At 44.7% G+C, this 144,179-nt stretch overlaps 2 protein-coding genes across 2 annotated transcripts; one reads left to right on the top strand and one right to left on the bottom strand.

Annotated features, from left to right (window-relative positions):
* Positions 1-37,568: 37,568 nt before the first annotated feature.
* Positions 37,569-103,344, bottom strand: GNG10 (G protein subunit gamma 10). Its single transcript, XM_069766976.1, has 3 exons — positions 103,186-103,344; positions 73,579-73,737; positions 37,569-37,706 (listed from the first exon to the last, which is right to left on the bottom strand). The coding sequence occupies exons 1-2, from the start codon at positions 103,264-103,266 to the stop codon at positions 73,612-73,614; spliced, it is 207 nt and encodes a 68-aa protein (XP_069623077.1). The 5' UTR covers positions 103,267-103,344; the 3' UTR covers positions 37,569-37,706; positions 73,579-73,611.
* Positions 103,345-121,696: 18,352 nt separating this feature from the next.
* Positions 121,697-136,050, top strand: DNAJC25 (DnaJ heat shock protein family (Hsp40) member C25). The gene is made up of 4 exons (XM_069766961.1): positions 121,697-122,071; positions 130,740-130,892; positions 133,097-133,567; positions 135,473-136,050. Exons 1-4 carry the CDS (start codon positions 121,745-121,747, stop codon positions 135,593-135,595), a joined length of 1,074 nt encoding a protein of 357 aa, XP_069623062.1. The 5' UTR covers positions 121,697-121,744; the 3' UTR covers positions 135,596-136,050.
* Positions 136,051-144,179: the final 8,129 nt, after the last annotated feature.

Genomic DNA, 144,179 nt, shown 5'->3' with positions numbered 1-144,179 from the left:
CAACGCCGCAGTCGCTACAACATCACCCTAAAAGCCTGCACACGGTCGCTGCCACCAGCTTCGATTAAACGGGTCCGAAGCTAACCCAAAACAACAGTAGCATATTTCCCTTCAGGAGACTTAGGGTACGGTTTAGAACAGGAGACAGAACTAGTATATTAATTTTTATACTCCATAAAACTCATTAAAGAGTTGATTGTGACTTGTAGGATCGCTACTTCCAACAGGTGGCGCTATAGAGTTAAGTCCTCTTTTTCTCAGAAGAGGCAATTTGCATATAACCGTCCAAAAGAAATTCAGAATATTCTGTGCTCCCAAATCCAAATGCCCCCTCCCTTCTGAGCCCCATGATGTACCTAAACCACATATAGCATCTACATGTTTGACATTTCTTATAAACCCGAAGGAAAACAGAGTACAAGTCCCAAATTCAAATGAAGGTAAAAAAAAACAATTTTATTTAACATATATAGATTTAGTATAATACAAAGTATAACTACATTTATAAAAACATGCTCAGCAAAAGAAACATTTGGCACCAGACCTGTTTGACAGCACACACCTGCTCACTATCAAAAAAATACAATGCTCAGTGCTTGTCAGTATGATTTTTGGGATCTAGAGTCCCCCCAGGAAACAGGGAAGGTGGGGATAAACCACCTCCTTACTCCCACTTTCTATAGTGTCATATAACCTAATAGTCAGTCATATAAATCTGTTATCCTAGGTACGATTCCTTACCCATGTGGCTGGTGTAGCGCGATCACACAGGGCTGCTCTGCTCAGGTCTGGTGCCAAATGTTTCTTTTGCTGAGAATGTTTTTATAAATGTAGTTATACTTTGTATTATACTAAATCTATATATGTTAAATAAAATTGTTTTTTTTACCTTCATTTGAATTTGGGACTTGTACTCTGTTTTCCTTCGGGTTTATGGTATCTTGATAGTGGAGTGTCCTATGTAAAATTTATGGTCCCTATATATGGAGTTTCTCCACATGGAGATGACCCAGTATAGAGGAATAAGTGTTCATTATGGGATTTAATTATATGTTTGACATTTCTGAAGCAATGAGAGCCCGCCTTACTTACGGGTGAATGTCTCCAGAAGCAAGAGCTGGGCATAACGTACTGGTGACTGCAGCGTGCTGGTCTCTACAACGGTAGTTTGCAATTTTCACTTGGCAATATTCATTGCTGCTTCTTTCTGGAAAATACCCATGGAATCAAAATCGGCACTACACCTGTAGATAAATTCCCAAAGGGGTATAATTTCCAAAATAGGGTCACTTGAAGGGGGATTCTGCTCTTCTAGCAATTAGGGGCTCTGTATATGGAGTCCGCAAACTCTTCTAGGAAAATCTGCACTCCAGGAGGCAAATAGCGCTCCGTGTCTCCCAAGTCTCTCCGTATGGCTAAGTAGTACTGTACAGCTATATATATGGGGTACTGCCATGTTCAGTAGAAATTGTGGGACAAATTATGGTGCCATTTTTACCCACTTCTTGTGTGAAAATATAAAATCTGGGGGTAAAACTAAATTTTGGTTATAAAAATGTAGTTATATTTTCTTCACCGCCCAATGGTATGAAATTATATGGCACACCCGTGGTGTCAATATGATCACTGCACCCCTACATAAATTCATTGAGATGTGTAGTTTGAACAATTAGGTCACTTATGGGGGGGTTCTGCTGTTCTGGCACCTAATGGGCTCTCCCAGTGGGTCATAGCAGCTGCAAACCATAACAGTAAAATCTGGTGCTCCTTCCCTTCTGAGCTTTGCACTGTGCCTGAAATATATTTCCCGATTACATGTAGGGTAATGAACTACTCAGGAAAAAATGGACCTCAGTTTGTTGTAAAACAAAAATTGCCCCTTGAAAAATTAAAAACTTGGGGCTAAAATAACATTTTGGTGGTAAAAATGTAATTTATTCTTTCTTCACTGCTCAAAGGTATAAAATTCTGTGAGGCACATACGATGACAATATGATCACTGCACCCCTAGATGAATTAATTGGGGAGTGTAGCTTGTAATATTAGTTCACATATAGGGGGCTTCTGTTGTTCTTGCACCTCAGGGGCTCTGCCAATGTGACATGGCACCCTCAAGCCATTCCAGCAAAATCTGAACTTCAATATGCCGCCTCTTCCCTTCTGAGCTTTGCACTGTGCCTCAAAAGTAGTATTCCCCTACATATGGGGTATTAACGTAGTCAGGAGAAATTGCACAACAAATTGTATGGTGCAATTTCTCCTGTTACCCTTATGGAAATGCAAAATTTGGGGCTAAAATAAGATTTTTGTGGGGAAAATATGATTTTTCTATTTTCACGACTCAACGTTATAAAATTCTGTGAAGCACCTGGGGGTTCAAGGTGCTCAGCACACTTCTAAATACATTCCTTTGGGGGTCTAGTTTCCAAAATGGGGTCACTTGTGAGGGGTTTCCACTGTTTAGGTGCATCAGAGACTCTCCAAACGGGACATGGCGTCTGCTAATGATTCCAGGAAATTTTACATTCAACAAGTCAAATGACGCTCCTTCCCTTCTGAGCTTGCCATGCACCCAAAAAATAGTTTTCTCCCTGATATTGGGTATAGGCGTACTCAGGTGAAATCGCACAAGTTTTTGGGGTCCATTGTTTCCTGTTATCCTTGGAGAAATGAAAAAAATTGGAACTGAAGTAAATTTTTTGTGAAAAAAGTGAAATGTTCATTTTTTTCCCACATTCCAAAAATTCCTGTGAAGCGCCTGAAGGGTTAATAAACTTTTTTTTAATGTGGTTTTGAGCACCTTGAGGGGTGCAGTTTTTAGAATGGTGTCATGTTTGGGTATTTTTTAGCATATAGATCCTCAATGTAACTTTAAATGTGATGTGATTCCTAAAAAAATGGTGGTGTAAATTTTGATGGAAAAATGAAAAATTGCTGTTCAACTTTTAACCCTCATAACTTCAAAAATTGTGCTGATGTAAAGTAGACATGTGGGAAATGTTATTTATTAACTATTTTGTGTGACATATCTCTGTGATTTAAGGGCATAAAAATTCAAAGTTGCGAAATTTTCAAAATCTTCTCAAATTTCCATTTTTTCAGAAATAAACACAAGTCATACTGAATACATTTTACCACTATTATTAATGACAATATATGTCATAATAAAACAAACTTTCCAGAGTTATTACCTCAAAAAGTGACAGTGGTCAGAATTGTAAAAATTGGATTGGTTATTAACGTGCAAACCAACTTCGGGGGTAAAGGGGTTAATACAGATTGTGATGTGACAAAAATATCGCTACAAACAAAAAACTCATAACCTGATTTAAACAATAGGTCATTTTCTTATGATACCTTCTCTTTAAGCCGCATTTCTTAAAGTAATGAATCTTTACAGCTTTGTGCTGCCACTACTTGGCTGAGATAGGGAGTCAGGTATTGTCTGGTGGCCTTCACCAACCTTAATATGACCTGGCTTACCTACTAAAGGTACCTTCACACATAACGATATCGTTGCTTTTTGTGACGTAGCAACGATATCGTTAAGGAAATCGTTCTGTGTGACAGCGACCAACGATCAGGCCCCTGCTGGGAGATCGTTGGTCGCTGAGGAAAGTCCAGAACTTTATTTCGTCGCTGGATCTCCTGCTGACATCGCTGGATCGGCGTGTGTGACACCGATCCAGCGATGTCTTCACTGGTAACCAGGGTAAACATCGGGTTACTAAGCGCAGGGCCGCGCTTAGTAACCCGATGTTTACCCTGGTTACCAGTGTAAAAGTAAAAAAAACAAACAGTACATACTTACCTCCCGCTGTCTGTCCCCGGCGCTGTGCTTCTCTGCACTCCTCCTGCACTGGCTGTGAGCGTCGGTCAGCCGGAAAGCAGAGCGGTGACGTCACCGCTCTGCTTTCCGGCCGCTGTGCTCACAGCCAGTGCAGGAGGAGTGCAGAGAAGCACAGCGCCGGGGACAGACAGCGGGAGGTAAGTATGTACTGTTTTTTTTTTTTTACTTTTACGCTGGTAACCAGGGTAAACATCGGGTTACTAAGTGCGGCCCTGCGCTTAGTAACCCGATGTTTACCCTGGTTACCCGGGGACCTCGGGATCGTTGGTCGCTGGAGAGCTGTCTGTGTGACAGCTCTCCAGCGACCAAACAGCGACGCTGCAGCGATCGACATCGCTGCAGCGTCGCTGAGTGTGAAGGTACCTTAAGAGTGTTTGCAAATGAAAGTTAAGTTATAATTATCAGAAATCCATACAGGAGCTTTGGATCCATCATGCTTATTAATTTTTTTTTTCAGCGCTTTAGTGATATCACTGCCAATCATCAGCTGAGCTTATCTGTCTCCTCACCAAGATCTTCTCAAAATCCAACCAGAACTGAAAAAACAAGCAAACAAACAAGCAAAGATAGTATATCTCAACCAGTGCCATCTCCAGAATTTGACACCTTTAAGAGATCTGCCATGTCTCATCCATCAGTGATGTTTGGCCAGAGTTGCTACATGAAGACAGATTTTGCTAAGCCTCTAAAGCAGTGGACATGGTCAGATAAAGAAAAATATCAATCTGCATACCTACAAGAAAATACAAACTTTGAGATGCCATTCTCCTCTGGACAACACAGTTTATTGCACAAGGTTTCCCATCATCCCAAACCTGTTTTCAAAAGTAAAGCACAAGAGCCAAGCTTTTTCATTAACCGTCAAACCTTCTTTGCCGATTTATTAAGCGAACAGAATTCGACAAATCCATTAAACTGTGTAGATGATATCACAAATGCTATGTGTATTAGCCAGCCACAACCTGCAGAGATGCAGAGGGGCCCATTAACACAACCACAGAAGACCTTTCTCAACTATCCTTTCACAGTCAGCAGCAATGAAGAAACAGGCTCTTATTTCTCCCAAAAAATTGTTGTTGCAAAGAGATTAAAAGTGAATAGTATCACGACAAAAGAAGGAATGTCAGAAGGTACAGTGTGTTTCTTGACATAAGATAAGGTATTAAGGCAGAGGCGTAGCTAGAGCTTTTGCCGCCCGGGGCTGTTCCCGAGTTTGGCGCCCCCCCCCCCCCCCCCGGCTCAATACACACAAAGGTTACCAAAAACGGTTTTCCTGTTTTGTAGAACTTAAACTGGGCCTAATGGTGTCACCCTCACATGCCACACCTGTGACTTAATACCACCACACCATGACCAGGCCACATAGTGACCGAATAATACTACATACAAGGGACAAATACCACAACACCATTTCCAGACCACATATTACCACCACATAGTGACTGAATACTACAATACTGATCAGTAATAAAAAAAAAACCACAATACTATCACCATAAGTGCCAGTATTCACAGGAGATCTGTACTTAGTATGCAGTGTCTGTGTAGAGGTAATACATAGATCACTGGTGACATTATACACAGGACCTCTATATAGTATACAGTGTATAGTGTCAGTGTATAGGTAACACTGACTCACCAGTGACGTCTCTAGGTGAAGTCCTTCATCTTTCATCCAGCACAGACCGCCATCATTCCTTCCAGCCAGGACTCGTTTCTGCAGGAAATTACACAGTTATCTCGAGCTCCGCTTGCAGAACACATTACTTAATTTTTCACAACTTCTACATTACATCACATGAAGAAAAAAAGGTGATATAGTGTCACTCTGCACAGTAACAGGACCGCCCCCCCATTTAAAACAGTACACTCAGGGCCGTATTTAGAGTTTCTGCTGCCCTAGGCACTTTTAGTGCTGCCTCCCCCTTTGGTGAGTATGACACTATCGGCAGTGACTTTGGCAAAAATCGCTGATGTGAAAGTCGCCTTTTGCAGCAGATCCGACAGTTTTTCCGCATCTGCCGCGTAATGGATCACTTAGGGCAACACTGCGTTCGGCCTCATTCATTCCCTATGGGACTTACAGACATGTGCGGCTCTTGCGGTTTTGCCGCCATCCGGCAAATGCGGTACTTGCAGCAATGAGAAAAAACACTACTAGCAGTGTTTTATGTATCATCGTAAGTGCAAAACCGCAATTGCCGCACATGTTCGCAAGTAGCCATCATTACCTGTCCCTGCACCTTGCTAGCTCATCCCTATCCAACCCTCCCTGACCTAAAACTACACTATAAAGCTTCAGAAAAGCAATTTATTAACTGCCATATTCCTATGATAATGAGGGCTCTAGGCTACGGCGTAGACTGGGACGGGCAGTCTCCGGGTCTCCATCCTCTCTGTGCACACCCTCAGTCCCTGCCTCACTGCCTGTGCACAGACCTCCCTCCACCGCACCCGGTAATCACCGCTCGCAGTAGCATACCAGCAGAGGTGTATCTAGGGTTTCTGGCACCCGGGGAAAGAATTCATTTTGGTGCCCCCCCTCCGCCAAGGACATATGTGATTTGCACACTCAGTCATGTGCCCACGAGCTCCTCTCCCTAATGCTCTCAATGTTCAGTGAAAAACTAAGAGAAGCAGAAGAGAAGCTCGATGTCACAGGACCATAAGAGTATGTGTCCACGTTCAGGATTGCATCAGGATTTGGTCAGGATTTTTCATCAGTATTTGTAGCCAAAACCAGGAGTGGAACAATTAGAGGAAAACTATAATAGAACCATATGCTCCACTTCTGTATTTATCACCCACTCCTGGTTTTGGCTACAAATACTGATGTAAAATACTGACCAAATCCTGATGCAATCCTGAACGTGGACACACACCCTAAGTCTGAAAAATCGCATATGAGTGACGTGTCCATGTGACGACTACTGGAACTTGCAGAGCTGAATCCTGACATCGCAGCTTCTGAATTCTCACAACGCATGCACTGCACTTTTAGGATTCTCCCTTGCCGGTGGACGGTCATGTCAGCACAAGTATGTGATTTGTAGACTTCTGACCACATTCTGACTAGATGTGCCCGGCCTCGCTCAGTTCATTTTCATTGACGGAGGTCACGCATGTCTAGTCAGCACGTGATCGCATTAATGTAAATCCCCAGCATGAGAGAATCCTGACAGCGTGCAGTGTGCACTGTGAGAATTCAGAAGTCTGCAGTCACAAAGAATGACTGCAGACTCATCACAAGCCTGGACATCCCCTTTAAAAGGGACTCTGTCACCTGAATTTGGAGGGAACAATTTTCAGCCATAGGGGCGGGGCTTTCGGGTGTTTGATTCACCCTTTCCTTACCCGCTGGCTGCATGCTGGCTGCAATATTGGATTGAAGCTCATTCTCTGTCCTCCATAGTACACGCCTGCGCAAGGCAAGATTGCAGATTGTGCAGGTACAGTATGTACTACGGAGGACAGAGAATGAGCTTCAATCCAATATTGCAGCCAGCATGCAGCCAGCGGGTATGGAAAGGGTGAATCAAACACCCGAAAACCCCACCCCTATGGCTGAAAATTGTTCCCTCCAAATTCAGGTGACAGTGTCCCTTTAAATCTCCTAACATATATAAAAACATGAGAGTTAGCATCACAAATAACATTTACATCCAGGTACCTGATAGATGACGTCGCCTCTGGAGCCGTTCTCCTTTTCTTCATCTTGTCCAGATCCCATGATGAGTTTTCTCATCCACAGCCGTCTCTGCAGACTTCCATCTTCGCCGCTCTTTTGCAGAAAGTCTCCACATGACGCCCTTAAAGATACAAGTGTCATTATAATGCTCCCAAATAAAAAATTGCCCCTCACTATATTGTCTGCACAAAGTATGACCCCCACACTGTCCCTCTTATGGTACATGCTCTTCACACTGTCCTCTCCTTTCTATACCAGTCCCCTCTTCACACTGTCCTCTCACACTGTGTCCCCCTTATAGGGCCCAGTATTTATACTCCATATTTATACTCCATCCTCCCACACTGCGTTCATGCCTCCCCCATCCTCCCACCCTGCGTTCATGGCTCCCCCATCCTTCTCCCCTGCAAGCATGGCTCCCCCATCCTCCCACTCTGCGTTCATGGCTCCCCATCCTTCTCCCCTGCGTTCATGGCTCCCCCATCCTTCTCCCCTGCGTTCATGGCTCCCCCATCCTCCCACTCTGCGTTCATGGCTCCCCCATCCTCCCACTCTGCGTTCATGGCTCCCCCATCCTCCCACTCTGCGTTCATGGCTCCCCCATCCTCCCACTCTGCGTTCATGGCTCCCCATCCTTCTCCCCTGCGTTCATGGCTCCCCATCCTTCTCCCCTGTATGCACGGCTCCCCATCCTTCTCCCCTGTATGCACGGCTCCCCATCCTTCTCCCCTGTATGCACGGCTCCCCATCCTTCTCCCCTGTGTGCACGGCTCCCCATCCTTCTCCCCTGTGTGCACGGCTCCCCATCCTTCTCCCCTGTGTACATGGCTCCCCATCCTTCTCCCCTGTGTGCACGGCTCCCCATCCTTCTCCCCTGTGTGCACGGCTCCCCAACCTTCTCCCCTGTGTGCACGGCTCCCCATCCTTCTCCCCTGTGTACATGGCTCCCCATCCTTCTCCCCTGTGTGCACGGCTCCCCATCCTTCTCCCCTGTATGCACGACTCCCCATCCTCCCCTGTATGCACGGCTCCCCATCCTTCTCCCCTGTATGCACGGCTCCCCATCCTTCTCCCCTGTGTGCACGGCTCCCCATCATTCTCCCCTGTATGCACGACTCCCCATCCTTCTCCCCTGTATGCACGGCTCCCCATCATTCTCCCCTGTATGCACGACTCCCCATCCTTCTCCCCTGTATGCACGGCTCCCCATCCTTCTCCCCTGTATGCATGGCTCCCCATCCTCCTCCCCTGTGTGCACGGCACCCCACTTTTTTCCCTGTCATACTTACCTCTCACCGGCGCGCAGCACAGAACTTCCTGGCATCTCAGCGTCTTCCTTCCTGTCTTCAGCGGTCACATGGTAGCGCTAATTAAGGGTGATGAATATGCGCATATTCATCACCCTTAATGATCGGTACCATGTGACCGCTGAAGACAGGACGGCGCTGAGACGCAGTTGCAGCCACCGCTGGAGGAAGGTGAGTATTACGTCTTCAGGGAGGGAGGGAGGGGGGCGGGAAGGAGGGAGGAGGGGGGGGCGGGAAGGGGGGAGGGAGGAGGGGGGCGGAAACTTGACCCCGGAGTTTTATAAAATAAAAAAAAAAAAAAAAAGGAAAAAACCTAGCTCAAGGGCGCCCCCCCGCATCCCGCCGCCCTAGGCACGTGCCCTCAAGTGCCTAGTGGCAAATACGGCCCTGAGTACACTCAAAAAATAAAATAAATACATCACTGCAGTAATAATATCCCTTAATTAGCCCCTATGGTAATAATATTCCCCACCCTGGCCCCGTTTCTCATTCCTGGCTCCAGCCATATGTTCTCGCATCCTGCCCTCATGAGTATCCATTCTACCCCATATGATCTCCCCATCCTGCCCCACCAGCCTCCATCGTATCCGTCCTGCCCCATGATCCAATCCTGCCCCGTGTCTCCAATCATGCCCCGTATCTACATTCTGCCCATGCCTCAAGTCCTGCCCCAGTGTGTCCAGCATATTACCCCCATGTTGTCCAGCAATCTGCCCCAGTGTGTCCAGCATATTACCCCCATGTTGTCCAGCAATCTGCCCCAGTGTGTCCAGCATATTACCCCCAGTGTGTCCAGCAATCTGCCCCAGTATGACCAGCACTGCCCCCAGTGTGTCCAGCAATCTGCCCCAGTGTCCAGCCTTTCCCCAGTGTGTCCAGCAGTCTGCCCCAGTGTGTCCAGCATATTACCCCCAGTGTCCAGCATTGCCCCAGTGTGTCCAGCATATTACCCCCAGTGTGTCCAGCAATCTGCCCCAGTGTCCAGCATTGCCCCAGTGTGTCCAGAAGTCTGCCCCAGGGTCTCCAGCATTGCCTCAATGTGTCCAGAAATCTGCCCCAGGGTCTCCAGTATTGCCCCAGTGTGTCCAGCAATCTGCCCCATGGTCTCCTGTATTGCCCCAGTGTGTCCAGCATTCTGCCCCATGGTCTCCTGTATTGCCCCGGTGTATCCAGCAATCTGCCCCATGGTCTCCTGTATTGCCCCAGTGTGTCCAGCATTCTGCCCCATGGTCTCCAGTATTGCCCCGGTGTGTCCAGCAATCTGCCCCATGGTCTCCAGTATTGCCCCAGTATGTCCAGAAGTCTGCCCAGGGTCTCCAGCATTGCCTCAATGTGTCCTGAAATCTGCCCCATGGTCTCCAGTATTCAGTGTGTCCAGCAATCTGCCCCATAGTCTCCTGTATTGCCCCAGTGTGTCCAGCATTCTGCCCCATGGTCTCCAGTATTTCCCCAGTGTGTCCAGCATTCTGCCCCATGGTCTCCAGTATTGCCCCAGTGTGTCCAGCAATCTGCCCCATGGTCTCCTGTATTGCCCCAGTGTGTCCAGCATTCTGCCACATGGTCTCCTGTATTGCCCCAGTGTGTCCAGCATTCTGCCCCATGGTCTCCAGTATTGCCCCAGTGTGTCCAGCAATCTGCCCCATGGTCTCCTGTATTGCCCCAGTGTGTCCAGCAATCTGCCACATGGTCTCCTGTATTGCCCCAGTGTGTCCAGCAATCTGCCCCATGGTCTCCTGTATTGCCCCAGTGTGTCCAGCATTCTGCCACATGGTCTCCTGTATTGCCCCAATGTGTCCAGCAATCTGCCCCATGGTCTCCTGTATTGCCCCAGTGTGTCCAGCATTCTGCCACATGGTCTCCTGTATTGCCCCAGTGTGTCCAGCATTCTGCCCCATGGTCTCCAGTATTGCCCCAGTGTGTCCAGCAATCTGCCCCATGGTCTCCTGTATTGCCCCAGTGTGTCCAGCAATCTGCCCCATGGTCTCCTGTATTGCCCCAGTGTGTCCAGCATTCTGCCACATGGTCTCCTGTATTGCCCCAGTGTGTCCAGCAATCTGCCCCATGGTCTCCAGTATTGCCCCAGTGTGTCCAGCAATCTGCCCCATAGTCTCCTGTATTGCCCCAGTGTGTCCAGCAATCTGCCCCATGGTCTCATGTATTGCCCCAGTGTGTCCAGCAATCTGCCCCATGGTCTCATGTATTGCCCCAGTGTGTCCAGCAATCTGCCCCATAGTCTCCTGTATTGCCCCAGTGTGTCCAGCAATCTGCCCCATAGTCTCCTGTATTGCCCCAGTGTGTCCAGCAATCTGCCCCATGGTCTCCTGTATTGCCCCAGTGTGTCCAGCAATCTGCCCCATGGTCTCCTGTATTGCCCCAGTGTGTCCAGCAATCTGCCCCATGGTCTCATGTATTGCCCCAGTGTGTCCAGCAATCTGCCCCATAGTCTCCTGTATTGCCCCAGTGTGTCCAGCAATCTGCCCCATAGTCTCCTGTATTGCCCCAGTGTGTCCAGCAATCTGCCCCATGGTCTCATGTATTGCCCCAGTGTGTCCAGCAATCTGCCCCATAGTCTCCTGTATTGCCCCAGTGTGTCCAGCAATCTGCCCCATGGTCTCATGTATTGCCCCAGTGTGTCCAGCAATCTGCCCCATGGTCTCATGTATTGCCCCAGTGTGTCCAGCAATCTGCCCCATGGTCTCCAGCATTGCCCCAGCCCCAGACAGTCAGACATAAAGAAAAAAAAAAAAAAGTAAAATCCTCACCTCTCCCGTTCCTAGCGCAGGTCCGGTGCAGTCAGCGTCTCTCCGGCTCTGCGACGCTCAGGACAGAGAGGCAGAGCGGCGCGCACAGTAGTGACGTCATCGCGCCCTCTGCTCTGAGACGTCGCAGAGTCAGAGGAGGCTGCAGCTGCCGGCGCCGCAGGAACCAGGAGAGGTGAGTATTAGAGCGGGGGGCGGGGGCGGGGGCGGGACCCGGGGGTGGGGGGAGCTGGCCCTGGTCGTGGCGGCGGACGGCGCCGCCCGAAGATTTAAAGGGGCGTCTTTTTTTTTTTTTTTTTCTTCTGCAGCGCCGGCCGCCCCCCGCATTGTGCCGCCCGGGGCGGACCGCCCCCCCCGCACCCCCCTTCCTACGCCACTGTATTAAGGAAGTATGAACAAATAAGGATAAGGCATACACATTCTTAAATTGGGATGACACGTTTATTGAGCAATATTTTTTCTATACTGCCAGCTGATTATAAAGCTATATACTAACTCCATAGTAAGCAAAACCTTTGGTCTGCTGTATTGTAAGGAAAATCCCATTTAAATGTTCCCATCCATAACATTGGTGAGAGTGAAGGAAAATTATGTTTTTGCTAAATATTCTTGTTCTTTCATATTTTTGGAGAAGAAAGCTTGCAACTGGGTTTTTTTATGCTTCATATCTATTTTTGTTATATTAGATGTTCCCTAAAAGGTCAAAATGGAGTAATAAACCACTCCTCTCACCTGTTTCTGCTGTGGGAAACCAACCTTCTCCTGCTAGTTTGCAGTAAAACGAGCCTTAATACAGCAAGGTAAAAAGACTTTGCTGTACAGGTGGGACCTGCATAAAACTCTGACAAATAAATGTGGGTGGTCTAACACATTGCAGTCTAAAATATCCCTGCTCTGTGGCAACAAGTTGGTAAAGCCCTTCCCAGTTTCAGCATGGCAACTGCACAAGTTTCAGCATGGCAACTCCACAAGAAAAGTCCAAAGAAAATTGTTTGATGAATAAGGTATTAGGCTGGAGTAACGTATGAAAAATCCAATTTACATCCAAATGCAGTGCGATTGCTATCTGACTGCAATGCGATTTTAACATGAGCTTTTATATAGAGAAATTCTCTATGTCATTTACACATCATTTCAAAGGAAATATTCTTCAAAACACACACATAACTCGTATACAGTGCCTTGTGAAAGTATTAGGTCCCCTGGAACTTTTCAACCTTTTCCTACAAATCATGCTTCAAACATAAAGATACCAAATGTAAATTTTTGGTGAAGAATCAACAAGTGGAACACAATTGTGAAGTTGAACAAAATTTATTGGTTATTTTACATTTTTGTGGAAATTCAAAAACTGAAAAGTGGGGTGTGCAATATTATTCGGCCTGTTGTGAGTTCTGTTTTTGGGCTCCCTCTGGTGGTTACTGATGGTACTGGGTGACTTGTGTTCTCTGCGGTCTCTGGTGTCCACCTGTTCCATCAGGTTATGGGAGTTTCCTATTTAACCTGGCCTTTTTGTCATTTCCTCGCCGGCTATCAATGTAATCAGCGTGTCTTTTTACCTCTGCTCCCTGCGTCTGTTATCTTCAGGACAAGCTAAGTTTTGATTTTCCTGTTCCACGTTTTGCTTTATTTTTGTCTTAGTCCAGCTTGCTGATATGTGATTCCTTGCTGCTGTTGCTCTAGTGGGCTGAAATTACTCCTCATGTTCCATGAGTTGGCACATGAGTTCAAGTAATTTCAGGATGGTTTTTTGAAGGGTTTTTCGCTGACCGCGCAGTTCACTTTTGTATCCTCTGCTATCTAGCTTTAGCGGGCCTCATTTTTGCTGATTCTATTTTAATAACTACGTATGTGCTTTCCTCTCATTTCACCGTTATTACATGTGGGGGGCTGCTATTTCAGTGGGGTGTTTCTCTGGAGGCAAGTGAGGTCTGTGTTTCTTCTAATAGGGGAAGTTAATCCTTCGGCTAGCGCGAGACGTCTAGGAATCATCGTAGGCACGTTCCCCGGCTACTGCTAGTTGTGTGTTTAGGTTCAGGATTGCGGTCAGCTCAGGTTCCATCACCCTAGAGCTTGTTTTGTTTTTGTGCTTGTCCTTTTGTGATCCCCTGCCATTGGGATCATGACAGTATAGCCGGCCATAAAAAATTGGTCATCGTTTTGGCTGAAGTAGGAGGAAAAGTAGTCTGAGGAAGTGTTTTTTTTTTTTTTTTTTTTGTTTTCCCCTCCTCAGTGTTTGCTGCCTAGCCTTAATTGCAGCTTGGCTGTTTTTTTCCTCCTCTTAATCCTTGAATGGCTCTGACCTCAGCTGTTTATCATGGACGTCCAGAGTTTGGCTTCCAGCCTGAATAATCTTGCTGCTAAGGTTCAAAATATACAAGATTTTGTTGTACATACGCCTATGTCTGAACCTAGAATTCCTATCCCAGAGTTTTTTTCTGGAGATAGATCTAGTTTTCTGAATTTTAGGAACAATTGCAAGTTGTTTCTTTCTTTGAAATCTCGCTCCTCTGGAGACCCTGCTCAGCAGGTCAAGATTGTTATATCTTTCCTGCGGGGTGACCCTCAGAATTGGGCATTTGCATTGGCACCAGGGGATCCTGCGTTGCTCAATGTGGATGCGTTTTTTCTGGCATTGGGTTTGCTCTATGAGGAACCTAACCTAGAGATTCAGGCTGAAAAAGCTTTATTGGCTCTCTCTCAGGGGCAAGATGAAGCAGAAATATATTGTCAGAAATTTCGGAAATGGTCGGTGCTTACTCAGTGGAATGAGTGCGCTCTGGCTGCAAAATTTAGAGATGGCCTTTCTGAGGCCATTAAAGATGTTATGGTGGGGTTCCCGGCGCCTACAGGTCTGAATGAGTCCATGACTATGGCTATTCAGATTGATCGGCGTTTACGGGAGCGCAAACCTGTGCACCATTTGGCGGTGTCTTCTGAACAGGCACCTGAGATAATGCAATGTGATAGAATTCAGTCCAGAAGTGAACAGCAAAATTATAGGCGGAAAAATGGATTGTGTTTTTATTGTGGTGATTCAGCTCATGTTATATCAGCATGCTCTAAACGCACAAAAAAGGTTGATAAGTCTGTTGCTATTGGTACTTTACAGTCTAAGTTCATTCTGTCTGTGACTCTGATTTGTTCATTATCATCCATTTCCGTCGATGCCTATGTGGATTCAGGTGCTGCCCTGAGTCTTATGGATTGGTCATTTGCCAATCGCTGTGGGTTTAGTCTGGAACCTCTGGAAGTTCCTATTCCTTTGAAAGGAATTGACTCTACACCTTTGGCTATGAATAAACCTCAGTACTGGACACAAGTGACCATGCGTATGACTCCCGTTCATCAGGAGGTGATTCGCTTCCTGGTACTGTATAATTTACATGATGTCTTAGTGCTTGGTCTGCCATGGTTACAAACTCATAACCCAGTCCTGGACTGGAAAACAATGTCTGTGTTAAGCTGGGGATGTCAGGGGGTTCATGATGATGCATCTCCGATTTCTATCGCTTCATCTACTCCTTCTGAGGTTCCGGTATTTTTGTCTGATTATCGGGAGGTTTTTGAGGAGCCTAAGCTCAGTTCGCTTCCTCCTCACAGGGATTGCGATTGTGCTATAGATTTGATTCCTGGCAGTAAATTCCCTAAAGGTCGTTTGTTCAATCTGTCAGTGCCAGAGCATACTGCTATGCGGAATTATGTTAAGGAGTCCTTGGAAAAGGGACATATCCGTCCATCTTCGTCCCCTTTGGGAGCAAGTTTTTTTTTCGTGGCCAAAAAAGATGGTTCCTTGAGGCCTTGCATAGATTATCGTCTTTTGAATAAGATTACAGTCAAATATCAGTATCCTTTGCCATTGTTGACTGATTTGTTCGCTCGCATTAAGGGGGCTAAATGGTTCACTAAGATTGATCTTCGGGGTGCGTATAATCTTGTGCGGATAAGGCAGGGTGATGAGTGGAAAACCGCATTTAATACGCCTGAGGGCCATTTCGAGTATTTGGTGATGCCTTTTGGACTTTCTAATGCTCCTTCTGTCTTCCAGTCTTTTATGCACGATATTTTCCGTGAATATCTGGATAAATTTATTATCGTGTATTTGGATGATGTTTTGGTTTTTTCTGATGACTGGGAGTCTCATGTTCAGCAGGTCAGGAAGGTGTTTCAGGTCCTGCGGGCCAATTCTTTGTTTGTAAAGGGTTCTAAATGTCTCTTTGGAGTCCAGAAGATTTCCTTTTTGGGGTATATTTTTTCCCCTTCTACTATTGAGATGGATCCCGTCAAGGTTCAGGCTATTTGTGACTGGACGCAGCCTACATCTCTTAAGAGTCTACAGAAGTTCTTGGGCTTTGCTAATTTTTATCGTCGCTTCATAACTAATTTTTCTAGTGTTGTTAAGCCTTTGACGGATTTGACTAAGAAGGGTGCTGATGTTACTGATTGGTCTCCTGCGGCTGTGGAGGCCTTTCAGGAACTTAAGCGCCGGTTTTCTTCTGCTCCTGTGTTGCGTCAGCCAGATACGTCGCTTCCTTTTCAGGTTGAGGTTGATGCTTCCGAGATCGGAGCGGGGGCGGTTTTGTCACAGAGAAGCTCCGATGGCTCAGTGATGAAGCCATGTGCGTTCTTTTCTAGAAAATTTTCGCCCGCTGAACAGAATTATGATGTTGGTAATCGGGAGCTTTTGGCCATGAAGTGGGCATTTGAGGAGTGGCGTCATTGGCTTGAGGGTGCTAGACATCGTGTGGTGGTCTTGACTGATCACAAAAATTTGATGTACCTTGAGTCTGCCAAGCGTCTGAATCCTAGACAGGCTCGTTGGTCACTGTTTTTCTCCCGTTTCAATTTTGTGGTTTCATACCTGCCAGGTTCAAAGAATGTGAAGGCGGATGCTCTTTCTAGGAGTTTTGTGCCTGACTCCCCTGGAAATTCTGAGCCCACTGGTATCCTTAGGGATGGGGTGATTTTGTCGGCTGTCTCCCCAGACTTGCGACGTGCTTTGCAGGAGTTTCAGGCGGATAAACCTGATCGTTGTCCGCCGGAAAGACTGTTTGTTCCGGATAATTGGACCAGTAGAGTCATCTCCGAGGTCCATTCTTCTGTGTTGGCAGGTCATCCTGGAATATTTGGTACTAGAGACTTGGTGGCCAGGTCTTTTTGGTGGCCTTCCTTGTCGAGGGATGTGCATTCTTTCGTGCAGTCTTGTGGAGTTTGCGCTCGGGCTAAGCCTTGCTGTTCTCGGGCCAGTGGATTGTTGTCACCTTTGCCTATCCCGAAGAGGCCTTGGACGCACATTTCCATGGACTTTATTTCGGATCTCCCTGTCTCTCAAAAAATGTCCATCATATGGGTTGTGTGTGACCGCTTTTCTAAGATGGTTCATCTGGTACCCTTGCCTAAGTTACCTTCCTCCTCTGAGTTGGTCCCTCTGTTTTTTCAAAACGTGGTCCGTTTGCATGGCATTCCGGAGAACATCGTTTCTGACAGGGGATCCCAGTTTGTGTCTAGATTTTGGCGGACGTTCTGTGCTAAGATGGGCATTGATTTGTCCTTTTCGTCTGCATTCCATCCCCAGACGAATGGCCAGACGGAACGAACTAATCAGACTTTAGAAACTTATTTAAGGTGTTTTGTTTCTGCTGATCAAGATGACTGGGTTTCCTTTTTGCCGCTTGCCGAGTTTGCCCTTAATAATCGGGCTAGTTCTGCTACCTTGGTTTCTCCTTTCTTTTGTAATTCGGGGTTTCATCCTCGTTTTTCCTCTGGTCAGGTGGAGCCTTCTGATTGTCCTGGAGTGGACATGGTGGTGGATAGGTTGCATCGGATTTGGAGTCATGTGGTGGACAATTTGAAGTTGTCCCAGGAGAGGGCTCAGCAGTTTGCTAATCGCCGTCGCCGCGTGGGTCCTCGACTTCTTGTTGGGGACTTGGTGTGGTTGTCTTCTCGTTTTGTTCCTATGAAGGTCTCTTCTCCTAAGTTCAAACCTCGGTTTATCGGTCCCTATAGGATCTTGGAAATTCTTAACCCTGTGTCGTTTCGTTTGGATCTCCCGGCATCGTTTGCTATTCATAATGTGTTCCATCGGTCGTTGTTGCGGAAGTATGAGGTACCTGTCGTTCCTTCGCTTGAGCCTCCTGCTCCGGTGCTGGTGGAGGGTGAATTGGAGTATGTTGTGGAGAAGATCTTGGATTCTCGTGTTTCCAGACGGAAACTCCAGTATTTGGTCAAGTGGAAGGGTTATGGTCAGGAGGATAATTCTTGGGTGATTGCCTCTGATGTTCATGCTGCCGATTTGGTCCGTGCTTTTCATAGGGCTCATCCTGGTCGCCCTGGTGGTTCTCGTGAGGGTTCGGTGACCCCTCCTCAAGGGGGGGGTACTGTTGTGAGTTCTGTTTTTGGGCTCCCTCTGGTGGTTACTGATGGTACTGGGTGACTTGTGTTCTCTTCGGTCTCTGGTGTCCACCTGTTCCATCAGGTTATGGGAGTTTCCTATTTAACCTGGCCATTTTGTCATTTCCTCGCCGGCTATCAATGTAATCAGCGTGTCTTTTTACCTCTGCTCCCTGCGTCTGTTATCTTCAGGACAAGCTAAGTTTTGATTTTCCTGTTCCACGTTTTGCTTTATTTTTGTCTTAGTCCAGCTTGCTGATATGTGATTCCTTGCTGCTGTTGCTCTAGTGGGCTGAAATTACTCCTCATGTTCCATGAGTTGGCACATGAGTTCAAGTAATTTCAGGATGGTTTTTTGAAGGGTTTTTCGCTGACCGCGCAGTTCACTTTTGTATCCTCTGCTATCTAGCTTTAGCGGGCCTCATTTTTGCTGATTCTATTTTCATAACTACGTATGTGCTTTCCTCTCATTTCACCGTTATTACATGTGGGGGGCTGCTATTTCTGTGGGGTGTTTCTCTGGAGGCAAGTGAGGTCTGTGTTTCTTCTAATAGGGGAAATTAATCCTTCGGCTGGCGCGAGACGTCTAGGAATCATCGTAGGCACGTTCCCCGGCTACTGCTAGTTGTGTGTTTAGGTTCAGGATCGCGGTCAGCTCAGGTTCCATCACCCTAGAGCTTGTTTTGTTTTTGTGCTTGTCCTTTTGTGATCCCCTGCCATTGGGATCATGACATCGGCCCCTTTAACTTAATACTTTATTGCGCCACCTTTTTCTGCGATTACAGCTGCAAGTCGCTTGGGGTATGTCTCTATCAGTTTTGAACATTGAGAGACTGAAATTCTTGCCCATTCTTCCTGGGCAAACAGCTCGAACTCAGTGAGGTTTGATGGAGATCGTTTGTGAACAGCAGTTTTCAGCTCTTTCCACAGATTCTCGATTGGATTGAGGTCTGGACTTTGACTTGACCATTCTAACACCTGGATATGTTTAATCGTGAACCATTCCATTGTAGATTTTGCTTTATATTTGGGATCATTGTCTTGTTGGAAGACAAATCTCCGTCCCAGTCTCAGGTCTTTTGCAGACTCCAACAGGTTTTCTTCAAGAATGGTCCTGTATTTGTCTCCATCCATCTTCCCATCAATTTTAACCATCTTCCCTGTCCCTGCTGAAGAAAAGCAGGCCCAAACCATGATGCTGACACCACCATGTTTAACAGTGGTGATGGTGTGTTCAGGGTGATGAGCTGTGTTGCCTTTATGCCAAACATATCGCTGGCATTGTTGCCAAAAAGTTCAATTTTGGTTTCATCTGACCAGAGCACCTTCTTCCACATGTTGTGTGTGTTTCCCAGGTGGCTTGTTGCAAACTTTAAACGACATTTTTTATGGATATCTTTCAGAAATGGCTTTCTTCTTGCCACGCTTCCATAAAGGCCATATTTGTGCAGTGTACGACTGAATGTTGTCCTATTGACAGAGTGTCCCACCTCAGCTGTAGATCTCTGCAGTTAATCCAGAGTGATCATGGGTCTTGGCTGCATCTCTGATCAGTCTTCTCCTTGTTTAAGATGAAAGTTTAGAGGGACAGCCGGGTCTTGGTAGATTTTCTGTGGTATGATACTCCTTCCATTTCAATATGATCGCTTGCACAGTGCTACTTGGGATGTTTAAAGTTTTGGAAATCATTTTGTATCCAAATCCGGCCTTAAACTTCTCCATAACAGTATCACGGACCTGCATGTTGTGTTCCTTGGTCTTCATGATGCTCTCTGTGCTTCAAACAGAACCCTGAGACTATCACAGAGCAGGTGCATTTATATGGGGACTTGATTACCCACAGGTGGATTATATTTATCATCATTAGGCATGTAGGACAACATTGGATCCTTCAGAGATCCACAATGAACTTCTGGAGTGAGTTGGCTGCACTGAAAGTAAAGGGGCTGAATAATATTGTATGCCCCACTTTTCAGTTTTTGAATTTCCACAAAAATTAAAAATAACCAGTAAATTGTGTTCAACTTCACAATTGTGTTCCACTTGTTGCTGATTCTTCACCAAAAATTTACATTTGGTATCTTTACGTTTGAAGCATGATATGTGAGAAAAGGTTGAAAAGTTCCAGGGCCCAAATACTTTTGCAAGGCACTGTGTTTATATACACAGTTGTGCTCAAAAGTTTACATACCCCAGTACAATTTTTGCTTTCTTGGCCTTTTTTCATAGAATATGAATGGTAACACAGATAACTTTTGATAACTTTTTCTCCATTCATGGTTAGTGGTTGGGTGAAGCCATTTAGTGTCAAACTACTGTGTTTTCTCTTTTTAAATCATAGTGACAACCCAAAACATTGAAATGACCCTGATCAAAAGTTTACATACTCCATTTCTTAATACCGTGTATTACCCCCTCTAACATCAATGACATCTGTAAATTCCTGGGCTGTTTAGCATGAACTGCGCGTTTGAGATCTCCCCAGAGTGGCTCTATAATATTGAGGTCAAGAGACTGAGATGGCCACTCCAGAGTCTTCACTTTGTTCTGCTGTAGCCAGTGACAGGTTGACTTTGCCTTGTGTTTTCGATCGTTGTCATGTTGGAACATCCAAGTATGTCCCATGCGCAGCTTCCGGGCTGATGAGTGCAAATTTGCCTCCAGTATTTGCTGATAATGTGCTGCATTCTACTTTCCTTCAACTTTGACCAAGTTTCCTGTGGCTTTGTAGCTCACACATCCCCGAAACATCAGCGATCCACCTCCATGCTTTACAGTAGGAATGGTGTTCCTTTCATCATATGCCTTGTTGACTCTCTCCAATGTGCAGCATTATATGGGGGCAAATGTCTGTATGGGGCATCTTATCCGGCCATGTGCAGCATTATATGGGGCAAATATCTGTATGGGGCATCTTATCCGGCCATGTGCGGCATTATATGGGGCAGTTATCTGTATGGAGCATCTTATGGGGCCATAATCCACATTTGTGGAGCATTATACGGGGCAAATGTCTGTATGGAGCATCTTATGGTGTCATAATCAACATTTGTGCAGCATTATATGGGGCATATTTTAATATGGAGCATCTTATGGAGCCCATCATAAACTGTATGGAGCATTATATGGGGCTCCTGATTCAATATGGATATTCAAAAACACTTAACCTACTGATGTCTCAATTAATTTTACTTTTATTGGTATCTATTTTTATGTTTGAAAATTACCGGTAGCTGCTGCATTTTCCACCCTAGGCTTATACTCGAATCATTAAGTTTTCCCAGTTTTTTGTGGCAAAATTAGGGGGGTCGGCTTATACTCGGGTCGGCTTATACTCGAATATATACGGTACCTTGTTCCAGAAGTTTTGAGGCTTGTCTCTGTGCTGTTTTGCATATTGTAGGCAAGATACTTTCTGGAATTTGCACAGTAATAGCATTCTTCTGGCAACTCGCAACTCGACCATGCAGCCCATTTTTCTTCAAGTGCCTCCTTATTGTGCGACTTGAAACAGCAAAACGGCTAGTTTTAAGAGAGTCCAGTATTTCAGGTGATGTTATTTGTGGGTTTTTCTTTGCATCCAGAACAATTTTCCTGGCAGTTGTGGACGACATTTGGTTGGTCTACCTGACTGTGGTTTTGTTTTTACAGAGCCCCTGATTTTCCATTTGTTAATCACAGTTTGAAGGATGCTGACTGGCATTATCAATTCTCTGGATATCTTTTTGCATCTCTTTCCTGTTTTATACAGTTCAACTACCTTTTCCTCTAGATCCGTTGACAAATCTTTTTCTTTCCCCATGACTCACAATCCTGAAATGTCAGTGGCTGGATGAAAGATGCAAGAGTCTGTCTGGATCCCATAAACTCACTTAGTTTATGCACACACACTGATTACAAGCAAACAGGTCACAGGTGAGGATGTTACCTTCTGTTGCCATTCAAACCCATTTGTTTCAACTTCTTTGCTTGTTATCAGGCCAAAATCACAAGGTTATGTAAACTTTTGATCATGGTCATTTGGATGTTTTAGGCTCTCATTATGATTTAAAAAGAGAAAACACAGTAGTCTGACAATAAATGGCTTCACCCAACCATTAACCATGAGTGAAGAAAAAATGTTGGGGTTATCATTCATATGGCCAAGAAAGCAAAAATTGTGCTGGGGTATGTAAACACATATACAGTGTGTCAATAAAGTCACAGTGCACATTTGACCAGTCACAGGATCCAGTTATAGTTTACATTTTGGCGCCCTTTCTCTGGCCCAATCATATCAGACCTGTTTATGAAGAGAGATAACAAGAACCAATTAAACAACACAAACTCATTTAAGCTGTTGCTGAGCCCCCATCAGATTAACCCCTGATAAATTGAACTCTGATTAATACACTGCCAGGTCTGTGACATCATGCAACCACAAGCTTATGCCAGCTGTGTGGTTTTCCATGCCAGTCGAGATGTGGACGGTACAGAGGAAAGTTCAGTGTGCTCTGTAGCTCACTAAATTCGAATTTGCGACCAAAGTGCTACGTGAATATCGGTGTGTTTATAATGAAGCGAGACCACATAGGAATAACATTACTCTCTGTGATAAGCAGTTGAAGGAAATCGGCAGTTTGGTGGGGAAACCCCGTTCTGGTAGGCCATCAGTCACTGACGAGTCTGTAGAGGCTATCTTGACATGTTGGAATTGTGTGCAGTGCCACAATTTCCAGAAGGTGTCATCTTTCAACAGGACAGCACTCCTCCACACTACGCCACCATTGTTTATGAGCTTCTGGATAGAACATTCACCCTGCGGTGGATAGGCAGGGGTTCTATCAAGCCATGGTCACCACGATCCCCGGATCTGACGCCTTTAGACTTTTACTTTTGGGGTTATGTGAAGCAACATGTGTACATTGAACATATCAATGACATTAATCACTTAAAACAGAGAATCACAGACGTTATTCACTCTGTTACACCAGGCGTCCTTACCAGTGTGTGGCAAGAACTTCATTATCGCTTGGATGTGTGTAGGGCAACAAATGGAGCCCACATCGAACTGCACCGAATAGGTATGAAACTGGGAGAGTTTTTCTTTTATTTGGAGCAGATTTCACATTTCTATAGTTTTTTGTTGCGTTCCAGTGACTGGTCAAAAGTGCACCATGACTTTACAGACACACTGTATATCTGTGTGAATCACTGAAACCTATATCTCTATGTATTCTATGTGTATATATCTATTCTATTTATTCTATTTTGTCACTCTGTGATTTTACTGTATGCGGCACATGAATTACCAGCTTTTCAAAGGACATAGGTGCATAAAAATTGGACAGCACTCGCATGGTCCGAGTGCCGTGCGATTTTTTTTTTTTTCCTCGCACCCATAGGCTTGCATTGGCGAGTCTCGGTCGAGTCTCGGTGCCAATCGCAGCCTGCTGCGATTTTACACATATGCCGAATACAGCTGAGAAAATAAACGCTGATGTGAGCTGCCCCATAGATTAACACTGGGCCGAGTGCTATGCGATGTTTTCTTGTATAGTACACAGCCGTATTCTATGGTAGTGTGACTCCGGCCTTAGTCAGACATCCGTTTTTAGCATGAGTTCTATCTTTGATTTTCACAGATAGTACTCGTACCTTTGATATTCTATGGGGCCATTCACATGTCCGATTTTTTGCCTAGACTGAGTGATCCACTAAAAATATTGGAGATGTGTCCTATTTTGATCCGAGGGTCATATCAAAATCAGCAATGCAAGTCAAAGGGTCCGTGAAAAAAATCGGACTGCACTGTGGATGCTGATCCACGTACTACAGAATATCAGGGGTAAGAAGCTAGCTCCATTTTGGAAGCTCATATACTTACCTCCACGTAGAGTACCTGTTTCTACGTGAAAAAAAAAATTTCAACACCTTCTTCTGTTTAACAGTGAATAAAAATTGTACCGCACACAGATGCCATCTGTTAGGACTACAGAGATGGGTACGAGAGTGGACCCTCTGGACCGTAGAAGTCCCCCTCGTGGGCGAGCAGACCCGGTGTTAACCAACCCCTATACAGGGGCTGTTTAGGAGCAGGCCCAGAGGTTACCTTACCACGGTAGCGGATACCAGAAGGGACGGCTCAAGTAAAGGGAAGGCTGAAGAGTAGACAAAACTGAGGACCGGAATCAGCAGCGGAAAATCCAGAGGCAGAAGACACGGGAACGGAAGGCAGGAATCGGCAGAGGAGAACCAGGGACGGAGAGGGAACTGAAACAAAGTAACGGAAAACAAACACAGTAAATAATAGCGCCGGAGCGCAGAGCAAGTACAGAGACACAGCGAACGGCCAGAGACTAAGCAAACACTAAAGATACTCAGGCACCTCCTAGCAGAGGAGGTGGCCTGAAATACCGTGCTCTCCATGGTGATTGGCTGCAGATGCACCACACCCGGTGCTAGGTGATCCGGAGCTGTGAGGCTGTATCTAATGCTGAAGCCTGTGCGCCTGCGCAGGAGCGCCGGAAGTAGGGGCACAGGAACGAGCGATGCCGGAAGAAGATGGCGCCACCCGAGAGGAGGAGAGGACAACGCGCCGAGCGCTGAAAGAAGAGCGCGCGAGGGGGGCGGAGGCGGCACGCTGAGGACCAGGAACAGAGCGGTGAGCAGCCGCTGTAACAGTACCCCCCTCTTTAAAATCTCCCTTCCTAAAACTAGAGAGGAATTTGTTAAGTAGACGAGGTGCATCGATATTCTCTCGAGGTTCCCAGGATCTTTCCTCAGGCCCAAACCCCTTCCAATCCACTAGGAAAAACTCTCTCCCGCGAATACTCTTCTTGGCTAGAATATCCCTCACCTCAAAGATGTTATCAGCATGGACAGGCTGAGGAGAGGTACAGGAAGAAGGATGGAAGCGATTAAGAACAACAGGCTTGAGCAGAGACACATGAAAAGTATTGGGAATCCGGAGCGAAGCGGGCAACTTCAGCTTGTAGGCAACTTCGTTGACTCGACTCAGAATCTCGAAGGGACCGATGAAACGAGGACCAAGTTTATAGGATGGTATCTTGAGCCTAATGTAACGAGAGGCGAGCCAAACTTTATCGCCTGGCAAAAATGAGAAAGAATCTAAGCGCTTCTTGTCGGCATGTCTCTTCATTTTAACAGAAGTCTTTTTGAGAGCCTCTTTAACCTCACCCCAAATTGCAGAAAAATTTAAAGTCAAAGAGTCTGCTGCCGGAACTCCAGTAGTGGAAGAAATTGGAAGAGGCATATTCGGATGTTGTCCGAATACGACAAAAAAGGAGACTTGGCTGAGGATTCACTAGAATGATTGTTATAGGCGAATTCGGCCCAAGGCAGAAGGTTTACCCAATCATCTTGGTGGGAGTTGATGAAATGACGAAGATAGGCAGTCACAATCTGATTTGTTCGTTCAGCTTGACCATTAGTCTGAGGGTGATAGGCTGATGAAAAATCTAGTGATACCTTCAAAAGCTTGCATAACGCTCTCCAGAATCGTGATGTAAACTGGACTCCTTGGTCAGACACGATGTTTAAAGGGAACCCATGGAGTTTGAAGATATTAGAAATAAAGATCCTCGCCAATTCTGGAGCTGAGGGAAGTCCAGACAAGGGAACGAAATGGGCCATCTTATCGAACCGATCTACCACCGTAAGGATGGCTGTACAACCAGAGGATCTCGGTAAATCGGTAATGAAGTCCATGGCGATGTGTTGCCAAGGACTCGAAAGCACAGGAAGAGGAAGTAACCCTCCACGAGGTAATTGTCTAGGCACCTTGCACTTGGCACAGGAAGGGCAGGAGACGACAAACTCCTCGACATCATGACGTAACGAGGGCCACCAATAGTAGCGAGAGATGAGAAGAGAGGTTTTTCTAATCCCGGCGTGGCCTGCCAATTTGGAGGAATGTCCCCATCGCAGCACTGTCTCTCTGTCCTTCTCAGTGACAAACGTCTTACCCGGGGGTGGACAGCTTATACTTAAAGGGGCCACAGTAACGATTTTACCGGGATCCACAATATGCGCTGGTTCCTCGTCGATGTCCTCAAGCTGCGAAAGTCTGGACAGGGCATCTGCTTTGACGTTCTTGTCGCCAGGACGAAAACGAAGCTCAAAGTCGAAGCGGGCAAAAAACAGGGACCATCGAGCTTGCCGTGGATTAAGTCTGTGTGCGGTCTGAAGATAGGCCAAATTCTTGTGGTCAGAAAAAAATCACAAACGGATGAACGGCTCCCTCCAGAAAATGCCTCCACTCCCCAAGAGCCAGCTTTATGGCCAAGAGTTCTCGGTCCCCAATGGTATAATTTCGTTCCGATGCTGAGAATGTCTTGGAAAAGAAGCCACAGGGAACCAGGCGACCAGTAGAAGATCTTTGAGAGAGCACTGCCCCGGCACCGGTAGAAGAGGCATCCACCTCGAGAATGAATGGTCTATTGATCTCTGGATGGTGTAAAACGGGAGCGGAGGAAAAGGATTGCTTCAGAAGCTCAAAAGCTTTTTCGGCCTCTGGAGTCCAAGTCTTCGGATTGGCACCTTTACGAGTGAGAGCAGCAAGAGGCCGAACTACCGAGGAGAAATGTGAAATGAACTGCCTGTAGTAGTTGGCGAACCCTAGAAAGCGCTGGATGGCTTTTGTTCCATAGGGACGTGGCCAACTGAGAATGGTTCTCAGCTTCTCAGGGTCCATCTTGAGACCAGTATCCGAAATGACGTATCCGAGAAAAGGCAGTGAAGTCTGTTCGAAGAGACACTTCTCAAACTTAGCATAAAGACGATTCTCTCTAAGGCGTTGCAAAACCAAACGGACGCTTCTTCTGTGAGATGATAGGTCAGCCGAAAAAATTAGGATGTCGTCTAGATATACTACCACACAAGAGTAAAGAAGGTCTCGGAAAATGTCATTGACGAATTCTTGGAAGACTGCGGGAGCATTGCAGAGACCGAACGGCATGACTAGGTATTCATAATGCCCATCCTGAGTGTTAAAGGCAGTCTTCCACTCGTCGCCGGCCCGGATTCGAACAATATTATAAGCACCTCGAAGATCCAGCTTCGTAAAGATTCGTGCTCCTCTTAATCGGTCGAAGAGTTCAGGAATAAGGGGCAGAGGGTACTTGTTCTTGATAGTAATGTTGTTCAAACCTCTGTAATCAATGCAGGGTCGAAGAGATCCGTCTTTTTTCTTGACGAAGAAGAACCCCGCACCGGCAGGGGAAGAAGACTTTCGGATGAATCCCCTAGATAGATTCTCTTGGACGTACTCAGACATAGCTTTAGTCTCAGCAGGAGACAGAGGGTAAATCCTCCCTCTAGGTGGAGTGGAACCGGGAAGAAGTTCGATCGGGCAATCGTAGAGTCGATGCGGAGGAAGACTCTCTGCTTCTTTCTTGTCAAAAATATCGATGTAGGACAGATATGGAGTAGGTAGTCCGGGAAGAACGGAATCAGTCGGAAGCGCAACTACAGGGCGAACAGGCAGAAGGCATTGTGTTTGACACGTAGATCCCCAACGGAGTACACCACCTGAACGCCAGTCCAGGGTGGGTTCGTGCAAACGGAGCCAAGGTAAACCTAGAAGCAGAGTATGGGTTAGATTAGGCAAAACATAGAAAGTTATCTTCTCACGATGAAGAGCCCCGATACATAGGTCTATCTCTTCCGTAATCAAAGTGACGGCGTCTTGCAAGGGTCTCCCATCCACGGAAGCAATCTGACGAGGAGAATCCAACGAGAGAACTGGAACGCGAAGCCTCCGAACCGCCTCAAGACTGATAAAGTTGCCCGCCGCGCCCGAATCCACATACGCGGCCTCAGAAAAACGCTTTTGATTTAGCACTAACAAAACGGACAGAAACAAGGGTTGAGAGGAATCAGAAACACCTAGAGAGGCCTCCCTTACCTGTCCTAGGCGGAGGAGTTTTCCGGCCTCTCAGGACATGTTCGTAGTAAATGTGAGGCGCTACCACAGTAAAAGCAGAGTCCTTGGGATCGTCTCTCCCGACGGCGTTGCTCTGCTAGCTTGACCCGATCTATTTGCATGGGCTCTGGCAAGGAAGTTGTGGTAGATGACAAGGGACGCGGACTTCCTGACCTGCGGATGAGAGGTAGAGAACGAACAGATCTCTTTTCTCTAGTAGTCTCACGCGTTCGCTCCTGAAAGCGTAGGTCTATGCGCGTGGACAGGGAAATGAGGTCATCTAAAGATGTTGGGGTATCCCGTCCAGCCAGCTCATCCTTTATTCGACTGGACAGGCCTCACCAAAAGGCTCCTACCAGGGCCTCGTTGTTCCACCCTAATTCAGAGGCTAAAGTACGAAAACGTATGGCGTATTGGCCAACAGATAGAGAACCTTGCTGGAGGTTGAAAAGCGACTCAGTTGTGGAAGCTAAGCGCCCGGGCTCATCAAAAACCCTGTGAAAAGTCTCTAAGAAAGAAGCTAGTTGGGTAACTACAGGATCATCCCGTTCCCACAGAGGATTGATCCAGGCCAAAGCCTCCCCCTCTAAATGAGATACTATAAAAGCCACTTTGGCCCGGTCGGAGGGATACTGTTGGGGAAGGAGCTCAAAGTGGAGGCGACACTGGTTCAGGAACCCCCTACAGAGCTTGGGATCCCCGCTAAACCTGGGAGGTTTGCCGAGGCGAGGAAGCGGATGGGGCGAGGGAGCCGAATCGTGCGAAGCCTGGGCGGAAGCCGTAAAGAGAGACTGCAAATTAAATAAACGGTCGTCTATGGAAGCCAAATAGGATAGCATACGCGCCTGCGTATCGCGTTGTTGGGAGAGTTCCTGCTGCATGGCTGCAATTTGATTAGTATTAGCAGGGTCGGCGGTTTGCAAAGAGGTTAGGCGAGACTCCAAATTTTTTAAGAAGGACATGATGCGCTGCTGATTGTCGCGTATGTGCGCCAATTCCTTCTGAGCAGAAAACGCGGCACCCGCGGGGTCCATGGCCTGAGTATACTGTTAGGACTACAGAGATGGGTACGAGAGTGGACCCTCTGGACCGTAGAAGTCCCCCTCGTGGGCGAGCAGACCCGGTGTTAACCAACCCCTATACAGGGGCTGTTTAGGAGCAGGCCCAGAGGTTACCTTACCACGGTAGCGGATACCAGAAGGGACGGCTCAAGTAAAGGGAAGGCTGAAGAGTAGACAAAACTGAGGACCGGAATCAGCAGCGGAAAATCCAGAGGCAGAAGACACGGGAACGGAAGGCAGGAATCGGCAGAGGAGAACCAGGGACGGAGAGGGAACTGAAACAAAGTAACGGAAAACAAACACAGTAAATAGTAGCGCCGGAGCGCAGAGCAAGTACAGAGACACAGCGAACGGCCAGAGACTAAGCAAACACTAAAGATACTCAGGCACCTCCTAGCAGAGGAGGTGGCCTGAAATACCGTGCTCTCCATGGTGATTGGCTGCAGATGCACCACACCCGGTGCTAGGTGATCCGGAGCTGTGAGGCTGTATCTAATGCTGAAGCCTGTGCGCCTGCGCAGGAGCGCCGGAAGTAGGGGCACAGGAACGAGCGATGCCGGAAGAAGATGGCGCCGCCCGAGAGGAGGAGAGGACAACGCGCCGAGCGTTGAAAGAAGAGCGCGCGAGGCGACACGCTGAGGACCAGGAACAGAGCGGTGAGCAGCCGCTGTAACACCATCCAAGTGCATTTTGATTTATGTTACAAACCCACAAACTTGCATTGTTGATCTTCATCTGACACCCGGTTCAATATTAAACATGCCTCCATGATTTTCCATGGACAAAAAATCACGGACCTGTGAACTGCCCCATTTATTATAATGAAATGTTTGTGGAAATCCTCTGTCCTTCTGAATAGTTGAAAAGACGTCAGTCTGAGTTTGAATTTAATAAATATACTGTGGTTTTTATTCTACGCGTTTCGAAGTTACAAGAAATTCTTGTAGATGTACATGTGATCCTTCTTTCCTGAAGAAGAAGTTCTTGTAACTTTGAAACGTGTAGAATAAAAACCACAGTATATTTATTCAATTCAACTTGGGGCTGACGTCTTTTCAACAATTCAGCAGCACAGAGGATTTCCATGAACATTTCTTCCAATACAGACTTTGTATTGTTACATTATAATTATAACCCGTGGATCTGCAGCCGCTGATAAAGACTACCTACAAGCATAAAAGAATTTCAACCAGGTTAGCACAATCTGACATTTACTTTGACTCTTATGTGGAATAAAACCCTATTGTGCACTATCCTCTTTCCCCAGTATATACACATTTATTATCATAGCACAAATGGCACTTGTACGCAAACAATGGACGTGTGAATGAGCCCGAAATCATGTTTCTCACCAGACTGACACAAAAGATGCCCATGAGCTTCATATTTTTCAGTTACATTGTGGCCACACTTTTAGCCATGTTTCCAGTATGTGTGATATCCATCTTTTTCATGGATACCACATGTACCCATTATAGTAACTATGCACAAGTCTGTTTTTTCCAGCAGCATGGATAACAAGGGCCAATACAAGTCTATGGGTCTGTGAAAAGCACGTACAGCAACCGTGTGCCACCTGTGTGTGTTGTCTGGTGTTGTAATTGATTTCTTTCTTGATCCATACTGTAAAAAGACACAGATGACACTGATGGTAAAAATGGACACACTGACGATGACACACTGATCCAAAACACTGATGACTATTTTTTCACGTGTTTAAACACAGATGCATGAAGGGGTCTAATTAGAACTTAATTATTAAATTAAATTCATTTTTTTATATTTCTTCATTTAAAAACAGAAACAATTACTCAGCTGTCCCAACTGAAGAGGAGAAAGTTGACTTACGAGAAAGTTCCAGGAAGATGCGATGGTCAAACTCGCCTCAAGTTTTTTTGAATAAATATTTACAATTTCTCTGTAAAAAAAAAACTTTCTGTGTGAGTAAATAAAATATGTCCACCAAACTGGCTATCATGGTAAATTATGGATAATGTCAGGCTTTGGGTGAAAAAGTATCTTTATTTTCAATATGTTTTCTCCTGTGAAAATGTATTTGTCATCCCTGAAAGTGGCATATCTATAAAGGTCACATTTGCCACTGGTTCCTCTAACAGCACTATCACTATAACTCCATTGATGGGTCACAGAGACTTAGCAATGATGTGTTATAGGTGTGTTGCAGCCCAGCCATAAAAAGTGGTTGCAATGATTGAAAGCAGTAGCCTAGCTACTGGGGGGCAGAGGGGGCCATTGCTCAGGGCCACGCGCTCTGAGGGGGACCACCCGGAGCTACGCTACTGTAAGGCTATGTGCCCACGTTGCAGAAACGCAGCATTTCCACAACATCCTGCAGTGGGTAAAACGCATGCGGAATTCGCATGCATTTTCCGACAAAACACAAGCATTTTGCAAGCGTTTTTAGCTTGCAGAAGGCTAGCGATTTGAAGCATCTCCTGGAAAAGTGATTGACAGGTTGGTCACACAAGCATAGTGCTTGAAGAGTGTGACCAACATTTTACTATTGATGCTGCCTATGCAGCATCAATAGTAAAAGAATGTTAAAATAATAAAAAAAAAAGTATGGCTATTCTCACCTTCCGACGTCCCCCGATCTCCTCAGCGGCGGTCCCGATACATTCGGTTCCCAGGGATGCTTTGCACGAAAGACCTTTGTGACGTCATGGTCGCCTGACCGCGATGTCATCCCAGGTGATTCGCGCAATGCATCCCTGGGAACGGAAGCCACCACGTGTACCGCTGAGAGCCGGGAGGACTCCGGGGGCCATCAGAAGGTAAGTATATCACTATTTCTTATTTTAATTCCTTTTTTTACAGAAATATGGTTCCCAAGGGCCTGGAGGAGAGTCTCCTCTCCTCCAGAGCCGGGTACCATCTGCATATGTAGCGCTCACTGTACGCATGGTGGGCTTAGCCACATGCGTAAAGTGAGCATTTCAATGCAATCACATGGCTGTGGAATCACCATGATTCCGCAGAAATAATGAACATGCTGCGGATTTTACCGCTATGCGATTCTGCAGCGGGAAAATCCGCAACATGGGCACAGCAACTGCGGAATCCCATAATATTACATGGGAATGCAGTTTTTAAGCGATTTTATGCATTTCCGCTGCGGCAAAAAACGCAGCAAAAACGCATAAAAACGCAACATGGGCACACAGCCTAACTGTATCGGCGCGCGCAGGGAGAATCGATCTCCCTGCTCTGCCCCCTGGCCGCTATGGGGCCCCTGAGCAGGCGGGGGGCCCGATGCCAGCAGTGGGCCCCCGCCGATACAGCTGATCGCATTGATGGAAGGAGCACTACGCTCCTTCTCCCATCATCCCTCTCAGTGTCTGATGTCACCGACGCAGACACTGTCGGGGGCGCGATGACATGACTAACCGGTGCCCGCTGTCAGGAGATGAGCGGGCGCTCAGAGCTGTGGAAGAAGCAAGAGGAAGAGAGGTGAATATTTATTGTTTATGGGGGCTGCCTTATACTACAGGGTCTGCCTATAGGGGTGCTGCCTTATACTACAGGGTCTGCCTTATACTACAGGGTCTGCCTATAGGGGTGCTGCCTTATACTACAGGATCTGCCTATGGGGTGCTGTTTTATACTACAGAGTCTGCCTATGGGGTGCTGCCTTATACTACAGGGTCTGCCTGTGGGGTGCTGCCTTATACTACAGGGTCAGCCTATTGGGGTGCTGCCTTGTACTATGGGGTCTACCTATGGGGGTGCTGTCTTATACTACAGGGTCTGCCTGTGGGGTGATGCCTTATACTACAGGGTCTGCCTATAGAAGTGCTGCCTTTATACTACAGGGTTTGCCTATGGGGGTATTGTCTTATATTACAGGGTCTGCCTAGGGGGGAGCTGTCTTATACTACAGGGTCTGCCTGTGGGGTGCTGCCTTATACTACAGGGTCTGCTTATGGGAGTGCTGCCTTATACTACAGGGTCTGCCTGTGGGGTGCTGCCTTATACTACAGGGTCTGCTTATGGGAGTGCTGCCTTATACTACAGGGTCTGCCTATGGGGATGCTGCCTTATACTACAGGGTCTGCTTATGGGGGTGCTGCCTTATACTACTGGGTGTGCCTATGGGGGTGCTGCTTTATACTACAGGGTCTGCCTATGGGAGTGCTGCCTTATACTACAGTGTCTGCCTATGGGGGTGATGCTTTATACTACAGGGTCTGCCTATGGGCGTGCTGCTTTATACTACAGGGTCTGCCTATGTGGTGCTACCTTATACTACAGAGTCTGCCTATGGGTGCAGCCTTGTGCTATAGAGTCTGCCTATGGGTGCTGCCTTGTGCTATAGAGTCTGCTTATGGGGATGCATTATACAATATAGAGTTTGCCTATGGGGGCTGCCTTGTGCTATAGAGTCTGCCTATGGGTGGTGCATTATACAATATATAGTAGGCCTATGGGGAGTGCATTATACTATATGGAGGCTTATGTGGAGTGCATTATACTATATGGAGGCTTATGGGGAATGCATTATACTACATTTAGGACTATCTGGTGCATTTTACTATATGAAGGCTATCTAGGGGGCATCATACAGTGTGAAGATTACAGTGAGGGGGCCATTGTACAATGTGGGGATTACAGTGAAGGGGCCATCATACAGTGTTGGAGCCATCAAACAGTTTGGAGGCTACTAAGGTGTCATTATACTGTGAGGGAGGTACTATACAGTGAGGGGGCATTATACTGTGTATAAGAGAGCATCATGCTGCTTATAGGGGAGCTGTACAGGGGGAGACTGGGGACATTATTAAATGTAAAGTGGGCACTTGTTATAAGAGAACTCAGGTTACTGTGACTATCAAAGGGGCACACAGGGCAATATTACTTTCTAGGGGGCAAAATGTGGGCACTGTTTTCTAGGGCACTTGCACCTGGCATTACTATATTATAGAGGGGTGCTTTAGAATTTAGAGGGCACAGAGAACCACACAGCAGGTGCTGTAACAGAACACATAGGGCAGCAGCGGCTCAGTATTAGGGTATCAGGTGGAGTAATAGGGACACATATGGCAGCAGCGGCTCAGTATTGGGGCATCAGGTGCTGTAATAGGGACACATACGGCAGCAGCGGTTCAGCATTGGGATATCAGCAGGATGACGAGTTTGTGCAGGTTGGGAATAGATGGTGATGGGGCTGGAATATGAGAAGTGAAACGTGTCTTTGTTGTATTCTTTGCAGACGAGTCCTGGCTGGAAGAAGTTGTCATGTTGGTCTGGGCCAGATAGAAAAGGCAGGAAAAATGAAGGATTCCATCAGAAAAAATTTCAGCGGTAAGTCATTATCTGTAACTGTTCTGTAATCTCTTAGGCTAGGTTCCCATTGCGTTATGGCGGTACGTTTAATGGACTACGTTACACCGCGGCATAACGCAGTGTAACGTAGTCCGTTAACGCCACCATAGCCTGTAATGGGGAACGCATCGCTAGCACATGCCCGCATTGGGCGTGCGCTAGCAATGTGCTGTCATTTGAGTGACGGACCTTGAACGCCGGCATCACGTCTCATTCCACTGCATCACAGCGCTGGGGAGAGCGAGTGCCAAAACTGTGAGAACGGAGCCAGCACAGGAAGTCAGTTTAGGCTTTATTATTTTATTGGGACCGAACATTTAGTTTAAGAAGAGGTTGTCCTAGTAGTGGTCAGACCCTTTAATAAAACCCAGCTATTGTTTTTGAATATTAAGTCCAGTTAATATTTCCACACTTCTAGGCTCATTTGGCCTTCTTTTGTATTACTTGTTTTCAGACTTCCATTGAATGAGGTATGTTAGAAACGGTATTCTATAGCTTTGTGTGCTACTGAATCTGGGACACTTAGATTCTAACATAATCTATGTATCTAGGTAAATTATGATTGCAGTGTAAAAAGATTAATTTGCACTGCAAGCTTGATGATTACACTCTACAAAAAGGTGTAAAAACAAAGAAACAAAGAATGTTTCCCAATGGCCATCACCATACTTTATTGAATATAAAAATGGGACATTTGAAGGGAATCTATTAGAATAAAATACTCTTTAAGGGTTCTCCTCTACACAAGCAGGAATGCATTGTGTTCCAGCCTCCCGATTGCAGGATGGGCGCTCCTGCATAAGCGACAGTTCAGGCAACATCATCATGCTGCTGACATGAACTGAGTGCTCGCCCGATTCTCCTGATATATACGGCAGAATGTCTCTGCTACATTGGAACCACAGTGGGATGGAAAGTGGTGGTGGGGATTAGGCGCTAAACACGCTCCAGCAGTTCTGTCCTGAGTCCGTGAAGAGCGTACAAGATCAATGTGAAAGATCTTAGAAGCACTGCACATTTTCAGCCACTGCTTCAACATTCCAGTGGTGACTGGGCCCCTTGGTTACACGCTGTAAACAATTAGAGATACCGGGAGTATGGTGGCAACTTTTAAAGGAGTTGTCCACTACTGCAAAACACCTTTTCAATGTCCCCAGAAAAATGACAAAAACGCATTTAACTCCTGGACCAACACTCCTGCCCACTGAATGAAGTGTCCCAGCGAGCAGGGGCTGCTGATGAGCTGCAGCTTTTATGGTTTTGTAGGATGGAAGTGAGAAGGCTGCTGCCCATACGCTGCCATGGATAGGCAGAAGTGCCTATGAGACCTAAACAAAGTCATGGGATCGCCAGGGAACACATCTCTCTAAATGCCCTCAGTCTGAGATGTATGTTTTTTATATTTTACAAGGTACATTAGGGACATTGAAAAGGAATTGTCCAGTGGTGGACCCTTTCAATAAAAATTAAGGTAGATAGCTAGAAGATGGGAATGACCCCTATTTAAGACACTTCATTTTAAAATGTTGTTTTCCAGTTTCCATGTCTAGCACTGTATGAGACATGATGGAGGAATACAACATTACTGACATAGCATAATGGAATAAACGGGTGCACATTTTTTTTTACCATCTTTGGCCACCATTGGTGCTCTTTTTGACAAAACATAATATGACTTATTTTAACAAAAACTGTACTATCCTGTGTAGCCATTTTTGGAACAGCTTTTTATGGAACGTGTAAAGGATGTTCTAGGGATGTTTTGGAATTAATTTTTTGCTTTTTACTCATTTATTTACTTTTATATAAATCTGTCACTCAAACATGAGACATTTTAATATTTTCTACTGCCCTGTTATTAGCACTTTCATGATCTAATTACACTGTTTTGCAGTACATCTGCAGCAGACACGTTATGTAGGGGGACGCAGTAGGAAGCTGACACATAGAAACAGCCAATTCATACGTTATGTAGTAATGTCATCAGCAGTGCCCACACAGAAATAATCTGCTGCCTGATTAACAGTGTTCTATGGCACCTACCATATGTAAGAACATGGATGACTGACACTTAGCCAGGGTACAGTGGTAAAAATAAATAGGTCACCACGTTCACTTCTAGGGACCAAAACATTAAAATCAGAACAAAGTGTATACTACAAGTAACATAGTTTCTCTAGCAGGGTGAGCCCCATCCCGGTTTCTGTCAACCGAGAATGGCACCCCTCTGTCCAGATTGATCAGGGATGTCTTTCCTGGTCCACTGTAAGGTCCCATTGTCATTCCTTTTAGGGTGACGATGCAAACAATTGCAGTATGTATCCTTCTTCGGAGAATGATGACGATCTTTCAATATGATCACCACAGTCATTTTTTTTTCACAAATTATTTTATTGATGTCATTCAATGAAAATATTACAACCAATAAGAGTGAATGGGATAGAAAAGTGATGCTGGGGTCAAGTATAGGCACAAAGAGCTTGTGAGGGGGCGTTCCGTGGAACAACATGAGTGGTCATTAAAAGCTGAAGGTATACCTTTCTAGATGACCTAAGGATGACTTTTGGTTAAAGATAGGGAGGAAGAATTGGTTTATATGTTTTGTGCAGTATATGTAGTTACAAACCCAAGGGTGAGACAGCACAGATTACCCTAATATTTGTCATTAATTCTGAGAATAAGGCAAGGGTTAAACTATAAATTGATGTCTACAAATTATTCGTAAATCTCAATGGCTCTAAGGTAACTGTTACTGAAAGATCCCCTTTGATAAATCAATGTGAAAATCACTGTGCTTTTGAAGGCCGAAAGACAAATATATTGTGAATGTGATTACTTTAGTAATGCGTTTTTACACAAACATTTTTTACATACAGGCTCTTCAAAACAAACACTCCGGGAAATATGTTAATTGTGCAAACTTTAAATTTTGGAGAAATTACATTTTGAAAATAAAACTTCAATATTTATTTTTAAAAAATGTATATTTCAGAGGGCAGAGTATTATGAGATTTCATGGATCAGTATCAATGTGTTATCTATAAAACAATTATATCAGCCCAGAAAAAAACAATTATTTACGTTAAATAGAAAATATTAGCAATATTTATTTTAACTTTCAACCTCTGAGAATGAACTTCCCGATGAAATATTCAGAGGTGTTTGCAGATCTGAAGATTCACTGACATTGCTAAACTGCTGCATTTACACATCAATGTTTTTATTGTTGTTCAGAAAAGAAAATGCACAAAAAGCTGTAAGATAATATTTGGAAAAGGACTAATAAATATTGGAAAAGTGAAGGTTTTGGCCGCATTTGGAATGGCACCAGAAAGGAAGGCTGTATCTGTATTCCATATCTTCAAGCTTTAAGTGACACACACCTAGAATTAAAAACAGTGAAAACTATCAAACAAAAAATTCACTCAGACATTTTTCAAGTATATACAGAGGCATGAGCTCAAGTGTTTTCCTCTATAATCTCGTGGATATACACAGTTTAAATAGATTCTATGGTTTTATATTAAATGGCGATTATACTATATGTAAAAATACAAGCCACATTCAGTAACAGTCAAAAGTTTTGACACATCTGATCATGTTATGGTTCTTCTTGTTCTTTTTGGAATGTGCACTTTGTAGATTCAGACAGAAGGCAGTAAAACACCAAAGGAACACATATGGAAACAAGGAGTAAAGAAACATGTGAAACAACCCGGAATATGTGTTAAATATTAGATTCTTCAAAGTACCCTCCCCTTCTTTACTTTATTGCCAGTTGTATACTCCCTTGACATTCTTTCACAGTTTTAATAGGCAGACACCTGAAATAGCTTAGAATGCACATGTATCCCTTGCCAAGAGTTCATTTATGGAATCACTGGCCTTCAGAAAGTGTTTGTGACAATCAATAGAGTCAATGTTGGTAACATAGTTCCATAGAGTGATGCGACAATCTATTCCACAACTTTTCTATGACAGTTTATGGCAAAAAACCTCAATTAACTAAAGAAAAACAACAGTCCTTCATTACTTCATTATTAGTCTGTCACCCCCAAAATCGTATATGAGCTGCAGCCACCGAAATCAGGGGCTTATCTACAGCATTCTGTAATGCTGTAGATAAGCCACCGATGTAACCTGAAAGATGAGAAATATACTCACCCAGGGGCGGTCCCGCTGCGGTCCGAGTCCGATGGGCGTCGCGGTCCAGTCCAGCACCTCCTATCTTCATCAGATGACGTCCTCTTCTTGTCTTCTTGCCGCGGCTCCGGCGCAGGCGTACTTTGTCTGCCCTGTTGAGGGCAGAGCAAAGTACTGCAGTGCGTAGGCCCTGGGAAAGCTCAGAGAGGCCAGAGATGCCAGGTAACGCAGCTCATATACGATTTTTGGGGTGACAGACTCTCTTTAAGGCTATGTGCACACGTTCAGGATTTGTTGCAGAAATTTCCTGAGCAAAACCGGATATTTTCTGCAAGAAATCCGCATGCGTTTTTCTCGCGTTTTTGGTGCATTTTTTTTGCGGATTTTTCCGGAGGTTCCCAATGCAATAATATAGTGGGAAATCTGCAAAAAATCTGCAAAATTAATGAACATGCTCAGTTTTTTAACGCAATGCGTTTTTTTTTTGCGGAAAAAAACGCATTCGCATCATGTGCACAAAAATTGCGGAATGCATTCTAAATGATGGGATGCATAATGTATGCATTTTTTTCACGTTTTTATAGCGTTTTTATAGCGAAAAACCGCGAAAACTCTGCAACACAAGACACAAAGGACAGTCAATCCAGAAAATTGCTAGCACATTATAGGTATCCTGAAGTGTAGTCATTAAAACTAACAATTACTATGATGAAACTGCATTTCAGGAGGACTGCCCCAAGATAATATTACTAAGAATTATCTGCAGAGGATAAGTTCATCAGTTATCAGCCTCAGAAAATGCAAACTGACTGCACATTAGATAATAGCACTTATAAATGATGCACATAGATCAAGCAGCACACACATCTCAACATCAACTGTCTAGTGGAGACTGCAATAATCAGTCCTTTATGGTTGAATTGCTGCTAAGAAGTCACTAGTGAGGACTGCAAACTAGTGACTTGTTTGCGCCAAACACCACAAGTACTGCACTTAAGATCAGTGGATTTAACAGACTCTGGAGCTGTGGTTCATTGTTCTACTGTTCGTCAGAGATAGCTGCACAAATATGGCCTTCATGGAAGAGTCATCACAGGAAAACCTCTCCTGCGTCCTCACCATACAATTCAGAGTCAGAACTATGCAAAAAAACATCTAAACAATCCTGATGCATTTTGGAAACAAGTCCCATGGACCGATGAGGTTAAAATAGAACTATGTGGCTGCAGTGTTCAAAGGTATATGTGAAGAAAAAAGGGCACAGAATTTCAGGAAAATAACATCTAGCCAACCATTAGGCAGGGGTGTGGATCAATCATGCTGTGGGGTTGTGTGGAAGGTAATGGCAAAGGGAACATTTCACGGGTAGAGGGAAGAATGAATCCAATGAAATTTCAACAAATTCTTGATTGATTCTTGAAAAAACTGAAGTTGACAAGAGGATGGCTTCTACAAATGGATAATGATCCTAAACACAAGCCCGCATTTGACACCAAGTACCGGAGGTCCAGTGCCTTAGGCTGTGGGTTACCAGGAGAGGTAACAAAACAGGACAAGGACTCAATTATGAAGGACGCCTTAACGTGGCAATTGGGCTCACATAGATTGGCCAATTTATGCGCGAAGTACCTTCCTTTATTCATAGTAATTTTTGCAGATAAATATTTCATATGTACATTATATAGGGCTTTTTCATATTTTCTATGGCAGTAATGCATTTTCAATGTTCTAGAGTAATCATTCTTAGTAAATAATGCTGCAACCTTTATCGTTTTTCAATCAGCTCCCTGACCCCTTGTGAGGCGGTGTCCAAACACTGCTAATGTCATGACAGCACAATGAGGAGACCTCATTATGCTGCCGACATCAATGTAGAGTGCTGTGGAGGAGGACAAGCCAGATCCTGGAGAAGGTAAGGGCATACAGAGCAGAAGATAAGGGGAGAGGAGGAGCTGTATATAGAACATGGTTGGGGTACTCTTGAGAGCATGGGGTTTGACTCTGGAGATCATGGGGGGGACTCTGGAAAACATGGGAAGACTCTGGAGAACATAGGGGGGACTCTGGAGAACATAGGGGGGACTCTGGAGAACATAGGGGGGACTCTGGAGAACATAGGGGGGACTCTGGAGAACATAGGGGGGACTCTGGAGAACATAGGGGGGACTCTGGAGAACATAGGGGGGACTCTGGAGAACATAGGGGGGGACTCTGGAGAACATAGGGGGGGACTCTGGAGAACATAGGGGGGGGACTCTGGAGAACATAGGGGGGGACTCTGGAGAACATAGGGGTGGGACTCTGGAGAACATAGGGGTGGGACTCTGGAGAACATAGGGGGGGACTCTGGAGAACATAGGGGGGACTCTGGAGAACATAGGGGGGGACTCTGGAGAACATAGGGGGGGACTCTGGGGAACATGGGGGAAACTGGAGAACAAGAGGGGAACTCTGGGGAACATGAATGGGGAGACTCTGGAGAACACAGGGGGAGGTAACTCTGTATAGAGAACATGAGGGAACTCTGTATGGAGAGGACTGTTATGGCTGGCAATCAGGCAACACAGCGTGCAGTAATCAGCGCACATACAGAGATCTGGCAATAACCAAAAACAATAGGACGAGCTCTGAGACGTGGAATCTCTGTAGACTGCAGTACCTGATCTATCCTCACACAACTATAAGCAGCAGTGGATTGCGCCTATAACTACCTATGCAACTCGGCACTGCCTGAGGAGCTGACTAGCCTGAAGATAGAAATACAAGCCTGACTTACCTCAGAGAAATACCCCAAAGGAATAGGCAGCCCCCCACACATAATGACTGTTAGCAAGATGAAAAGACAAACGTAGGAATGAAATAGATTCAGCAAAGTGAGGCCCGATATTCTAGACAGAGCGAGGATAGCAAAGAGAACTATGCAGTCTACAAAAAACCCTAAAACGAAAACCACGCAAAGGGGCAAAAAGACCCACCGTGCCGAACTAACAGCACGGCGGTGCACCCCTTTGCTTCTCAGAGCTTCCAGCAAAAGTTAATAGCAAGCTGGACAGAAAAAACAGAAAACAAACTAGAAGCACTTATCTAGCAGAGCAGCAGGCCCAAGGAAAGATGCAGTAGCTCAGATCCAACACTGGAACATTGACAAGGAGCAAGGAAGACAGACTCAGGTGGAGCTAAATAGCAAGGCAGCCAACGAGCTCACCAAAACACCTGAGGGAGGAAGCCCAGAGACTGCAATACCACTTGTGACCACAGAAGTGAACTCAGCCACAGAATTCACAACAGAGGACAGTGTGGTGGTTTTTCGTTTGAAGGGGTGGTGTGACTTTCATATTTCACCAGGGCAGACCGTGTGGTGGGAATATTTTATAACAGAGAATAGTCTGTATACCATGTACCATCAGTAAGACAGTATGGGGGTCATTTTCTGCATAGGGAGAATAGTGTGGGGTAATTATTTATTCACTACCATTTAAGCATAGAGCTTACTTAGGTTACAGCATGGTTGCTATTTTTATTCAGGAACTTTATGACGCTTAAATTTTAAAGCACCGTTTCAGGACGTGCTGCAGAAAACCGGAGAAGATGGAAGCAGAAACAAGATAAGGCTGTGAAAAGTAATGGAGTCACGTACTTAGAGCTAGGGTGCATTTATATTGGTCAGTTTCAGCCTTTAAATGACCGCTGAGCTGCTAAATGAGGCCGATCAGCAGCCGCTTAGTAACCTGTTTAGACAGGATGTGGCCTCACTTTCATGTGCACAGGACGATCGTTAACATGATCATCTTGTGCACATACAAAGCATTGTTCTCAGTAGCACATGTGTACACCGGACAATGTGTTGCTGAGAATGATGATATATAAAAGGAGTCTTTCACCTCCAAAATGTCAATTATTCTGCAAACACATTTATATAGGGGATGTAGCCCAGGCATGTACAGTTACTTAATATTTTATTTTTTAAATGCAAATTAGGGCGTTTCTGTGCACCCTAGATGTGGCCTATTTCTTGGTGCACCATTACACCCTCCTATTTGCATATTAAAGCCATCCTTTGTTATAATTCAGAAATCCTTTGGTGAGAGTCAGTGCTGCCTAAAATAACTTTGCATATCTGAGCTAATGCCCTGACACAGTAGTGCTCCCAGTGTCAGTGTGAACGCACACACACTGTGACTGCAGTCACGTTCTGATGCCTGCCTGCTGCCTCCTTTAGGCTGCAGACTCAATGAGGAGGAAGGGCATTGAAGTGAGCAGACAGCACATCACAATGCCTTGTCCCCCTCCTCACTGAAGCCGCTCACTCACTACTTCCAAGTGGCAGCCGCAGACAGACAGGATCCAGGCGTCAGAATGTGCCCAACATAGTGTGCACACCCGCACTGACACTGGGAGTGTGCTGCTGTGCTCCTCCAGTATGGGTGCGCAAGCAATGTTACACTGTGCTCTTACCAACGGATCACTATCAAGACAAGGGTGTGGCTTTAAAGGGAACCTGTCACCAGGTTTTCCCCATACAAAGTATGGCCAGCATCTATACGCCATCTGTTATAGCATTCTGGTATGCTGTCTGTACAAGGCACAAAAAATAGCTTTTATTACACCCACGACGGCGCGGTCTGGTCCGATGGGCTTCTCTGGTCTTGATCCTGCGCCTCCACTCTTCTTACAATAGCTGTCCTCCTTCCCTGCTTTATGTGGATGACGTCATCAACATGGTGTTCCCTATTGCACTCCTGCACAGTTGCACTTCTCTCTGCCCTGCCGAGTGAAGAGCAAAATTCAGTGGTGCGCATGCGCTAGCTTTACCTACTTCAGCGCTCTTTTGCCTTCCCTGGCTCATGCACATGACAGTACTTTGCTCTGCCCTCACCATCTGTGAGCATAATAAAAGCTTTTCTTGTGCCTTGCATAGGTGATGGAGGACATACAGACAGCATGCCAGAATGCTTTAACAGTGGGTGTATAGGAGTTCGCCCTACTTATATGGGGAAAGCTGGTGACAGGTTTCCTATAATTTTCAAATGTTAGGTGATAACGGTGCACCAAGGCTTAGGCCGCGCCGGCGTTGCACAGAAGTGTCTTCCTGTGCACATTAAATGAATGTCACTTTTTCAGCAAACATTATGCTAAACTGTACATGCCTGGTATTATTTTACTAGGGGCTGCGTCCCCTGTAAAAAAAATGTTATGCAGTCTGTCATTTTGGGTTGACAGACTCCTTTTCAGTAAACTTAAAATTAATTTAACTTTTAATATTTAATATTAAGATAGACAATAATTAAATATCACCCGATGGAGCAATCAGGCAATCATAAAACATCTAAATCAGTAGTAGTACCGTAATTTTAAACCAGAGATATAACTAGAGTGATATTGACCAATGTTCAGATTATACTCGGATACTCTTAAACATAATGATACTGATTGTATTAATCTAATTCTGAGTTTTATAGAGTATAGTGAGGATGACAATGGTTGAGCTTTCACTAGACACTCCATAAACCCGAATGAGACTGACAGTGGTGAAGCATAAACTGTCTACAAATTCTATAAAAATATAGTGGGGCTGACAGTAGTTCATATATTACTAGAAATACTGTAGACCTGAATGAGACTGACAGTGGTTATTTGTCCACTGTACATATTAAACATAAGTAGGACTGGCAATGGTTGTCCCTGCTAAAAGTGCTGCAGATGTCTTTTCCGACATCTTTTAGCCATCAGTTGTTATTTAAATGACCAGTCACTTCTTTGAGCCACTACATGTCTTGGGAAACCTGATGCTTAAAAAAAACTCAAAAGACTGAACATATGAACAGCGAGTAGCTTTTATATTGCAGTATAGAGTTCATTCTTTTTAGCATATATTTAGCACTTTCATACGGGTCACAGAGCGGATTTGCCTGGAAAAAAAACCGTGTGCCCATACCCTTAGTCTGACTGATCAGTAGGGAGCGTGACCACTTAAAGTGCCTAGGGCAGCATGAATGCCAAATACGGCCATGCCTAAACACAAGTCAAAATCCACAATAGACCACATCAAAAGGTGCAAGCTGAAGGTTTTACAATGGCTCTCGCAGTCACCTCATCTGAAAATCATTGAAAATCTGTGGCTAGACCTCAAAATAGCAGTGCATGCAAGACGACCCAGAAATCTCACAAAACAGAAGAAGAATTATCCAAGGAAGAATGGATGAAAATCCCTCAAACAAAAACTGAAAGACTCTTGGTTGGCTACAAAAAGCGTTTACATGCTGTAATACTTTCAAAAAGGGGTGCCACTGGGTACTAACCATGCAGGACGCCCAAAGTTTTGCTTTCAGACCATTTTTTTTTCTAATTTTTCAAATGTAAAAGATGAAAATATCTATACATTTTTTTGCCTAAAATACAAAGTGTGTAATCTTTAACTTTAGACCGTTTAGAGATCATTTCATGTTGAACTTGCTTGAACAGGGGGGTCCAAACTTTTACATGCCACTTTAATTGTGTGGAGAACACTGGGAGGCATGGAGGGGGAGGGGTGATGACATGAGTGTATTTTGCTGATGACTAGGGTTGAGCGACCTTGACCTTTTTAGAGTCGAGTCGTGTTTCGCGAAACCCGACTATCTTAGAAGTCGAGTCGAGTGGAATCGGACGATTATCGCGAAAAGTCGGGTATCGCCCGAAACACGAAACCCAATGCAAGTCAATGGGGGAGCATAGTCGGCAGTGAGTGGAGGCCAGGAAAACACCTACACTGCCCATTTTAATGGCAAAAACATCCATTCTTTTTACTGAAGCTTGTCAATCGTAATTTAGCTTATAATAATTGGAAGGCATTTGAAATTGGGGGTCATTTGGCTAAAGTTGTGGGGGGTAGGGCTGGTTCAAGTAATTAGTGGGCCCAGGAAATCTGGAACGCGTCACGGCAGTGGAGCAGGGAGAAGAAAGTATTTCAACTTTGCAAGTGCTGTGATTCTGAGCAAGCAGGGGGGGCCCACTCGTTGGCACTGGCACTGGCACAGGGCCCCTCAAAGTACAGCGGTGTGTTTGCACGGCAGAGAGTAGGCCCAAATCAGTAAGTAGTCGAAATGCAGTTCAAAATTGGCAACCGTAGTAAACAGGCGGCACAGCTTTGTTCAGTGGAGGAGAACAGCAAGGAGTGGCAGACACCGATAGTAGGCCCCAACCCAACTAGTAGGCCAAATGCAGTTAACATTAACAACTACTTAACGAGAGCCTGAAAATGGAATTTCAGGACAGGAAACCAGGAGAACAGCAAGGAGTGGCAGACACCGATAGTAGGCCCCAACCCAACTAGTACGCCAAATGCAGTTGTTCCATTTAACCACAATTTAATGAGAGCCTGAACATAGAAGCTCAGGAAAGGCAACCTGGAGAACACCTTGTAGTGTAACACACCATCTCTCTACACCCCATACCCAATTTGTAGGCCTAATGCAGTGTAGTTTCCAACAACTACTAAACGAGAGCAGGAAGATCGAAGCAATGGCGAGGAAACCTGGGGAACACCTTGGAGTGGAACACACCATCTCTCTACACCCCATACCCAATTTGTAGGCCTAATGCACTGTAGTTTCCAACAACTACTAAACGAGAGCATTAAGATCGCAGCAATGGCGAGGAAACCTGGGGAACACCTTGGAGTGGAACACACCATCTCTCTACACCCCATACCCAATTTGTAGGCCTAATGCAGTGTAGTTTCCAACAACTACTAAACGAGAGTCGGAAGACCGAAGCAATGTGGATGACACCTGGGGAACACCTTGGAGTGGAACACACCATCTCTCTACACCCCATACCCAATTTGTAGGCCTAATGCACTGTAGTTTCCAACAACTACTAAACAAGAGCATTAAGATTGCAGCAATGGCGAGGAAACCTGGGGAACACCTTGGAGTGGAACACACCATCTCTACACCCCAGACCCAACTTGTAGGCCGAATGCAGTGTTGTTTTCAACAACTACTTAAGAAGAGCCTGAAGATCAAAGCTCAGAAAAGGCAACCCGGGGAACACCTTGGAGCGGCAGACACTGGTAGTAGGCTGTAAACCCCAAATTTTGGTCAATGGAGTTTATGAAATGTTCCAGGGGTACACAGGCAGCATTGGTGTGGTAAGCGGAGGACAATTTATATTTGGGACTGCAGACAGACTTTGTAGGCTGTCCCCTGTGGACCATGCATCCACAACATTAACCCAGTGCGCCGTAATGGACATCTAACCTTTCGTGGACATGCCTATTGGTCCATGCATCTGTTGTCAGGTGCACCTTTCTACTATTAGATAGCCAGAGAGCATGGACAATGCAGATTTTTACATGATGCTGTAGTGCTGGGATGGCTTTTCTCGCGAAAGAAGTGACGACTGGGTAGCTCTTACCGTGGTACAGCGTAGTCCATCTGGGCTTTATAATTGTAAAATAGAGAATAAAAATTGGCTGTATGCACTTTAAAATAGGTTACAGGGGTACACGGGCGGCAGTGGTCTGGTCAGTGTAGTTGTAGTAGAAAGAAGGGACCGCAGACAGGCTTCGAAGGCCTAACATAACAAATTGGACAGGCTGTAGGCACTTTTACATTGGTTCCAGGGGTACACGGGCAGCAGTACAATGGTCAGTGGAGGCCAAGTGGAAGGAAGGACCGCAGACAGGCTTCGAAGGCCTAACATAAAAAAATAGGGCTGTTGGCAATTTACAATTGGTTCCAGGGGTACACGGGCAGCAGTACAATGGTCAGTGGAGGCCTAGTGGAAGGAGGGACCGCAGACAGGCTTCGAAGGCCTAACATAACAAAAATAGGGGTGCAGGCAATTTAACATTGGTTCCAGGGGTACACGGGCAGCAGTGGTCTGGTCAGTGTAGTAGTAGTAGTAGAAAGAAGGGACTGCAGACAGGCTTCGAAGGCCTAACATAACAAAATTGGGCTGTTGGCAATTTAAAATTGGTTCCAGGGGTACACGGGCAGCAGTACAATGGTCAGTGGAGGCCTAGTGGAAGGAGGGACCGCAGACAGGCTTCGAAGGCCTAACATAACAAAAATAGGGGTGCAGGCAATTTAACATTGGTTCCAGGCGTACACGGGCAGCAGTGGTCTGGTCAGTGTAGTAGTAGTAGAAAGAAGGGACTGCAGACAGGCTTCGAAGGCCTAACATAACAAAATTGGGCTGTTGGCAATTTAAAATTGGTTCCAGGGGTACACGGGCAGCAGTACAATGGTCAGTGGAGGCCTAGTGGAAGGAGGGACCGCAGACAGGCTTCGAAGGCCTAACATAACAAAAATAGGGGTGCAGGCAATTTAACATTGGTTCCAGGGGTACACGGGCAGCAGTGGTCTGGTCAGTGTAGTAGTAGTAGAAAGAAGGGACTGCAGACAGGCTTCGAAGGCCTAACATAACAAAATTGGGCTGTTGGCAATTTAAAATTGGTTCCAGGGGTACACGGGCAGCAGTACAATGGTCAGTGGAGGTCTAGTGGAAGGAGGGACCGCAGACAGGCTTCGAAGGCCTAACATAACAAAAATAGGGGTGCAGGCAATTTAACATTGGTTCCAGGGGTACACGGGCAGCAGTGGTCTGGTCAGTGTAGTAGTAGTAGAAAGAAGGGACTGCAGACAGGCTTCGAAGGCCTAACATAACAAAATTGGGCTGTTGGCAATTTAAAATTGGTTCCAGGGGTACACGGGCAGCAGTACAATGGTCAGTGGAGGCCTAGTGGAAGGAGGGACCGCAGACAGGCTTCGAAGGCCTAACATAACAAAAATGTCAATACAATGGTATTGTCAGTGCCAGGCATTGAAGGATGTCAGCGCATAGACTAAACATTGGTGGAGCTGTGAGAGATAATTTTGCAAGTGGTAGAGCACTGTTTGAGCTGGGGGGGGGGGAACTGTCTTGTGGCCGGCGGTACAGGCCCAGGGCCCCTCATATTACAACGGTGTGTCTGATGTTGGGTGCGCACCACCACCGCCAGAGACACTTTATTGTACTATGAGGGACCCAGTGGCAGTGCCGTCGACCAAAAGCGGGCACACCCACCTCTTCAGAAAAAAAACAGCACTCTCACGGGTGCTGGCGCCAAGTGGCGATACCACGGCCCCGTGTGGGGAGTTTGGCCATTTAGGGAGGTGTAAACATGTCGTATGCTGGACAATCAGGTGCAGCAAATTACGATATTGGAAAAGTCATTCATAATAGTCCACAGGCAAGACCTTTTCATAGGAAAGCTAGGTGTCAGCCGGGCAAGGTGGGGCAAAAGATTTCGAAATCTAGTTGTGGTTCATTTTAATGAAGGTTAGATCATCTACATTTTGGGTAGCCAGACGAGTCCTTTTTTCTGTTAGTATTGAACCTGCAGCACTGAATACTCTTTCTGATAGGACACTAGCTGCCGGGCAAGCAAGCTCCTGCAATGCATATTCTGCCAATTCTGGCCAGGTGTCTAATTTGGATGCCCAGTAATCAAATGGGAATGACGGTTGAGGGAGAACGTCGATAAGGGATGAAAAATAGTTTGTAACCATACTGGACAAATGTTGTCTCCTGTCACTTTGAATTGATGCTGCAGTACCTGTCCTGTCTGCGGTCATAGCAAAATCACTCCACAACCTGGTCAGAAAACCCCTCTGGCCAACGCCACTTCTGATTTCTGCCCCTCTAACACCTCTGGTCTGCTGGCCCCTGCAGCTCGTGTGAGAACGATCACGGGCGCTGTGTGCAGGGAATGCCAGAAGCAAACGGTCAACAAGAGTTGATTGTTTGGTTGCTAATATTAGTTCCAAGTTCTCATGTGGCATTATATTTTGCAATTTGCCTTTATAGCGAGGATCAAGGAGGCAGGCCAACCAGTAATCGTCATCGTTCATTATTTTAGTAATGCGTGTGCCCCTTTTGAGGATATGTAAGGCATAATCCGCCATGTGGGCCAAAGTTCCAGTTCTCAAATCTGCGGTTGTGCTTGGTTGAGGGGCAGTTTCAGGCAAATCCACGTCACTTGTGTCCCTCCAAAAACCAGAACCCGGCCTTGCCGCGCCAACAATTTCCAGTGGCCCCGGAAAAGCTTCCTCATTAAAAATATAATCATCCCCATCATCCTCCTCGTCCTCCTCCTCCTCTTCGCCCGCTACCTCGTCCTGTACACTGCCCTGGCCAGACAATGGCTGACTGTCATCAAGGCTTTCCTCTTCCTCAGCTGCAGACGCCTGATCCTTTATGTGCGTCAAACATTGCATCAGCAGACGCATTAGGGGGATGCTCATGCTTATTATGGCGTTGTCTGCACTAACCAGCCGTGTGCATTCCTCAAAACACTGAAGGACTTGACACATGTCTTGAATCTTCGACCACTGCACACCTGACAACTCCATGTCTGCCATCCTACTGCCTGCCCGTGTATGTGTATCCTCCCACAAAAACATAACAGCCCGCCTCTGTTCGCACAGTCTCTGAAGCATGTGCAGTGTTGAGTTCCACCTTGTTGCAACGTCTATGATTAGGCGATGCTGGGGAAGGTTCAAAGAACGCTGATAGGTCTGCATACGGCTGGAGTGTACGGGCGAACGGCGGATATGTGAGCAAAGTCCACGCACTTTGAGGAGCAGGTCGGATAACCCCGGATAACTTTTCAGGAAGCACTGCACCACCAGGTTTAAGGTGTGAGCCAGGCAAGGAATGTGTTTCAGTTGGGAAAGGGAGATGGCAGCCATGAAATTCCTTCCGTTATCACTCACTACCTTGCCTGCCTCAAGATCTACAGTGCCCAGCCACGACTGCGTTTCTTTCTGCAAGAACTCGGACAGAACTTCCGCGGTGTGTCTGTTGTCGCTCAAACACTTCATAGCCAATACAGCCTGCTGACGTTTGCCAGTAGCTGCCCCATAATGGGAGACCTGGTGTGCAACAGTGGCAGCTGCGGATGGAGTGGTTGTGCGACTGCGGTCTGTGGACGAGCTCTCGCTTCTGCAGGAGGACGAGGAGGAGGAGGAGGAGGGGGTGCGAACGGCTACAGCCAACTGTTTCCTAGACCGTGGGCTAGGCAGAACTGTCCCAAAATTGCTGTCCCCTGTGGACCCTGCATCCACAACATTCACCCAGTGTGCCGTGATGGACACGTAACGTCCCTGGCCATGCCTACTGGTCCATGCATCTGTTGTCAGGTGCACCTTTGTGCTCACAGATTGCCTGAGTGCATGGACGATGCGCTCTTTAACATGCTGGTGGAGGGCTGGAATGGCTTTTCTGGAAAAAAAGTGTCGCCTGGGTAGCTCGTAGCGTGGTACAGCGTAGTCCATCAGGGCTTTGAAAGCTTCGCTTTCAACTAACCGGTAGGGCATCATCTCTAACGAGATTAGTCTAGCTATGTGGGCGTTCAAACCCTGTGTACGCGGATGCGAGGCTAAGTACTTCCTTTTTCTAACCATAGTCTCATGTAGGGTGAGCTGGACTGGAGAGCTGGAGATCGTGGAACTAGCGGGGGTGCCGGTGGACATGGCAGACTGAGAGACGGTGGGAGATGGTATTGTTGCCGCCGGTGCCCTAGATGCAGTGTTTCCTACTACGAAACTGGTGATTCCCTGACCCTGACTGCTTTGGCCTGGCAAAGAAACCTGCACAGATACTGCAGGTGGTGCGGAAAATGGTGGCCCTACACTGCCGGAAGGGATGTTGCGTTGATGACTAGCTTCATTGGCCGAGGGTGCTACAACCTTAAGGGACGTTTGGTAGTTAGTCCAAGCTTGCAAATGCATGGTGGTTAAATGTCTATGCATGCAACTTGTGTTGAGACTTTTCAGATTCTGCCCTCTGCTTAAGGTAGTTGAACATTTTTGACAGATGACTTTGCGCTGATCAATTGGATGTTGTTTAAAAAAATGCCAGACTGCACTCTTTCTAGCATCGGATACCTTTTCAGGCATTGCAGCCTGAGCTTTAACCGGATGGCCACGCTGTCCTCCAACAGGTTTTGGCTTTGCCACGCGTTTTGGGCAAGATACGGGCCCGGCAGATGGAACCTGTTGCGATGTTGATGCCTGCTGCGGCCCCTCCTCCTCCGCTTCAGAACTGCTGCCGCCTGCACCCTGTTCCCCCAATGGCTGCCAATCGGGGTCAAGAACTGGGTCATCTAATAACTCTTCTTGTACCTCCTGCGCAACTTCGTCTGTGTCACCGTGTCGTTCGGTGGTATAGCGTTCGTGATGGGGCAACATAGTCTCATCAGGGTCTGATTCTTGATCATTACCCTGCGAGGGCAATGTTGTGGTCTGAGTCAAAGGACCAGCATAGTAGTCTGGCTGTGACTGTGCATCAGTGCACTCCATGTCAGATTCAACTTGTAATGGGCATGGACTGTTAACTGCTTCACTTTCTAAGCCAGGGACGGTATGTGTAAAGAGCTCCATGGAGTAACCCGTTGTGTCGCCTGCTGCATTCTTCTCTGTTGTTGTTTTTGCTGAAGAGGACAAGGAAGCGACTTGTCCCTGACCGTGAACATCCACTAACGACGCGCTGCTTTTACATTTACCAGTTTCACGAGAGGAGGCAAAAGAGCTAGAGGCTGAGTCAGCAAGATAAGCCAAAACTTGCTCTTGCTGCTCCGGCTTTAAAAGCGGTTTTCCTACTCCCAGAAAAGGGAGCGTTCGAGGCCTTGTGTAGCCAGACGACGAACCTGGCTCCACAGCTCCAGACTTAGGTGCAATATGGGCAGCACGGTGGCTCAGTGGATAGCACTGCAGCCTTGCAGCGCTGGGGTCCTGGGTTCGAATCCCACCAAAGACAACATCTGCAAAGAGTTTGTATGTTCTCTCCGTGTTTGCGTGGGTTTCCTCCGGGTACTCCGGTTTCCTCCCACATTCCAAAGACATACTGATAGGGCATCTAGATTGTGAGCCCCATCAGGGACAGTGATGATAATGTGTGCAAAACTGTAAAGCGCTGCGGAATATGTTAGCGCTATATAAAAATAAAGATTATTATTATAATATTTTTTTTCCCATGACCACCTGATGCTCCACCACTACCACTACCCTCATTACCAGCTGACAATGAACGCCCCCGGCCACGACCTCTTCCACCAGACTTCCTCATTGTTTTAAAAACGTAACCAAACTAACGGTATTTGTTGCTGTCACACAACTTACACGGTGAGCTATAACTTCAGTATGATTTAGCTACCCCTTTACAGGTGGGTGAGAACACAACGAAAATCAGGCACAATGTTACACACTTTGTTTTTGGTGGCACCAAATGAGAGAGATGCCAAACACGCAGGACTGTCACTGAAGCACAAATGTAAATATTAATTTCCCACTGGTTTTTTTTTTTTTTTTTTTCAGGGAGACTTTAGAAACAAAATAAAATAAAATGATTTTTTCAGGAAGAATTTAGAAACCAAATAAAATAAAATGATTTTTTCAGGGAGAATTTAGAAAACAAATAAAACAAAAAATAGGCTTTCTTTGGCCCACTGAGTGAGAGATGACGGACACAGGAGTCAGGAGTGGCACACAAGCCCAGAGGCCAATATTTTTCTCCCAATGATTGATGCAGTGATTTTTTCAGGTAGATTTTGGAACCCAAATCAAGCAAAAAAAATAATAGGCTTTCTATGGCCCACAATTGGAGAGAGAGAGAGAGATGGCACACCCAGGAGTCAAGACTGGCACACAAGCAGAAAGGGCAATATTAATCTCCCACTGATTTTTTTTTTTTTTTCAGGGAGACTTTAGAAAAAAAAATAATAGAATAAAATGATTTTTTCAGGAAGAATTTAGAAACCAAATAAAATAAAATGATTTTTTCAGGGAGAATTTAGAAAACAAATAAAACAAAAAATAGGCTTTCTATGGCCCACTGAGTGAGAGATGACGCACACAGGTGTCAGGAGTGGCACACAAGCCCAGAGGCCAATATTTATCTCCCACTGATTGATTTATTGATTTTTTCAGGTAGAATTTAGAACCCAAATCAACCAAAAAAATAAATAGGCTTTCTATGGCTCACTATCTGAGAGAGAGAGATAGAACGCTTAGGACTGGCACACAAGCCCAAAGGCCAATATTAATCTCCCTTTTTTTTTTTTTTCAGGGAAAATTTATAAACCCAATAAAAAAAATAATAAATAGGCTTTCTATGGCCCACTATCTGAGAGAGAGAGATGGCACGCTTAGGACTGGCACACAAGCCCAAAGGCCAATATTAATCTCCCCCTTTTTTTTTTTTTTCAGGGAAAATTTATAAACCCAATAAAAAAAATAATAAATAGGCTTTCTATGGCCCACTATCTGAGAGAGAGAGATGGCACGCTTAGGACTGGCACACAAGCCCAAAGGCCAATATTAATCTCCCTTTTTTTTTTCAGGGAGAATTTATAAAACCAAAAAAAAAAAAGGCTTTCTATGGCCCACTATTTGTGAGAGAGATGGCACGCTCAGGACTGGCACACAAGCCCAGAGGCCAATATTAATCTCCCACTGATTGATTTATTGATTTTTTCAGGTAGAATTTAGAACCCAAATAAAGCAAAAAAAAAAAAAGGCTTTCTATGGCCCACTGAGTGAGTGATGATGCACACAGGAGTCAGGAGTGGCACACAAGCCCTGAGGCCAATGTTTTTCTCCCACTGATTGATGTAGTGATTTTTTCAGGTAGATTTTGGAACCCAAATCAAGCAAAAAAATAAATAGGCTTTCTATGGCCCACTGAGTGAGAGATGGCACAGACAGGGATGGCACTCTAGCAGAAATGCCAATCTTAATCTCCCACAAAAAAAAAAAAAAAAAGGAACTGTCCTTCAATTACTATCTCCCTGCAGTAATCTCAGCCAGGTATGGCAGGCAGCAATAAGGAGTGGACTGATGCACAAATTAAATAAAAAGTGTGGACAAACAAACAAGATAGCTGTGCAGAAAGGAAGGAACAAGAGGATTTGTGCTTTGAAAAAAGCAGTTGGTTTGCACAGCGGCGTACACACAGCAATGCAGCTATCAGGGAGCCTTCTAGGGCAGCCCAATGAGCTACAGCGCTGAGAAAAAAAAAAAAAAAAAATGTAGCTTCCACTATCCCTGCACACCGAAGGTGGTGTTGGACAGTGCAAATCGCTACAGCACAAGCGGTTTGGTGGTTAATGGACCCTGCCTAACGCTATCCCTGCTTCTGACGAAGCGGCAGCAACCTCTCCCTAAGCTCAGATCAGCAGCAGTAAGATGGCGGTCGGCGAGAACGCCCCTTTATAGCCCCTGTGACGCCGCAGACAGCAAGCCAATCACTGCAATGCCCTTCTCTAAGATGGTGGGGACCAGGACCTATGTCATCACGCTGCCCACACTCTGCGTTTACCTTCATTGGCTGAGAAATGGCGCTTTTCGCGTCATTGAAACGCGACTTTGGCGCGAAAGTCGCGTACCGCATGGCCGACCCCGCACAGGGGTCGGATCGGGTTTCATGAAACCCGACTTTGCCAAAAGTCGGCGACTTTTGAAAATGAACGACCCGTTTCGCTCAACCCTACTGATGACACGATGATTTATTCTGATGTACAATGAAAAATTATATTGTAGTACAAATTAGCCAGAAAAATCTTTGTAAATACTTTTGTCTTTTTTGGGCATTAAAGTATTTTTAAGAGTGTCACCTTTATTAGCTAACCAGAAAAAAAATATTTGCAAGCTCTCAAAGCTTGAGATCCTTCATCAGCTTACTTAATCAAGTTGGCTACGGTACTCTTCAAAGTCTTTTTTTGTGCCTGTTGAAGAATGGTTCTCCGTGTGTCTAACAAATGAAATTCATTCTCTCTGTTGGATCCTTGCAAAAAGATGGGAGAACTATCTCCTAAAACATGTGGAATTCTGTTGTCATTGTCATGGGGTCCTACTCCAGTATTACACAATCAACAGAGCGTGATATGAGTGAACAGTTCCAAGAACCTTTATTACATGCAAACAGAAAGGACCATAAAACAATCCACCACACAGAGGATAAAATAGTCCAGGAACACCAGGAACACAGTTGCAGTCCAGTAATGGGATAAATGCCCAGGGACAAGAGAGTATATTCCAGGGTAATCAGGGTTTCTCCAAGTCTCTCTGGGTTGCTGGCCTTAGCATAATGTAAGGTTCTCAGTATTTTTGCTACATCTGCTGTTGTTTTCGGTTATTGAAACCTAACTTTTCCGTCGGCCATTTTGCTTTGTCCTGCTGCAGCTACTTTGCCCTGAGTCAGCATGGAGTTTCTAGCTTCTATGTTTCCGCCCTGTTCTCTGCCTCTTGCCTTTATAAGCAGCCTCAGCTGTTCAATCAGTGCTTCTGAATCATGTCTGCAGTCAGCCTGTGACCTGCTCCTGGAAGTCTTGGACTCTCTATCTTCTACTGTGGATCTCTGGGACACTTGTGGACACTGGAACTCTGCTGCATGCTAATCTAATTTTGCAAGGGAAGTAACAGAGAGAGAGACTCTGAATCAGTTTGTGCTTAATGTTGAACTTAACGTTTACTCTGACCTGCCGTGCCATCTGCCATGTCTCCTGCCTGTCTACCTGCAATTGTGTGAAGCCTTTTCCCTGTGGCATACTTGTATGAAGTAATACAAGCAAGTCATAACTAAACCTGTGTCTACTGTGTCTTCCTCGCACCCAAGCACAAGACTCTAAACAGACTATGTACAATACATCACACATTAGCATCCCACAAAAGATCTATGTTATTGGTCTCCATGTCCTCCTCAGGCCCCCTTCTTATATCCAGAGGTAGGCAGATCTGTAGGATGGTTTTAAGGCCCTCCAGACCTGGGAACAGTGCCTCAGAGATCAAGGCACTGCATGGGGTGATTTGCGGCATTTGGAGAGCAAAGGGTCATAAATGGACAGTCAGGAAATGTCAGCAGGGGTTCATCAAGAGGCATGGACACATTCAGGCTGCAGATGGTAACTGAGTTAATTAATAATAATAATAATCTTTATTTATATAGCGCTAACATAGTCCGCAGCGCTTTACAGTTTAACAGTTTCAAACACAACAGTCATAAGTAACAACGTTAACAATACAATAAAGCGAAATAAGACGACCCTGCTCGTGAGAGCTTACAATCTACAATGAGGTGGGGGAGATACAAAGCACAGGTGTGTATTTACAATGATGTATTTACAACGATGGTCCAGCCATCTTTAGGGTGTGGGGGGTAAATGGAGATAGTGAATGGGCTACACACACAAGCATGAAATGACTTTGATTAGTTAACATGGTAGGCCGCTCTGAACAAATGTGTTTTGAGCGAGCGCCTAAAACTATGCAAGTTGTGGATGGTCCTAATATCTTGGGGTAGAGCATTCCAGAGGATTGGCGCAGCGCGGGAGAAGTCTTGGAGTTGGGAGTGGGAGGTACGGATGAATGCAAAGGTTAGCCGAAAGTCATTTGCAGAGCGCAGCGGTTGGCTAGGCCAATAGCCCGAAATGAGGGCTATCCGCAGACGTGGATTCTTTACTGTAAGAGCAGTGAGACTATGGAACTCTCTGCCGTATGATGTTGTAATGAGTGATTCATTACTTAAATTTAAGAGGGGATTGGATACCTTTCTTGAAAAGTATAATGCTACAGGGTTTATATACTAGATTCCTCGATAGGGCGTTGATCCAGGGAACTAGTCTGATTGCCGTATGTGGAGTCGGGAAGGAATTTTTTTCCCCAATGTGTAGCTTACTCTTTGCCACATGGGTTTTTTTTGCCTTCCTCTGGATCAACATGTTAGGGCATGTTAGGTTAGGCTATGGGTTGAACTAGATGGATTTATAGTCTTCCTTCAACCTTAATAACTATGTAACTATGTATGTGGGTGCCGCACTGTGGAGAGCTTTGTGGGTGAGAACAAGTACTTTGAATTGTATCCTGTAATGAATGGGCAGCCAGTGTAATGACTGGCGAAGAGCGGATGCATCTGAGTAACGATTAGCCAGATGGACAACTGTTGTGAGTTCTGTTTTTGGGCTCCCTCTGGTGGTTACTGATGGTACTGGGTGACTTGTCTTTCCTGGGTCTCTGGGTTCCACCTGTTCCATCAGGATATGGGAGTTTCCTATTTAACCTGGCTTTGCTGGCATTTCCTCGCCGGTTATCAATGTATCCAGTGTGTCTTGTTACCTCTGCTCCCTGCTCCTAGAATCTTCTGGTCAAGCTAAGTTTGGATTTTCCTGTTTTGGTGTTTTGCTTTACTTGGTTTTTAGTCCAGCCTGCAGATATGTGATTATTGCTGCTGGTTGCTCTAGTGGGCTGAAATTGCTCCTCATGTACCATGAGTTGGCACATGAGTTCAAGTAATTTCAGGATGGTTTTTTGAAGGGTTTTTCGCTGACCGCGCAGTTCACTTTTGTATCCTCTGCTATCTAGCTTTAGCGGGCCTCATTTTGCTGAAACTGTTTTCATACTGCGTATGTGCTTTCCTCTCATTTCACCGTCATTATATGTGGGGGGCTGCTATTTCTGTGGGGTATTTCTCTGGAGGCAAGAGAGGTCTGTGTTTCTTCTAATAGGGGAAGTTAGATCTTCGGCTGGAGCGAGACGTCTAGGATCATCGTAGGCACGTTCCCCGGCTACTTTTATTTGTGTGTTAGGTTCAGGGTCGCGGTCAGCTCAGGTTCCATCGCCCTAGAGCTTGTTTGTATCTGTGCTTGTCCTTTAGTGATCCCCTGCCATTGGGATCATGACAGTATAACCGGCCCACAAAGTGTTAATTGTATTGGCTGAAGTAGGAGGATAAGTAGTCTGAGGAAGTTTTTTTTTTTTTCCCTCAGAGTTTGCTGCCTAGCCTTATTGCAGCCTGGCTACTTCCTCCTCCTCTTAATCTTTGAATGGCTCTGATCCCAGCTGTTTATCATGGACGTCCAGAGTTTGGCTTCCAGCCTGAATAATCTTGCCGCTAAGGTTCAAAATATACAGGATTTTGTTGTACATGCTCCTATGTCTGAACCTAGAATTCCTGTCCCAGAGTTTTTTTCTGGAGATAGATCTCGTTTTCTGAATTTTAGGAACAATTGCAAGTTGTTTCTTTCTTTGAAATCTCGCTCCTCTGGAGACCCTGCTCAGCAAGTAAAGATTATTATATCTTTCCTGCGGGGTGACCCTCAGGATTGGGCATTTGCATTGGCACCAGGGGACCCTGCGTTGCTTAATGCGGATGCGTTTTTTCTGGCATTGGGTTTGCTCTATGAGGAACCTAACCAGGAGATTCAGGCTGAAAAAGCTTTGTTGGCCCTCTCTCAGGGGCAAGATGAAGCAGAAATTTATTGTCAAAAATTTCAGAAGTGGTCGGTGCTTACTCAGTGGAATGAGTGCGCCCTGGCTGCAAGGTTCAGAGATGGCCTTTCTGAGGCCATTAAAGATGTTATGGTTGGGTTCCCTGCACCTACTGGTCTGAATGAGTCTATGACTATGGCTATTCAGATTGATCGGCGTTTACGGGAGCGCAAACCTGTGCACCATTTGGCAGTGTCGTCTGAACCGTCACCTGAGATAATGCAATGTGATAAAATTCAGTCCAGAAGTGAACGGCAAAATTATAGGCGGAAAAAAAGGTTGTGCTTTTATTGTGGTGATTCAGCTCATGTTATATCAGCATGCTCTAAACGCACAAAAAAGGTTGATAAGTCTGTTGCCATTAGTACTTTACAGTCTAAGTTCATTCTGTCTGTGACTCTGATTTGTTCATTATCATCCATTTCCGTCGATGCCTATGTGGATTCAGGCGCTGCCCTGAGTCTTATGGATTGGTCATTTGCCAATCGCTGTGGGTTTAGTCTGGAGCCTCTGGAAGTCCCTATTCCTTTGAGGGGAATTGACTCTACACCTTTGGCTATGAATAAACCTCAGTACTGGACACAAGTGACCATGCGTATGACTCCTGTTCATCAGGAGGTGATTCGCTTCCTGGTACTGTATAATTTGCATGATGTCCTAGTGCTTGGTCTGCCATGGTTACAAACTCATAATCCAGTCCTTGACTGGAAATCGATGTCTGTGTTAAGCTGGGGTTGTCAGGGGGTTCATGATGATGCACCTCCGATTTCTATCGCTTCATCTACTCCTTCTGAGATTCCTGTGTTTTTGTCTGACTATCGGGATGTTTTTGAGGAGCCTAAGCTCAGTTCGCTTCCTCCTCACAGGGATTGCGATTGTGCTATAAATTTAATTCCAGGCAGTAAATTTCCTAAAGGTCGTTTGTTCAATCTGTCAGTGCCAGAGCATACTGCTATGCGGGATTATGTTAAGGAGTCCTTGGAAAAGGGACATATCCGTCCATCTTTGTCCCCTTTGGGAGCAGGTTTTTTTTTCGTGGCCAAAAAAGATGGTTCCTTGAGGCCTTGTATAGATTATCGTCTTTTGAATAAGATTACCGTAAAATATCAGTATCCTTTGCCATTGTTGACTGATTTGTTTGCTCGCATTAAGGGGGCTAAATGGTTCACTAAGATTGATCTTCGGGGTGCGTATAATCTTATACGAATAAAGCAAGGTGATGAGTGGAAAACCGCATTTAATACGCCTGAGGGCCATTTTGAGTATTTGGTAATGCCTTTCGGACTTTCTAATGCTCCTTCAGTCTTCCAGTCCTTTATGCACGATATTTTCCGTGAATATCTGGATAAATTTATGATTGTGTATTTGGATGATATTTTGGTTTTTTCTGATGACTGGGAGTCTCATGTTCAGCAGGTCAGGAAGGTGTTTCAGGTCCTGCGGGCCAATTCCTTGTTTGTAAAAGGCTCAAAGTGTCTCTTTGGAGTCCAGAAGATTTCTTTCTTGGGGTATATTTTTTCCCCTTCTACTATTGAGATGGATCCCGTCAAGGTTCAGGCTATTTGTGACTGGACGCAGCCTACATCTCTTAAGAGTCTACAGAAGTTCTTGGGCTTTGCTAATTTCTATCGTCGTTTTATAACTAATTTTTCTAGTGTTGTTAAGCCTTTGACGGATTTGACTAAGAAGGGTGCTGATGTTGCTAATTGGTCTCCTGCGGCTGTGGAGGCCTTTCAGGAACTTAAGCGCCGGTTTTCTTCTGCTCCTGTGTTGCGTCAGCCAGATGTTTCGCTCCCTTTTCAGGTTGAGGTTGATGCTTCCGAGATTGGAGCGGGGGCGGTTTTGTCACAGAGAAGCTCCGATGGCTCAGTGATGAAGCCATGCGCGTTTTTTTCTAGAAAGTTTTCGCCGGCTGAGCGGAATTATGATGTTGGTAATCGGGAACTTTTGGCCATGAAGTGGGCATTTGAGGAGTGGCGTCATTGGCTAGAGGGTGCTAGACATCGTGTGGTGGTCTTGACTGATCACAAAAATTTGATTTACCTTGAGTCTGCCAGGCGTCTGAATCCTAGACAGGCTCGTTGGTCACTGTTTTTCTCTCGTTTCAATTTTGTGGTTTCATACCTGCCAGGTTCAAAGAATGTGAAGGCGGATGCTCTTTCTAGGAGTTTTGTGCCTGACTCCCTTGGAAATTCTGAGCCCTCTGGTATCCTTAGGGATGGGGTGATTTTGTCTGCTGTCTCCCCAGACTTGCGACGTGCTTTGCAGGAGTTTCAGGCGGGTAAACCTGATCGTTGTCCGCCTGAGAGACTGTTTGTTCCGGATAATTGGACCAGTAGAGTCATCTCCGAGGTCCATTCTTCTGCGTTGGCAGGTCATCCTGGAATATTTGGTACAAGAGACTTGGTGGCCAGGTCTTTTTGGTGGCCTTCCTTGTCGAGGGATGTGCGTTCTTTTGTGCAGTCTTGTGAGGTTTGTGCTCGGGCTAAGCCTTGCTGTTCTCGGGCCAGTGGATTGTTGTCACCTTTGCCTATCCCGAAGAGGCCTTGGACGCACATTTCCATGGACTTTATTTCGGATCTCCCTGTCTCTCAAAAAATGTCCGTCATCTGGGTTGTGTGTGATCGCTTTTCTAAAATGGTTCATCTGGTACCCTTGCCTAAGTTACCTTCCTCCTCTGAGTTGGTCCCTCTGTTTTTTCAGAATGTGGTTCGTTTGCATGGGATTCCTGAGAACATCGTTTCTGACAGGGGATCCCAGTTTGTGTCTAGATTTTGGCGGACGTTCTGTGCTAAGATGGGCATTGATTTGTCCTTTTCGTCTGCATTCCATCCTCAGACGAATGGCCAGACTGAACGAACTAATCAGACCTTGGAAACTTATTTAAGGTGTTTTGTTTCTGCTGATCAGGATGACTGGGTTACCTTTTTGCCGCTGGCCGAGTTTGCCCTTAATAATCGGGCTAGTTCTGCTACCTTGGTTTCTCCTTTCTTTTGTAATTCGGGGTTTCATACTCGTTTTTCCTCTGGTCAGGTGGAACCTTCTGATTGTCCTGGAGTGGACATGGTGGTGGATAGGTTGCATCGGATTTGGAGTCATGTGGTGGACAATTTGAAGTTGTCCCAGGAGAAGGCTCAGCAGTTTGCTAATCGCCGTCGCCGCGTGGGTCCTCGACTTCTTGTTGGGGACTTGGTGTGGTTGTCTTCTCGTTTTGTTCCTATGAAGGTCTCTTCTCCTAAGTTCAAGCCTCGTTTCATCGGTCCCTATAGGATCTTGGAAATTCTTAACCCTGTGTCGTTTCGTTTGGATCTCCCGGCATCGTTTGCTATTCATAATGTATTCCATCGGTCGTTGTTGCGGAAGTATGAGGTACCTGTTGTTCCTTCGCTTGAGCCTCCTGCTCCAGTGCTGGTGGAGGGAGAATTGGAGTATGTTGTGGAGAAGATCTTGGATTCTCGTGTTTCCAGACGGAAACTCCAGTATTTGGTCAAGTGGAAGGGTTATGGTCAGGAGGATAATTCTTGGGTGGTTGCCTCGGATGTTCATGCTGATGATTTGGTTCGCGCTTTTCACAGGGCTCATCCTGGTCGCCCTGGTGGTTCTCGTGAGGGTTCGGTGACCCCTCCTCAAGGGGGGGGGTACTGTTGTGAGTTCTGTTTTTGGGCTCCCTCTGGTGGTTACTGATGGTACTGGGTGACTTGTCTTTCCTGGGTCTCTGGGTTCCACCTGTTCCATCAGGATATGGGAGTTTCCTATTTAACCTGGCTTTGCTGGCATTTCCTCGCCGGTTATCAATGTATCCAGTGTGTCTTGTTACCTCTGCTCCCTGCTCCTAGAATCTTCTGGTCAAGCTAAGTTTAGATTTTCCTGTTTTGGTGTTTTGCTTTATTTGGTTTTTAGTCCAGCCTGCAGATATGTGATTATTGCTGCTGGTTGCTCTAGTGGGCTGAAATTGCTCCTCATGTACCATGAGTTGGCACATGAGTTCAAGTAATTTCAGGATGGTTTTTTGAAGGGTTTTTCGCTGACCGCGCAGTTCACTTTTGTATCCTCTGCTATCTAGCTTTAGCGGGCCTCATTTTGCTGAAACTGTTTTCATACTGCGTATGTGCTTTCCTCTCATTTCACCGTCATTATATGTGGGGGGCTGCTATTTCTGTGGGGTATTTCTCTGGAGGCAAGAGAGGTCTGTGTTTCTTCTAATAGGGGAAGTTAGATCTTCGGCTGGAGCGAGACGTCTAGGATCATCGTAGGCACGTTCCCCGGCTACTTTTATTTGTGTGTTAGGTTCAGGGTCGCGGTCAGCTCAGGTTCCATCGCCCTAGAGCTTGTTTGTATCTGTGCTTGTCCTTTAGTGATCCCCTGCCATTGGGATCATGACAGACAACCCTGGCTGCCGAATTAAGGATGGACTGGAGAGGGGAAAGTCGAGTGAGGGGGAGGCCAATTAATAGAGCGTTGCAGTAGTCCAGGCGGGAGTGGATCAGGGCGACAGTGAGGGTTTTTGTTGCCTCCATGGTGAGAAAAGGGCGGATTCTAGAGATGTTCTTTAGGTGTAAGTGGCAAGAGTGGGCAATAGATTGTATGTGGGAGGTGAAGGAGAGATCGGAGTCAAACATATCACCCAAACAGCGTGCCTGCTGCCGGGGTGTTATTATGGTGCCACCCACGGAGAGGGAAATGTCAGATTTAGGGAGGTTAGTAGAAGGCGGGAGCACAAGAAGTTCAGTTTTGGAGAGGTTGAGTTTCAGATAGAGAGCGGACATGATGTTGGAGACTGCAGACAGACAGTCAGTGGCGTTCTGTAGTACAGCGGGGGTAAGGTCAGGGGATGACGTGTATAGTTGTGTGTCATCAGCATAAAGATGGTACTGAAAGCCAAATCTCCTGATGGTCTGTCCAATTGGGGTTGTGTAGAGGGAGAAGAGAAGGGGGCCAAGGACTGAGCCCTGAGGTACCCCAACAGTGAGAGGAAGAGGAGATGAAGTGGAGCCAGAGAACAGAACACTGAAGGTGCGGTCAGAAAGGTAGGAGGAGAACCAGGAGAGAGCAGTGTCCTTAATGCCTAGTGACTGGAGCCTAGAGAGTAGGAGAGGGTGGTCAACAGTGTCGAAAGCTGCAGAAAGGTTGAGGAGAATGAGCAGAGAGTGGTCACTGTTACATTTTGCTGTCAGAAGGTCATTGGTCACCTTGATGAGTGCAGTTTCTGCCGAATGTAGGGGGCGAAAACCGGACTGTGAAGGGTCTAGGAGGGAATGAGTGGAGAGGTAACGGGTAAGGCGGGAGTAGATAAGGCGCTCCAAGAGTTTTGAGATGAAGGGGAGATTGGAGACCGGTCTGTAGTTGTTTGTGCAGGATGGGTCGAGGGTAGGTTTTTTTTAGTAATGGAGTAATGATAGAGTGTTTGAAGGAGGAGGGGAAAATGCCAGAGGAGAGGGAGATATTCAATTATTGCACCTTTTGTAAGACTCTAGACAAGACGGGGAATACCCAGAATGATACAGAGCACCAACACGACACTCCTAAAAAAAATATATATATATATCAACATAGATAGAATGATACCCCACACACCATATCAAACTATCACAGTCACCCTTGGTTAAAAAAAAAAAAAAAAAAGGTCTAGACGTAACACAATTCTATCTTCTAGGATATTCAGATATGGTTCTCTGATTGACAGAGCCTGCAGTTCACTAACTTTTCTTGCCATTGATATGGCTACAAGGAAAGCTGCCTTCAAGGAGATTTTTATTTAAATCCAATGAGGTTATTGGGTCAAAACAAGGTAGAGCTAGACCCTTGAGGACAATATTTAGGTCTCAAGGTGGGATTATGTTGGCCCTTTTTGGGTGAACCCGGGAAGCTGCGGTCATTAATCTTTTTATCCACCGATGAATTGCTAAATCCTGGTAAAAGAACTAAAGGCTGACGGCTGGACTTTGAGGATACTAGATTTTAAGCATCTTCCCAGACTATTCTGTAGGAAATCAAAAATTCTGGCTATGTCTGAATGAAACGAATCCGGAGAAACAGCCCCATGCCATGAGCAAAAGGTCTTCCATATTTTCCCATAGATGGTACTAGATATCTGTTTTCTGCTCTTCTGAAGGGTAGCTATGACCCTATCTGACACACCTTTTGCCTTTTAAGATGTTGACTTCAGAAACCAAGCAACTAGACACAGATTTTGCAGGGCTGGATGGAAAATTGGACCTTGCTGTAGAAGCTCACAGACCGGAGGGAAGATAAGAGGGTTCTCCGACCGCAGGTTGTTTAATGTCCCGAACCAGCTCCTCTATGGCCAGAAGGGTTCTATAAAAATTGTATTGACTCCCACCATCCTGATTCTCTGCACTGTTTTCGGTAGTACGGGAATCTGGGGGAAAGTGTAGGCCAACTTGAATTCCCAGAGATGGGTGAATGCGTTTACTGCAACACGTGTCATTTGGATCCAGGGAGAAGTATTGACCTACTTTTGCATTTTGCCGGTTTGCAAATAAGTTCACCTCTGGATGGCCCCATTTCCTGGTTATCATGTAAAAAATCTTGGTCTTCAGACTTCACTTGCCCAGGTATATTTATTTCCTGCTCAGGAAGTCTGCTTTTGTGTTGGCAGAGTCTCTTACATAGAGTGCAGATAGGGACAGAAGATGTTGATCTGCTCAAGAGAAGATTCTTGCCGAGACTGCTCTCACATTTCCATATTTCATACTTCCCTGGTGACAAAGGAGAGCCACTGTTGTCGAGTTGTCAGAATATATCCTGACATGTATCCTCTGGAGTAATTAAACTGCAGTTTTGAGGGTCTCTTCTACTGCTTTTAGCGCTCTGAATTTTGATGATTGAATGCTTATCTCTTGAGACCAGATCCTTTGAAAAGAAACTCGGGAGACCATTGCTCTCCATCCTCTTTTGCTGGCATCTGTCATTATAGTTGGATTGAATTTAATCCAGGCTACTCCTTTTGCTAGATTCTCTGGATTGAACCCCAGCCCAGGTGTAATGTGCTGCTGGAGTGCAGTATAGTGCAACCTCCACCAGAGGGTGCTGGTGAGGGAAGAGAGGTTGCACACAAAGCGCAGCAGCACAGGTGCCACAGGTAACGAAAGAGTAGTTAGACAAGCCGAATCCCAAACTGTCAGGAGTCGAAGTACCAAAGATAACAGCAAAACACGTAGTCGGGGACAAGCAAGAAGTCAGAGCCTACAGGGAACGTGGTAACCAAAATGTGAGACGTAAGACGAAGTCAGGATACAAGCCAGAGTCGAAGCCAGTCGGGGAGTGTGGTATCAGAGACGGAAAACAAGGGGCGAAGTCTAGAGATCAGGTCAACTCATACACGGGTACAGAAATCAGAGGCATAAGGAACACTAAGGTATACAGATCAGGGGCTCAAGCCAGGAAGCATGACCTATAGCTGACACTGGCCCGCAGGCTGCAGGACTGAAATAGCCCAGCCAGCTTCAAAATGAGGTAGGGGGATTAACTCCCGCATGACCAGTCAAGAGACAAGACAGCTGAAAACAAACTCAAGACTGGATCATGACACCAGAGAGGATTTTACTTAAAAGGGCAAATAAATTCTTCTGTTTTGAAATTTGGGGGATCTGTTCCAGCAGGACAAGATATAAAAGTTTGAAGAATTCTCATATGAGTTAGGGACCATGGTACTGCTTGGATACATGATGTCATGGTTCCCAGGACAGGCATTGCGAACCTTATGGAGACTGACTTCTGACTTCGCAGAGAAGACATTCTGAACCTTATTCGCATTTGCATGTCTTGGTAAAAAGGATGCCCATTCTTGAGAATCCAGAAGGAATCCCAGGAAAACTTTTCTGGTTGATCTAAGTCAACTTCTGGATATTGTCATGAACCAGGTACACCATCTTCTTTTTTATTTCAATTTCCCAAACATTTTATCTTGGACTGTTCGGGTCATCTCTTCTTCCTCAACTTCCTTTACATTTCTTACTACTGTCAGTGTTTCTCTATGTCCTCAAAAGAAAAATAATATTTTTGTCCCCTTGTTCAAAAGCTTTGAGTCGGGATTAATTTTTCTTACTCCAGCCAATCTTCAGGGATGGATGCATGGGCTTTTATGAATCTGAACTCTCCTCTAAAATTCTTTCTCTTTTTGGGCACAAGATGTAACAGAGAACCTAATTGAGCGAAAGTGGCTAGGGAAGTCTGAATTTCCTCATGTACAATCCCTAACAATCTCTTCTGTGCACTCCTGCCGTAATTGATTTTTATGGGAGCTTCTTATTACAAACGACACATTTACAGACCACAGACTTAGCTCTCGTTTTTGGTGTAGGATCCTTGTCCCCCTGAAATACAGGGAAGGAGGTGGTATGACCTCATACTACTCCCAAAATTGATGGGGAGTGAAGAGAAGATGCACCCTCCAAGGATATAAGGGATCAGTCCTACCTCAGGGTGTCCTCTTGTCAGGGTCATCTATAGCAGAGTAACCGTAACCCAGAATGGTAGGCATCCCTCTGATGCGACTCCTCCCCTTTCTGAAGAATCCCCCCATTAATTCCAATCTGGAGAAGGACTCCCTGAAAGCCATTGGCGTCCTCCTCCCATGATTCACTATTTTTCCAGCCCAGAGGGCTGAAATACAACATACGCTCCATGGTGGAATGCAACTGGAAGTGACAGCAATTGAAGAGGACCGGCATTCCGTGTCACTTCCGGGGAGCTCTCACTGCACATTGGCAAGGAAGGGAAGGAGCAGAGAGGCTGGGGGGCTACGGGAGGACCCCAGCCCACCTCTGATCAGCATTTTCCAGAGACGCAGAGAGACGCAGTGTCCCCAAGGGTTCATGTTCCTTGGGGACACAGGAATAGATGGAGAGGAGGAATGCAGCGTAATCAACCTCACTGTTTGGCAAAATCCAGCTTAGGATGGCTTAGGAGTTTGGTGATCTGAAGACAGTTTAGTGAAGGTGATCAGTGTTTATATAGTGAGCTATCAATCCAGATATTAGATTGATATTAGATTGAGTCCTTTTGTCAATGACCTGAACATTTTCATCAGCTTGAATCTCCAGATTTTTCTGTGTCCTTCTTAAAGGGACCTTTCAATATTAAAACTTTTAAATCTGTAATACTGTGTCCCAGTCCAGAGAAGTGCTTTTAAACAGGCATGGCCAGCTAATTACTTATAGTGTGCCTGTGTAGATTCATCTTCGTTTGTAGTTTTAGTTTAGTTTCCCCAATATAGGTTCCCTTTGGGCACCTTGTACACTGTATCATGTACACTACATTGGAGGATGTACATGTAAAGAAATCCATGATTCATGATTTGTGTTGGGTATGTGGACTGTATTTGTTAATATGTGGATACAAGTCCATCATTTTTACTGTTACAAGGGAGTGTGCCCGTCTCTGATGGTGATGGGAGGACCACATCTGACAAGAAGATTCCTTAACTTAGAGGGCTGTTTGTAGAAGATTACTAGTAAATCTGGGAATAATTCTTTCCGTCTGTGGTCCCTTTGGAATATAGGTTGAAGATCAGAACCAATTTTCCTTAGGATGCTCATGTGGGGGTTTTATGTGACCAAAATACACATATCTTTCCTCTGTTTATAGTCCAGGAAGCAGCTTCTTGGAATCCTTGCGGCTCTGTGGATCTCTTCATCTATTACCAATTGATGGTATCCTTTATGTAAGAATGTATTCCTCAGTGATAACAGGCGCAGTTCTCTATCTTTACTATCTGAATAGATTCGAATATACCTCAGATCTTGACTATAGATTATGGATTTTTGTGTTTGTCTTGGATGAAAGCTATTCCATCTAAGATATGCCAAATAGCACAACACATCCCACTGATGTTTGTATGATATTGCCTTTGATGTACTGTATATGATCGTGTCTAAGAAATATATTTGAGACTTTGAGAAGTCAAGGTTGAGCTTGATGGTTGGGTAGAACTTGATGAAGTTATTGTAGAAGGCAAACAGATCCTCTTTTAAGCCTGTCCAAATTATTATTATGGGCAGCACGGTGGCTCAGTGGTTATCACTGCAGCCTTGCAGTGCTGGGGACCTGGGTTCAAATCCCACAAAGGACAACATCTGCAAGAAGTTTGTATATTCTCCCCCTGTTTGCGTGGGTTTCCTCCGATGTGTCCGGTTTCATCTCACATTCCAAAGACATACTGAAAGGGAGTTTAGATTGTGAGCTCCATTGAGGACAGCAATCATAATGTATGTAAAGTGCTGCAGAATAGGATAGTACTATATAAAAAAGACTAAATAAATAATTAGCAGATCATTAATGTAGTGGAAGTATTCTAGAGGTTTAATAACACAAGATGATAAAAACTCCTCCTCTAGTTTAGTATCAAATCTCCATTAGACTAACTCCAGATCATCAAACACATACAGTGGGGCAAAAAAGTATTTAGTCAGTCAGCAATATTGCAAGTTCCACCACTTAAAAAGATGAGAGGCGTCTGTAATTTACATCATAGGTAGACCTCAACTATGGGAGACAAACTGAGAAAAAAAAAATCCAGAAAATCACATTGTCTGTTTTTTTATCATTTTATTTGCATATTATGGTGGAAAATAAGTATTTGGTCAGATACAAAATTTCATCTCAATACTTTGTAATATATCCTTTGTTGGCAATGACAGAGGTCAAACGTTTTCTGTAAGTCTTCACAAGGTTGCCACACACTGTTGTTGGTATGTTGGCCCATTCCTCCATGCAGACCTCCTCTAGAGCAGTGATGTTTTTGGCTTTTCGCTTGGCAACACGGACTTTCAACTCCCTCCAAAGGTTTTCTATAGGTTTGAGATCTGGAGACTGGCTAGGCCACTCCAGGACCTTGAAATGCTTCTTACGAAGCCACTCCTTCGTTGCCCTGGCGGTGTGCTTTGGATCATTGTCATGTTGAAAGACCCAGCCACGTTTCATCTTCAATGCCCTTGCTGATGGAAGGAGGTTTGCACTCAAAATCTCACGATACATGGCCCCATTCATTCTTTCATGTACCCGGATCAGTCGTCCTGGCCCCTTTGCAGAGAAACAGCCCCAAAGCATGATGTTTCCACCACCATGCTTTACAGTAGGTATGGTGTTTGATGGATGCAACTCAGTATTCTTTTTCCTCCAAACACGACAAGTTGTGTTTCTACCAAACAGTTCCAGTTTGGTTTCATCAGACCATAGGACATTCTCCCAAAACTCCTCTGGATCATCCAAATGCTCTCTAGCAAACTTCTGACGGGCCCAGACATGTACTGGCTTAAGCAGTGGGACACGTCTGGCACTGCAGGATCTGAGTCCATGGTGGCGTAGTGTGTTACTTATGGTAGGCCTTGTTACATTGGTCCCAGCTCTCTGCAGTTCATTCACTAGGTCCCCCCGCGTGGTTCTGCGATTTTTGCTCACCGTTCTTGTGATCATTCTGACCCCACGGGGTGGGATTTTGCGTGGAGCCCCAGATCGAGGGAGATTATCAGTGGTCTTGTATGTCTTCCATTTTCTAATTATTGCTCCCACTGTTGATTTCTTCACTCCAAGCTGGTTGGCTATTGCAGATTCAGTCTTCCCAGCCTGGTGCAGGGCTACAATTTTGTTTCTGGTGTCCTTTGACAGCTCTTTGGTCTTCACCATAGTGGAGTTTGGAGTCAGACTGTTTGAGGGTGTGCACAGGTGTCTTTTTATACTGATAACAAGTTTAAACAGGTGCCATTACTACAGGTAATGAGTGGAGGAAAGAGGAGACTCTTAAAGAAGAAGTTACAGGTCTGTGAGAGCCAGAAATCTTGATTGTTTGTTTCTGACCAAATACTTATTTTCCACCATAATATGCAAATAAAATGTTAAAAAAACAGACAATGTGATTTTCTGGATTTTTTTTTCTCAGTTTGTCTCCCATAGTTGAGGTCTACCTATGATGTAAATTACAGACGCCTCTCATCTTTTTAAGTGGTGGAACTTGCACTATTGCTGACTGACTAAATACTTTTTTGCCCCACTGTAAGTCATCACTCCCACCACCTCTCCATTTGTAACAAAAACCCATTCATTTTACAACCTTACTCTATCTTTACAAGGCAAATGTCCTGTTGTAACATATCTTAAAAGGACAAAAACGCCAAGTCTGCAGTCACTCTGTCACTGCAGACTTGTGAATCCTCACAGCGCATGTGACCGCATATATGCAATATGCACACTCCTGGAAATAATCCAACAAGACAGTTTCCGGAGCACCCAATGCAAGTGTATTGTGTGAAGCCGGAAACAGTCTAGCCAGGAATATGCATATCACACACTTGTGGCCACGCAACCGTCGTTCCCGTAGCTGACACCGGGGAATCCTCACAGTGCTCAAGGCGTGCGCTGATAGGATTCAAAAGTCTACAGTCACAGACTGCAGACTGTCGTTTTAGATCAGACAACCGCTTTAAATGTTGTGCTCTTGTCTCATTTATTTATAAACTTGCCTTATCAAGAAGCCTCCATGTTCTGAAAGCTTGCCATCTTATATTTTTCAAGGTAATTTATTCCAAATTCAAAGCACACTTATCCATCATGGCTACCACAGCATTCTGCAACAACAAGCCATTCCACGTGGTTTGCAACTAGTGGGACGATCATTTGTATTGCAACAGGACAATAACATATCACACATCTCAAAGCAATGTAAGGGCTATGTGATCAAGGATAGGGATAAAGTGCTGCGTTAGATGAAATGACCTCCACAATCCCACAGTCTCCACCCAAGTGGTTGGGGATCAGTTGGCTTGCACAAGTTCTCTGCACTTCCAGTAACTCCTTCAAAGCTGTTGAAAAGTCTTTCAAGGTGACCTGATGAAGCTGCTTATGTGAATTTCAAAGAGTTTAAAGCTGTCATCAGAATAAAAGGGAATCTTTGGGAAATAACACACATTCTCACTTTGTTTCATATGTGTTTCTTTACTCCGTGTTTCCATAAGTGTTCCATTTTGATTTTAAGTCCTTCAGACTGAATCTACAAATTTAATAATCCTAAACTGCATACAGTAATGGCACACAAAAAAGGGGTAAATATTGTGTACAGTACCAGAAGTTTCTATACACTATATAAAAATACACATATGCATGTTTTTTCTCAATATCTGAAATTAAATCAGAATAAGCCTTCCACAAGCTTCTCACAATAGTTGGTTGGAATCTGGGCCCATTCGTCCAGATAAAACTGGTGTAACTGATCCAGGTTTGTAGGTCGCCTTGCTCGCACCTGCCTTTTCAGCTTTGCCCATACATTTTCAATAGGATTGAGATCAGGGCTTTGTGATGGCCACTGCAAAACATTGACTTTGTAAGCGTTAAGCCACTTTGTTACTATTTTTGCAGTGTGCTTCGGGTCATTGTCCATTTGGAAGACCCATTTCCTCCCAAGCTTTAACTTCCTGGCTAATGTCTTGAGATGTTGCTCCAGTATTGCCACATAATCTTCTTTTCTCATTATGCCATCTACTTTGTGAAGTGCACCAGTCTTTCCTGCAGCAAAACAACCCCACAACATGATGCGGCCACCCCCATGTTTCACAGTTGGGATGGTGTTCTTAGGCTTCCAAGCATCTCCCTTTTTCCTCCATACGTAACCATGGTTGTTATACTCAAAAAGTTCAATTTTAGTTTCATTAGACCACAGGACATGTCTCCAAAAATTAAGGTCTTTGTTCCTGTGCGCATTTGCAAGCATTTATCTGGCTTTTTTATGTTTCTTTTGGAGTAATGGCTTCTTCCAGGCAGAGTGGCCTTTCAGTCCATGTTGATACAGTACTCGTTTCGCTGTGGCTATTGACACAATCTTACCAGCTTCCGCCATCATCTTCACAAGGTCTTTTGCTTTTGTCCTTGGGTTGATATGCACATGTTGGACCAAGGCACGTTCATCTCTGGGACACAGAACCCATCTCCTTCCTGAGCGGTATGATGGCTGGACATTCCCATCTTGTTTGTACTTGCGTATAATTGTCTGTACAGATGAACGAGGCATCTTCAGGTATCCTTGTACCCAAGGATGAGCCAGACTTATGCAAGTCCACAATTCTCTTCCTGATATCTTGGCTGATTTCTTTAGACTTTCCCATGATGCTACAGAAAGAAGCAGTGTGTTTCAGGTGTGCATTAAAATACATCCACAGGTGTGTCTCTAATTAACTCAGATGTTGCCAAAAAAAACTATCAGAAGCTTCCAAACACATAATATCATGATATGGTCAGTCCAGAATTGTTTAAAGGCATAATGTTAGTGGACTTTTGACTTTGCAGTAAGTAATAAAAATGCCTTAAAACATTCTCTCTCCCTCATTATTCTGGCATTTGGCAAATATTAATAATTATGGTAATCCTAATTAACTTAAAACGGGAAAGGTTTATTCTGATTTCATGTCACATACTGAGAAAAACATGCATATATAGTATATGTAAACTTCTGGTTTCAACTGTATATAATCAAGATGGTGGGGCCCGGTCCAAATCTTGCACAGTTTTCACAAGTTGTACTGTGTTACCAAAGATTTTAGTGGCACCATATTTGTATAAATAAAGGAATCTATGTAAATCCTTTCTACTATGACTGGGCAGGAAATTTTCAGTAGTATTATGGATCAAATCAATGATAGAAAACTGATGTATGCAGCAGTGCAACTTGAACATCCTTTGCCATAATGCAAGATGTGTAGTGGGTCTTTGTGTCTCGCTTTCTGGTAGAAGGACATTCTGCATGGTTTGGATGTGACTATTACTTCTGCATTGCCCCTGATAGTGGTCACTGTCAGCAGTTTTATGTTATACTTACATCAATCAGTGATCAAGCATGTCAACTGCTGTCTTACAAGAGTGAACATGACCTAGGCTCACGGAATGGATTACTCCCTGCGGGCATCCCAACTAGCAGAGCATCCTTACAGGCATTCTGCATACAATACTGTTGAAGCTCCGCTGCTGCTTGAGAAACCTGCAAGAAAAGGCCAAAAATATAATAAACGGATGGGAACTTCTCCTACAGACAACGAATTGTGATGCTCACTAAAACTGGAAGGACTGTTAAGGACTTGATATACATAGCCAGCATATAAGAGAAGTTGATCACTTTCCTGCAAGTATCACAAGTGAAAAGGTTAATTTAGATCCAGGCCATTAAAAGACCATTAATTGGCTATAAACAAGAAGATTGATGGTCACTTACTTGCTTATTTAGGCAGACGGAAGAAACATTCTATGGGCCAAGAATGATTAATAAAACAATCGTTCTGTATACAAAATTATGTAATTGGAAACATATCTCCTGTTCACAACTATAACAATTTTTAAGTAGGATTTAAAAAAAAAAAAAAAATTGCATCTGTTTAACGATTGTTTTGCTTGTTCATCGGATGGTTGCCTGTTGGGCTAGATAGACCGCTCACTCCCTGATTATTGGCTCATTTAAATGGGCCAATACAAAGATTTTAAGATTTTTTTTTAAAAAGTCACTAAATATGTAAACTGGATACACAACAGAAAATGGTCCTCACGGCGCTTTCATTCCCAGTAAATGCATTTCTGCAGAATTATAGTCTTATACGGGTGGTAGTTAGACTTTCTCAGTAAAATACTGCAGGTTTCCCACAAGCTAATATTATACTTTCCAGGAGTAATTGCTTCCTTGTGGTTAAAATAGATTATGGGAACTCGCTTAGTGAAAGGCTGAGCTTCACAATCTCAAAACTAACTATTAAATTCTAATCACACACTATTCTGATGTTTAAAGGGAACTCACAATTAGCTATCTTAGTGAAGTTGGGGCCGTCTAAGGCTTGTTATAATCTTTCCAATAATGTCCAGGGTGTAGCTTTTTAAGGAGAAAATGATGTTATTATCACATTACAATAACGTAGATTCCAGCTCACCATTGACGTTGATCCAATCCACTCGGAGCTTGGACAACGGCTCTGCCACAGCCCAGATAAACAATAAATGTAGAAATAGGCCAGATTCACAAACAGATTCTTCTTTATTTAGATTAAACCCATACACAGGACATATGTGCTGGATTTCATCTAAGTAAAGAAGAATCTGTTTGTGAAACATAATCACATTACACCACTTCTTTCCCCGTCATATGGGTGGGGTGCAGCACTGAGGAGTCACATTATTCCAATAATATCCAGTGCCCAGGTGATTGATGTCATGCTTAGCCCTGTGGTTGTGTGGCGTGGGCTACAATATTGCTTCCCTTCACTGCTGCCTGGAAATTACACCCGGTATGTAGTTGAAAATGTAACAACAAGCCCCTGACAACCCTACCTTTATATTTACTTTTCTGAAAATGACAATTAATGGAGTAGCAAGAGATCACCCCTGTCAACAAGCCACTTCCAACTGAAAAAACATTTTCTCATGTGCTGTGTCTTTCAATTGGAGGAGGATGATGGATGGGTTCTGGTCACATGCTCCTCCATAACCTGTCATTTTAAGGACAGGAGAGCGGTGGAGTTGATGAGAAAGGCAGCAATAAAAAGTACAGTAGGAGAACCTGTAATACTTACAGAGTTGGGAAGATAAGTATTTGATACATTGCCGATTTTGCAAGTTTTCCCACCTACAAAGAATTGAGAGGTCTGTAATTCTTATCGTAGGTACACTTCAAATGCGAGAGACAGAATCTTAAAATAACAACCAGAAAATCACATTGTATGACTTTTACATAATTAAATTGCTTTTTATTGCATGAAATAAGTATTTGATACAATACAAAAATAGGACTTAATATTTGGTACAGAAACATTTGTTTACAATTACAGAGGTGGGCAATATTGAGTTTCAGCAACCTCCAAAGGCTAGGCCACTCCAGGACCTTGAAATACTTTTTAGGGAGCCACTCCTTAGTTGCCCTGACTGTGTGTTTCAGGTCACTTTCATGTTGGAAACCCAGCCACAACCCATCTTCAATGCTTTTATTGAGGAAAGGAGGTTGTTGGCCAAAATCTCGCCATACATGACTCCATCCTCCCTTAATACGGTGCATTTGTCCTGTCCCCTTTGGGTCATTCCATGGTAGCTTACGTTACAACACAATACAGTAAATTACGTTACAACGATGATGGTAACTTACCTTACAATATGTTTAATCCATTTGATGGTAAATTACTGTAACGTAAGTTACCATCAGCTTAGTAACGTAAGTTACTATACTGTGTGGTAACGTAAGTTATCTATACTTCTTGTAAAAAAAACTGTTGCTTTTAACTAGAGTAGTTAAAATAAATTTTTTAAAGTTGCTGGGACTATGGTGTTTTAAAACAATAAAAATAGTGTTTCTCCCGTTTACCAGAACAGAAAATTGGCAGACTCATGAAGGACAATTGCCTTTCCTTTTTTTGTAGCGTAAGTTACCAAGTAATAACACTGTATTTCGCATTTAATTTTATTGTTGAAAAATCAAACTGTGTTGAAATCTATTAAGAATAGTTTAATGTACAATACAGTATACATTCACTCCTTTTTGTGCCTGCCTTCAAAGAACAGTCTGTAGCCAGTTTTTGGCTTGTGAATGTAACGTAAGTTACCATGGAATAACCCCTAGTTGCAGAAAAGCACCCCCAAAGTATGAAGTTCCCGCCACCATGCTTCATGGTTGGGACGGTGTTCTTGGGGTTGCATTCATCCTTCTTAAACACGGTGAGTTAAATTGATAACAAAAAGTTTTATTTTGATCTCCTCTGACCACATGACCTTCTGCCATGCCTCCTCTGGATAATACAGGTGATCACTGGTGAACTTCAAATGGGCCTGGTCATGTGCTGGCATGAGCAGGTCTTCCCGTATAGTTTTGGGCTGACTGCTGGCCTTTCTCAATCATCTTGCATGGAGCCACAAACTAACGAAGATTGACAGTCTTGTGATGCTTGTGTTTCTTTCATTTTCTAATAATTAAGCCAACAGTTATTGCCTTCTCACCAGGATGCTTGCCTAGTGTCCTGTAGTTCATCTCAGCTTTGTGCAGGTCTACAATTTTGTCCCCAAGGTCCTTACACAGCTCTTTGATCTTGGCCATGGTGAAGAGGTTGAAGTGTGATTGATTGTGTAGACAGGTGTCTTTTATACAGGTAACGACTTCAAACAGGTGCAAATAATACAGGCACTGAGTGTAGAGTAGGAGGCTTCTTAAAGAAAACTTAAACAGTCTATGTCAGCCAGAATTCTTGCTGGTTGGTAGGTGATCAAATACTTATTTCATGCAATAAACTGCAATTTAATTATTTAAAAATCATGTAATGTGATTTTATGTTTTTATTTTTAGATCCTGTCTCTTACAGTTGAAGTGTACCTACGATAAAGATTACAGACCTCTCCTTTCTTTGTAGTTGAGAAAACTTGCAAAAATCAGCAGAGTATCAAATACTTATTTTCCCCACTGTATATTACTAAGTACCACAAAATCCTATCCCTACTAGGGATGATCAAATAGCTTCGGATAAGTGTTTATCCGAATAGTTATAGCGCTTCCCGAATTGCTGCCTCGGTAACCTGGAGCGCTTCCGATGATCAGTTGTTCGGAGCCACGGCTGTGTAACAGTCACGACACATGCATGGAGAACCCAACAAACAGGCTCTCCATGCATGTGTTGTGACTGTCACGCAGCCGCGACATATGCAGCCGCGGCTCCGAACAGCTGACCATCGTGAGCGCTCCAGGTTACCGAGGCAGCAATTTGGGAAGCGCTAAACTATTAGCTATTAACTATTAGGAAGCGCTATAACTATTCGGATAAGCACTTATCTGAAGCTATTCGATCATTCCTAATCCCTACACATTTGCAAGTTAAACAAAGTAGACAACCCCTTTAAAGGGGTATTCTTCCAGTGATTCCAAGAATAGGGCTCGGCATCCTAAAAAAAGGTCAGTCTTGAATGAGAGGTGAGCATGTTCAGCCTCCATCCAATCATCATCTTTGGAACTGCCAAATACAGCGCTTTACTATTTTTGCCAGTCCTGTAGACAATATATGGAGAGGACAAACACCTCTACTCCATTACAATTGGGGCTTTGTCCTGTTGTTGGAATTCAGAGCCCCATTCTCAAGATTGCTGGGGGTCACAGCAGTTGAACCCTTAGTGATCAGTAGGTTATGCCCTATTCAATTAGCTGATTAATGGGAATATGTCAGCAGGTTTTTGCTGGGTAATCTGAGGACAGCATGAGGTTGGGGTTAAAACACAGAATTCAAGGATGTGTAACATGTCAAGTTGTGTGCTGTTGTTTATTTACAGTGACGGTTTTATCACCTTGAGATTATCCTTGCTGTGACTAGCTGGCCAGCTCTTGCAAGCTTGACTCCGCTCCCTCCTGTAATAGGCACCTCAAGGTTAGAGACATTGTATATGCACAGCCTGGTGTAGGTGGGGTTAGCTTTTTCAGCTCTGCTTCATTCTAAATCTAAAAGCTCTGATTGCGTCAGAACGGCTGCACCCAGTAATCTAAGTGATACATCGTTGGATTCAGCTTCTCTTTACCTACATTATGCTGCTCTCAGATGAGGTAGCAAAAAACTGCTGACAGATTCCCTTTAATTGTGGTGGTTTCGGGAGCACCCTTTTGATATTAGTGACCTATCAGTATTAAAGTCCTGAAAAACTTTATTATTTCTCATTCCGTTTATATCCACTTCTAGATTTGGTTACAAAAAGTGCATCAAAACCTTCAGAGGCATTTCCCCAAAAACTGGAGTTTGTTTCTTTAACAAACTGAGCCGTTCAGCAGTTGTCTGTACATAACAATACAGCAGTGCCACCCTCTTGGTCTTCCACCCACCTACCAAGCTGCAGTGCCAATCACACTGGCATGGAGCAGTGCCGACACTATTTCTGAGCTCTCCCACGCACTGCAGATCCAGACGGGAAATCAGTGTTTACTTAGCAATGCTGGAAGTGTGCAAGGAAATACACAGAGCAGAAAGCATTCATGTGCAATAGTTGTTTGTGGTGACCTGCTCGGTGCACAGCATTTACGCTTCACTTTATATGTCCAATGTTTCTAATTATAGTTTCACGCAGGAAACATTTTATCCAATGGGAACAGTTCTTCATTCCTGTAATAATGCCATCAATTTTGCAGTGTTCTCCACCTTGCGATTTAATTGTTTTTTAAACACCCCGAGCCAAATATATTAGAGTGAGGTACGTGGGAAAACTGCAATATTGGAAAGCCAAATTCATACAAAGAGGGAAAGACACATCATAAAGGTAACCCTATTGGGCTTATGGGGGAGAGGCGCGGCCAAGGTTGGCGCCATTCTATCTTTCCACAGACAATGTAAACTGGTACAAGACGTACCCCCTTACAGACACCACCATTGTATTACAAGTGTTGGTAGAAAGGTTGTTAGAAATATAAGACAGACATAAAGAACACAATGGTAACAAAAGAATGGTGCTCAGTTTAGTTTCCACTGTATAGATATGCACCATGTCCTCCACTTCGACAACAATGCTTTTTATTTTTCCATTGGGTCTAAAATATATACGGTAATATTTTGAAAATGTTGTGATAAAACATGATTTGTGTATCCAGCTTCTATGCACCCCTATAGGTTCCAATGTTATTCCTACTGATCCAATGAAGTGACCAGTTTAGCCTGAGCAGGTTGGGTTGAGCTGGCCGTAGAACTAAAGATATTTATCAGATCCAGATAAATTTTGTAAAATCTGATGACAATCTGATGTCTTTGGTGATCAGTCACACAAGATTAGCAGCAGATACTCCTTAGGTTCGGTGGATCTGCCAATGATCTGTAAATAAATGTCATGTCTATGGCCATATACCCTGCCTCACTCATCAATCCCCTCTATTTTTTGCTCACCTACAGGCAGTAGAGGAGTCCAGACTAGTACTTTGTACTAATAACCTTACTTTGAGATACAGTACAGACCAAAAGTTTGGATACACCTTCTCATTTAAAGATTTTTCTGTATTTTCATGACTATGAAAATTGTACATTCACACTGAAGGCATCAAAACTATGAATTAACACATGTGGAATTATATACGTACTTAACAAAAAAGTGTGAAACAACTGAAAACATGTCTTATATTCTAGGTTCTTCAAATGATGCTTAGCACTTGTAGGCCCTTTTGCCTTCACTCTGCGGTCCAGCTCACCCCAAACCATCTCGATTGGGTTAAGGTCTGATGACTGTGGAGGTCAGGTCATCTGGCGTAGCACCCCATTACTCTCCTTCTTGGACAGATAGCCCTTACACAGCCTGGAGGTGTGTTTGGGGACATTGTCCTATTGAAAAATAAATGATGGTCCAACTAAACGAAAACCGGATGGAATAGCATGTCGCTGCAAGATGCTGTGGTAGCCATGCTGGTTCAGTATGCCTTCAATTTTGAATAAATCCCCAACAGTGTCACCAGCAAAGCACCCCCACACCATCACACCTCCTCCTCCATGCTTCTCGGTGGGAACCAGGCATGTAGAGTCCATCCGTTCACCTTTTCTGCATTGCACAAAGAAACGGTGGTTGGAACCAAAGATCTCAAATTTGGACTCATCAGACCAGAGCACAGATTTCAACTGGTCTAATGTCCATTGTGTTCTGTAGCCCAAACAAGTCTCTTCTGCTTGTTGCCTGTCCTTAGCAGTTGTTTCATAGCAGCTATTTTACTATGAAGGCTTGCTGCACAAAGTCTCCTCTTAGCAGTTGTTGGAGAGATGTGTCTGCTGCTAGAACTCTGTGTGGCACTGACCTGGTCTCTAATCTGAGCTGCTGTTAACCTGCGATTTCTGAGGCTGGTGACTCGGATAAACTTATCCTCAGAAGGAGAGGTGACTCTTGGTCTTCCTTTCCTGGGGCGGTCCTCAAGTAAGACAGTTTCTTTGTAGCGCTTGATGGTTTTTGCCACTGCACTTGGAGACACTTTCAAAGTTTGCCCAATTTTTCGGACTGACTGACCTTCGTTTCTTAAAGTAATGATGGCTACTCGTTTATCTTTACTTAGCTGCTTTTTTCTTGCCATAATACAAATTCTAACAGTCTATTCAGTAGGACTATCAGCTGTGTATCCACCAGACTTCTGCTCAACACAACTGATGGTCCCAACCCCATTTATAAGGCAAGAAATCCCACTTATTCAACCTGACAGGGCACACCTGTGAAGTGAAAACCATTCCCGGTGACAACCTCTTGAAGCTCATCAAGAGAATGCCAAGAGTGTACAAAGCAGTCATCAAAGCAAAAGGTGGCTACTTTGAAGAACCTAGAATATAAGACATAATTTCAGTTGTTTCACACTTTTTTGTTAAGTATATAATTCCACATGTGTTCATTTATAGTTTTGATGCCTCCAGTGTGAATTTACAATTTTCATAGTCATGAAAATACAGACAAATCTTTAAATGAGAAGGTGTGTCCAAACTTTTGGTCTTTACTGTATATCACATAAAATCTCAATAAATCTCAACACTTGTAAGTTTGTGGTTCTAACATGAAAATATGTGTAAAATTTAACGGGGCATGAACACTTTAAGGCACTGTATATACATACTTACATGCAAACAAAGAATGAAGACTCACAGCGCTCTCATTTCAAAGAAGTGAAAAATTGTATTTATTCTAAGACCATGTATACATGCGGCTATCAAGTCATTGCAGGAGCGGAAGCTTTGTGTACCCAGGCTTGGAATATAAATAGTTTTTTCACTTCAGCCCAAACAAGTCTCTTCTGCTTGTTGCCTGTCCTTAACAGTGATTTCCTAGCAGCTATTTTACCATGAAGGCCTGCTGCACAATGAGAAGGTCATCAATATAGTAGCAGCAGCTGGATGTAGACAGAATAGGGACCGGAGCACCGCAATTCCATCACATTGTTTAGTGACTGGAGTTGGGTACATCGGCCATACCCATCAGCTGACACCAAACAGAGTACGGAGGTGCAGTATTCAAATTCACTAAGCATTTACAACAGAGTGCTGCCAGAGGCTTTAACAGCTGATAGGCAGGGTGCTGGGTGTTTGTTCTCAACCAATCTGATAAAGATGACTTAAATGTACTTGACGACCCCTTTAAAGCGAAGCTATCATCAGAAATGACCTACGCATTAAATTAGGTTTTTGTCTTAATTTTATTTTTTTAACTTTGGCCATTTTTCTATTGTATCACAATTTTTATTAACAAAATAAAAAAATAAATCTTGCATTTTTCACACTGACCACTGGGGACTTTTAGGACTCCTAACTTCATGTTGTTTCAGGAAACAACATATGCACAGAATCACAATGGTTAGATCCAGAACTTATCTTTTGTACTGAAGTGTCTATTCAGCCTGGGCAAGGGTCATTGAAAATGAAGGAGAAGAAGGGTCAGCTGTGACATCACCTATTGTAACTGGTGGATCCTGTGTTATCAGTAGTGTATAGAGGTGTTACCTGTCATAGTAATCCTGTCTCTTATTAAAAGAAAACTCCTGTAAACTCTTCTCGAAAGGACAGTAAGTAGGAGTCTAAAAAATCCCAAGTGGCTTGTGTGAGAATTGTAAGAGTACTATTTTTTTTTTCAATAAAGATCATAATATTGAAAATATATATTATATTATACCATCATCTTGAAATAGTAGAGTACATTTAATAATATATATCAGTCTGTCATAGATGCCTTTGAAAAACATGACTTTTAGGCTAAACATCATATTTATAAAGCTCCTACATCTCATTTTCCACCACATAAGCCAAGCAGAACTCATTTATAGAATATTTCCATCAATTTTCTAAAAAAAAAAATGTGGAGACAAATCTCCATAGATGAGTTTCCACCACATTACAGCCCCGGGGAGAACGAGTGCCGGCACCATGGGAACAGTGCTGGCGTGGGAGGTGAGTATAGGCTTTATTATTTTATTGTGGCCGAACATTTAGTGGTTATCCCTTTTCAGAACTATTCTACCTGGAACCTGCCGGAAAATGCGCCATTAATCCGCATATAATGCACAGCAATGTAAAAACGACAATGCTCTGCCCATGTTCAGACTTTTATTACTTCTTTTAACCAATTTAGGGTTTGTAAACCATGAACTGGTTAAAAAAGTAGCATGGTCATTCTATGGGAAAGCCACTCGCTGCTTATAGTTTAAAGCACAGAAAAAAAGATGCTGGCAAAGAAGTCACTTTAGGGGAATGTCCGCTGGATTTATCCCGAAGTGGTTTTGACTAAGAAAACCTCCGTCAGAAGAAAGACGTCATGTGCAGATACCCTAATACGGTGACATCTTTGTGACTGCCCACCATCAGAGGACATTAGGCAGTCACTGGGCTGTTAGACACCTTTTCCCTAACACTATGTGGAACATTTTTCTGTCCTGTTGTGTATTAGAAAGTTGCAGTTTCCTAATAGAGAGTGATAAAACCTTTCTGTAAATGAAACCGTGATGTGTAAGTACGGCTGCGGTAGATACTAGATAGTGACTTCTCTATTTCTAGCCAATGATACTTTTACTTCTCCTGCATATGACACCATGGAAGCATGGCCGCCCAGAGCCCTTATGTCGCAGAGTATCATGTGTGCAGATAATATCTCACTGGCAGTTTCTCATAAGCTCCCATTATCATTACCAATCATTTCACTATCTGGCTTCACAGCTGATCTAGCTGGCAGACGGTTTGGTTTCTTCTACAGGGCATGCAAAATCAATAGCTGGGAAACACAGGAGAGAAACATTGAGTAAATAGAGGCATGCATTATTCAGCACACCCACCGCCTGCAGGCTGGACCCTGCACACAATGCCCCAATTGTCTCACAGACGGAGAGGACGACTCGGATGCTCGTGCCACCGCGTGATACAGTAAATGTAGCTCTTACCGTACTTTAGAAGGCCATTTAGAGGCAAAGAAAGGAAATGGAGATGTAAACTTTACAAATACAGTCTACAGCTGTAAAAGATGATATTTGTACACACAACAACCTATTTAAGTATCAACTGCTTAAAAAATACATTAACCCCTTAGTGACAGAGCCAATTTGGTTCTTAATGACCAGGCCAATTTTTGCAATTCTGACCACTGTCACTTTATGAGGTTATAACTCTGGAACGCTTCAACGGATCCCGCTGATTCTGAGATTGTTTTTTCGTGACATATTGTACTTCATGTTAGTGGTAACATTTCTTCGATATTACTTGCGATTATTTATGAAAAAAACGGAAATATGGCGAAAATTTTTAAAATTTTGCAGTTTTCAAACTTTGTATTTTTATGCCCTTAAATCAGAGAGATATGTCATAAAAAATAGTTAATAAATAACATTTCCCATATGTCTACTTTACATCAGCACAATTTTGGAAACAAAATTTTTTTTTGTTAGGGAGTTATAAGGGTTAAAAGTTGACCAGCAATTTCTCATTTTTACAACACCATTTTTTTTTAGGGACCACATCACATTTGAAGTCATTTTGAGGGGTCTATATGATAGAAAATAATGAAGTGTGACACCATTCTAAAAACTACACCCATCAAGGTTCTCAAAACCACATTCAAGAAGTTTATTAACCCTTTACGTGCTTCACAGGAACTGAAACAATGTGGAAGGAAAAAATGAACATTTAACTTTTTTTTGCAAACATCTTAATTCAGAACCATTTTTTTTATTTTCACAAGTGTAAAAACAGAAATGTAACCATAAATTTTGTTATGCAATTTCTCCTGAATACGCCAATACCCCACATGTGGGGGTAAACCACTGTTAGGGCGCACCGCAGAACTTAGAAGTGAAGGAGCGCCGTTTGACTTTTTCAATGCAGAATTGGCTGGAATTGAGATCGGACGCCATGTGACGTTTAGAGAGCCCCTGATGTGCCTAAACAGTGGAAACTCCCCACAAGTGACACCATTTTGGAAACTAGACCCCTTAAGGAACTTATCTAGATGTGTGGTGAGCACTTTGAACCCCCAAGTGCTTCACAGAAGTTTATAACGTAGAGCCGTGAAAATAAAAAATCGCTTTTGTTTACACAAAAATGATCTTTTTGCCCACAAATTCTTATTTTCACAAGGGTAACAGGAGAAATTAGACCACAAAAGTTGTTGTGCAATTTCTCCTGAGTACGCTGATACCCAATATGTGGGGGTAAACAACTGTTAGGGCGCACCGCAGAGCTTGGAAGAGAAGGAGTGCCGTTTTACTTTTTCAATGTAGAATTGGCTGGAATTGAGATTGGACGCCATGTCGCGTTTGGAGAGCCCCTGATGTGCCTAAACAGTGGAAACCCCCCACAAGTGACACCATTTTGGAAACTAGACCCCTTAAGGAACTTATCTAGATGTGTGGCGAGCACTTTGAACCCCCATGTGCTTCACAGAAGTTTATAACGTAGAGCCGTGAAAAAAAAAATTTGCATTTTTTCTACAAAAATGATCTTTTTGCCCACAAATGTTTATTTTCACAAGGGTAACAGGAGAAATTAGACCACAAAAGTTGTTGTGCAATTTCTCTTGAGTACTTCGATACCCAATATGTGGGGGTAAACCACTGTTTGGGCGCACCGCAGAGCTTGGAAGAGAAAGAGTGCCGTTTTACTTTTTCAATGTAGAATTGGCTGGAATTGAGATCGGACGCCATGTCACGTTTGGAGAGCCCCTGATGTGCCTAAACAGTAGAAATCCCCCACAAGTGACCCCATTTTGGAAACTAGACCCCCCATGGAACTTATCTAGATGTGTGGTGAGAACCTTGAATGCCCAAGTGCTTCACAGAAGTTTATAATGCAGAGCCGTGAAAATAAAAAATATTTTTTTTTTCCACAAAAAAGATTTTTTAGCCACCAAATTTTTATTTTCACAAGGGTAACAAGAGAAACTGGACCCCAAAAGTTGTTGTCCAATTTGTCCTGAGTATGCTGGTACCCCATATGTGGGGGTAAACCACTGTTTGGGCGCACGGCAGAGCTCGGAAGGAAGGAGCGCCGTTTTGGAATGCAGACTTTGATAGAATGGTCTGCGGGTATTATGTTGCATTTGCAGAGCCCCTGATGTACCTAACCAGTAGAAACCCTCCACAAGTGACCCCATTTTGGAAACTAGACCCCCCCAAGGAACTTATCTAGATGTGTGGTGAGAACTTTGAATGCCCAAGTGCTTCACAGAAGTTTAGAATGCAGAGTCGTGAAAATAAAAAATATTTTTTTTTCCACAAAAAAGATATTGTAGCCCCCAAGTTTTTATTTTCACAAGGGTAACAGGAGAAATTGGACTGCAATAGTTGTTGTCCAATTTATCCCGAGTACGCTGATGCGCCATATGTGGCGGTAAACCACTGCTTGGGCGCACGGCAGAGCTCGGAACGGAAGGAGCGCCTTTTTGGAAGGCAGACTTTGATAGAATGGTCTGTGGGCATTATGTTGCGATTGCAGAGCCCCTGATGTACCTAAACTGTAGTAACCCCCCACAAGTGACCCCATTTTGGAAACTAGACCCCCCAAGGAACTTATCTAGATGTGTGGTGAGAACTTTGAATGCCCAAGTGCTTCACAGAAGTTTAGAATGCAGAGTCGTGAAAATAAAAAATATTTTTTTTTCACAAAAAAGATTTTGTAGCCCCCAAGTTTTTATTTTCACAAGGGTAACAAGAGAAATTGGACCCCAGAAGTTGTTGTCCAATTTATCCCGAGTACGCTGATGCCCCATATGTGGGGGTAACCCACTGTTTGGGCGCACGGCAGAGCTCAGAAGGGAGGGAGCACCATTTGACTTTTTGAGCGCAAAATTGGCTGTCGTGTTTGGAGACCCCCTGATGTACCTAAACAGTGGAAACCCCCCAATTCTAGCTCCAACCCTAACCCCAACACACCCCTAACCCTAATCCCAACCTCATCCATAATCCTAATCACTAACCCTAACCATAATCACAACCCTTACCCCAAGTCAACCCTAACCATAACCCTAATCAAAACCCTAAATCCAACACACCCCTAATCCTAATCTCAACCCTAACCTCAAACCTAACCCTAATCCCAATACACCCCTAATCACAACCCTAACCTTAACCCTAATCCCAAACCTAACCCTAATCCCAAGCGTAACCCTAATGCCAACCCTAACCCTAATACGAACCCTAATCCAAACCCTAACCCTAATCCCAGCTCTAACCCTAACTTTAGCCCCAACCCTAGCCCTAACTTTAGCCCCAACCCTAACCCTAGCCCTAGGGCTACTTTCACACTTGCGTCGTTTGGCATTCCGTCGCAATCCGTCGTTTTGGACAAGAAACGGATCCTGCAAATGTGCCCGCAGGATGCGTTTTTTGCCCATAGACTTGTATTGCCGACGGATCGTGACGGATGGCCACACGTCGCGTCCGTTGTGCACTGGATCAGTTGTGTTTTGGCCGAGCGTCGGCACAAAAAACGTTCAATGAAACGTTTTTTTGTACGTCGCATCCGCCATTTCTGACCGCGCATGCGTGGCCGTAACTCCGCCCCCTCCTCCCCAGGACATAGATTGGGCAGCGGATGTGTTGAAAAACTACAGCTGCTGCCCACGTTGTGCACAATTTTCACAACGTGCGTCGGTATGTCGGGCCGACGCATTGCGACGGCCCCGTACCGACGTAAGTGTGAAAGAAGCCTAACCCTAAGTTTAGCCCCAACCCTAACCCTAAATTTAGCCCCAACCCTAACCCTAAATTTAGCCCCAACCCTAGCCCTACCCCTAACCTAACCCTACCCCTAACCTAACCCTACCCCTAACCCTACCCCTAACCTAACCCTACCCCTAACCCTACCCCTAACCCTACCCCTAACCTAACCCTACCCCTAACCCTACCCCTAACCTAACCCTAACCCTACCCCTAACCCTACCCCTAACCCTAACCTAACCCTACCCCTAACCCTACCCCTACCCCTAACCCTACCCCTAACCTAACCCTACCCCTAACCCTACCCCTAACCCTAACCCTAACCTAACCCTAACCTAACCCTACCCCTAACCCTAATTTTAGCCCCAACTGCTGTTCTCCTGCCGGCCGGCAGATGGAGACAGATGGCGGGCGCACTGGGCATGCGTCCGCCATGTTCTGCTGCCGGCGGCCAGGAGGAGCAGCAAGAGGATCCAGGGACCTAGGCGAGTATGCTAGGGTCCCCGAATCCCCCTATTTCTCTGTCCTCTGATGTGCGATCACATCAGAGGACAGAGAATTACACTTTACTTTTTTTTTTTTTTTGCGGTCGCCGGTAAACAGTTAATTACCGGCGATCGCAAAACAGGGGTCGGTAATACCGACCCCGATCGTGCTCTTTGGGGTCTCGGCTACCCCCGGCAGCCGAGACCCCAAAGATTCTCCCGGTGCCGGCCGGCGGGCGCACTGCGCATGCGCCCGCCATTTTGAAGATGGCGGCGCCCACCGGGAGACACGAGGAGCATCGGGGGAGCTAGGTGAGTATTGGGGGGCCACCTGGGACCCCTTTTCTCTGTCCTCCGATGTGCGATCACATCGGAGGACAGAGAAATTAAAAAGAGATCGCTTTTTTTTTTTTTTTTGCGATCGCCGGTAAACGGTTAATTACCGGCGATCGCAAATGCGGGGTGGGTTAAAAACCCCCCGAATCATGTTCTCTGGGGTCTCGGCTACCCTCGGCAGCCGAGACCCCGGAGAAAATCGGCCTCTGGGGGGCGCTATGGACTTTTTCCACAGCGCCGTTAATTAACGGCGCTGTGGTTTAAGTACCCTTAGCGGCCGCCGTTAAAAGGCGTATCGGCGGTCGCTAAGGGGTTAAATCACTTTTTTTTTCCACAGACACTGCAAAGTGTCCTGTATTTTTAGGACTGTCCAGCCAGTCACTGGCTAACACGGTACCAAGATATAGATCGTTCCTGTATCAAAATGTAGGACTGTCCAAAGATTTACAGACTGTCTACCAAAGTGCAGCCAGTGGGCCACATCTGGCCCTCTGGCTGTTCCAGTCTGGCTTGTGGACCGATACAACTGAAGAGTTGAAAACAGTGGCCCACGGGCAGCACCATGAGGCCGCTCATTTTCCCGATATCGCTGAATATAATGGTAGAGAAGGGAGCCACCGGCTCCTTCTTCCACAAGTCAGGCCGAGCGACTGAGACACCAGAAGTGATAACGCCACTACATCGCAACTGCTGCGCGGAGTGTACAGTAAGTGCGAAGAATGGAGCAGAGAGCTGGGGGAACGGGAGAGAGGTATGTTTGTTTTTATATGTGTGAATATGTGGGAATGTGGGTCTGTGTATGGGGGAGCTATGTGACGGCTCAACCTGTATATAGAGTATATCACAAAAGTAAATACACCCCTCACATTTTTGTAAACATTTTAATTATATCTTTTCATGGGACAACACTGAAGATATGACACTTTTATACAATGTAAATTAGTCAGTGTACAGATTGTTTAACAGTCTAAATTTGGTGTGCCCTCTAAATAACTCAACACACAGCTGTGAAGAATATTGGAGATATAATTTCATGTCAATCATATGTATCTTACCTGGCATTGGATTATAAAACCCCCTTCAGCTTGCAGCTGTATGAGAAAGCTGGCACATAGCTCTGCAGGGGGGCCAAGCCTCAAAAGCTGTGAGTAACAGATCTCACACCTTGACCAGCTCAGAGCAGAACAAAGGTATGCTTGAAATATAGAAGCTGCAGACACCTTCTAAAACGTTCCAGAGACATAATTCCATGAGTTATGGCGATAAAATACGTCATAGCCGTACAACATGTATATTTCTGAAATCACCAGAACATGTCGAGTGCCCGCCTAGGTCTCGACCTATTCTGACACCCAGGGGTATGGAGGTATATGGAAGTTAGTAGAAACTAGATAGCAAAGCTGTGTTTGGCCTTACCATGTAGCAGGGGCCTGGACAGATCGATAGATAGATAGATAGATAGAGCTAAAACCGCCTCCCTAGGACCATCTTTTAAGGAATTATGACCCATCTTACGTTTTGGAGTTTTTAACTGCGGAGGCAAGTGGAAGGAATTTAGGGTCAGCTCAAAAAACAGGAGGGGAGTGACCCACAGAGGATAAAGGCTATTGCAATGCCATGTGGGCTCTTTCTGTTATGTAGGCGGCCCACTTTGACAGTGAGGGCCATGTCGAGTAACGTGCTGTGAAGGACATAGGAGCCAGTTGGCAGCCAATGTCCCCTGTGGCCCAGCACACACATAATCGAACATTGCCCAGTAATTGACATGATTCATCTGCTTATATCTTTTGTCCTATCACTATCAGTATTTGCATATCTGACCATTGTATATGTATGTATGTATGTACTGTATATAGTGTATTGTCTAGTGTGCCCTTAATGTAATTAAATATATAATTTAATCCTGGGCTGCTCTTTTATCTCGATCCACACGTTGATTTTTCGGTTTAACTTTCCATGCCACCGGGGCTGGCCTCTGGCCCTATATAATCCAGTTAATGAACAGGGTTTGTATCTATTGGGGAACTGGTGGCAGTCCTACCGGACTAGCAGCTGTTTCACTAGTGCTAGTGAAAGGGGCCTCTCAGCCTGTCAGGAATGTGAGCGAGTATGGCGTCACGTCGGTGACTGCGTAGGCCACATCATAGTAACATAGTAACATAGTAACATAGTTAGTAAGGCCGAAAAAAGACATTTGTCCATCCAGTTCAGCCTATATTCCATCATAATAAATACCCAGATCTACGTCCTTCTACAGAACCTAATAATTGTATGATACAATATTGTTCTGCTCCAGGAAGACATCCAGGCCTCTCTTGAACCCCTCGACTGAGTTCGCCATCACCACCTCCTCAGGCAAGCAATTCCAGATTCTCACTGCCCTAACAGTAAAGAATCCTCTTCTATGTTGGTGGAAAAACCTTCTCTCCTCCAGACGCAAAGAATGCCCCCTTGTGCCCGTCACCTTCCTTGGTATAAACAGATCCTCAGCGAGATATTTGTATTGTCCCCTTATATACTTATACATGGTTATTAGATCGCCCCTCAGTCGTCTTTTTTCTAGACTAAATAATCCTAATTTCGCTAATCTATCTGGGTATTGTAGTTCTCCCATCCCCTTTATTAATTTTGTTGCCCTCCTTTGTACTCTCTCTAGTTCCATTATATCCTTCCTGAGCACCGGTGCCCAAAACTGGACACAGTACTCCATGTGCGGTCTAACTAGGGATTTGTACAGAGGCAGTATAATGCTCTCATCATGTGTATCCAGACCTCTTTTAATGCACCCCATGATCCTGTTTGCCTTGGCAGCTGCTGCCTGGCACTGGCTGCTCCAGGTAAGTTTATCATTAACTAGGATCCCCAAGTCCTTCTCCCTGTCAGATTTACCCAGTGGTTTCCCGTTCAGTGTGTAATGGTGATATTGATTCCCTCTTCCCATGTGTATAACCTTACATTTATCATTGTTAAACCTCATCTGCCACCTTTCAGCCCAAGTTTCCAACTTATCCAGATCCATCTGTAGCAGAATACTATCTTCTCTTGTATTAACTGCTTTACATAGTTTTGTATCATCTGCAAATATCGATATTTTACTGTGTAAACCTTCTACCAGATCATTAATGAATATGTTGAAGAGAACAGGTCCCAATACCGACCCCTGCGGTACCCCACTGGTCACAGCGACCCAGTTAGAGACTATACCATTTATAACCACCCTCTGCTTTCTATCACTAAGCCAGTTACTAACCCATTTACACACATTTTCCCCCAGGCCAAGCATTCTCATTTTGTGTACCAACCTCTTGTGCGGCACGGTATCAAACGCTTTGGAAAAATCGAGATATACCACGTCCAATGACTCACCGTGGTCCAGCCTATAGCTTACCTCTTCATAAAAACTGATTAGATTGGTTTGACAGGAGCGATTTCTCATAAACCCATGCTGATATGGAGTTAAACAGTTATTCTCATTGAGATAATCCAGAATAACATCCCTCAGAAACCCTTCAAATATTTTACCAACAATAGAGGTTAGACTTACTGGCCTATAATTTCCAGGTTCACTTTTAGAGCCCTTTTTGAATATTGGCACCACATTTGCTATGCGCCAGTCCTGCGGAACAGACCCTGTCGCTATAGAGTCACTAAAAATAAGAAATAATGGTTTATCTATTACATTACTTAGTTCCCTTAGTACTCGTGGGTGTATGCCATCCGGACCCGGAGATTTATCTATTTTAATCTTATTTAGCCGGTTTCGCACCTCTTCTTGGGTTAGATTGGTGACCCTTAATATAGGGTTTTCATTGTTTCTTGGGATTTCACCTAGCATTTCATTTTCCACCGTGAATACCGTGGAGAAGAAGGTGTTTAATATGTTAGCTTTTTCCTCGTCATCTACAACCATTCTTTCCTCACTATTTTTTAAGGGGCCTACATTTTCAGTTTTTATTCTTTTACTATTGATATAGTTGAAGAACAGTTTGGGATTAGTTTTACTCTCCTTAGCAATGTGCTTCTCTGTTTCCTTTTTGGCAGCTTTAATTAGTTTTTTAGATAAAGTATTTTTCTCCCTATAGTTTTTTAGAGCTTCAATGGTGCCATCCTGCTTTAGTAGTGCAAATGCTTTCTTTTTACTGTTAATTGCCTGTCTTACTTCTTTGTTTAGCCACATTGGGTTTTTCCTATTTCTAGTCCTTTTATTCCCACAAGGTATAAACCGCTTTCACTGCCTATTTAGGATGTTCTTAAACATTTCCCATTTATTATCTGTATTCTCATTTCTGAGGATATTGTCCCAGTCTACCAGATTAAGGGCATCTCTAAGCTGTTCAAACTTTGCCTTCCTAAAGTTCAATGTTTTTGTGACTCCCTGACAAGTCCCCCTAGTGAAAGACACTCCCCATACCTCCCCGTGCCCATGTGGATGGGGGGTCTGTGTAAAACTATACCAAGCTACCTTATGTTGCCCCAGGGGAAGCAGAACGTCACGTTGGTGAAAGGGGGAAGACTGCATTACGTAATACATATGATGTAATTGTGAGGCGGAGTGGCGAGGTGCGGGTTCATCACAACAGCCATTAATGTATAAACCACTGGCAGCAAAAGTGAGTTAAAAAAATATCCTAAACTATGCCCAATTAGCAATTTTCCCTTACCGATGTTATGTTAGAAAGTCTCAGGTGAGAATGGGGAGCAGGTGTGTAAAATTTGGTATTATCGCCCTCATACTCCAGGGGTATGGTCACACTAGGCATTTTTTCAGCAAATTTTTGGCTGTGTTTTACAGTACTAGCTAGGTCTATGAGATTTCACACCTTGTTTTTTTACCATCAGTATTTAGTGTTTTTTGCACAATAGGGCATGTCATTTCTTTCATGTTTTTTCAGCGTTTTTTCACAGATTGACATGAATGGGTGGTGAAAATCTGCAACAAAAATGCAGGTTTCAGGTTTTGCTACATTTTTTGTGCCAAAACCTGATTCTGTAGAATAGGACTTAGAATAGGACACTAAACTTTATCGGCATCTACAAGAGACAAATCTAGCAAGCCAAAAAAAACGCACCAAAATCGCAAGAAAAATCAAGTAAAACCTGCTTCTTTCCTGCCAAGAGATCAGGTTTTGCTGAAGAGAAAAAAAACGCTGAAAAACGCCTAGTTTGAACTTACCCTAATATTGGTCATTGGAAGTTCTACATGGTACCTCATGGCAAAGGACTCTCTTAAGATCTGAAAAAAAGAATTGTTTCTGTACATAAAGATGGCCTATGCTATAATAAGATTGCCAACACCTTGAAACTGAGCTGTAGCACGGTGGTCAAGACCATACAGCGGTTTAACAAGACAGGCTCCACTCAGAACTGGCTTCACCATAGTCGACCAAAGAAATTGAGTGTACATATTCAGCATCATATCTAGAGCTTGTCTTTTCAAAATAGTGCTGCCAACATTGCTTCAGACGTTACAGGGGGAGGGGGGTCAGCCTTTCAGTGATCAGACCATGCGCCACCGCGCACTGCATCTCATTGGTCTGCATGGCTTTCATCCCATAAGAAAGCGTCTTTTAAAGATCATGTAAAAGAAAGTACGCAAACACTTTGCTGAAGACATGCAGACTAAAGATATGCCTTACTGGAACCATGCCCTGCGGTCTGATGAGACCTAGATAAACGTATTTAGTTCAGATGGTGTCAAGCATGTGAGCAACCAGATGAGGAGTACAAAGACAAGTGTGTCTTGCCTACAGTCAAGCATGGTGGTGTGAGTGTCATGGTTTGGGCTGTATGAGTGCTACGGGCTGTGGGGTGCTTCATTAATTTTCCTCTATGCTTGGTTAAAAAAAGTAACCATTACTGACTACCACATTTTTTGTTCTTGATTTCTTTTAGTGTTTCTTAAAGCCAGAAAGTTGCCATTTGAAATGACTTTAGTTTTGTGCCATATCTGTGATCTGCTTTTTTTCTACAAAATTGGACAACTGAATGAATATCATCCAAGGCCGGTGATTCCATAATTTTTGCCAGGGGTTGTATTATATAGAGTCATTACAAACAGAGTGATCTATTTCACGTGTTTATTTCTATTAATGTTGATGATTACCACAAAAGTTATTGTCTCAGTACATTAGAATACTTTATAACACCAACTTCAAAATTGATTTTAAAATCCGAAATGTTGGTTTACTGAAATGTATGTTCAGTAATTGCACTCAATACTTGGTCGAGGCTCATTTTGCATCAATTACTGCATCAATGTGGCATGGCATGCACGCGATCAGCCTGTGGCACTTCTGAGAATTTTCTGGAAGCCCTTTTTTTTAAGGTCAGGCGAGTTTGCTGGCCGATCAAGCACAGTGATGTTGTTTTTAAACCAGGTATTGGTACTTTTGGCAGTGTGGACAGGTGCCAAGTCCTGCTGGAGAATTTAATTTCCATCTCCAAAAAGCTTGTCGACAGAGGGAAGCAATAAGTTCTCTAAAATTTTCTGGTAGATGGCTGCGCTGACTTTGGTCTTGATAAAACACAGTGGACCTACACCAGTAGATGACATGGCTCCCCAAACCGTCACTTATTTTGGATACTTCACACTAGACCTCAAGCAGCTTCGACTGCATGCCTCTCTAGTCTTCCTTCAGACTCTGGGACCTTAATTTCCAACTGAAGTGCAAAATTTACTTTCATCTGAAAACAACACCTTGGGCCACAGAGCAACAGTCCAGTTCTTTTTCTCCTTGAACCAGATAAGACGCTTCTGGCGTTGTCTATTGGTCGTGAGTGGCTTGACACAAGGAATGCGACACTTGTAGCCCATATCCTGGATACGTCTGTGTGTGGTAGCTCTTGAAGCAATGACTCCAGCAGCAGTCCACTCCTTGTGAATCTCCTCCAAATTTTTGAATGGCCTTTTCCTTTCAAGGCTGCGGTTATCTCGGTTGCTTGTGCACCTTTTTCTATAGCACACTTTTTCCTTACACTCAAATTTCCATTAATATGCTTGGATACAGCACTATGTGAATAGCCAGCTTATTTAGCAATAACCTTTTGTGGTTTACCCTCCTTGTGGAGTGTGTCAATGACTGCATTCTGGACATCTGTCAAGTCAGCAGTCTTCCCCATGATTGTGGAGCCTACTGAAACAGACTAAGGGACCTTTTTAAATGCTAAGGAAGACTTTGCAGGTGTTTTTTTGTTAACTATTCTAATTTACTGAGATAATGACTTTTGGGGTTTCGGTGGCTGTAAGCCATAATCAACATTAGCAGAAATAAACACTTGAAATAGATCACTCTGTTTGTAATGACTCTATATAATATATGAGTTTTACTTGTTGTAATGAAGAACTGAAATAAATTAACTTTTTGATGATATTGTAATTTTGTGAGAAGCACCTGTACTTATTTCCCCACTGTATATGGCTGTCTGACAGCACCCTTAATATGATTTGCAGAAAATTATAGATATCGTACATATTGTTCATCACTGTAGACACAGCGGTCAGCCAATGAAAAGTGCAACAGGTAAATGACAAAACATGCTTACTTTCCTTTGAAATCTAAAGATGTCCAGCAGTGCCATCAGTTCAGAACTGGCAGCAACCAGTGGGACCCAGCTACACCCACCTTCTGTTCAGAGAAGTCTGGCCAGAAGTGGTCTTAGGTCAGGGTCACACTTGCGAGTGCAATGCAAGAAACTCGCACGAGTCTCTCGCGTCAATACCCGGCACTGCCACCGGCACTCGGGACTGGAGCGTTCAGCTGCATAGAAATACAGGCAGCCACACACTCTGGTCTCAAGTGCCGGCGGCAGTGCTGGGTATTGACGCAAGAGACTCGTGCGAGTTTCTCGCATTGCAGTCGCAAGTGTGACCCTGGCCTTAATGGAAGAATTGTGGACAAAAGCCATACTGTCTACATTGAAACAAGGCCCAATTGACTTTCAAGTCTGCACACAAACTTAAGGTACCGTATATACTTGAGCATAAGCCGACCCGAGTATAAGCCAACCCCCCTAATTTTGCCACAAAAAAATAGGAAAACTCCATACCATCCATTATGGCCCCATAGCTGTGCCATATAGTGCTCTGCACCGTTCATTCTTGCCCCATAGCTGTGCCATATAGTGCTCTGCACCGTTTATTCTTGCCCCATAACTGTGCCATATAGTGCTCTGCACCGTTCATTCTTGCCCCATAGCTGTGCCATATAGTGCTCTGCACGGTTCATTCTTGCCCCATAATTGTGCCATATAGTGGTCTGCACGGTTTATTATTGCCCCATAGCTGTGCCATATAGTGCTCTGCACCATTCATTATTGCCCCATAGCTGTGCCATATAGTGCTCTGCACCGTTCATTATTGCCCCATAGCTGTGCCATATAGTGCTCTGCACCATTCATTATTGCCCCATAGCTGTGCCATATAGTGCTCTGCACCGTTCATTTTTGCCCCATAGCTGTGCCATATACTGCTCTGCACCGTTCATTATTGCCCCATAGCTGTGCCATATAGTGCTCTGCACCGTTCATTATTGCCCCATAGCTGTGCCGATCCAGCGATGTGTTCACTGGTAACCAGGGTAAATATCAGGTTACTAAGCGCAGGGCCGCGCTTAGTAACCCGATATTTACCCTGGTTACCATTGTAAAAGTTAAAAAAGAAAAAAACAGTACATACTCAGATTCCGATGTCTGTCATGTCCCCTGCCGACAGCTTCCCGCACTGACTGTGTCAGCACCAGCCGTAAAGCAGAGCACAGCGGTGACGTCACCGCTGTGCTCTGCTTTACGGCCGGCGCTTACAGTCAGTGCGGGAAGCTGTCGGCGGGGGACATGACAGACATCGGAATCTGAGTATGTACTGTTTTTTTCTTTTTTAACTTTTACAATGGTAACCAGGGTAAATATCGGGTTACTAAGCGCGGCCCTGGGGACTTCGGCATCGTTGAAGACAGTTTCAACGATGCCGAAGTCTTTCCCCTGATCGTTGGTCGCTGGAGAAAGCTGTCTGTGTGACAGCTCCCCAGCGACCACACAACGACTTACCAACGATCACGGCCAGGTCGTATCGCTGGTAAGTCGTTTAGTGTAACGGTACCTTTAGGAATTAATGTGCAGAAAAAACGGCAGTAGGCCTTTTGGACTGACAAGGGAAAATATAAATAGAAGAAGCCAGCTTGTTCACCGAAGGGTAAGGAGAACAAAACAAAAATTAGGGTATGTAGGTAACAGAGAAGCATGGAGGAGGTTCCTTGAAAGTCTGGGGTTTGCTCAGCATTAACCCCTTCACCCTTGGGGCATTTTCCATTTCTGTTTTTTGCATACCTTCTTCCCAGAGTGATAACTTTTTATTTTTCCGTCAATATGGCCATGTGAGTGATTGTTTTCTGCGGGATGAGTTGTACTTTTCAACAACATCATTGATTTTACCGTATAATGTACTGGTAAATAGGAACAAAACTCCAAATGCAGTGAAATCTCAAAAAAAGTGCAATTCCACAATTGTTTTTTTTTTTTTTTTTCACCATGTGTTATGAAAGGCAATTCAGTACTACAATGGACATAGCGGTCAGAGCACATACAGTGATCTGACAATAACCCAAAATCATAGAACGAGCTCTGAGACGTGGGAACTCTGCAGACCGCAATCCCTAATCCTCTCCAAACAACACTAGAGGCAGCCGTGGATTGCGCCTAACTCTGCCTATGCAACTCGGCACAGCCTGAGAAACTAACTAGCCTGAAGATAGAAAATAAGCCTACCTTGCCTCAGAGAAATACCCCAAAGGAAAAGGCAGCCCCCCACATATAATGACTGTGAGTTAAGATGAAAAGACAAACGTAGAGATGAAATAGATTCAGCAAAGTGAGGCCCGACTTTCTTAACAGATCGAGGATAGAAAAGGTAACTTTGCGGTCTACACAAAACCCTAAAGAACACCACGCAAAGGGGGCAAAAAGACCCTCCGTACCGAACTAAGGGCACGGAGGTACACCCTTTGCGTCCCAGAGCTTCCAGCAACAAATTAGACAAGCTGGACAGAAAAAATAGCAAACAAATAGCAAAGAAGAACTTAGCTATGCAGAGCAGCAGGCCACAGGAATGATCCAGGGAAAAGCAAGTCCAACACTGGAACATTGACAGGAAGCCAGGATCAAAGCATTAGGTGGAGTTAAGTAGAGAAGCACCTAACGACCTCACCAGATCACCTGAGGGAGGAAACTCAGAAGCCGCAGTACCACTTCCCTCCACCAACAGAAGCTCACAGAGAGAATCAGCCGAAGTACCACTTGTGACCACAGGAGGGAGCTCTGCCACAGAATTCACAACAACCATGTTCACAAAATGCTAAAACTGCCCCGCCATTAGGATTCTCCAGGTCATTAAGAGTTCATAGATACCAAACCTGTTTAGGTTCTTTTTTATTTAAGTAGTGAAAAAAAAATCAAAAATTTGTTTAAAAAAAAAAAAGAGACAGGGGCACTGATGGGTTAGGTTTGCGACACGTGCATGTTAAATGCTGCTATCAGAGATTGACAGCAGCATTTAACATGTTAACAGCCGCGAGTGGACAAATTAAATCAGCAGTCATGTGCTGGAAAAGATACAGCATGGCGCAGGTCATGAAGGGGTTATTGATGCCTTCAAGGCTGAGAAGTACAGGCTGATACTCATCTGTTATGCAATATTATCAGAGTAGCATTTGATTGGCTCCAAATTTATTCTGAAGCAAGATAACAACGCCAAAACACACAACCATTGTCATTAACCCATTAATGACCAGGCCTCATTTTTTTAAAATCTGACCACTGTCACTTCATGAGGTCATAACTCTGGAACTATTCAAAAGATACCACTGATTAGGAGATTGTTTTTTCGTGACATTTTGTACTTCATGATAGAGTTAAAATTTCTTCAATATGACTTGTTCTTATTTGTGAAAAAAAATCGTAACTTTGGAAAAAAATGTAAAATGTCACAATTTTCAAACCTTTAATTTTTATGCTCTTAAATCAGAGAGAGCTGTTACACAAAATAGTGAATAAATAACATTTCCCACATGTCTACGTTACATCAGCACAATTGTTGAAACAATTTTTTTGTTAGGAAGTTATAAGGGTTAAAAGTTGACCAGCGATTTCTAATTCCTCCAACAAAATTTACAAAACTGATTTAGATGTGTGGTGAGCACCTCGAACCCCCAGGTGCATCACAAAAATGTATAATTTAGAGCAGTGAAAATTAAAAATCACATTTTTTCCACAAAAATCATGTCTTAGAGCCAAATTTTTTATTGTAACAAGGGTAACAGGAGAAAATGTACCCGAATATTTCTTGTGCAATTTCTCCTCAGTATGCTGATACTGCATGTGTGGAAGAAAACCACTGTTTGGGCGCACGGCAGGGTTCGGAAGGGAAGGAGCATCATTTGATTTTTTTAAACTCAAAATTGGCTGGAATCAAGAGCGGACGCCATGTTGTGTTTGGAGAGCCCCTGATGTGCCTAAACAGTGGAAACCCCTACAAGTAACCCCATTTTGTAAACCAAACTCTTCAAGGAACTTATCTAGATCTTTGAACCCCCCAGGGGCTTCACAGAAGTGTATAATGTAGGGCAAAGGAAAAAAAAAAAAAATCACATTTTTATCACAAAAATATTTTTTTACCCCAATTTTTTTTATTTTCTCAAGGGTAACAGGAAAAAATGGACCCCAAAATTTGCTGTGCAATTTCACCTGTGTGCCAATACCCAATGCGTTGGGGAAAATTACTTTTGAGGTACAGTTCAAAGCTCAGAAGAAGCATCATATGGGAGTTGAGATTTTGCTGCAGAGGGCCATATCACATTAGCAGAGCCCCATGAGGTGCCAGAACAGCAGAAACCCCCCAAAGTGATGTCATTTTCAAACTACACCTCTCAATGAATTGATCTAGGAGTGCAGTGATCATATTGACACCATATGTGCCTCACAGAAATTTATACCATTGGATGTTGGAAGAATAATTACATTTCTTCCACCAAAATGTTGTTTAAAGTCCCAAATTTTTAATTTTTATAAGGGCTAATAGGAAAAATGGACCTCTAAGTTTGTTGTACAATTTCTCCTGAGTGCGCCAATACCCTACATATAATCGGGAGCTACTTTTGAGGCACCGTGCAAAGCTCAGAAGGAAACAAGCGATATATTATAGTGCAGATTTTACTGTTAGGGTTTGCAGGTGCCATAACCCACTGGCAGAGCCCCTGAGGTGCCAGAACAGCAGAACCCCCCCCCCCCATAAGTGACCCCATTTTACAAATTAAACTTCTCAATGAATTCATCTAGGGGTGCAGTCATCATATTGACACCACGGGTGGGTCACTGAATCTTATACCATTGGGCAGTGACAAAAAATAATTACATTTTTACCACAAAAATTTTATTTTAGCACAAGATTTTACATTTTCACAAAGGAAAATGGGTAAAAAATAGCACCAAAATTTGTCACACAATTTCTGCTGAATCTAGAAATACCCCATATGTGGCTGTGCAGTACTGATTAGCCACATGGCAAGACTCAGGAGGGACGAAGCGCAGATTTTCTTAGACTACAGTCGTTTGATGACTCAATATACAGAGCCCCTAAGTGCTAGAAGAGCAGAATTCCCCCTTAAATGACACCATTTTGGAAATTATACCCCTGCCAAACATGTGTGCGGTAAATGTGGTTTAGGCACACTTGACGATCAGAAGGGAGTGGGAATTTTGATTTGGGAGAGCAGAATTTGCTAAATTTTTTTTGGAGGCGCGAGGAGCAATTTCGCTTTCTCAGAGCCTTTGTACTACCAGTAACTTGGAAGCCCCCTATATTTCCGTCAACAGATGATGGACCTGAGTGGGGACTTGCTTTTTTTGTGGATTGAGTTGAAGCTTTTATTGGAAACATTTTACATAATGTTTGGGATCACATTTATCCTGCGATCTACTCTGAGCACTTACTTTGGGGTTTCCATCTAAATCTCTGAGTGACGTGATTCATATGGAACACCGTGGGGGATCCATTCCTTATAATCAAGCAGCAGACCATGATTGGTCATGATTAAGGGAGCTTAGTCTCCAGAAACGTGTTGAGATTCTTACCCATATGGTTTGTGCTGAAGTTTTGTATCCTCCATGTTTAAGTTTGTGAATAAAGAAAACTTTTTTTCACGGATTCGGTGAAGCTGGACATTTTCTTCTTTTGGATTCTACACGCCTGGACATAGCGGGTCCATGCTCCCGAAACTCAGGTTATGCATCGAGGGTGAGCTGGTTTATATTCCTTCTCTTCAAAATATTAATATCTTCCCTCAGTCACTGGCTTTCCCTCTCTGGCAGAGAAAATTGCACGTGAGCTCACGCCAATTTTTTTCTGTGAATTAATCCTTTAATTTTTAACACCTACAGCTCCCACATTTTACACACACACACACACCTAACATTATTAGTCAGGGACATATAAAAATCTAATGGATATGCAATAGTTTACTGTATGTAAACCATGTCTCATATCCTGTCGAGTTCTGTTATGATTTTACAGATGCTGACAACTGAATTATCGGCTATTCTGCTATCTCTCTATGAAATATCTCGCCATACGGATGACACACGGATACTGTAATGAGGAAAAAAAAAAATCGCATCCTTGCATTGCGCACGGATGACATACGGATCACTGTTGGGGAACATTTCTGCGAATCTCGGCGGTGAAAAACGGACCTTTTTTTTTATACGTGGTGTATGACGCCGGCTTTATAGAGGAAATCAAAGAGAGAAGGGCAGCCATACCTACCAATATATGAATGTATGTGCCCTCATGTATTTTTATTTAATCTGTTCTTATAAGGAAAGTACATGGTTGAGCATAAGCTAAGGCTACATTCACATTTGCGTTGTGTGCCGCTGCGTCGGCGACGCAACGCACAACGCAAATAAAAACGCACCAAAACTAACGCAAAAACGCTGCGTTTTGCGACGCATGCGTCCTTTTTTGCCGAAATTTGGACGCAAGAAAAATGCAACTTGTTGCGTTTTCTGCGCCCGACGCATGCGGCAAAAAAACGCATGCGTCGCACAACGCAGCACAACGCATGTCCATGGGTCCCCCATGTTAAATATAGGGGCGCATGACGCATGCGTCGCCGCTGCGTCGCCCGACGCAAACACGCAAAACGCTAATGTGAACGTAGCCTAATTACATGTATACTGTATACATTCTGCTTTTTTTTTTAAAAAAAATGTAATCCATCCCCTTCCAACTGAGCTTTCTGTAATCCCCAAATGCACATTATACTTGATTTTACCTGACCATTAAAATTCCTTTCACAAACCCTATTAAAATTGTATACTGTTGGGTGGAAAACGGAGGAAATCAGAAAATCCATTAAAATCTTTCACATTTACTTTCCAGGATGTGGGACTGTGGGTGATTTATGAATAATGAAGAAATGGACACACATAATGGAGAGACTCATAAGCATAACACGTTGCTGAAAAATATTTTTCTACGATAATCACAAATTTGGGAGAACTATAGATAGTCGATAACCAGTTTTTTTTTACTTCTTCAATAGGTTTGGATTTTTCCTAACACTCTAGCACTGTAAGGAACATTGCGCATAATACCATGCCATAATGTTTGGCCAAAACATGACATTAAACGAAGCTCTCCAGTGGTGGAGAGGTGAAGGTGACCATCCCCTCTCCTAGACTTAGTTGCTGGCATTCTCAGGCTGGGTTAAGTTTTGCTCTACTTTGAGGTGGTCATCACTGCACTTCTTAGCATCTTGCAGAAAAAAAGGGTTAATTCAGCAGGAGCTAGTCCTGACATTGTATATGGCAGACAGATAAGTCATGTCACTGCACAACCCTACTGAGAGTAAATCCTTCTTGGTGTGAGATGCTGTCAAATACCCCAGATCAGAACAGTAAAAGCTCCAAGTAGCACAATCATTACCTTGATCCTCTCCACACTGGCTTCCAGCTTCAGCTGCTCCACCAGTCTTTGCATGGTGCTCAGGCTAGAGTTAGAAGACATGTCTACCCAGGGAGAGAAGAGTTCTATCTGCTACTTCTCCAGATACTTGTCTGATCTCAGGGCAGGAAATGATCTCACAAGTAGCTAAACTCACAGTCACTAGCAGCCCCGAGCTGAACAGCAGCTTCCAAACAGGAGAATAAATAGTGACTATGGCGCCCCCTAGTGGCAGCAACAGAATATAACAGTTGTACGATGTCAACCTAAACAGAAAAGTCAGATTTAAAGAATCAATTTTGTAAATATTTCTATTGCTAGTATTAGCCCATATATGTTTGGCCTACCTTCACATCTCTTTCAGTGGTTTTGGTATTTTGAGTTCTGTCAAAGAACTTGGACAGAGCGTAGTCCGCCACAGTAGATAGGTATTGAGTATAGCCATGTAAATGTATACAAAACCACAGTAATGTCGCAGTACAAGGATAATGTATGTAGTTATGTTACATAATGGGGATGGAAGAGAAACAAATTGATATAAAAGAGTTAATAAAGGTACTGAAGTCAGTGCCGATCAGGGATAATGAAAACAGTGATGTCACAAAGCATAACTAATAAATAAAATGGTGTCACACTAGAGATTATAAATAAAGTGACAACAAAGTGCAGGAACAATATGAAAGAGTGTAGGGATAACACCATGTCACAGTACATAGCTAATAAATGTAGTGGTGTACACGAATAATAAATGCAATGCAGTGTACAAGGGTACACACATAACTAAATAGGCAAAATAAACTAAATTACTATATGGTATATGCAGGGCCACCATCAGGGCATTACTGCCCTGACTGGCTTATGGGGCCCGATGAGCAGAGGGGGCCCACATTGGGCCCCGTCTCTTCTGCTCACCGGGCCCCAGCGGCAGGATTCTGCTGATGCACTAACTGAACCTGCGTCCGAGATGCAGGTTCAGTTCGGCCTCAAGCACACGCTCAGTATTTGGTCACCCACAGGAGCAGTTGATAAATAAAAACACGTCACCACTTCTGTATAGACTTTTCCTCTCACTGTCCCACTCCTGGTTTTGGCTACAGATACTGATGCAAAATACTGACCAAATACTGAATGTGTGAATGTGGCCTTAAACTCTATTGCCGTGTGGGCCCGCACGCCAATAGTTAAAAGCCGCCAACTAATAGGAGGCTGGCAGCTGATGTCAGCGTGCACGTCGCTGGTGCATGACGTCATTGTCATTCACCGGCGAGTACACGCTTGAAATGCCTGGGGTGGACGTCAGCGCTGGACCGCGGCTAGGTAAGGAGAAAGTGTTTTTGTTTCATTTTTTATAATTTTTATTGAAAACGGCAAGCCACAATATGTTTGGGAGGTAGTATGGAGCCACATGGGACATGTGTCTCCATCCTGCCTCATCTGTCTCCTTCCTGCCTCATGATCCTGAACCATGTAACATGGTGCAGGATGGAGACACATGGGGCAGGATCATTGGGCAGGATGGAGACAGATGGGGCACGATAGAGACACTTGGTGCAGGATCATGGACAGGATAGAGACATGGGGCAGGATGGAGACAAATGGGGCAGGATGGAGAAAAATGGGGCGGGATGGAGACAGATGGGGAGGGATGGAGACAGATGGGGAGACAGCTTGGATGGGATGGGGAGACAGATGGGACAGCATGGGGAGACAGATGGGACGGGATAGGGAGACAGATGGGACGGGATGGGGAGACACAAGGCGCAGGATGGGGAGATATTACCCTAGGGGCGAATTAAGGGATATTATTACTGCAGTCATGTATTTTATTTTTTGAGGATACTGTTTTCCATGTAGGGGTCCTGTTACTGTGCAGAGCAACATTGTTGCTTTTTTCCCGTCATGAGGTGTAGTGTAGAAGTTAGGAAAAAAATTAAGTAATGTGCTCTCCAAGCAGTGCACTAGAGAACTGTGTTATTTCCTGCAGAAATGAGCCTTGGCTGGAAGAAGTGATGGCGGTCTGTGCTGGATGAAGATGAAAAGTAAAGATGAAGGACTTCACCTAGAGACGTCACTGGTGAGTTGGTGTTTTACCTGTACATTGACACTATACATCGTATACTTTATACAGAGTTCCTGTGTACAATGTAACCAATGATCTGTACACTGACACTGTATACAGAGCTTCTGTGTATAATATATAGATTATGTATGTGTATAATATATAATATTCCTGATCACTGTATTACATGTACACCGACACTGTATACAGAGCTCCTGTGTACAATGTCACCGTTGATCACTGTATTATCTGTACACTATATACTGCGTTCCTGTGTACAATGTAACCAGTGATCACTGTATTACCTGTACACTGACACTGTATACAGAGCTCCTGTATATAATGGCACTGTATTACCTGTACATGGACACTGCATACTAAGTATAGATCTCCAGTGTATCATGGGACTTATGGTGATATTAGTATTGTGGGTTTTTTTCTATTAATATTGTAGTATTTGGTCACTATGTGGTGTTAATATGTGGTCTAGCCATGGTGTGGCTGTATTTGTTTCCTGTATGTGATATCATAGGTCACTATGTGGTGGTAATATGTTGTCTAGTCATGTGTGGCAGTATTTATTCCTTGTATGTAGTATTATTCGGTTACTGTGGTGGTAATATGTGATCTGGTCTTGGTGTGGCTGTATTTGTTCCTTGCATGTGCTATTATTCGGTCACTGTGGTGGTAATATGTTGTCTGGTAATGGTGCAGTGCTATTTGTCACTTGTATGTGGTATTAATGGTCATTTTAAACATTGATGAATAAAAATATACCTAAATTGTATTAGATCTCTGCTTGCTGTCATCTGCTGCCTATCATCCTGCAACATTCCCCTTTAATGGTACAAATATCTCTGCTTGCTGTCATATGCTGCCTATCATCCTGCAACAATTCCTTGAATGTGCCTGCTGAATGTTTGCCACATTAATTTGCTGTATTTTATTAAATACTTACTGCTGCACATCCATGCTGGGGTCACAGGAGATATTATCTTGTGCAAGTAGGTGTTAGAGAGAGCATATGGTTGTAGCCAGGCTCAGTTCCTTTGATCATTTAACCTCCCCCGGGTTGTTGGCCAATTGCTAATGTATCCCAAATAAGGACCCACAATCCCTCTCTCCTGATCCTTTACTCAGTCCTATAAATTTAGTAGCATCTTAAGGGGTGCACGCGTGTGTGGTCAGGCACGTGCATCCCTGCAGCAAAGCATCACGCAGCTAAGCATACAGATGCCGCAGTAATTTCAACGGCATCACGCAGCTAAGCATACAGACGCCGCAGTTATTTCAATGGCAGTTAGTCACAGCAGGAGTCAGGACCCCACTCTATGTCGCTGTCTCTTTTGGGTATGTCTGCTGAATAAGCACTTCTAATTACTTGGACCTAGCTTTTCTATTAACCCATCTTACTCCTTCACCATGTTTATGCAGCGCCCCAGGGTCCTGGTTGTTGCAGTAATGTCATTTTCCTCTAGGGGAGAGTGATATTACGTTTGGAGGCAAAGAAGGACAACTGAATCCAGGTATCACAAACATGTAACACATTTCGCACTCCAAGCCACCAGGGGGAGCTCTGCTCCTATTTATTAGGGCACTCCTCACACTTAGGTGAAACTGGTTGCCTGGGGAGGAAGTTAGTCAGTTGCTGGCTGATCTTCGCTCAGTTAGTTGGTCCCTGACAGGGGTGGGATCCTGTCAGATATCGAGACAGAAGGACACGGAGCTGTGCCTGCCCTAAGTGCGGCAGCTTCTAGAAAGAGACACTGAAGGAGGACTGTATTGTAGAGAGGGTGAAGAAGTCGTAGCAAAGGAGTGGATATCAGTGGAGTTCTGTCCTGCACAGGCTGCCTCCTTCTGAGGTGCAGGATCCCGGTAGCCGGAACACCGAGGGAGCAACGATCCTTTATGCCTTGCTCCAGAGACCGGCAGGAAAGCTAATTGCACGTTACCTGTCCGCCCCTACACCCAGGAGGCAAGGTGGTACCCCTTAGAGGCTGGGGCATGATAGAGTCCCTGTAAAACGCCTCAAGCCACCGGTCATACTGGTTTGTCCTATCCATCTGGGGGACAGAGAGAGAGAGACATAACATCTATAACATCTGAGAGGACCTTATGAGAAGCTTAGCAGTAAGGTACTACAACACCACGGCACTAGAGGAAGGCTACTGATTTCTACCTGGACAAGGGGACTCTGGATTTGCCTCCAAACCGGCCGGACTCTGCCTGCCCTGTGGTCTGATACCCTGGACTGTGGATGCCGAAGCCTTCAGTAAAAGGTAAAGAGACTGCAACCTTGTGTCCTCGTTGTTCACTGCACCTCACACCATCCACCATTTACACACCGGGAAGCTCTGGGGACATACTTCACCTGTGGAAAGGTATACCATCTAGCTGCCATAACATCACCCCAGCGGACCCCTTGAAGCAGCGTTGGTCACCCTGACCGATTACCACAAGTGGTGTCACGAACATTCCCTTTAAAGATCTTTCCCCTTTTACAAGGACGTCCCAAGGGCCACGGACCAGGTCAGCCACTGTGACATCCCCCTTGATCGCGGTCCGGGCAGCAGCAGACTCCAGCGTCCTCATCAGCGGAGCGGACCGGTATCGATGGAACCACATCAGACGCAGGTACAGAAAACTCCCCTGCCCCAGTGACTGATCCTGCTCCAGCGACCGCTCTCCGCCTGGCTGCTGATCCCGCTTCAGTGACCGTTCCTCCTCCAGACTGCGACCGAACACCATCCATCACTCCAGCTTCAGTGACTCCCCACATCACTGATGAAACACCATTCCCGCGACCGAGGGCATACCGCTGGACGTGAGCCCTGAGGGGGGTGATCTTCCGATGGTACGCTCCGAGAGATGGGGTGGATGGGGCCTATATATCGGAATCCTCACCTGGGAGGAGTATAGACGATGCTTGATCTTACAGTGGAATGACAGGAAAGGGCGGCAAGCCCAACGTAGGGCGCTGACCCACAAAACCCAACGTAGTGACTCGCGCCCCGCAATGCGGGGGATAGTAATAGCCTTTCACCTGAAAAGGGGTTGGGGCTTCATTCAGGAACCGGGACTGCAGACCGAAGTCTATGTCACCAGCGGTAACGTGGAATTCCATCTCCGGGGCGGACATCCTGACCGAGACTTGCGTTGAGGGGATCACGTAACATACACCCGCCACTGGAGTGAGAAAGGTTGGCACGCTAAGAACGTTGAAAGATGTGCACCTGCAGTAGCTCCCCCTGCTGCAAAAACTAAGACTGCCAGCACTATCCCTCCAGTCTCCGAAACAGTCACTCCTCAAACCAACACTACTGTGTGTATAATCACCACCTCTGACACTGCTGCTGTGGCAAATGCCGTCACAGACATTCCTACCCAAGCTACACAAACTTTGATAGCAGCTAATGACTTGACAATATATGAGAGGCAAACCCATGACGTTTACTTGGAACCAGAAGAAGATCCGGGCACCCACCTGCCCAGGCCAGGAAGTGTTCGATGCCGGCTAGTTCCTTGGAAATTGCTATAATACGATACCACAAACTGGAACACTGATTGTACATAGTTTTTTAACTCTTTTGCTGCTTTAAACCCATCCAGGGTTATTTCTTAAAGGGGAATAATACCCAGAGAAAAAAGGAGTACTATGTCCAAAAATATATAAAAAAAAATATACAAATTATATTGAACAATCATATAGTAACACATCAAAATGAATATAAATGTAAAACACATATAAATGTGGAGGGATTGTTAGGGGTCGAGTTCCCGCTTCTGCACAGGGGGAATCTCGAGCCACTTCCGCTGCGGTCTCCCATTCTTGTCCAGCCGCGGTGGAGCCTGCTCGGCGGGGACGTCGGTCCCAGCGTCTTGCTCATTCTCACTCTGTTCTGAGAGTTAGTGCTGCTTCTCCAGTCTCTGCCTTTAAAGTCAGTGCTGGTCAGCAGCGAGCGGACTTCTCTGGGACTAAGTCCTTGTCTGCATGTACTGAGCATGCCCAGCGTAAGGTCTCCCGTTGGAGATCGAGGGTCATGTGCTCAGGCTCTGCAGCACATTCCATTGGTCCTCTTGGCAGGTCCTAGAAGGGCAAAAGTGCTGTGGCCACTTCCTGTGCTGCTGCTATATAAACTGTGCATGACCGCACGGCCATGCGCTAGTATTGTCTTACAATTGCTTATGTGTGTATGTTGTGAGTGCAAGTCGTCCTTGGAAACCCCTACCCTATTGAATGTCTGTTCGCGGAAGGTGTATGGCTGCTACCTAGCGCCCGACTTAGCCTACAGCACTAACACACATCACAGCGTCCTGTAGCTGTGCCTGCCAGTACGGCGCCGTGCGCCTGCCTTGCGCTTTCCATACCCGAGTCTGGGTGGTTAGTGGCGTCCGTTAGTGCGGCATCGCTCGCACTCTTGTGCACATAGATTGCTTAAGGTTCTCTACACACCCAGTTGCGGTGTTACGCCAGCAAGGGTCTAATCGGGCTCCAATCCCTTCTGGGGTTAAGTCCGCTGACCACTTGCTCGCGCACTAGTGCGGTACTGCGGTCCTGTGAATTAACAGGATCGCTTTCTTCACGCTGGGTGAGGTTTAACCCACGCGTGTATACTTTAGTGTACCGCCATATTGTCTGCTAATTGCTAGCAGCAGGTTCTCACCTGCACGGTGGACCCCGGACTGCGAACGCACCTTTATCATCTGTCTTGGTGCGTTCCGCCAGTCCTAACAGGGATCAGATACAAATCGGCCACGGCTATCCCAGCATAAATGTCACAGAACAATAAAGTGCCTAGTGCTTATGTTAACATGGGAAGAATTCAAAGAGTGCCACACAGTAAATTTAGTTAATCAGATCTATGTATTCTGCTCAGTAGCAGACTCATAATGCATATCAAAAATGAGATGTTCTTACCCATCATGTATAACAGAGCCGGACCAGTGTCCCGCCTCCACCGAAGCTCGTTTCGCTGCTCTTTTTCAAGGTGCGGTGTTGAAATGTGTGTGAGCCAATGTTTAAATACCTTTTCGCGCCGGGTACCTGTATCAATGGCGCATGTCTCCCGAACTGCACGACGGAACTTGCATCACTTGCGGCAGGGCGGAGTAACACTGCGTGTCAAAGCGACCGTCGGTGTGATGTCACTGAAACGCAAATGTCATCCACAAGCGCCATCAGCGATGCTCCAGATCAGTGCAGCAGGAGACATGCACACAACAGGACTCGTTCGAGTATAAAACCGCAATGGAAGCGCAACCATATTAGTAGAAATAGAAGGATATCTAAATATTAATATATAAATAAGGTGAATGATAGTAGTGCAAATGTGATAAATATACTACATATATAATTATTCCATAATTATACCTCAAAATATAAGTGTATCTTCATTATATAATACATAAATAACAAAAGTGACAAAATTACATAATAAATACATTTGACACCTGTGTTAACAAAATATTAAATAGATAAATAATAATAGTGAATATAATAATAGTGATTCCACTTCATCCTTCGTCTTTCCAGTCCATAACTAGGAAACTCCATAAATAACACTTCCAAAGCAACTTTCTGGCCCCAGATTACTTTGCCAGTTCACAGGATGGTAACGTAGATCAATAGAACAAACTAGGAAATAAAATATAAAAATGAATATATAAAACATGACAAAAAAATCAAAACAACACAAAACACAAAAGGATTAAAAACAAGTCTGGGATTTTGTGTCATTTACTCTACAAGAATGAACCAAAGCTCAACTGCTCATTGAGACCTGTCGGTGCCACCGTATTTAATACCATGATCCACCGACATTCCCTTTGAGCCAAAATACGCTTAGTGTCACCATCCCCCCCCCCCTAATGCCTGCACGAATTTTATCAATACCCCAAGCTTTTAAACCGTCTGGATTACATTTATGTTTGAGACGAAAATGTTTAGGAACTGACTTCGATAAATTAACATCCTCCACGTCACGTGCGGCCACAATGTCCCTACCATGTTCACTTATCCGAATATGCAGTTCTCGTGATGTTAAACCGATATAGATCAAATTGCAGGGACATACTGCATAATACACCACATTGGTGGTGATGTAATCTCTGATTGTATATTCCTTATGGCTAATTTTAACAATTTAGATCAATATATTCGAGTAGAGTTTTGTAGGAATCATATATTTACTCAAAACCACAAAATTTTATTTAATATTATTCTTGTATATTCCTTATGGCCATCCGATGCCGTAAAGCATGTAGCACGTCTCAAATATCTGCATGCCAGACAATTACCACAAGAGTAAAAGCCTGTTCTTGGCATGCCAGCTCCAAATGGATCAAATTTCTTAGGTACATAATGACTTCTCACTAACATATCCTTGAGGTTCTTACTTCTTCGTGCAGTCATTAGTGGGCGTTGTGAAAGGCATCCCCGCAGAATGGGGTCTGTTTTCAAAATCGACCAATGTCAATTTAGTATTGATCTCATAGTGTCCCATCTATGATTGAATGTGGAGATATATCTCAACTCTCGATCTTTTTTTAATGATGGTTCCTTTACTCTGTTCACCAATAAATCATACCTATGTGCTTTCTTAGCTCTCAAATAACCCCTTTTGATATATCTTTTACTGTAACCCCTTTCAGCAAATCTCTCCCCGAGGTCCACAGCCTGCCTCTCAAAAGCTGTATCAGTAGTACAGATCCTCCTGGCGCGAAGAAACTGCCCTACACGTATTGATCTAATCGTGGAACGCGGATGTGACGAGGACGCATATAAGAGGGCATTCACAGAAGTCTCTTTCCGATATAAATCAGTATGTATAAGACCATTGGACTGAACCCTAAGTGTAACGTCCAGAAATGCAATTTCATTTTGATGGTAGACATAGGTGAGATAGATGTTGGAGTCATTGCAATTTAGTCCTGCAAATCTGCAATTGGGCCCTGCCAGATGAACAGGACATTGTCAATCTACCTGTACCATCCTATAATCTGGGGAGCGGCATGTGCGCCATCCGAAAAAATCTCTCTCCCAATATCCCAAAAATAAATTTGCATAGGATGGCGCACATGCCGCGCCCATGGCAGTCCCTTGCTTCTGCAAGAAAAATCGATCTTTAAAAGTAAAAAAATTATGAGTCAGGACGAATTCCAACAACTCCAACACCAACTCACGTATGTCCGCATCCAAGTTGCTTGTCTCAAGAAAAAAATCTGGATGCCCTCAAACCGTCCTCATTGTGGAAGCTGGTGTAAAGAGACTCAACATCCGCCGTAACAAATACCATATCCGCGTCCATAAAGAGACCATCCAGGCATCTCAAGATATCATTGGTGTCTCTGATATAGGAGGGAAGAGTCTCAACTTGAGGATGCAAGTAGTGTTCAATAAACTTGCAGACTGGATAGCATAACCCTCCCATGCCAGAGACAATTGGGCGTCCAGGAGGATTGACAGGATCCTTGTGGACCTTGGGGAAAAGACAGAAAGTGGGGATTACCGGGGTAGAGACTAATAGTCCTCCCAACACTTTTTTTGAAATGATTCCCCTCTCATATGCAATCTCCAAGATGTTATGTATTTGACTCTGAAATTTTGAAAGGGGACTTTGGGGCACTTGCACACATGTCTCCTTATTCCTCAATTGTCTCATAGCTTCCTTCTCATATTTTTCCACCAGCCAGATCACCACATTACCCCTCTTATCTGCCGGTTTTATCACTACATCATCCCATGTTTTAATTTCCTCCAAGGCCTGTCTTTGTGTTAGATTTAAATTATCTTTTTTCTTATAGTTGTTAATGGCCTTAAAAATCTTCCATAACTAGGCGGGTAAAAATCTCCACCTGTGGGCATAATGATAGTGGGGGGAATGTGGGGCATCTGGCCGAAATAGGGGGCGTGGACGTACTCACCAAGTCAGGGTTTGCTTCACTTTCAAGCTCCTCCAATATACGTATGGCCTTCGCCTCAGCATAATCCATCTCCTGACTGGGTGAGGATCGTGCATGTAGTCTTTTGAGGATAATTTTACGGGAAAAGAGATGGAGATCTTTTATTGCTACAAAAAAATCAAAGTTGTTAACTGGTGAGAAGGAGAGTCCCAACTCTAGGACACATTTTTGTGATTCTGAAAGGGCATGTGAAGAGAGGTTAATTACCTCAAGTGTATTAGGTCGGGCTTTTTTATCATTCTTAGGTGACTTCGCATTCTTGCGTTTATTGCCAGGTCTTCCCCCTTTCCAACGACCATCCTTCACATAATCTCTTCTTCCCCAGAGAGATCTCACATTCTTCACACCTTGCGTTATATCCTCAACAGATGAGATTGAGGTCGATCTAGCCCTTACAAACGCTTTATTATTGTTAGGATAGCGACCTCGACATCTATATACTCAGTCCTGTTGTCGATCAGCCAGATTGCGTTGGTACTTTTTAGTTTTTTTATGAACAATTTCTGTCTCCCATTTCTTTAAAAGTGTGTCAAGTTCAGCTTTAATTTTAGTTATCATCTCTGCAGTCAGATGTTTATTAATCTCATCTTGTATTGTCCCAATCTCCACATCCAAATCATTCAATTGTTTCTCATTAGATTTACATAATAATTCCATGAATTTCTTAGAGCACGCAGAAGCAGCCTCCTCCCACTGTGCTACAAAGTCAGTGTCCTTAATTACAAATGAGGGGCAAAACCTGAATCCGTAACCCCCTTACTTATTTCTACTTACTGATTTCTTAAAGGGGTCCCATGTTAAAGGGATCCTGTGTTTTGCACAAGTTACTCGTTGCCTTAAAGAACTGCAGAATCATGGACTATACATGATCGAACTTACTTGTAAATAGTTTACACCTTCTTAAAAGTGCTTCCTACTGGTTTTACAAAAAGGAGCTTTTACAGAGACTGCTTCTGACAGAGACTATTTCTAATATAGTTAGAAAGTGTTTTGTTTTTTCAGAGACCTGAAGAAAAACACGTTGGGTTTGGCAGAATTCTGGGTGTGGATACACGCCTTGTAGCCCGCCCAAGGCCAAAGTTGGGGGTTAATAACGGGTCACTTGCTCATGTCACTTTTGTTGCCAAACTGACTTGAATCTTGATGTGATTATTTGCACTACCTCATTGAGTTGTTTGAACCCATGAAGGGTTCGATGTTTAATTGTTGCACTTTGCCAGAAAGTTAATATATTGCAGAGTTAATCTGATAGATAGAATTGTGGTTTACATAGTTGATAGTATGTAGTTGAAAATATAGAGCACTTTGAATAAAATTGAGATTGAGTTAGGAAATGTTTAATGATGCACTTTTGAATAAATTGAAGGAAGATGCAGTGAGCCTGTGGGGGTTGATAGACTGTCCTGAATCGGAGCGGAGAAAATGATTGTTTTGCACTTGATAGCATACCTGTAAGGGTACTTCTATTTCATAGCTAGTTTATGGCTATATTGTTTCATGACTAAAGGTACCGTCACACATAACGATATCGTTAACGATATCGTTGCTTTTTGTGACGTAGCAATGATATCGTTAAGGAAATCGTTATGTGTGACAGCGACCAACGATCAGGCCCCTGCTGGGAGATCGTTGGTCGCTGGGGAAAGTCCAGAACTTTATTTTGTCGCTGGACCTCCCACAGACATCGCTGAATTGGCGTGTGTGACGCCGATCCATCGATGTCTTCACTTGTAACCAGGGTAAACATCGGGTTACTAAGCGCAGGGCCGCGCTTAGTAACCCGATGTTTACCCTGGTTACCAGCGTAAACGTAAAAAAAAAAACAAACACTACATACTTACCTTCCGTGTCTGTCCCCGGCGCTCTGCTTCCCTGCACTGGCTGTGAGCGCCGGACAGCCGGAAAGCACAGCGGTGACGTCACCGCTCTGCTTTCCGGCTGGCCGGCGCTGACAGTGCAGAGGAAAGCAGAGCGCCGGAGGACAGACACGGAAGGTAAGTATGTAGTGTTTGTTTTTTTTACGTTTACGCTGGTAACCAGGGTAAACATCTGGTTACTAAGCGCGGCCCTGCGCTTAGTAACCCGATGTTTACCCTGGTTACCCGGGGACTTCGGGATCGTTGGTCGCTGGAGAGCTGTCTGTCTGACAGCTCTCCAGCGACCACACAGCGACGCTGCAGCGATCGACATCGTTGTCGGTATCGCTGCAGCGTCGCTTAGTGTGACGGTACCTTAAGTCGCATGCGCACAATGTAAATATGTTTTGTTATGTAATGTTTAAGTTACCTCCCATAAAGGGAAGCAACAGTTTACATTAACTTTTTTCATAGCATTTAAAATTTTGTATGTCTTTTACTAACATATTGTTGTTTTCTTTTCCCAGTCCGGGAGTACTGGATTTAACGGGGGAGAGTGCAGCGCCCCAGGGTCCTGGTCATTGCAGTAATGTCATTTTCCTCTAGGGGAGAGTGATATTACGTTTGGAGGCAAAGAAGGACAACTGAATCCAGGTATCACAAACATGCAACACATTTCGCACTCCAGGCCACCAGGGGGAGCTCTGCTCCTATTTATTAGGGCACTCCTCACACTTAGGTGAAACTGGTTGCCTGGGGAGGAAGTTAGTCAGTTGCTGGCTGAGCTTCACTCAGTTAGTTGGTCCCTGACAGGGGTGGGATCCTGTCAGATATCGAGACAGAAGGACACGGAGCTGTGCCTGCCCTAAGTGCGGCAGCTTCTAGAAAGAGACACTGAAGGAGGACTGTATTGTAGAGAGGATGAAGAAGTCGTAGCAAAGGAGTGGATATCAGAGGACTTCTGCCCTACACAGGCTGCCTCCTTCTGAGGCGCAGGATCCCAGTAGCCGGAACACCGAGGGAGCAATGATCCTTTATGCCTTGCTCCAGAGACCAGCAGGACAGCTAATTGCATGTTACCTGTCCACCCCTACGCCCAGGAGGCAAGGTGGCACCCCTTAGAGGCTGGGGCATGATAGAGTCCCTGTAAAACGCCTCAAGCCTCCGGTCATACTGGTTTGTCCTATCCATCTGTGGAACAGAGAGAGAGACATTGAAGACACAAAAGCTCTGTTGTAAAAAAGTCACAGTAAAAAAGCAAGTGCTAGTCAAAAAAATGAAAAAATACAGGGTATTTAGTTAATACGTTTTTTTGCAAAAAAAAGTATGTTAAGCTGCTCCACCAATCGCCAAGGTATACCCATAATAGATCAGTCCTATCTAATGTACATAATCCCTATCTGATGTATTTAAAAACCTGATCATCTGTATAGTACCTGTATAAGCAGGGTTCAGAGTGAAAATATCCATGTAGAACATGCAGGATGGAACAGCTACAATGCAAATGACACACAGAGGAGTGGTAGACTCCCCAGTCTTGTAGAAACAAGAGAACAATTATAAAACTAAAAACACATGGGCTCCTTGCACAGTGAACAAGTCTGTAGAAACCTGTTCACACCACCAAAGAACTTGAAGACACAAAAGCAACAAGAGTATGTTTTGACCTCTCTGTGCACTTTTGTGTCTTCAAGTTCTTTGGTGGTGTGAACAGGTTTCTACAGACTTGTTCACTGTGCAAAAGAAGCCCATGTGTTTTCAGAGAGAGAGACATAACATCTATAACATCTGTGAGGACCTTATGAGAAGCTTAGCAGTAAGGTACTACAACACCACGGCGCTAGAGGAAGGCTACTGATTTCTACCTGGACAAGGGGACTCTGGATTTGCCTCCAAACCGGCCAGACTCTGTCTGCCCTGTGGACTGGTACCCTGGACTGTGGATGCCGAAATCTTCAGTAAAGGGTAAAGAGACGGCAACCTTGTGCCCTCATTCTTCACTGCGCCTCACACCGTCCACCATTTACACACCAGGAAGCCCTGGGGACATACTTCACCTGTGGGAAGGTATACCATCTAACTGCCATAACATCACCCCACAGTGGACCCCTTGAAGCAGCGTCGGTCACCCTGACCGAATACCACAGGTGGCGTCACGAACATTTCCTTTAAAGATCTTTCCCCTTTTACACGGACGTCCCAAGGGCCACGGACCGGGTCAGCCATCATGACATCCCCCTTGGGAACCGAAGGACCCGGTACCGAGTACCTCGCTGCCCTTGGGGTAACAGGTATATACTATATACAGGAGGAGATGACATACAGCAGGTACAGTGGGGCAAAAAAGTATTTAGTCAGTCAGCAATAGTGCAAGTTCCACCACTTAAAAAGATGAGAGGCGTCTGTAATTTACATCATAGGTAGACCTCAACTATGGGAGACAAACTGAGAAAAAAAAAATCCAGAAAATCACATTGTCTGTTTTTTTTACATTTTATTTGCATATTATGGTGGAAAATAAGTATTTGGTCAGAAACAAAATTTCATCTCAATACTTTGTAATATATCCTTTGTTGGCAATGACAGAGGTCAAACGTTTTCTGTAAGTCTTCACAAGGTTGCCACACACTGTTGTTGGTATGTTGGCCCATTCCTCCATGCAGATCTCCTCTAGAGCAGTGATGTTTTTGGCTTTTCACTTGGCAACACGGACTTTCAACTCCCTCCAAAGGTTTTCTATAGGGTTGAGATCTGGAGACTGGCTAGGCCACTCCAGGACCTTGAAATGCTTCTTACGAAGCCACTCCTTCGTTGCCCTGGCGGTGTGCTTTGGATCATTGTCATGTTGAAAGACCCAGCCACGTTTCATCTTCAATGCCCTTGCTGATGGAAGGAGGTTTGCACTCAAAATCTCACGATACATGGCCCCATTCATTCTTTCATGTACCCGGATTAGTCGTCCTGGCCCCTTTGCAGAAAAACAGCCCCAAAGCATGATGTTTCCACCACCATGCTTTACAGTAGGTATGGTGTTTGATGGATGCAACTCAGTATTCTTTTTCCTCCAAACACGACAAGTTGTGTTTCTACCAAACAGTTCCAGTTTGGTTTCATCAGACCATAGGACATTCTCCCAAAACTCCTCTGGATCATCCAAATGCTCTCTAGCAAACTTCAGACGGGCCCGGACATGTACTGGCTTAAGCAGTGGGACACGTCTGGCACTGCAGGATCTGAGTCCATGGTGGCGTAGTGTGTTACTTATGGTAGGCCTTGTTACATTGGTCCCAGCTCTCTGCAGTTCATTCACTAGGTCCCCCCGCGTGGTTCTGGGATTTTTGCTCACCGTTCTTGTGATTATTCTGACCTCACGGGGTGGGATTTTGCGTGGAGCCCCAGATCGAGGGAGATTATCAGTGGTCTTGTATGTCTTCCATTTTCTAATTATTGCTCCCACTGTTGATTTCTTCACTCCAAGCTGGTTGGCTATTGCAGATTCAGTCTTCCCAGCCTGGTGCAGGGCTACAATTTTGTTTCTGGTGTCCTTCCACAGCTCTTTGGTCTTCACCATAGTGGAGTTTGGAGTCAGACTGTTTGAGGGTGTGCACAGGTGTCTTTTTATACTGATAACAAGTTTAAACAGGTGCCATTACTACAGGTAATGAGTGGAGGAAAGAGGAGACTCTTAAAGAAGAAGTTACAGGTCTGTGAGAGCCAGAAATCTTGATTGTTTGTTTCTGACCAAATACTTATTTTCCACCATAATATGCAAATAAAATGATAAAAAAAAACAGACAATGTGATTTTCTGGATTTTTTTTTCTCAGTTTGTCTCCCATAGTTGAGGTCTACCTATGATGTAAATTACAGACGCCTCTCATCTTTTTAAGTGGTGGAACTTGCACTATTGCTGACTGACTAAATACTTTTTTGCCCCACTGTATATCTATTTACAGGGCAGATGACATAAAGGTATATACTATATATAGGAGGAGATGACATACAGGTATATACAGGAGATGACACAAGTATATACAATATACAGGAGATGACATACAGCAGGCATATACTATTTACAGGGGAGATGACATACAGGTATATACTATATAAAGGAGATGATATACAGGTGTATCTATAATATAACGCTGGGAGCGTCACTCTGTCCGAAGCCTCTATAGACTGCGCAAGCGCCGGCGCAGTCTGGGCCTCACAGAGCGACGCTCCCGGGAGATCGCGGTATGCGTAAGCACTGAACGCATACCGCGATCTCCACCGGAGAGTCAGGGACCGCCAGGAGGGAGGGTAAGTATACTCACCTTTCCCGGTTCCAGCGCTGCTTGCGGCTCCGTCTCCCGGCTCCTCTGCTCTGGAGGGCGCGGACTGCGCAGGCATCGGCGCCTGCGCAGTCCGCGCTTTCCGGCGCCATTTTCTTGAAGACACACTCCGGCTCCACTGCAGGTGTGTCTTCAAGAAAATGGCGCCGGAAAGCGCGGGCTGCGCAGGCGCCGATTCCTGCTGCCGGAATCGGCGCCTGCGCAGTCCCCGCTTTCCGGCGCCATTTTCTTGAAGACATACCTGCAGTGGAGCCGGACGATAGGTGAGTATGGCATTTTTTTTTTTTTTTTATATGGCAGCAGCATTCGGGGGCATACACACTGGAGCGGGGGGCATATAATACAATGGTGGCGCAGGATGGCAGCAGCACATGACAGAACGGGCGCAGGATGGCAGCAGCACATGACAGAACGGGCGCAGGATGGCAGCAGCACATGACAGAACGGGCGCAGGATGGCAGCAGCACATGTCAGAACGGGCGCAGGATGGCAGCAGCACATGACAGAACGGGCGCAGGATGGCAGCAGCACATGACAGAACGGGCGCAGGATGGCAGCAGCACATGACAGAACGGGCGCAGGATGGCAGCAGCACATGACAGAACGGGCGCAGGTTGGCCGCAGCACATGACAGAACGGGCGCAGGATGGCCGCAGCACATGACAGAACGGGCGCAGGATGGCCGCAGCACATGACGGAACGGGCGCAGGATGGCAGCAGCACATGACGGAACGGGCGAAGGATGGCAGCAGCACATGACAGAACGGGCGAAGGATGGCAGCAGCACATGACAGAACGGGCACAGGATGGCAGCAGCACATGACAGAACGGGCGCAGGATGGCAGCAGCACATGACAGAACGGGCGCAGGATGGCAGCAGCACATGACAGAACGGGCGCAGGATGGCAGCAGCACATGACAGAACGGGGACGCAGGATGTGAGCAGCAAATGACAGAACGGGCGCAGGATGGGAGCAGCAAATGACAGGATGGGAGCAGCAAATGACAGGATGGAGGCGCAGGATGAGAGCAGCACATGACAGAACGGGGGTGCAGGATGGGAGCAGCACATGACAGGATGGGGGCGCAGGATGGAGCAGCACATACCAGGATGGAGACCATATACCAATATAAATGCTCGCCACCCGGGCGTAGAACGGGTTCAATAGCTAGTACTATATATAAGGGAGATGACAAACATGTATATACTGAGGGGAAAATGAGAGGTGTGAGGTGAAAATGAGGGGTGTGAGGTGAAAATGAGAGGAGTGAGGGAAAGTAATGGAGTGATCGGAAAATGACAGATGTGAGGTCGAAATGACAAGTATCAGGCTAAGTTCACACTTTGCGGATTCCACTGCGGATTTTTCTGCAGCAGAATTCCAAAATCCGCAGTGAAAACCCGTTGTGGTTTTTACTGCGGATTTATCGCGGTTTTTACTGCGGTTTCTTCTGCGGATTTTCTTCTGCAGTTTCCTATTGGAGCAGGTGAAAATCCGCAGAAAAGAAGTGACATGCTGCGGAATGTAATCCGCTGCGTTTCCGTGCGTTTTTTTCCGCAGCATGTGCACAGCGTTTTTTGTTTCCCATAGGTTTACATTGTACTGTAAACTCATGGGAAACTGCTGCGGATCCGCAGCGGTCAAATCCGCTGCGGATCCGCAAAGTGTGAACATAGCCTCAGGGGGGAATGAGAGGAGTGAGGGGGAAAATGAGAGGTGTAAGGGAGAAAATGAGAGATGTGAGGGGGAAAATAAGAGAAGTGAGGTGCTATAACTAACCACAGATATTTACTATGCCCAGGCAACACCGGGCTCTTCAGCTAGTAATTAATATAACAGAGTCCAATTGAATACAAAAGGTAAATAAGAAAGGTGCCAGAGCACCACCGCCCGCAGTGCTGGAGCGTGTTTGAAAAGTGAGACCAATATGTAAAACATGAAGTATATCTAGCTAATAAAAGCCAGGAGCCAGGGACCCACCACACCCGACGCGCGTTTCGCTATGGAAAGCTTCGTCCAGGGGTGAGTCTCTATATTAAAAGCCAAAACCAGGAGTGGGTGATAATGCAGAAGTGGTGACATATTTCTATTAGACTTTTCCTCTAATTGTTCCACTCCTAGTTTTGGCTACAAATACTGAGGTAAAATACTGAGCAGATAATGATAGTGTGACCGCGGCCTGACCAGTCTCCCAGAGGTGAAGCCCCCCTGCTCTTTCCCAGCACTTGTTCCCTCCTGTACTCTTGTCCAGCTATGTGTCTGTCAATAAAGTTATTGCAGTGAGCGGCCGCTCCTCCCCGGTGTCACGTTGCAGCTGGCGGCTGCTGACATGGCGGTCCCGGGGAAGGCGGAGGGGGAAGCGGTAGTCCCTCTCCTCCTTCCCGGGTCCTCCATGTCTCTTCGGTTGGTCGTCCTGTTCCTGAGCTTGGCATGTCTCGCCGGGCAGTCGGCGGCGCTCACAGAAGGGCTGTACTGCGGCCGGCAGGTGTGCTACGACGTCCTGGGGGTGAGCAGAGATGCCAACAAGGCGGACATCGCACGGGCTTACCGGCAGCTGGCCAGGAAGTATCACCCGGACCGGTACCGGACGCCTGAGGACAAGGAGACCGCGCACAATCACTTCCTGCAAGTGGCCACCGCTTATGAGACCCTGAAGGTAACACGTCAGCGGGGCGCTGCTCACAGTATGGGGGGCGCTGCTCACACTATGGGGGGCAGGGTGTAGTGGCGCCGACACGTGCGACCACCCAATATGCGCTGCTGTGATGATGTCCGGTGCCAGGCAGGCAGCTTTGGCTCGGCTCCACACTACAGGTCATGGCTGGCATGACTGCTCGGGTGTGTTGGCCTCTTCTCATTGGTCAGTGACTGCGAACTTGAGCTGTACACAGAGAACATATGCTGCAGTTCTGGGGTCTGCTCACCATGGAGCCCACCATACTCTGACCATGTGTGTTCTGGCTTAGTACTGACCACGCAGGGACATAGGAGTGTTACCGCCATATAGAGTCCAGAGCGCACCTCTCTTTAAACAGTAGCTGAACCTCTAGCACTTTAAACTTGATATATTTATCTGCAAGCAAATCAGAGAGGGTCTGTGTTCTGAGACCACCACTGATCCCTTAGCGCTTTTGCTTGAGTGTTCACGCAGAGCGGCGCACAGATACGATGGAAAGCTCAGGCTTTGTGCTTTCTATTGAATCTGTAGCCCACTCAAACAGCAGCGACTGGTGGGCTTCTCTTCTGACTACTGTCATGCTGATTGACTCTGCACTGCATAACTGCTGGGAGCCGGCTGTCAATCAGCATGACGTCAGCAGTAATGCCCCAGCACCAAAGCAGTCCGCAGTAGAAGAGCCGCTCTGTTGATGTGGAGCCGGTGATGACTGCTCTGCGCCAAATAGAACAGACAAGTAGTTGCTAACTGGTTAGCTACTAACTGTTAGCGCTTAGGCACATTTTTTGCTTTTCCTAAAGTCCCGAGCTCTATTCATTACAGCACAAGATTAGTCACATTAGTCATTAGGATGAGGACAGACTTCCAAATTTACCCATCTGCAAACCGTTTCCATACAGCCCCTGGCATATTCATTGGGTGCAGCCACTCACTGTGTTTGTGCCCTTGAAAATGCTGCATATATGTCTAACAAAACGAGTGACACCATTTTATACACTGGAGTATGTAAGAAAGTCTACAGCTGCAGGTTTAGTGGTGTGACTACCTCCAGAAGCTTAGAAGGATTAGCGCACCACAACTCCAGTGTTTACGCTAAAGTAGGCGGATGGATATCATACAGTGGGTTGCATTAATAGGGTCATATATCTTGGCAGACCCCACGGGTCTATGCATTACATGGGTGACCTTTATTTTGAATGACTGGCATGTGATGCCAAGTGTCTCCCCACAGCTGCTGCTAGGGACATTTTTGGCCGAGCATGACTTCCTGCAGTGAGAGCGGACTGCTGGGGGGTAGACAAGCAAGGATACTATTGCCCTGGCTTCTTTTTGTTTAAAAGGCTGTCTTCAGGAACCAACCACTTTAGAACAAAAAGGGGGAAAGAGCCATGCATATGATGCACACACCTGATGGGTATGATAATAAAATAACTTTATTAGCACCTACTGGCAAACATCAAAAACGTTAAAAAAAATAAAAAAAAAAAAATTAATGAAACCCCTGGATATAATGACAATCAAAAACAGGATACACAATACTACAATATGCATATGTGCTTTGCCAAGTCAGGCAGAAATAAATAAAGTCAAGTAACTCATACTGTTATATTATGAGGGTACAAACCAATACAAAAGATAAACACAGTAAGTGTCAGTCACTGTAAATATAAACACATGTATAGATGGGCATCCCCAAGATAATAAACGTTGAAAACCATATGACTATCGACAAAAAGTAACATGTTATGTAAACAACATGGGGTACATAAGGTGGACAGGACCCCTAGTTGCGTATGCATGCATTACACAACCCACCATGCACAGCCCATAAGGAAGCACCCCAACACAAACCACATATGAACAAGTGAAACAAAAGTACGAAGACTTCGTACAGGACACCTAGTAGAAGGTACCTTCCTACAATAGTTAATAGTGCATATGCAGTTGAATATCCATACAATGCAAGGTGCTCAGATAAAGTACCTGCCTACAGCAATTAATAGTGCACATGTAATTGGAAGTCCATAAAGTGCAAGGTGCTCAGACAAGGTACCTACCTACAATAGTGAATAGTGCATCTAAAATTAGTTTCTCAATGTAACGACACAGCTGTTGGGTGACCTGGGACCAGGGGCTGCTTCCATGTCCCTAGCACTAGGGGACACCCTAGCTCGCCCTACCTCCCATGATACTTCTGAAGGTGAAGATGTCAAGCCTTCACTTGCCTTATCTCTTGAGTTAGCCCTCCGTCTGTTCTCTTCCCTCACCCAGGGAATAGGGGCGCTACTATGCACCGCAGTACACCAACCCGACAAACAAGAGTTTAACAGAAAATCCAGGCATACAAAATATTCACTCACATATAACGGAGGAATGCATCGGGGAATAAACCAAAATAGAGAAGGATAAGGAATTACCACACATACAAACCAAGCAACAGTCACAGATAACTCCTCCAACACCTCTTCCCTCCATTAGCCATTCCGCAATAAAGCTAGCTCTGACAAGGATTTGCAACAGAGCCCAGATTATAAAGGGGAATGGAGTGGCTAACTGAGCACAGCTGTGAGCACAGGGATTTCCACCATGGCCGATTAACCCCTGTTCTGCCAGAAGGAAAAAACAAATTTAAAATGAAATAGAAGTGCTTCTCAGCGCCGTGGTAGGAGCAATCGGACGCTGAAGTCTTCTGGCTCCACACTGTTGTGGTAACTCCGTGACACTCAAGTAATGCAAGGTGCTCAAATATAGGATCGCCAGGAAAGTGCATAAGTGCATGGTTACCCGGCCAGGGGTGAGGAACAAGCCCCACGCGTATCGCTTCTCACGCATCTTCATCAGGGAAAGTGAGCTGTTCAAGCCAGTAAGTGCATATATAAATACCTGATTTGCTTGTGGTCCCCCCGTGTATCAGGGAGAGACAAGGCTCAGCACATGATCAGTCTGTCTAGCGCTGTCTGGAACAGGGAAAGACAATTAGCATTCATCGGAGCCGAGGCTGCGCATGCATGTTCAGCTGTACTTAGCTGAACACTGTAGTAAGTATGTGAGTTAGTATTGGGCTGCAGCATGTAAGGCTACAACTAGATTTTTAGCTGGTGGCCCATGCATAAATAAATAGTGCAATGAATGGGGCAAAACCAAACTAGGCATGTAGCTGATGGACAGGCATTATATGCTTGCTGGGGGTCCCTTCCCAAGAGGTCCGCAACAACAGCACACAGCTCCAAGATTATCAAGCCCACATGAGGATGGTTTGAGATATGGGGCTTACAACTGTGTTTCCAAGTACCATAATGGTGGATCATGAATAAGAATCCCTAAAAGCACTGGAAGGTGGAAGCCTACTTATGGTCTTCAACCAGCGGCGATATTATGGCTGCAGATATAAAATTAAACTGCACTATGATAGAGTACTAGAATGGGTAAAGAAATAGGAATATCCATATCCAGCATGTGCCGCACCCGGCATATAAATATATGCCAATATGACTATGTACTAGGGGCACAGTCGATGCATGGTTTAAGATGTGGGGCTTCCAATTGTGCTTCAAGGTGCCACAGTGGTAGATCAAGAATAAGGGCCTTTTCAAGCACTTAAAGGATCAAGTGTTTTTATGGTCTGCACCCAGTGATGATATTATGGCTACAGATATAAAATAAAACCACACTATGATAGAATACTGGTATTGGGAAAGAAGAGTACCCATAACTAGCATATCTGACACCAGAGATATATATTTATATATATGCCAGGAACCCCTTTGAGAGCCATGGGATAGGTGTTACTTCTAGATCAGTGGGGGTCTGACTGTTGGGACCGTCACCGATCAGCAGAATAGGTTACTTCTACCTACTTTAGAATCTAGCAGCAATGTACATATTCTGCTGTTGCTCTATCCATTCTCTTATGGGACTGCTGAGCGCTACCCTTGGCTTTCTCCAGCCGTTCCCATAGAGAATAAATACTGCAGCAGCATAGCATGTGCACAGTTGTTCTATTCTAATGGGAATAACACCTGTGTTTTTCCATCTAGAAGTTATTACCTATCCTGTGGAAGGGGGATAACCTCTTACAACTAAAATACCCCATTAAATAACAGAATAGCATCAAGAGCAGTACAGGTGCTTCTTCATGTTTTGTTTGAAGCTAAAAACTGCTATAATGCTAGTAAGACTGATATAGATGTGTTCTATAGAATAAAGAAATCAAAGTATATGGTTGGCCTACTCTTTTCTTGCTTTTTTGATTATTAAATGCCTTTTTTTTAGTAATAATCTCTTTATTTATAAAGCACCAACATATTCCGCAGCGCTTTACAGTTTGCACACATTATCATCGCTGTCCCCTCTGGGGCTCACAATCAAAATTTCCTATTGGTATGTCTTTGGAATGTGGGAGGAAACCTGAGAACCCGGAGGAAACCCACCCATATGCAACCTATATATATAATTGTCTAAGGGTCACTTCCGTCTGTCTGTCTGTCCTTCTGTCACAGTTATTCATTCGCTGATTGGTCTCGCCAGCTGCCTGTCATGGCTACCGTGACCAATCAGCAACGGGCACAGTCCGGAAGAAAATGGCCGCTCCTTACCCCCCGCAGTCAGTGCCTGTTGCCCGCATACTCCCCTCCGGTCACCGCTAACACAGGGTTAATGCCGGCGGTAACGGACCGCGTTATGCCGCGGGTAACGCACTCCATTACCGCCGCTATTAACCATGTGTGTCCCCAACTTTTTTACTATTGACGCTGCTTATGCGGCATCAATAGTAAAAAAATTAATGTTAAAAATAATTTTAAAAACCTGCTATACTCACCGTCCGTTGTCCGCTGAGCCTCTTGCGCCTGCCGCCATCATCCTTTCCCAGCGATGCATTGCGAAATTACCCAGAAGACCTAGCGGTCTCGCGAGACCGATAAGTCATCTGGGTAATTTCGCAATGCATCCTGGGAACGCAAGATGGCGTCAGCCGCGCGCCCATCGGCACAGCGCCGTTGGATCCCAGGAGGCGGAGAGACAGGACGCTGAGGAGCAGCGATGAGAATGGTGAGTGTGTTAGAACTACAAGGGGCCCTCGGATCGTTAGGTGGGTATGTTTATTTTTTAACCTGTGACATACGTGGCTGGGCAATATACTACGTAACTGGGCAACATAGTACGTGGCTCTGTGCTGTATACTACGTCGCTGTGCAATATACTATGTGGCTCTGTGCTGTATACTACGTCACTGGGCAATATACTACGTAGATGGCAATATACTAAGTCGTTGGGCAATATACTAAGTCACTGGGCAATATACTACGTAGATGGCAATATACTAAGTCGTTGGGCAATATACTAAGTCACTGGGCAATATACTACGTGGCTGGGCAATATACTGCGTGACTGGGCAATATACTACGTGGTTGGGCAATATACTACGTGGCTGGGCAATATACTAAGTCACTGGGCAATATACTACGTGGCTGGGCAATATACTACGTGGCTGGGCAATATACTACGTGGCTGGGCAATATACTACGTGGCTGGGCAATATACTACGTGGCTGGGCAATATACTACGTGGCTGGGCAATATACTACGTCGCTGGGCAATATACTACGTCGCTGGGCAATATACTACGTAACTGGGCAATAAACTACGTGGCTGGGCAATATACTACGTGGCTGGGCAATATACTACGTGGTTGGGCAATATACTACGTGGCTGGGGAATATACTACGTGGCTGGGCAATATACTACGTCGCTGGGCAATATACTACGTAACTGGGCAATAAACTACGTGGCTGGGCAATATACTACGTGGCTGGGCAATATACTACGTGGTTGGGCAATATACTACGTGGCTGGGGAATATACTACGTGGCTGGGCAATATACTGCGTGGGCTGTGCAATATACTACTTGGACATGCATATTCTAGAATACCTGATGCGTTAGAATCGGGCCACCATCTAGTGTATAATAAGAATGACAAAAGTCTGATTAATTTTCAAAAGTTGCTATTATTTACTGGTAAGCTTTCCAACAATATAGTATAAGTACAAGAAAATTCTTCCCAGCTATCTGCATGGATATAAGGAAAATGCATGTTGCATAGAAAAGCCTTTAGAGCTAGTATCACCAGTAAGTAGTGTCAGACTTGGATACCAAGTGCCCACCAGTAAGGGTACCGTCACACTATACGATTTACCTACGATCACGACCAGCGATATGACCTGGCCGTGATCGTAGGTAAATCGTAGTGTGGTCGCTGGGGAGCTGTCACACAGACAGCTCTCCAGCGACCAACGATGCCGAGGTCCCTGGGTAACCAGGGTAAACATCGGGTAACTAAGCGCAGGACCGCGCTTAGTTACCCGATGTTTACCCTGGTTACAAGCGTTAAACTAAAAAAAAACAAACAGCACATACTTACATTCTGGTGTCCGTCAGGTCCCTTGCAGTCTGCTTCCCGCATTGTGACTGCCGGCCGTAAAGTGAAAGTGAAAGCACAGCCGCTGTGCTCTGCTTTCACTTTACGGCCGGCAGTCACAGTGCGGGAAGCAGAGACGGCAAGGGACCTGACGGACACCAGATGTAAGTATGTGCTGTTTTTTTTTTTTTTAGTTTAACGCTTGTAACCAGGGTAAACATCGGGTAACTAAGCGCGGTCCTGCGCTTAGTTACCCGATGTTTACCCTGGTTACAAGCGAACGCATCGCTGGATCGCATCGCTAGATCGCTAGATCGGTGTCACACACACCGATCTAGCGATGACAGCGGGAGATCCAGCGATGAAAGAAAGTTCTAAACGATCTGCTACGACGTACGATTCTCAGCAGGATCCCTGATCGCTGCTGCGTGTCAGACACAGCGATATCGTAACGATATCGCTGGAACGTCACGAATCGTACCGTCGTAGCGATCGAAATGTTATAGTGTGACGGTACCCTAACCTACTCCAGGGCCCCACTTTTCAACTACATGCAAATGTGACATCCTCCATCACTCATTTATATAACAATGAACTGGGCAGATAGTTAAATGGATAAGATGCTGCCTTTGTACATAGTGATTTAAGTATATTGTGCCACTCTTGCACAGGGGACCACCGGTGTGTTCTCCTATTCTCCAAGACTGCCAGTAAGTCCTGTGAGACGATCCAAAGCAAAATTCATGGAGTAAGCTGCATCAGCTGTAGATACAACCAGCCTTTCATGGACAGGGAATGAGCGTACTATCTCACACCTGTTATGACGTTTTAGGTGCGAGTCCCATTTTTTCAGTGTATGGTTCTTGGAAGCCATTTTGCTGTGCAGCTTTTGCATCACTTTTCTTTTGCGTGTTCAGTAATTGCTTTTTTTGGTTACCATCATGGACACCCATGCATCAGGTAACAAGAAGCACATGACCGCATGTTGTGGCCAACAGCAGCCAAAAACGGAAAGAGCAAGCAAGCATATTAGCTCTGTCTCTTGCTATCTATGGTTACAAGAACAGCACCACACATTTATAAGTACTAGATGGTGGCCCGATTCTAACGCATCGGGTATTCTAGAATATGCATGTCCACGTAGTATATTGCCCAGCCACGTAGTATATTGCCCAGCCACGTAATATATTGCCCAGCCACGTAATATATTGCCCAGCCACGTAGTATATTGCCCAGCCACGTAGTATATTGCCCAGCCACGTAGTATATTGCCCAGCCACGTAATATATTGCCCAGCCACGTAGTATATTGCCCAGCCACGTAGTATATTGCCCAGCCACGTATGTCACAGGTTAAAAAATAAATATATACTCACCTTCCGAGGGAGCCCTTGTAGTCATGTCGCCTGTGGGCGGTGCACTCGGCAGGCGACATGACCGGAGCATCGCGAGGAGCGGGAAAGGCGGCAGAAGGTGAGTATATAATGATTTTTTATCTTTTTAATTATTTTTAACATTAGATCCTTTTGCTATTGACGCTGCATAGGCAGCATCAATAGTAAAAAGTTGGGGACACACAGGGTTAATAGCGGCGGTAACTGAGTGAGTTACCGTGGCATAACGCGGTCCGTGTGAGCGGTGACTTCGGGGAGTATGGAGCGGGCGCCGGGCAGTGAGTGCAGGGGAACAGGGAGGGACTAATTGGACTGTGGCCGTCGCTGATTGGTCGCGGCAGCCGTGACAGGCAGCTGGCGACACCAATCAGCGACTGGATTTCCATGACAGAGTCCGCGACCAATGAATATCCGTGACAGACAGAAAGACGGAAGTGACCCTTAGACAATTATATAGTAGATTCTATAGAAACTATATGTTAGGTATCTATGATAATATGCCTCTGATGAAGACTATTCACCCTCGTGTTTCTGATGTTGTTAATGTGCCCATTGGTATCAGTGGAATCTTGTACCCGGCTATGCTTGGGAGGCATGATGTAAATCTTTTAGCCTGGTATACAATAGTGGGCATGTACAGTCAGTGCAAGTTTTCCACGCTAATATATAACACGTTGGTCTTACAGTTGCAAAGTCGTTTTGCAGTTATTTTATGTTCTCTTAACAGTGTCAGCCATATGAATATTGGTGTTAATTTCTTGAGACTGCTGGTTCTAATAAATCTATCTGAACCTATGTAAAATTGACAATAATATAATCTTTTTTTGTCTTTGGATAGGATGAGGAAACTCGGAAAGATTATGATTACATGCTGGATCACCCTGAGGAGTACTACAGGCACTACTATCATTATTACAGCAGGCGTCTGGCTCCGAAAGTGGATGTGAGGATAGTCATCCTTGTTACAGTGTGCGTCATCTCACTCTTTCAGGTAAGTATTGTAACTACTTCCTGACCCCCCATAAACTATAAATGTCCAGGCGGTCTGAATCTCGCTGCATTCCCGATCTCTGTGTACACAGTGCTGTACAAGCAGTCCTTAACTTAAGAACAACGTATGACTCCCAGTAATGAACTTAAGATGGAAAAATAAACGCTAAATTAATAATTACTCGCTACTCCAGCCGCCTCTCTGCCCACTATTTTCTTCTGTTGCATGCCGTATCTCTGACTTTCTCACTATAGGTCAAAACGTCCGGCCTCGTACAGGCCTCGGAGGTCACTGAATGTTGTAAGGTCACAATGTGAAGACATGCTGCTTATTAAGCACAGTGACCTTTAAGGCCTGGATGCAGCTGGAAGTTTCGGCCTGTAGTGAAAAGGTCTGCCATGCGCCACGAGATGATGGAAAGAAGAGCAGCGAGGGGGCTGGAGAGGTGAGTGATGAGGTGATAATTGGTAAAACAAAATATATAATACCTCTCCGGCCATCCCACAGCTTACTGCCTACTTAAAGGGACTCTGTCACCTGAATTTGGAGGGAACAATTTTCAGCCATAGGGGCGGGGTTTTCGGGTGTTTGATTCACCCTTTCCTTACCTGCTGGCTGCAATGTTGGATTGAAGTTCATTCTCTATCCTCCGTAGTACACGCCTGCACAAGGCAATCTTGCTTTGCGCAGGCGTGTACTACGGAGGACAGAGAATGAACTTCAATCTAATATTGCAGCCAGCGGGTAAGGAAAGGGTGAATCAAACACCCGAAAACCCCACCCCTATGGCTGAAAATTGTTCCCTCCAAATTCAGGTGACAGAGTCCCTTTAATGTTAAAAATGGACACTTAGTTCCTTTGTTTGTCCACTAATGTCTAAAAAAGTATGAAAATATAAAAATTTAATGCCACGTATGACAAAAAAATGCAGGATGTATTTGAATATCTAAAGGAGAGAAAAAAAAAAGTACAGCTCTTTAAACCGCATGTCTGAAAAAAAACGAAAACAAATGTGTCTGGTCAAGAATTGGATAAAATCGCCTGGTCTTGAATTAGGTAAGTTGAAATTCATCTATGCAATAGCATGGCAGCAAAGGACGTGCTTACAAAAGCAAAAATTGAAATTGTGGTTTCTTGACTGTTCGTCCTTTTCAGCCTCTTTGGCATTGTGCTGACAGCCAAGTAGGAGAAAAACAGCTCGGCAGAGTCATCACTCCAAAGTTATTGCCTATATCAGAATGATGTGTTAAAGGGATTGAGGGCACCCTTCACTCGTGAGTGTCTCCTGTACGTGTGGCTTCATTTTTCACACATACTAGAGACACAGATGCACAACCATTATAATCTATGGGCTGCACACATGTCCGTGTGTCTTGCACAAAGACATGTCCGTTTTTGCTGGCAGCATTGATGACCAAAGGCTGACATAAAGTGTGACATTCGTGAAGCACTTTCCCGAATAGAATGTGGAATAGTAATGTCAGATGTTTAGGTCTTAAAGATGTGCCCAGATAGATAGATATCTGTGAGATATATAAATAGTGCTTTGCGTGTGTAGTTTAGTTTTCATTTATTAAGCTACTATATAAATGAAAAAAATGATGTGGGCTCCCCCCCCCATTTTTGATAACCAGCTAAGGTAAAGCAGACAGCTGCAGGCTGATCTATTATCTATCTGATTAACTATTTTGATTACCAGCTCACAGCTGCCCCAGAAGTGGCACATCACATGAGATGTGTCAATTCTGGCACTTTGCATGGCTCTTCCCGATTGCGTTGGTGCAGTGACAATGGGTGTAATTTTAAATGCATGGTGAGAATGAAACATGACTGCAAAAGTGTATGTAGACTTTCACCATGGAAACTAACCATACAGAGGCACTTCCAAATATTAGTTGTCAGATGCAATCATTTTTTAAGGCATCTACTGGTTGTGCATGACCATTGGATTGCCATTTGGATTTTACCAAAATTGTCTGTATCTGACAGTCTGGCTCCTGCCTATGGTCCCTGTTAGTAGACAATGTGTGAAATCCTGAATGCAATGTAGTGTTGGTGACTTTGTGAAGTTTTTCTGTACTGGAGACAACATAGAAAATACTTTTATGATCAGACTTGAGTTAACGCTCTGGAAAATGTGGTACAATTCAAATCAGTAAAGTTCTAGCTGTGGTTGTCACCTAATTATAGTGAATATTCTTCAGTTTTACAGCTGGAGGAGCAGCTATAATGAAGCCATTAAATACTTAGCAACAGTGCCAAAATACCGAATCCAGGCCACTGAAATTGCAAAGCATCAAGGTCTACTGAATCGTGGAAAAGAAAGAGGGAAGAACAAGAGATCAAAAGAAGAAATTAAAGAGGAAGATGAGGAAATAATTAGGGACATTATCAAGAACAAAATAGACATTAAAGGAGGCTATCAAAAACCCCAAATCTATGACATCCTCCTTTTCCAAATCATCATGTTTCCCTATTATTTCATCCAGTACATGAGTTGGTATATCCGATGGGTGTATACATTTAATATCAAAGGAGAGGAGTATGGTGAAACAGAAAAACTCTACCTCATCCGTAAACACATGAAAATGTCACAGTCTCAGTTTGACAGTTTAGAAGATGAACGAAAGAAAATATTTCTTGAGGAAGAGCTGTGGATCCGAGAGAATTACGACGTAAGTAGATTTTTAACACACAGAGTCACCACCAGCCTATGTAGGAGCATTAACATAATTAACCTACAAATGCTGTTACAAAACAGCAACTGAGGCTACGTCCCCTCGGTCAGTAATTGGCAGCGCTTTGGATGCAGTACATGTACGCTGCGTCCAAAGCGCTGCCGGTTTTTTAACGCAGGTGATTCCGCATGTGTTCATTGAACCGTGCTGAATCTCTGCGTCCCAATACATTGGATGGGTGATATTTATCTTGCAAAGACTGATCATCTCCGCAAGATAAATAGACATGCTGTGGTTTGTAAAGACACGCCGCATGTCCGGCTCCGCATGTAAGCCGCGGGTGACGGTGCACGCATAGTGGAGATGGGATTTCTTGAAATCCCATCCACTATGCTGTAACATCTGGCTGCTGCAGATGTATGCAGCGTCCAACCCGCAGAGTTTACTGACCGTGGGAACATAACCTCAGAAATCTGCATGAAATGCAATTATCTGTATATTTTTTTTAAAAATGTAAAAAAAAATTGCGTGGGCTCCCGCATAATTTTCACAACCAGCAGAGGGAAAGCCGAGGGCTGATGTTAATATTCTGGGACGGAGCCAATAGCCAAAGGTTCCCAGGCTATTAAGATCAGCTCACAGCTGTTTGCTTAGCCTTTACTGACTAGTTTACAGGGGAACCCCCCACCCCGAAAAAAATCGACATGGCGTCCCACTATAAAATCAAACCAGCAAAGGCTAGGTAGACAGCTGCGGGCTGATATTAATAGCTTGGGAAGGGGCCATGAATATTGGCACCCCCCCAGGCTAAAAACATCAGCTCTCAGCCGCCCCAGAAATGGCGCATCTTATAGATGCGCCAATTCTGGCACTTAGCCTCGCTCTTCCCTCTTGCCCTGTAGCGGTGGCAAGTGGAGTTCATGTTTCTGGGGTTGATGTCACCTTTGTATTGTCAGGTGACATCAAGCCCATGGCTTAGTAATGGAGAGGCGTCTATAAGACACCTATCCATTACTAATCCTATAGTTACATGGTAAATAAAGACACGGACAGAATGAAGTCCTTTATTTGAAATAATCCCCGTACTCTTTTATTGAATCTAAATTTACCATACTTACTGAACGCCTAATCCCTGACACACTGTTCTGCAAACAATCAAAAAATAATAAACCAACATATAATGCTATCCTGTCCGACGTAGTTCATTTAATCCCGAGTGTCCCACGGCGATCTCACGTGTAGGACACTCACATCGGGAGACTATTCTCCCATCATCGGCTCATGCTGTCTGTTATATGAGACAAAAGACGTAGCCGAATGGGAGTAGTAGTCCCATCAGATGACGCCTGAGTACACACACACAGACACACTCGCATATTCTCCGCTCACAGACACATGTTCTCTGCCCACACACTCTTCCGCCCTCTGACATAATTTCCCTTTGACAATTCGCAGCGTTCTTGGCAGCAAATCCGCAAACCTTTTTACACATGGGTTTTTGCTGCGGATTTGACTGACTCAATGGAAGTCAATGGGTGCAGAAATGCTGCAGATCTGCAAAAATAATGGACATGCTGCGTAAAAGTAAACTCTGCAAATAAGGATGGAAATTTCCGCATCATGTGCACAACACTTCAAGAATGTCATTGATTAACATTGCTTTAAGCAATACATTTCAGCGTGGAAAAAACGCTGCAGAAACGCAACAATTCCGCATCATGTGCACATAGTCTTATGTTGTAAAATGGTTGTAGGGAACCTGCTGCATACCAGATTTGTTTCTGTCTTTCTTGTTTCCTTGGGCACTTCACCGGAGACTGTAGTAGAGAATTGCAATCAGTGCACTTTCTTAATATATAATACTCTGTACTTTACTGTACATTTTGTTGTCATTTTTAATAGATGTACAAAAAAGCACAGGAGGAAGAAATGAAGAAAAAGATGGCTTCAGATCCACGATGGAAGAGATATAGAAGATGGATGAAGAATGAGGGACCAGGAAGACTCACATTTGTAGATGACTGACAATGCTGTCTTGCTTGGTCCTATAGATATTTTGATAAAATAAAATATAGTTTTTTGTGTTTCCAGCACACAACAGTGATCCTGATCCCTGAATGCAAATTTTGGATACATACCCTTGCCCATTGTATTTAGGTACTTTTGGGCATGTTCAGGGCAAATGTTCACGAAAATGACACTGTGCTTTCCCTGTATCTAAATGATCTTACTAGAAATGTTTTCTAATTCTGGGGTGGCACCAGTTATTGGCTATGCTTTTGCATCAAATGTGCACGGCTTTGCCTTACTGACATTGACATTTGTAAAGTTTACAATGATACCATCAGCCTATTTGTCTTGGTGCTTTACCTTTAGGATCCACCGTCAAGAACAAACACCCTGGCTGAAGAAGTGGACCAAAAATTAGCATTGATCATTTTTAACAGATTGTGTTACAATTAAAGGCTAATTTTAATGTATATTTTCTCAACATTTTTATAGCTTACTGGGATTTTATGATTATTTATGCCCATGCAGAATTAATAGAATGTTTGGAAAATAAGCAGTTTTTAGAAATATGGTTATAATTGATCCCATGGAAAAACTAATTCTGGTGCTGGACTAAAAACTGCACCATGTGAGGCTATGTGCACACGTTCAGGCATTCATGCAGAAAATTCCTGTGAAAATCCGGACATTTCTGCCAGATTTCCGCAAAAAAACCGCATGCGTTTTTTGACGCGGTTTTTGCTCGTTTTTTGCGCGTTTTTTTTCCGGACGTTTCCCAATGCATTAGACAGTGGGAAAAATGCAAAATTAATGAGCAGGTTCATTATTTTTCCGCAATGCGTTTTTCATGCAGAAAAACGCACATCATGTGCACAGAAATTGCAGATTTCATTAAAAATGATAGGATGCTTAATGTATGCAGATTATTTGCGGTTTTATAGCGTTTTTATAGCGCAAAAACGCTAAAAAACCGCAAATAATCTGCAACGTGTGCACATAGCCTAAATGTTGTGAAAAAACTGATGGTATGCATCCAGGAGAAGCTGAAATGTTACAAAAATGCTGCTTGTAAACAAACAATTTATACAAAGTTGGTGAAAATGCAACTGGTTCCAACTATTAAGTTGTTGTTACTGTGATCAGCGCTTGGATTTGTGCTGCCCTAGTCCGGGGTGCAGCCCTCCACCGCAGCCAGTCTTTGCTTCTGTGCCCTGTGAGCTTACTAGGCCCCAAGATGCACATAGTGACGTCGCATGAGGCCTCGTAAGCATTGGCATTTTAAACTTATGTGCAATGTTTGATCTTACAAGTTTTTACTCTAAAAAAAAAAAAAAAAGCACAAAAGACAAAAAAGAACATCTTTGAATTTGTGCAAAATTCATTAACCCATGTGTGCCGTTTTGAAGACTTTGGCACAAAAATGCTTAGAGTACCCCAAGACATAAAAAGAAAAGTCAATATAAAATATGTAACTGATGAATAAAACCAACAAAGTGCAACTAAATGCCAATAAATTATGAAACGCCAACCTAGTAGGCCTGTATGTTTTGCTTGCACTTGTTATTTTTTAGTACTTTGTTGGTTCTATATCTATGTTTTAGGCATTTATCTGTGTAATTCATTATATAACACTGATTTGCAGCTCTAACATTCCTCTGTGCCATATGCACTGTGTTTCCTACAACCTGACCCCGAGCCCTCTACTTTTTGTTTGTAACCATTCCATTGTTAATTTTTATAGAGGTTTTTGATATTATGTCTTGTAAAAATTGCTGTTTTATCCTGTTGTAGGTTTATAGTATAGAAGGACTTTCACTTGCCAGAGAGAAGCAGCTTCTAGGTCGATGTCTGCGCTAGTGTGACCACTGGTCTTTAAGGGTAAAAAAATAGAGCAACAGTGCAGCTGACAACAAAGCTTCGCTCAAGCTGCTGTCCAAAGTGTTTTGTAAACTCCTTTTCATCTATCATTACTGTTCACATTGGATTATCACATCTCTACTATTGGTACGTCTTACTGATGGAGTAAAGCAGCACCAACTTCGAAGTAAAAATTAGACAATATCAAAATTGTATAATTCTTCAGTATAAAAAAAAAAGACTTTTGTGCTGAACGTATAATAGCCCTTTACAATCCAGTTAAGAATTTCTGCATCTTTTTTGAGGGAACACGTCAGGCGATTCATGCTAAACTGACTATTTAAACCCTGGGTTTCTATAGTGCCTGCCTCTTGGGCAGCACAAATCACCTGACAGGTTCCCTTATATATATATATAGACAATGCAATTACTTTATAACCACTGTGAGGGGTTGACTCACTCAGCCGCTTTCAGAGGTAGACACTGGTACACTTCTGGGGTCAATCATGTGCTGGTTTATTATAGCACAGTATAAACCATGGTGGGTTTAACAAAATACCATGGCCTTTTTGGCATAACGGCAAGACAAAAGATAAAGTATAGTCATAGCAAAAATATGGACAAGCTCCCGGGAGATACTGCTCGCCGAAGAGTTCCTTAGTGGTACTGCTTCAGGGTACCAGGTCGCATAGTCCATGACCATTAGGATATATTGATGCCCCCGTGCAGACTTAACTAGGGGACCTGAAGATCCAAGCAGTTTGACAAAAAGGGTCTTGAGAAAAAGAAAAACAAAGAGCCCTAAAAAAATACCGTTTAATATTAATGATTAAAAGTACACAAAACCAAAAAATACTTTCCTAAAAATAGGGAAAGTTGAGGGTCTATGCTGTAAATTTCAATGATATACAGACTAGTGGATCGATTGCTCAACCACAGATTGTTAAATGCACAAGGAATGGACTAGGGAAGGTAGAATGTGCCTTACCCTATAGACGTCCCTTCCTGACAGCGGAGGTGGCACCCTGGGAACGAAAATGTCCAATTTTCAAGTACAAGATGTGAAATCAGCCTACGGGCTCATTCAGACAGCCATATTTACAGGCAGTGCGCTAATCGGACAGAACAGTAATCCAATAATAACCATTGAGCCTGTGAACAACAACCAAAAATGAAAGGATATACTAGTCTGGTCTGAATAACGAATAAGACTGCTGCATGTCAATAACAGCTCTTGCGTTCATCTATTCAAACAAGAACCCAGTCACATCTGCAATTTGTGAACGTGATTGACTTAAGTTTTCACCCCTTTACCCCCCGAGGGTGGTTTGCACGTTACTGACCGGGCCAATATTTACAATTCTGACCACTGTCACATTATGAGGTAATAACTCTAGAACGCTTCATCGGATCTTGGTGATTCTGAATGTTTTTCGTGACATATTGTACTTCATGTTGGTGGTAAAATGTCTTCAATATGACTTGTGTGTAACATTTCCCACATGTCTACTTTACATCAGCACAATTCTGGAACAAAATTTTATTTTGTTAGGAAGTAATAAGGGTTAGAAGTTGACCAGCAATTTCTCCTTTTTACAACACCATTTTTTAGGACCACATCACATTTAAAGTCACTTTGAGGGGTCTATATTATTATTATTTATTGTCTATATGATAGAAAATACCCAAAAGTGACACCATTCTACAAACTGCACCCCTCAAGGTGCTGAAAACCACATTCAAGAAGTTTATTAACTCTTCGGGTGCTTCACAGGAATTTTTGGAATGTGGGAAAAAAATGAACATTTAACTTTTTTTCACAAAAATTTACTTCAGATCCATTTTTTTTTTATTTTGACAAGGCTAACAGGAAAAATAAACTCCGAAATTTGTTGTGTAATTTCTCCTGAGCATGCTGATACCCCATATGAGGGAAAAAAATAATGTTTGGGAAGGAGCGCCATTTGACTTTTTGAATGCAAAATTTGCTGGAACAATTGGCAGACGCCATGTCACATTTGGAGAGCCCCTGATGTACTTAAACAGTGAAAATCCCCCACCAGTGATCCCATTTTGGAATCTAGACCCCACAGAGAACTGATCTAGATGTGTGGTGTGCACGCTGAACCCTCAAGTGGTTCACAGAAGTTTATAACGTTGAGCCATAAAAAAATAAAAAAAAACATTTCCCACAAATATGTTTTTAGCACAAAATATTGCATTTTCATAAGGGTAACAGGAGAAATTGTACCAAACAATTGTGTAATTTCTCCTGAGTGTGCCGATACCCCATATGAGGGAGAAAAACACTGGGCGCACAGCAGAGCTAGGAAGGGAAGGAGTGTCATTTGACTTTTTGAATGTCATTAGTGGATGTCATGTCCCATTTGGAGAGCCCCTGATGTGCCTAAACAGTGGAAGAACCCCACAAGTGACCCCATTTTGGAGAGGACCCCTCAAGGAACGCATTTAGAAGTGTGATGAGTAGAGTTGATCGGATAGCTTTGAATAAGTGCTTATCCGAATAGCTATAAAGCTTATCAATTAGTTGCCTTGGTAACTCGGATACCTGGAACCCCTAGGTGCTTCACAGAAGTTTACAACATTGAGCTGTAAAAATAATAAAATCACATTTTCCCCATGTCACGATATGGTATGAAATATCATAAATAGTTCTCTTGCTAGCCTGCGTGGGCTAAGCCCCCCTTCTTGGAGTAACAGTTTGTAGCTGCCAATTCCTGGCTTTCCTTCTCAGAGAGTGTGGGGAGTTTTATGGCCGAAAGGAATTTACGACCGGCATTTCCTGTGTAAGCTCTTGTTCAGCTATCAGTGAAGTAGAAACTTCAAGGATCCATGAAAGATTCTTTGTTTAGTTTTTGTTAGATATTAGGCAAACGATTTAAGCTAGAAATACGAAAATATATATTCTTATCCTCACTCGGTGTATCTACCCATCCCTTGAAACTCGGGCTTCTAACTCCGTCTGGTAAAGACGTAGGGTTTTCTCTGTAAATATGTATCCCAGATAGGACATATTTGATCTCATTAGAATGCTCACGTTAATCCGAGATGAATGATAGGTATGGTCTGACTCTGTCATGTGTTGTAGCGAAGTTATAGCAAGTAGATAAATTTAAGATTGAAGTACTCAGAATGTAGAGAGAGGAGGGTCTGGATAAGCCAGCCCTTCTGTGATGTCAAAGCCTTAAGGTATTAAGTTGTGGCAGGCTCCCCAGCTCGGTCTCTCTGCTTGATTTCTTCTTCTGGACTTCTTGTCTTCTCCTGAAGCCAGCAGCCCGTCCTAATGAGCTGGGACATATGGAAAACTCCACTAGCCTGCTTGCCTGTCATGCTTTGAACATGTAAGTGTTGCTTTTTCTCATTTATTCCCTTTATGTTATAATTACCCTTGTACATATTTGCAATTGTCTCATTTGTAACATCTTTATAAACTATTTTTAATAAAGCACTGCCTAATTATTTTTATGGGATATAATATTTCATATATTAGTTCGTTCATCCATGCTCTAAACGTACCCTGTCTCTTGAAGAGAATTACGCTACTGTGTTGGGTTAGTTTCGGACCCGTTTAATCGAAGCTGGTGGCAGCGAGAAGTGTGCAGACTTTTGGGTTATGTTGTAGCGGCTGCGGCGTTAATAATTATTGTTCCTGCCTGAGTGGGAGTAGTTATCGCGTCGCTGCAGCATGCCCAATAGCCAGTACATAGCAGGCAGCCTGACCTGAGAGTAAGGGGGGCGCCAGAGAGCTGCAAGTGTTAAGTGGGATATACATAAATCCCTGCAGTTCGTGGTATATAGAAAAGCAGTGGGATACCTAGAATAAGCCCCTGCTGTAAGCTAAGAGGTCAATAGCCTTGTGTGTGTTGTTTCATCACATTGTAGCAGTGGAGGGATAACTAAGATAAGCCCCCCTGCACATGTGATAGCCGTCTGTTGGCCTCAAGTCACCTCAATCTGTGACGTAGGGGTGACGGTCACGGTGGGAATCCTGACCAATTGGTGACAGCGGTCAGGGGAATCGTGACAATTTGTGGCAAGGCGGTGGGATATCTTAGAGCATTAGTGATTTGGTTTGAGTAATTCCTCTCACTAAAAACTTGCAGAAAGTTCTTGCGAGGACTCTGCGCAAATAAGTTTGGAGAACGAACTCAGTGCTTTTTAGTTGTGAGACAATTGCGTACTGGTAATTATCCCTCCCCTTTCTCTTCGTTTTTCTATCCTATCTTTTATTTGGCAACCATGGCTGCGAAAGGGGAAGCCTGGTACAACCAGCAGAAGAAGGACTTTCTTGCTGGGATATGCACGTGCCATGGCCTGAACCCCCAGGGTAAGACGAAGACTCAAATGGTCACTGAACTGGTGCAATTTGAAGCAGACCAAGCCAGGCCACAGAGCCCAGAGGCCGCAGAAGCCAGCACAAGCGAACATGGTGCTGCAGCAGAGGTCCAACCACTGAATACGGGCCCTACTGGCAACCAGGGGGGCGCAGACCTCCTGCAGCTGGCTCTGCAACAATGCGCCGCAGATGACCTAGAGGGACGTCGGCAGCTGATTCAGCAATACCATGAGCAAGCCGAGCGAGAGGCCCAGCGAGCCGAGCGGCAAGCGGAGCGGGAGTACCAGCTGCAGTTAGCCCAACTGCAAATGCAGGGGTCGTCCCAGTCCAGCCGTGAGCCCAGCAGCGCTCAGATACCTAAGCCCCGGCCCGATCACTTTCCTGTTATGGAGAAGGACGGAGACTTGGACACTTTTCTGCGGGCCTTTGAGAAAGCCTGCAGACAGTACCGACTGCCTACAGATGAATGGGCATGATACCTGACACCAGGGCTGAGAGGTAAAGCTCTGGAGGCGTTTGCTGCCCTCCCTCAAGAACAAGATGGTGACTATGAGGCCATCAAGCAGGCTCTGATAGCCAAGTACCAGCTTACACCCAAGGTGTACCGTAGAAAGTTCCGGACCCTCCAACGTGGCCCACACGACAGTTACAGTGATGTGGTGCATGGACTGGGGACCCACTTTGACCAGTGGACCCAAGGACTGTCAGTGACCACCTTTGCACAGCTGCGAGACCTGATGATCAAAGACCAGTTCTTTCATCTTTGCCCAGCTGAGATGCGACAGTTCGTGATGGACAGAGAACCCAAAGACGTGACGAAAGCAGCGCAGATTGCCGATGCCTATGAGGCCAACCGTAGATCGGAAGCGCGGAAGCCAGTCACCACCAGCTGGAGAGGGGGTAAGCCTGCAACCAACGCCAGTACCCCTGCCAGCCAGCACACCAGAGGTCCTGTCCCCGTAGCCAACAGCACCAGACCTACCACCGAACCTCACAAGTGTTACCACTGCAATCAGACTGGTCATATCAGTACCTACTGCCCAGCCAAGCAGAAGAACACCCCAGCCAAGGCCCCAGGGCCTAATGCAGCAGTTCTTTTGGTGGGTGGTATGGTTGGGAGGGTGTGTGACAACGTACAGCACGTCACTGTGGGAGGCCATGTTGCTACAGGCCTCAAGGACACCGGGGCTGAACGAACCCTCATCCGACCCGAACTGGCGGCCCCTGAAGAAATCATTCCGGGGAAAACCCTAACTGTCACTGGGATTGGGGGCATCAGCTGTCCCTTACCGATGGCCCGGGTTTTTATTGATTGGGGTGCCGGGAGCGGGGTGAAGGAAGTGGGGCTGTCTGATAATTTGCCCACTGATGTTTTGTTGGGGACTGATTTGGGAAGGTTGGTTGCCCACTACGTCACTGATGCCCCTCCCCAATCTACTAATAAGGGTAACGTTAACCCTGATGATTATGATGATGGGAGATCGCATGTGTTACCTGACCATGCTTTATCTTGTAATGATGCATCTAATAACCATTTTTTCCCTAGGATTGATGGTGAAAATGTTGTACCTGTGCCAGCTGAACCTGATAATGATTTTTCTGTGAAGGTTAATGTGTCCATAGGTACAGGTGTGCCCAGCCACGTCGCTCTGCGGAGTGAGACGGCTGAGGAACCCCTAACAGGGGCAAGTGTCGGTGCTACAGGAAATGGGGAGATGCATGGGAACCGTGAGGAAGGTGACGCCATGAAAGTAACCAGTGCCACCGAGGAAGGTAACTGGCCCATAAGTAGCACTGCCCCTGAAGTGTTGGGGGTGGATGGGGAGGTAGAGCCCATAGCAGCGCCGGCTGATGGGCCTGTAGAAACCCCCGGGGAGACAGCCTACGTAGCTGCTGTCACCCGCAGTCAGAGTGCCCGGAACCCAGATAACTGTCTGCCTTCCGGACCCTCCTCAGTCATTACTGTGACTGAACCAGAGGTGGACCCAGAGCAGGTCCAAGAGGGTTCGCGTGGGGAAGGGACCCTGACGTCGCTTCTGGCTTCCCCTAGCCAGGAGTTTCAGGCCGCTCTGCACACAGATGCGAGCCTAGAGAGTTTGAGACAACTCGCCAAGACGCGCTTCTCCGAGACTGATAAGGAGAAGGTGTTCTGGGAACAAGGAAGGTTGTACCGGGAGACAGTACCCGGAGAATCACAAAAGGAGTGGTTGAGGGAAAGACAGCTGGTCGTCCCGCAGCAATTCCGGGGTGAGTTGTTGCGGATTGCCCATGAGATCCCGCTAGCTGGACACTTGGGGATCAGCAAAACTAAGGCCCGGCTGTCTCAACACTTCTATTGGCCTAAGATGGGGACAGATGTGTCAAACTACTGCCGCTCCTGTATCA

The sequence above is a fragment of the Ranitomeya imitator genome, chromosome 1 (genome assembly GCF_032444005.1).
Source record: "Ranitomeya imitator isolate aRanImi1 chromosome 1, aRanImi1.pri, whole genome shotgun sequence".
Classification (NCBI taxonomy): Eukaryota; Metazoa; Chordata; class Amphibia; order Anura; family Dendrobatidae; genus Ranitomeya; species Ranitomeya imitator.
Note: the sequence above shows the minus strand (reverse complement) of the source record. Positions and strands in the feature narration are given on the sequence as shown.

What these genes read in the sequence shown, in the direction of transcription:
- GNG10 (XM_069766976.1), bottom strand. Translation starts at nt 103,266, where the DNA reads ATGTCTTCTAACTCTAGCCTGAGCACCATGCAAAGACTGGTGGAGCAG. An exon ending in CCAGTGTGGAGAGGATCAAG is followed by an intron (nt 73,738 to 103,185) that starts GTAATGATTGTG and finishes CTTTTCTTGCAG; the next exon opens with GTTTCTCAAGCAGCAGCGGA.
- DNAJC25 (XM_069766961.1), top strand. Translation starts at nt 121,745, where the DNA reads ATGGCGGTCCCGGGGAAGGCGGAGGGGGAAGCGGTAGTCCCTCTCCTC. An exon ending in CCGCTTATGAGACCCTGAAG is followed by an intron (nt 122,072 to 130,739) that starts GTAACACGTCAG and finishes GTCTTTGGATAG; the next exon opens with GATGAGGAAACTCGGAAAGA. An exon ending in GGATCCGAGAGAATTACGAC is followed by an intron (nt 133,568 to 135,472) that starts GTAAGTAGATTT and finishes CATTTTTAATAG; the next exon opens with ATGTACAAAAAAGCACAGGA.